Here is a 144,179-nt window from a genome sequence, read left to right as displayed (position 1 = left end):
CCTTCTCAAACATATTATGACGGACCAGATCTCTAAACCCATCTGCTTCAGTTCCTTCTCTAGTTGCCTCATCACCACACTTCTGCTCAAAATCATCTGCCAAGTTGCCAACAAAATCATTGACCTCGTCATCTCATTATCTCACTCAGAGATCACATATTCAAATTCATTTATGATTCTAAGAAAAATATAAAAACAAAAACCAGCAGTTACATCTAAACAAGGCAAAGCCTGTGTATGGAAGGACAAAGATTTAATGAACCCCAAAAAACAAGATAATCAAAATAAAAATCAAATCATTTACCCTGAGAACCATCAGCTTTCTTAACTAAAGACTCATAATCTGCTGCCAAAAGCCTTGGGCGTTTCCTCTTTGTCTTAGGTCCAAAGGCATCTTCAAAAGGCTGTGTATCAAGAAGATGAACTCTGGCTTGCTTCACAAATTTAAAACAAAATTTAATTAAAACAAAACAAAATTTCAGAAAAAACTAAAATTATTAAATCAACAAAACCAAAACTTCACTCCCATTCATTGCATAACAATAGTTACTATCAGACAACAGTTTCAAGAAAATCACCAGGAAGATATATTGAGAAATTACAAATTTACCTAATTGAGACTCATTACACATTGTTTAAACTTTTAACAAAACGGCATAGTCAATCATTCACAACCATAAAAAATATCGAGATCATCCAATATAAACAAGCATGTCAGTCAATATTGCAAGCTTATAATAGTAAAATTTCTCCATCTTTATCAAAAAAAAAAAAAACAAAAAAGAGAAGGAGAAGCACTGGTGCCCTTATTTCATCAATTTTAAAATAATTTCAAAATACACTACCTTCTGGTGATCATTCAAAAGCGACAAAGGCAGCTTCCTCTCCTTCAAAATAACATTATAACCACTAGACATCCGACTTTGTAACTCCTCGCGAAAAAATTCAAGCTCTTTCTGATTCACAACTCGTGTATTCCCTAAAATAAATAAATAAATAAATAAAAATTAGCTAAGATATTTATAACTATGAAATTAGGACACTGCAAAAGTTAGTCATAGTCTGTTTGTAAATTGTAGAAATACATACCGAACCAACGGCGGTCGGGTTGGATGCGAGTGTTGGGAAGTTCGTTAGATTGAAAATCATGCTTTAAGATTTTTCCTTTGCTGTCACGTTTGGGCCTGACGTTGTACATCTGGAGGCGGCGCACGGTGGCGGCGCTGCGGGAATTGGTGTTTTTGATAGTTCCATTGCTGCGATTTGTGTCTAGTGAGTGTTTCGGCTTGCCGGAGATATTCGACTTCCTCTCTTTCTGCTTTGCCATTTGTGAGGTTGGCAGAGCTAGCGATTGCAGACGAGATAGCTAGGGTTTTTCAAAAGAATGAAGAAATGGACAATTTGGGGATTTAAATGTAACTGGACCGGGTTTTGGAGTCGGTTGGATCCCCGCCCCATCAAGCCCATATGCCTGAGCCTACTAAAATTCATTATAGCTCTAGCAAAAGTAAATATTTCTTTCCCTCAATGTGTGCACTTTTTTTTAAAAAAAAAAAGTTTAATCCATTGCTCTAATCGTATTTTAATTTTTTCTATTTTGTATTTTTAAAAATATTTAAAATAATTCTTTTTCTTCAGAATTTTCAATTTTATCTTTCAATTTTCCATTCTACTATTTTTTTTGAAATTACTTAATAATTTGCAAATTTGTAATTTTGATTGTTTTCTAATATGTCTTGGCTTTGTTATATTTTTTCTATTTTTCAAAAAATTAAAGTTTAAAATTCTATATTTTCTTATATTTTTTTCATTTAATAAACAATTTGAGGAAATTATAATAAAGTGATTATATTAAGAAAATATTTGGAGTTGAAGGTTAGATAAATACAAAAAAAAAGGGAGAAATTATTAAAGGTAGAAAGACTAAATATGCTCTTAATCTTTAAAAGGACTAATATCTTTTTATTGTTTTTTTCTAATAAATTAAAAAAAAACCTAAAGCCCTATTTGTTTTATGAAAAGTAATTTATTTTCAAACTTTTTCATATTTGTTTATTATTAGAAAATTTGATCAAAGAGAAAACACTTTCCAATCAAAGAAAAATTTGACTTATTTTTTAATAAAATATTTTCCTTTTATTTGGGGTAGAATTCCTTTCTAAAAGTTACAGAAACTAAAAAATAGAATATTATTTGTTAATTGTATCAAATTTGATCCCTAATTTTTTTATTGTTATATATCTTGTTTTAATTTTTTTTATTTTTAATTTCATCCTTTTAGATTTGGTTTAATTTGATTTTTATATCAACTTTAGTCCTCATTTTTTTTTTATTATTTGTTTTCTTAATTGAAACTTTTAATCTATTACATTTGATTTTTATTTTTTATTACTATTTATTTTATTCGAAATAATTTATGAAATTGAATTTTTTTTCAATTCCATCCTCCTTCAAATTTTTTATTTGTCAGATTTGATCCATATTCTTTTTATTGTTATTTGTTTTATTTAAAATAATTTATAAAATTTGATTTTTTTCAATTTTATCCTCTAACTTTTTCATATGTCAAATTTGGTCCATGTTTTTTTATTGTTATTTGTTTTATTGTCACCGAATACGTCTTTTGTCAATCAAAATTAGGTCGTCAATTTTGTCAATTTTGTACATTTTGTTCCTTCAACTTTTCACTTGTCATTTTGATTCCTCACCACCAACTTAGACAATCTTCTAAGCTTTTTTCATGTGTATCCTCTTGTGTTATTTGATTTTCTTAATTTTTTTAGGTAAAAAATGAGTAATAATAGTAATTCAAATAATGATTGAATTGAGAATGATGATACATGAGAGTTTGCAGGATCTGATCAACATCAGGGGACCATTTCACGAGTGCAGACACCAGGTAGATGATTTACACATTCTCCACCTCATAATAATGTTAGGCAAAAATAATTGTAAATTATTTAATTGCAAAATTTTATATAAATGCTTGTTTGCATGTAACAATTTAAAAAGAGGAAGATCGACTAGCTACCCTAAATGAGACTAGTGGCATCAATTATCTGACGACCGTGATATTTAATTGACTAGTTATCTTGAACAGGACTAATGGCATTAATTGTCCAACGACTGAGATATTTAATTGAATAGTTACCATGAACATTAATATTTTGTGTCGGTTGTCTAACGACCATGATATTTAATTGACTAGTTACCCTAATGCATACTAGTGACATTAATGGGATTAATAACCAGGATTCTTGATTTGATAAAAATTATCTAATGGGACCATAAAAGTAAATTGAAAGGAAAGTATATAATCGTGTTTGAATATTAAAAATGTATTTTTTTATCAAATAAAATCAGTCATTTGAACTGGGTGAATTAATCATATGGTTATATTTTATGCTATGTGTTATATAATTCTAGGTACATCACAACCTTATACAAAGCAGTAACTATTCTTAGCTATTATTGTGTCATAATATAAATCTTTATGGGATTTGTTTTGGAATGTGATAATATTAGAATAAATGATGTGTACAATTTAATTAATAGTATTTACTCATTAGCATATAAATATTAAGAACTTCACCTTTACATGTTAAAATTTAGAAATGCATGAATTTACTTTCTAATGTCTTTGTATGAAATGGTATATATTATTTGTCATGATTGTTTATTGTTATGTATCAATATATAAAATATCAAGTGGTTAAGTTGTGAGATTATATGTAGTCCAATCTCGAATTATGATGAGTAAAGTTCAGGATGATTGGACCTTAATGACATGTTTCTTAAAATGACATGTTTATTAGAATAACATATTTATTGGATTCTCGATAACTTTGTACCAATATTTTTGGAGGAAAATCTATTGAGATTTTGGTAAAATATATTTCAAGTTTTTACCTAATTTTTCATTTATCTATAATGGTAAATGTGTTGATATGTGTTTTAAAAAATAGGGATGCTACAAGATAACTCTATAGAAAATAAATCAAAATAAATTATGAAGTTCAATAGTAAGTAAACTCAATTTTGAATGATGAATTTTTTTTTAAAAAAATTAAGTTTATTTAAAAAAAAATCCTAAAAACTTTTAGGATTAAAATGAAAAAAATATTAATATTTTATTGCTCTTTACCACAACTAAAATGACAACCTTTTAATATATATTAATGAGTGGATTAACGGCTATGCAGTGACGGAGCTTAACTACTTCTTAAGAGATGGCGAAACCAAATATGATATAAACTCCACTCATAATCACAAAACTACAATATATTATCAAATAAATAATAAAATAGATATAAAAACTATATACTATAAATAATTGTACAAATATAATGTGTAAAATATATGAAATTGCATAATGCATTATTATTAATTAAATAGTAACATTAAAAGATGTATTTTATTATAAATTTTTGTATCACTAAGTAGAAAAGAATTTGGTAATTCATTTTAAAAACATCAAATATAGTTAAAAAAATCATAGACATAAATAATCTAAAATACAAAATACACTTCATTAATTAAAAATTAAATAGAATTAGAAACTAAATAAGAAACATAACTTATATATCATTTGAAGAAAGGAATGGTAGGTGGCCATTTTTTCCACTTAAACATGAAAGGTGATATCCATACTCCCCCCATGTTATTATTGTTAGTATTTATGTTATATAGCTAATTGTTTGGTTATATCGTAGCATTGATTTTATTCATATAAAATATATTTATTATTAATAAATATATTTATTATCTTTAATATTTATTTATGTTTGATTAATGAGTTTAGAGTATAGACTATGTCTTTGAGACCAAAATATTTTGTAAGAAAAAATATAAAGTTGTTATAATTATGATATTTTTATAGCTTCATGTTGCTCATCGATATTCTATTAAGATTGGATATTAATTATAGTAATTGAAACTGATACATATCATATTATTTTCGTATGAAATGAAGCAATTGTTTTTATAAGTTGTGGTTTAAGAAATACCTGAAATTAATATGTAAGTACTTGTTAGATGATAAATATACTGGACAGATCATATATGTTTGTGAAAAGGTTCATGTAACCATTGTGTATGTAAACCTAGACTTGAGATCACCATATTATATTATATAAAGAATATTATGCTTTGATCATGACTAAACTTTCTCTTAAACAACTTATAATTGTTTTTATAAGTTGTGGTTTAAGAAATACCTGAAATTAATATGTAAGTACTTGTTAGATGATAAATATACTGGACAGATCATATATGTTTGTGAAAAGGCTCATGTAACCATTATGTATGTAAACCTAGACTTGAGATCACCATATTATATTATATAAAGAATATTATGCTTTGATCATGACTAAACTTTCTCTTAATCAATGGTAACAAATGGAAACATATTGAGTATATTATGAATTATATAAAAATATTTGAGTGTTCAAGAAAGGATTCATCATCCTAAGTGAATTAAGAAAAATGATATCGAATAATATTGATTATGAGATATTTGCGTAAGGTGGAATATGATTTGAAAAGGGTTTGAAATCTTATTCAAACAATTAATGACTATGATGTTGAGAACAAACATAATTTGATAAAGTAGATGTATTTCATGTTATAAAAAACCTAAAAGGGATAAGGGTTTCACTATAGCTCCAATCTCATTGTACTATGGATTGGACTAGTGTAATGACCATGTTGTCATTTCAAAAAAATTAATGAACTTGTTATTTGGGGTAATAAAGTCTTTTTAAACGGTTCATTAGTTATTATCATATTAATTAGGGATAATTCGGTCTTCTAGATTTTTCAAAGCATGGTGAAATGACTAAAGTACCCTTTATAGTGAAAATTTTCAAATTGGCATCCAATGGTTCCTTTTTAAATTATTTTAGGTTCTTTTTTAAAATTGATTTTTTTTCAATTTCATCTTTCAACATTTGGTTTATTAGAAATTGATCTTCATGCTTTTTTTCCCGCTTTTCTTTATCCTAATCTTATGCCTATAGTCTTGAGGTTAGCGGGTTAACCCGTGTTGACTTAGATTTTTTTAGCTCTTATTTTTTAAAAAATTTCACCCTTTAACATCAAATTATTTGATACTTGAACTTCATAGTTTTATTCAATTTTTTTCAATAGGTTTATCTCGATATCATGACCATGCCACAAAATTTGCATGCTAACTCGAATAGGCTCGGGTTGGGTTTTTAAAACCTTTTTTACATTATTAATTTTTTTTGTTGTATTTTTTATTCATATTATTTAAATCACTCGAGCTTACCAATAACATCAATGACCCGAGTCTTAAATTATTTTTCTTTTTTAGGAACACTTGTATTGCCTTAACATTTTTTTACGATGGAAAAAAATTGGATTGGCCTGCGGTGTAGCGTGAGTCACCTATAAAGTAATGTCTAAATCAAAATGTTATTGATAATGAGATAGTAATTATACTGAGAAACTAGTCACAAAAAGATTAAAGTCAAACCACACATGACTTTTCTAATATCTTAATAATCATGACACGTTGCTAGATGGTGTTTTTGATCTTCAAATGTAAACAACCAATTATTTAATGAATAATAAATTAAGTTATTTAATTTATTTAATTCTATTTTGATTAAGATTATTATTTATATTTGAGCCAACATATTAAGAGCTTAATGGGTCACACACACATTAAGAACCATTGGTTAAGAATTAAATTAGGATGATTAATCAATTATGACATGATTGTAAATAAGTTTTAGAAATTAAAAACTAGGATGTAATTAATACAAGAATTATAATTCTAAACCTAGAAAAAACAAGTAAGGACTTGATTGAATAGATTTCTAAACTATCATGAAATAATATGTGTGATATTATTTAAATAAAAAATTAATATTTTATCATTTATAGGATTATCAAGTTTTTCTTATAAATAGAATGTCATGTCTTATATTTTATGAAATGTTATGTTACGAAACATATGGTATAGAGAAACACCTAAAAAAAGTCATTACTCAAAGGTATATTGATCCCTATTTTTTAATAAGGTTCTAGGAGATTTCTTGGTAGTAGCTAAAAAGAAAGAGAAAGAGCAATGAAAGAACCTGAGAATTCTGATCACTAGGAGTCAAACAAAAAGCTACTAGAAATCGAGTGTTCTCTTGAATAAACTGGAAGAAGCAAACCCTCCAAAACAATTGGAAAGATGCCAAATATCCTTGTTTTGGAAAGATGCCAAATATCCTGTGAGTTACAATAAAATAAGATTAAGAAGCCACAAAAACCATAATAATTAAAAGAAAAGAAACGAACACACATCCATTAGAGAAATTGCTGGAAAACAAAACTGGAGCTGAAGGCAACGAAGAATGCAAGAAAAAGAGAAGACTGTGGAAAATTGTCAAAGTATTTAAGGCACCATCATGATCTCGCCTATGCAAGAAAAGACTGAATTGCAAAAAGCAAAGAAAAATCAGTGTAAATTTTCAAAGCATTTAATACATAAACATGATGATGTTGCTTTTGCAAGTTAAATATTTTCTAAGCTACAATGCTTTTAATAATATAATAATAACCAATAAAGACACAAAATCATCTGAAAGCAATGAAGAGTGCAAGAAAAAAGAAAAGACTACGGTAAATTGTTAAAGCATTTAATGCACCATCATGATCTCGCCTGTGCATTTTCCACTGCAGATAAGAAGAAAAGACTCAATGGGAAAAAAACAAAGACAAAACAGTGTACATTTGCAAAGCATTTAATACATTAATATGATGCTATCACTTTTATAAGTCAAATCAGCTAGCTATAGTTCTTCTGCTACAGTTCTTCTCTTCTCATAATATAATCCTAACTAACATAGAACCCCCTCCGTTTTAGAGTTCTTTTAATGAGACCCAACCAGCTCCCATCTTTTTTTTTTTTTTTTTTTTATCATTTTCTCAAGCCATGGGTCCATCCAGCACAAGTTTTGTCAAAATTTATAAAAACATCGTTCTCATAAATTCAAATCAGCTTTGCCAGTGAGGCTCTGCATGTGTGTCCTATACAGGAAATCATATCATAAATCTTTTCTCTCCTTTATTTCCCTTTTCTTCGTTGTCCTGTACCACATCATCGACATGTGTCAGAACACGTGGATTATTTTGGTTTTGAAAGTAGGCATGTGGAAATAGCTTTAGTCATGCCACATGGCTTTCAAGATAAGAGCCATTGCCCTTTCATGGAAATAGCTTCATGAATGTTTTTTTAGCTCTTTTTTTATTTTTTATTTTTTAATTTTATCTTTTAACATCAAATTATTTGATACTTGAATTTTATAATTTTATTTAATTTTTTTTAATAAGATTACCTCAATATCATGACCATGTCACAAAATTTACATGCTAACTCGATAGGTTCAGGTTGGGTTTTTAAAACCTTTTTACATTATTAATTTTTGTTGTATTTTTTATTCATATTATTTAAATCACTTGAGTTTACAAATCACATCAATGACCCGAGTCTTAATTTGTTTTTATTTTTTAGGAACGCTTGTATTACTTAGCATTTTTTTACGATGAAAAAAAATTATTTTAGCCTGCGACGTAGCGTGAGCCACCTATAAAGTAATGTCTAAATCAAAATGTTCTTGATAAAATGATAGTAATTACACTGAGAAACTAGTCATCAAAAGATGAAGTCAAACCACGCATGAATTTTCTAATATCTTAATAATCATGACAAATTACTAGATGGTGCTCTTGATCTTTAAATGTAAACAATCAATTATTTAATGAATAAGAAATTAAATTATTTAATTTATTTAATCCTATTTTAATTAAGATTATGATTTATATTTGGACCAACATATTAAGAGCTTAATGGGTCACACACACATTAAGAACCATTGATCAAGAATTAAATTAGGATGATTAATCAATTATGACATGATTGTAAAGAAGTTTTAGAAATTAAAAACTAAGATGTAATTAATACAAGAATTATAATTCTAAACCTAGAAAAAACAAGTAGGGACTTGATTGAATAGATTTCTAAAACTATCATGAAATAATATGTGTTATATTATTTAAATAAAAAATTAATATTTTATCATTTATAGGATTATCAAGTTTTTCTTATAAATAGAATGTCATGTCTTATATTTTATGAAATGTTATGCTACAAAACATATGGTATAAAGAAACACCTAAAAAAAAGTCATTACTCAAAGGCATAATGATACCTATTTTCTAATAGGGTTCTAAGAGATTTTTCACTAGTGACTTTATGTGGATTATTGCTAGAAATTAGACACTTAGATAACTTGTTATTTGTGACAATTCAACTTTGAAGAAGTTAATCAAACCTCAGAAAGAAGATACGATCTCCATTTAATCTTTATTCAAACCTTAAACAACCCTATATTGTCAAACAAAGTCATTAAAACTCATGAAAAATTTAAAATTATTGTTTCTACTATATCTAAGATTCTCGAGAAACCCAACATTGGTAGCGAAGCCATAACTAGAGAATTATGATTGTTAATTGTATATTTTAATTGTTATTGATATTAATTATGAATTAAATTTATGCGTAAAAAAATTAAAATAAGAAAAATCAAACTTGATAAGAAAAAAATTTAAAAAAAATAGAGACCATATATAAAAAGATTGAAGGATGATTAAATTAAAAAAATCAATTATATAAACTACTTTAAATAAAAACAAAGTAATTAAAAGAACAGACACCAAATCTGTAAGAAAAATAAATTAAAAGGTTATTTTAAAAATTTATATAGTTAGACATCAAAATCTAGTAGGAGAAAAAAAAAGTCAACGCTAAACGAAAGGCTAACAAGACAAATCAAACACCGTCCCTGATGTCGGCATTTGGTTGTGGAGCATCACCTCAAATGTGCAACAGCCACCCACGAGTTGAAACTTACAATGCATATATTTTAACGGAGGACAACAGACAAGCCATGGGACCGACCATCCACTAGCTCACCACATTTTTTTCATTTTATGTCAGACCCAACCAGCTCGCATCATTTTTTTTTTTATCATTTTCTCAAGCATGGGTCCATCCAGCACAAGTTTTGTCAGAATTTACAAAAATGTCGTTCTCATAAATTCAAATCAGCTGTGCCGCTATTGCAAAGAGTGTTTGTTTTAGGTTTTTCGCGGTTGAGATTGAGGTTGCGTGTTTGTTCTATATAAGAATACATGTTAATGATATTTTTTTATTTTTTAAAAATTAATTTTGATATCAACACATCAAAATAATTTAAAATATACAAATTATATTAAATTTTAATAAAAAAAATAAAATAAAAATTTTAAATATTTTAAAAACACCCGCGTTCCCAGAAGCTGCTGAAATAACATCGTAAATCTTTTCTCTTCTCTATTTCCGCTTTCCTTCACTGTCCTGTACCATATCATTGTCATGTATCGGAATACGTGGATTGTTGCTACCCAATTTTTGACTCATATTTTGATAAATTTTCAAATAAAATAAAAAATAAAAAATAATAATAAGGGTTTACATGTGGCGATAACATAAAGCATCAAGGCTAATATCAAGGAAGCAATATGTCAAGGAGATAATTAATGAATCATATATAATTACTGCAATATAAAATACCATATATATATATATGATTTGATTCGTGCTTGGTTATGGAAAATAATCATACCATAGATATATGATTTGATTCGTGCTGGTTATGGAAAATAATCACTGCAATATAAAATACCATATATATAGGATTTGTTGGTGCTGGTTATAGAAAACAATCTCTGCAATAATTATTGTAATATTTCCTTGAATAGCACGTGTAGAGATTTTCTATATAAATAAACCTCCAGCCATAATAATGAGGGGGGGAGAAAAATATTGAGAATGGGGTAATTTTTCAGAAAAGAGAGAAAACACAAAGAAAAACCTAAACCTATCCTCTCTAGCAAAGAAGCCGTAGCCCTCCCCCCTTCTCATCTTTTTAAAAAAACAAAGCAGCCACCCCCCTGATTTTAAAAAGAAAACAGAGATCTCTCTCTCTGGCCGGACACTGTCCCCTCTCCCTCTCATCAACATAGACCTTTTGCCCTGCTGGTCTCCGCTCACTCTGCTCTCTTGAGGACACGGCGTCCCTGAGCCGCATCCGTAAGGCTGCAAGAATGTTTCTCACCCTGGATGAGAAGAACCAACGCTGAATTTTCGAAGGTGAAGCCTTTCTCCGCAGGATGAACAGGTTTGACTCCCAGAAACACATTGATTTTTCTCTCATAAGTCCACTTGGAGGTGGCGGTCCTGGAAGAGTGAAGAGAAAGAATCAGAAGGCTACTGCCTAGTGGATGCTTGAGGCGAGAAGGCAGAAGCTCTATCCATCGGCTTGCACATCATCTTCTACATTTAAAACAGGCCATATCAGCAGGTATGAGCCTCAGTCTTTTTCTTCTTTGTCGTATGTATATTTGGGGTTTGTTGTTTGTTCTTTTCAAGAACTTGTTTCTGTTTTCTTTAAAACGAGGTAGCTGCCATTTATTTCTTTAGTCTTAGTCTTTAACATACGGGGAATAGAGCATGCTGCCCAGGTTCTTCTCCTTTCGCATGAAATTAGTATGGCTGCACTGCATCAGTTTTTTTTAGCTCAAACTTTGGTGTCAAAACCTTGGCCCCCTTTGCGCATACAGAAGTATTCATTTTCCAGTTATAGCATTTTAAGTTAGTTGGCTTTTGAATGGGTTTTTATGAGTTGTTTTAAGTTTTTTTGCAAATCTTATAATATATATGATGGCTTGCTATTTTTTATCGTAATGTTTGCGTTAAATTGCGATGCTTGTGATTTGGACCGAATACAAAAAATGTTTTTTTGTGTGTTGCATACGGCCAATACTCTAACATGTTTTGAACGTTCTTTTTATATAAAAAATATTGGAAGTTTCGAAAATGTGTTTTCGCATGGATTTCTTAAACACAACAAAAAATTATTTTCTTGCATTTCTGGATTTTACAACATATTTGTAAAACTCCAAAGGGTATTGGCCAATATTCCAAAAAATATAAAAATCTTATTTTTGGGGGGAATTAATCTATTATTCACCGTTAATGTTTGGATAAAGAAACCCCAAAGGGATGAATATCCAAAATATTATTGGGAATAACTTGTTATTATTCACCGTTAATGTTTGGATAAAGAAACCCCAAATGGATGAATATCCAAAATATTATTGGGAATAATTTGTTATTATTCGCTGTTAATGTTTGGATAAAGAAACCCAAAGTGGTTAATATCCAAAATATTTTTCTAGGAATAATAAGTCATTACACATCCTTGAAAGAAGCCTTGATTGTAATCGAGGACATTTCAATTTTTTTTTACTCCGCGGTTTACGAGCCGTAAGAGTATGAAATACTAAGGGAAAAATGAGCTTTTAAAGCACATGGAATCTCCTTGGATTTCTATCTTAATAAATTTAGTTTGAATCAAACCTAGGAAAATTGATGGGATTAAAAAACACCAACACCATAACAATTATAAGACAAACCAAATTAACACCAAGCAGCTTACCTTAGGTAGGGCGTACTAGGGGTGTTAATACATTCCCTTTACGCAACCAGTCCCTTGCCTTAGAATCTCTGAAAGACCAGTTAGGTTTCCTAGTGGCCATAATACTAGGTGGCGACTCCCTTTATCCACAATAAACAAACAAAGATCCCGAAATCAATCGATGGTCGCCGCGCTCCGCTCGCGAGGGTGCGACAGGATGGCGACTCCACTGGGGACCCTTGGACTAAGCTTGGTAATTGTTTTTTTTATTATGCTATGTGTTGTTGTTTTTTTACTATGAATGATAATTTGTTTAAAAGCTTTAGCATGCATCTTTACATTCTGTCATACATGATGTAGTCATTCCTCACTTTATCATTATTTTCTTTTTGGAGAGCACACACATTAAATTTTAAGTTAAGTGGGGGACTAGCAGCTTGCCTTATGACTTGAGTCAAGGTTTAAGTTTGTGTAAACCCCAACTCTTTGCTGAGTGTTTAGACTGATAGTGATTGGTACATGTACCATCCCACTATCTGCTGAACCCCCATATTGCCTTTACGAGGGTGATCACTAGGACAGCAAGAGACCCTTTTTAGAGACCAAGTAGTAAACCTACCCTATGTCTCACATAAAGGAACTAGAACCTATCATTAGGATGTATGCTCCATAATATCGTTTTGCATCTAAACAAGCCTAAGCTCAAAGCATCTTGAATCTTAAGACCTTTATTCAAAAGCTAGCCAAAGGAGAGATGTTCCAGAGTTGGGAGACCCAAGAAGCTCCATAGGTGTTCAAATTTAATCAATAACGCTTGTTTGATCATGATATTGTGCTGTTTGCCTTTTTCACTTTTTTAAATCGAGGTTCCAAATGTCAATGGAATTTTATCCTTGTTTTTTTTTTTAGCCAAACTTTTCATTTTAATGAGATCATGCATTTTCAAAAGTTCATCTTTATGTTTTTACTATGCATTTACACATCACTTTCCGCTTTTAAAAACCCTAAAAGCAGATCTTCCATAACAAAACTTGCACTTCACACTGAGAATGAATGGCCGAACTTTAAAGAATACATATTAGTTGAAGAAGAAGAAGAATAAGAGAAATAACATTTGGGGATTCACAAAATTAATAAAGCAGCATGGACAAGCTTGGAAACCTGCTAGAGAGGAAACTTGAAACCATAGATGTGGGCAATGAAAATTAAGAGAAAAACTAAGGATAGGGATTATGATCACCCCTAAAGAAAGAGAAGAGTTGATTGCACTACTCCAAGATTATGTAGATTTTTTTTCCTGGTCCTACAAGGATATGCCTGGTTTGTATAGGGTACCACTAGTAGAAGGATGCAAATCGGTTAAGCAAAGGTTGGGAAGGACCAATCTGAATGTCTTGATCAAGGTAAAGACATAAATTGAAAAGTAGTGGAATGCTGGTTTTCTAGAAATAGTTAAGTATCCGCAATGTGTGTCCAACATAGTGGTAGTACCCGAAGAGGAAGATAAAATCAGAGTTTGTGTGGACTTTAGGAACTTAAACCGAACTAGCCCTAAAGACAATTTTCCTCTATCACACCTAGATTTGCTAGTTGACAATGCAGCACGTAACTCCATATATTCCTTCATGGATGGATTTTCTGGCTACAATAAGATAAAAATGGCGCAAGAGGATAAGGAGAAGAAACCTTTGTAACACTATGGGGAACCTTTTGTTACAAGGTCATGTCATTTAGGTTAAAGAATGTCGGGGCCACCTACCAAAGGGCCATGGTGGCTCTATTTCACGACATGATGCAAAAAGAGATTAAAGTATACGTGGATGACATGATTGCTAAATCTAGAGAGGGAGCGAATCATGTCTAAATATTGAAGGAATTATTTGAAAGACTAAGGAAGTACAAGTTGAGGCTTAACCATGCAAGGTGTTCATTCGGGGTGAAATCTAGGAAGTTGTTAGGATTTATGATGAGTGACAAAGGGATAGAAGTGGACCCTGGTTAAGTAAAGGCTATTCAATCTATGCCAACTCCCAAGGTTGAGAAGGATGTAAGAAAGTTCTTGGGAAGGTTGAATTACATTGCTCGGCTTATATCCCAATTAACCATGACTTGTGACCCAATCTTCGATTGTTAAGGAAGAATAATCTTGGAATTTGGAATAAGAGTATGAAGAAGCTTTCGCGAAAATCAAGCAGTACCTACTGAATCCACCCTTATCTATCAAGCCAAATGACAAGTTCTAATGGCTGAGTACGACATAGTATATATGACAAGGAAAGCCATGAATGTCATCGCCGATCACCTAGCTGACCATACTATGGAATATTATGAGTTGTTAAAATTTGATTTTCCTGATGAAGATGTGTTTTCAGTCGAGGAAGGGAAATCAGATTGGTGGATTATGTACTTTGATGGTGCTATGGTAATGAAGTGGGGGCAATGCTAATCTCTCCTGATAAGAAACATTATCCGGTTTCATTTAAGTTATAGTTTAGGTGCACTAACAACATAGGAGTATGAAGCTTGTATTCTCGTTTTAGAGGTGACATTGGAGCTAAATATTAGAAAGATAGATATGTATGAAGACTTTATTTTTTATTATTTGCCAAGTGAAAGGAAAATGGCAAACCAAGGACGAGAAGTTGAGACCTTACCAAGAATACCTGTCTAAATTGGCTAGAGAATTTGAGGAATAAAGTTCACCCATCTAGGAAGGGAAGGAAACCATTTTTCTGACGCTTTGATCACGTTAGCTTATATGGCTAGAATAGACTTTGGGCACAAGGTACACATTGATATCAGAAATAACCCAGCTCATTATTGCTCAGTTGAGAGAGAAATAGATGGAAACCCTTGGTACTATGATATCAAGAATTTCATCCAAAAAACCAGACATACCCCATGGGGGCATCCAAAATCAACAAGAAGACTTTGAGGAGGTAGGCAAGGGATTTCTATCTTGATGGGGAAACTTTGTATAAGAAATCATTTGACGAGACTTTGTTGAGATGTTTGGATGACGTGGAGGCAAAAAAATGGTGAAGAAATTTATGAAAAGAGATTTGATCTGTCGATATAGTCCCCTAGAAAAGATTATATCTAATTATGGCTAGAACTTCAATAGCAAGATGATAATAGAACTCTGCGCTAAATGGAAAATCAAGCATTCTAATTCCTCGCCATATAGGCCAAAGATGAATGGTGCGGTAGAAGCTACTAACGAAAATGTCAAGAAGATTATTTAGAAGATGGTAGTCACGTACAAGTATTGGCATGAGATGTTGCCATTGGCCCTTCATGCATACCGCACCGCAGTCCGAACACCAACAGAAGCCACCCCGTACACTTTGGTATATGGAATGGAGGCAGTGATGCCTTTAGAAGTGGAAAACTCCTCATTAATAGTATTGGTAGACTCTGAATTTAGAAGAGGAGGAATGGGTAAAAGTTAGATATGAATAGTTGAATCTGATCAGTGAAAAGAGAGTAGGCAATCTGTCATCATCAACTATACCAAAGAAGGATGACCAAATCATATGATAAGAAGGCCCGACCTCGAGGATTCCACGAAGGAGATCTCGTACTGAAGAAAATGTTGTTTTTACCAGGAGAAGATTAGAGTAAATAGACGCCAAATAATAAGGGCCCTTACGTGGTAAAGAAAGCATTCTCGGGAGGAGCTTTATTGTTATCTAGAATGGATGGAGAAGATCTAGTTAGACCTGTGAATTCTGACTCTATAAAGAAATACTATGCTTCCCAGTCAATAAAATAAAGTTCGGTCATGAATTCTTTTTGTAAAGAACTTTTTTTCATAAAACGTATGATCTTATAGCATTTGAAATCTTTTACTTAAAAGAACTGTTTTTTTTTAACGCATGACTAAGGAGATGACTCCATCAATTAGGGAGAACCAAATCAAATCTAAACTTGACATATTTTTGCACACCACACTGGGGACAAGAAGTGGACGAAGTGCACATAGGGGTCCATAGTGAACCACAGCCCAAAGGGGTATCATCATAAAAACTTCTAAAAAAGCATCTTTTATGAGAATTGCTAATTGCATTGAAAGTTTCAGTTTTCATGAACAAAACCAAATTTTTTGAGTTTTCCTTTTAAAATAATAATAAAAGACAATACTCAATGGAGCAAGAAAGGGCCCCATAAGGAACCAAAGATCTCTTCACCAAGAGGATAGGAAGTATAGCGCGTCGAGCATATTCTGTTTCAAGAGGACGAGTCGGACAAATAAATGGAAACAAGAGCTCAATAAGTCTACAATAGAAAGGGGGACCTATGTTTCCAAAATAGGTAACAAAAAAAACATGCATGCTATTTGTCATAACACTAACCTGGCAGGAGAAGGTGTGACGAAGGCCAAAATAGTTATAAGTTTTTGGGAAAACCGCTGAGGTCCAAAATCTCAGGTCAACAAAACTACAGAAAATAATAGGAATTGTGAACCAGCACTGCTTCATTCCTCGAGGTAAGATGATTTCTTTTTAAGTTCAAAACGGGCAGGTCACTCGATATTGAGATCATTTTTTGAAAAAAAGCGTTGAATTTTTCTAAAAAATAGGACAGGTCATCCGATATTGAGACCATTCATTAGAAAAGCGTGGAGTTTTCTAAAAATATTTTTAAGATGGGCAGGTCACCCGATATTGAGACCATTTCTTAGAAAAGCGTGGAGTTTTCTAAGAATTTTAAGAGGGGCCGGTTACCTGATATTGAAACCATTTCTTAGAAAAGCGTGGAGTTTTTCTAAGAATTTTAAGATGGGCCAGTCACCTGATATTGAGACCATTTCTTAGAAAAGCGTAGAGTTTTCTAAGAATTTTAAGAGGGGTCGGTCACCTGATATTGAGATCGTTTCTTAGAAAAGCGTGGAGTTTTCTAAGAATTTTAAGAGGGGCTGGTCACCCGATATTGAGATTGTTTCCTAGAAAAAAAAGCGTGGGGTTTTTCTAAAAAAAATAAAAAAACCTGGAGTTGTTCTAAAATCTTTACAATAGGCAGGTCTCCAAATATTGAGACCCCTTTCTAAAATCCTTTTCTCTTACATCTGGGTAGGTCACCCATCATAATGAGACCATTATTTTTTCTGGGTAGGTCACCCATTAGAATGAGACCATTCTCCATCTTTTTTTACTTGGGTAGGTCACCCATTATAATGAGGTCATTCTTCCTCCTGGGTAGGTCACCCATAAGAATGAGACCACTCTTCCCCCTTTCCACTTGGGTAGGTCACCCATCATAATGAGACCATTTTTTCTGGGTAGGTCACCCATTAGAATGAGACCATTCTCCATCTTTTTTTACCTGGGTAGGTCACCCATTATAATGAGGCCATTCTTCCCCCTGGGTAGGTCACCCATAAGAATGAGACCACTCTTCCCCCTTTTCACTTGGGTAGTTTACCCATTATAATGAGACCATTTTCTGGGTAGGTCACCCATTAGAATGAGACCATTCTCCATCTTTTTTTTTACCTGGGTAGGTCACCCATTATAATGAGGCCATTCTTCCCCCTGGGTAGGTCACCCATAAGAATGAGACCATTCTTCCCCCTTTCCACTTGGGTAGGTCACCCATTAGAATGAGACCATTCTCCATTTTTTTTTTTTTTTACTTGGGTAGGTCACCCATTATAATGAGGCCATTCTTCCCCTAGGTAGGTCACTCATAAGAATGAGACTACTCTTCCCTTCTCTCCACTTGGGTAGGTCACCCATCACAATGAGACCATCTTGCATTTGGGTAGGTCACTCGTCAGAATGAGACCATCTTGCATTTGGGTAGGTCACCCGTCATAATAAGACCACACACACATTTTTGTATTGGTTTCGGATTAAAGGAGATCACCAGATGAGATCTTAGGTTAACCCAATCCCACACAGAGTTTAGCTTTGGTTAAAGGGAATCGCTAGATGGGATTTCAGGTTGACCGAGCTACACACCAACTTTGCTTTGAATTAAAAGAGATCGCTAGATGGGATCTCAGGTTAACCCAACCACACACATAGTTTAGCTTTGGTTAAAGGGAATCGCCAGATGAGATTTCAGGTTGACCGAGTTACACACCGACTTTGCTTCGAGTTAAAGGAGGTCGCCAGATGGGATCTTAGGTTAACCCAATCAAAAGGGCAGGTAGCCCATGAAAATAGACCAATTTTCTTTTTTTTTCTTTTTTTCTTTTTTTTTTAAAAAAAGGGCAGGTCACCCATGATAACGAGACCATTTCCTTTTAAAAAAGTGAAATGCTTGGATGAGTGGATCACTCAGCAAGCAAGGAATACTTTTTTTCTTTCTTTCTTTACAAGCTTACTATGCAAAACATTGAGGAGTTTTGCTTCGTAAGCATTGTAAAGAGGGGGCATCTGTTGCTACCCAATTTTTGACTCATATTTTGATAAATTTTCAAATAAAATAATAAATAAAAAATAATAATAAGGGTTTACATGTGGCGATAACATAAAGCATCAAGGCTAATATCAAGGAAGCAATATGTCAAGGAGATAATTAATGAATCATATATAATTACTGCAATATAAAATACCATATATATATATATGATTTGATTCGTGCTTGGTTATGGAAAATAATCATACCATAGATATATGATTTGATTCGTGCTGGTTATGGAAAATAATCACTGCAATATAAAATACCATATATATAGGATTTGTTGGTGCTGGTTATAGAAAACAATCTCTGCAATAATTATTGTAATATTTCCTTGAATAGCACGTGTAGAGATTTTCTATATAAATAAACCTCCAGCCATAATAATGAGGGGGGGAGAAAAATATTGAGAATGGGGTAATTTTTCAGAAAAGAGAGAAAACACAAAGAAAAACCTAAACCTATCCTCTCTAGCAAAGAAGCCGTAGCCCTCCCCCCTTCTCATCTTTTTAAAAAAACAAAGCAGCCACCCCCCTGATTTTAAAAAGAAAACAGAGATCTCTCTCTCTGGCCGGACACTGTCCCCTCTCCCTCTCATCAACATAGACCTTTTGCCCTGCTGGTCTCCGCTCACTCTGCTCTCTTGAGGACACGGCGTCCCTGAGCCGCATCCGTAAGGCTGCAAGAATGTTTCTCACCCTGGATGAGAAGAACCAACGCTGAATTTTCGAAGGTGAAGCCTTTCTCCGCAGGATGAACAGGTTTGACTCCCAGAAACACATTGATTTTTCTCTCATAAGTCCACTTGGAGGTGGCGGTCCTGGAAGAGTGAAGAGAAAGAATCAGAAGGCTACTGCCTAGTGGATGCTTGAGGCGAGAAGGCAGAAGCTCTATCCATCGGCTTGCACATCATCTTCTACATTTAAAACAGGCCATATCAGCAGGTATGAGCCTCAGTCTTTTTCTTCTTTGTCGTATGTATATTTGGGGTTTGTTGTTTGTTCTTTTCAAGAACTTGTTTCTGTTTTCTTTAAAACGAGGTAGCTGCCATTTATTTCTTTAGTCTTAGTCTTTAACATACGGGGAATAGAGCATGCTGCCCAGGTTCTTCTCCTTTCGCATGAAATTAGTATGGCTGCACTGCATCAGTTTTTTTTAGCTCAAACTTTGGTGTCAAAACCTTGGCCCCCTTTGCGCATACAGAAGTATTCATTTTCCAGTTATAGCATTTTAAGTTAGTTGGCTTTTGAATGGGTTTTTATGAGTTGTTTTAAGTTTTTTTGCAAATCTTATAATATATATGATGGCTTGCTATTTTTTATCGTAATGTTTGCGTTAAATTGCGATGCTTGTGATTTGGACCGAATACAAAAAATGTTTTTTTGTGTGTTGCATACGGCCAATACTCTAACATGTTTTGAACGTTCTTTTTATATAAAAAATATTGGAAGTTTCGAAAATGTGTTTTCGCATGGATTTCTTAAACACAACAAAAAATTATTTTCTTGCATTTCTGGATTTTACAACATATTTGTAAAACTCCAAAGGGTATTGACCAATATTCCAAAAAATATAAAAATCTTATTTTTGGGGGGAATTAATCTATTATTCACCGTTAATGTTTGGATAAAGAAACCCCAAAGGGATGAATATCCAAAATATTATTGGGAATAACTTGTTATTATTCACCGTTAATGTTTGGATAAAGAAACCCCAAAGGGATGAATATCCAAAATATTATTGGGAATAACTTGTTATTATTCACCGTTAATGTTTGGATAAAGAAACCCCAAATGGATGAATATCCAAAATATTATTGGGAATAATTTGTTATTATTCGCTGTTAATGTTTGGATAAAGAAACCCAAAGTGGTTAGTATCCAAAATATTTTTCTAGGAATAATAAGTCATTACACATCCTTGAAAGAAGCCTTGATTGTAATCGAGGACATTTCAATTTTTTTTTACTCCGCGGTTTACGAGCCGTAAGAGTATGAAATACTAAGGGAAAAATGAGCTTTTAAAGCACATGGAATCTCCTTGGATTTCTATCTTAATAAATTTAGTTTGAATCAAACCTAGGAAAATTGATGGGATTAAAAAACACCAACACCATAGCAATTATAAGACAAACCAAATTAACACCAAGCAGCTTACCTTAGGTAGGGCGTACTAGGGGTGTTAATACCTTCCCTTTACGCAACCAGTCCCTTGCCTTAGAATCTCTGAAAGACCAGTTAGGTTTCCTAGTGACCATAATACTAGGTGGCGACTCCCTTTATCCACAATAAACAAACAAAGATCCCGAAATCAATCGATGGTCGCCGCGCTCCGCTCGCGAGGGTGCGACATGGATGACTGTGGTTTTCAAAGGAGGCACGTGGAAATAGCTTTGGCATGCCACGTGGCTTTCAAGATAAGAGCCGTTGCCTGCCCCTCCTCGAGGGCTTCATTTCTGTATAAAAGAAGGGATCGTCTCCTCCTTCTCTCACAACTCAATATCCCTCTGTAAGTTTAGCAGCTGAATTTCTCATCCCCTGCATTCGGTATGGCCCCTTTCCTTTCTTGGTTTTAACTCTTAATTATGGCTCGGCAGTGCTATTTTTAAGCTAATGTTTGTGTGATCCTTAAATCTGCGTGTTCTTCTCTTCTTTTTTCACTATTCATCGTGGTTGCTGCCCGGAGGACACCAAGTAAGGCAGTCCTGTTTTTAAATTAAAATGATATAATTGTAAATTCTCTCGATTTCTGTAATGTAACAATGGAAAAATTGTAATTTTTGGTGTTTTTATTAAGAAAACAAGGTTTTCTTGTGCTTGAAAAGTAGTACGAGGTACATGGCCCGGGGTTATACGTTTTTTCAATCTGACCAGAAGCTTATTTCCATGGAAACATATCCTCCGTCGCCATCGAATCCACATCTCTTATCGTGTCGTACAAGTAATATCTACGTACAACCATGCATTTGACATGCACACCCCTATTTTCTGTCACGCCTGGTGTGTGTATATATAATTGTTTTTATATTTTAAAAATATTTTTTAAAAAATTAAATTTTTTTCTTTAAATTAATAATTTTTAATATTTTTATTGATATGTTGATATAAAAATAATTTTTAATAATAAAAAAATATTTTTAATTTATACTGTTATAAATAAAAAAGCATATACATATGAGTTGAAAGTGAACATGTTGACTTTCAGAAAAATTGCAAAAATCACACTTGATTTTATATAATATATAAATATATTTTCTTAAATATGATTAATGAACATATACAGTGAGTCGCTAGAAAGATTATCAAGTTGTCGTAGCAGTAGCTAGATCAAGTTGTAAAACAGTATTGAAGTCATGTTCGGAAACACGAATCATCAACTTGTGCTATGAAAATTTTTGAGATTTTTTTTAATTAATATATTTTAGTATTTTTAAATTGTTTTAATACACTAATATATAATTTATTTTTAAAAAATAAAAAAATAATATTAAATAAAAAATATTTTAAACTGTAATCAATATTATCATTCCAAGGAAACCCTGATCGTTAAAGTCTCCGGTCCTTTTAGTTTCAGTTAATAATGCTAATTACTCGATCTTTAATTTTTTTTTTTTTTGTTTGATATGAAGCACTTGTTCAAGAAAGTTACTCAACACAAATGGCATCCATGGATTTCGACTTATCTCCGAGGTTAGCCCAACAGTTATTTGATGGAGAAGCTGGATCTTACCACAGCTGGTCAAGTTCTGAGTTTCCGTTGCTAGCAGAGGAAAAGGTTGGTGCAGGAAGACTTGTCCTTCAGCCTCGTGGTTTTGCTCTTCCCCATTATGCCGATTCCTCTAAACTTGGCTATGTTCTGCAAGGTAGATGTACCAATTCATCAATTCTCTCCTCCTCCTCCTCCTCCTCCTCTTTCTTACAAATCATTAGATATTTTTTCTTTTATTTATTATGGTTGGTGATGGTTAAATTAAGTGGGTCCGGTAAAAGTTTTTCTGGCACGCGTGTCTGCAGTAAAAAACTGTAGAATTGAATTATTTGAGCTTTGATCAGAATACAATAACACAACTAGCCAAGAGGAAAAAATATATTTTAATATATAATATATATAAATTAGATCATGCGATCTTATCTAACGATTTTAAATTAAATAATTATTTAGTATAGTATTAGAATATTGTTATTAAATAATCACGATCTCTAATCTATTCATTTTATTATTTTTAATTAGAATTAATTAATATTACAATGTAATATAATCTGAGTAAAAGTCTTCATTGTTTTTATTCAATTATTGACATGTATAATCTTGGTCTCCTGTAGGTAGTGATGGAATAGTGGGAATGGTGCTCCCAAACTCGTCAGAAGAGGTGGTGTTAAGACTCAAGAAAGGAGACGTGATACCGTTGCCTCTTGGAGCATTGTCTTGGTGGTACAACAATGGAGATCACTCAGAAGAAGTCGTTGTAGTTTTCTTAGGGCAAACTTCCAAGGCACACATCCCTGGCGAATTCACCTACTTCTTCTTGAGTGGAGGCCAAGGTATCATGGGAGGGTTCTCGACAGAATTCATTAGCAGAGCTTATAAGATGAACGAAAAGGAAGCGAACAAGCTTGCTAAAAGCCAGACTGGGATTTTGCTCATTAAGCTAGAGCCTGGAATAAGCATGCCCCACCCTAACACGGAAATTGTTGAAAAAATGGTGTACAACATTGATGCTGCTTTGGCTGACGTTGATGTCAGAGGGGGTGGTGTGTTTAAGGCATTGACAGCAGCTAGATTTCCTTTTCTTGAAGAAGCAGGCCTAAGTGTTAACCATGTGAAATTGGAAGCTAATGCCATGTACTCGCCATCATACACCGCCGACGGCACATTTCAAGTTTTTTATGTTGCCAGGGGCACCGGCCGCGTCCAGGTTGTGGGGATTGGTGGTAAGCGTGTCCTGGACACCAAAATACAGGCTGGTCAATTACTTGTTGTGCCAAGATTCTTCGTGGTTGCTCAGATTGCTGACAGTGAAGGAATGGAGTTTGTTTCCATTCTCCCTGGTACAAGGTATATATTGCAATTTCTATTAGAAAACTAAATTGATATATTGGTTTTAAAAACCTCATATTGAATCCCAGTATTTTCATACATGTTTATAATTCAATCCCAGTAAGATTCTTGAAGAGTTTGAATTATTGTTAATGTTTTTTTTTTCTTTCTTTCTCTTGGCAGCCCCGGCGTTGAACAGTTTTCGAGCAAGAAATCAGTGTGGAATGCTTTATCTCCAATAGTTTCACAAGTTGCTCTAAGCGTGACTCCAGAGTTTGAGGAATTTTTCAAGTCCAATATGCAGAAGACCACTATTTTTATCCCGCCCACCAATTAAATCTGAAAAATTAATATTAATGTCTGTGTATGATCATCTCCTCTTTCGGTCGATCAGGTTGTAATGAATAATATGTTGAGGTGTTAGATAGCACATCAGCAATTGTGGGAGCCATATGAAAGAATATTGATGATATTTGAGAATATTAATTATGACTTCTGAGGATTGCACTAGAACAGTCTCTCATTTAATTACTTTTGATACTCTTGATCAGTAAGATGTCCAAATCTCTCTATAAATGGATTTTGGTATTTATCAAGATAGCATAAATTTAATTTATAATATTTAATTAAAAAATATTATTTTGATATATTTTCAATTAAAAAATATTTTTAAAAAATACTTAAACATATATGATTTGAGTATTATCTTTGCCTAACCATTATATAAGAAAATATTTGGCTTTGATATTTATATCTTTTTATTATTCTATACTACATCAATTGGCAAGACCATAAAATACTAGTATTTTCATGGATAGATATCAAGACATGTTTGTTTTTATATTTGGAAAGTGTTTATAAAAAAAATTAAAATTTTTATTTGCTTCAAATTAATATTTTTTTAGTTGTCAAAAAAGTCACAACTTAAACTGTTAGGTAAAAAAGTCTTAAGATATGATTTATATTATTCTCTAATATACCCCTTCAAATGAAAGTTCTTTGAACTTGAAACTTGTACAGACTCATATCACGTTGTGTTTAATTTTTATCAAATAAATAGAGGTGATGAGATTCAAACTTGTGACTACTTGGTCATTACAGTTATGATATCATATTAAAGAACTATCTTGCCTTAATAGTTTAAGCTGTTAGATGAGGTCTCAAGATATGATTTGTATTATTCTCTAACAATGATATTTTCAGATTATTTTAATTTGCTGATATAAAAAATAATTTCATAAAAATTAAATTAAAAAAATTATGAAATCCAATCCCCAATAAATCTAAAGCTTGAGGATGAAATTAAAATAAAAAAACATTGATTGTAAAATAAAAAAACCAAATAAAAAAAGAAAAACCACAATGAATAATATTTTGTGATGAGTGATACAGTAAAACCCCGTTCCTTTTTAGTTCTAGTTCTTTATTAATCATTGTTAAAAATTAAATTAAAACTTAATTTAAAAACAAATTTGAGTTATGCATTTAATTGTACCGTAAATGGATACTGCATGTGGGAGTGGTTAGATGCATGCAAAGGAGTCCTAATTTTATGCAATCTTTTAATAATCACGTACAATTCCAATTTAGCTCCATAAAATTCTTCCCATATTGCTCAAGTTTTCATCACTTTGTTAATGTTTCCTCGAGGAATAATCTTGCCTTTAACTCCAATTGGCAGATAATCTAAGATATGCCACCGCCACATGCATTATTGCATAGGCAGTCCTCGTTTGTTGCCGTAGTGTAATGTTCTGCCGTAACAACACTTTCCTCTGTCTTGATTACAAATTTGACGGCAGCATCGTCAACTTTGTTGCCGTAGTGTTTTTGGAAACGAGGACTAAACATATGATACAAGTGTCGAGACTCTGGCGAGAGGAATTCGGCGCCCTTTAGCTAGAACAGAGGAGCAATCAAAGTTTGAATGAGATCTAATCGGTCTCATGATTCTGTTTCCATGCAACTATATCCATACATATCCGTCTAAATTGTGGAACTACAGCATTGCACTGGCATAACTAATGTAATGTTGGCCTTTCTAACAGCTATAATCCTCGGTGAAAAACATGATTTCTTGACGTATAGTGCTGGATGCAGACCTATTAATATCAAAATTACTTGCAGGAAGATTGATTTTTGAGGAGTCGAAAACGAGGACAATGAAAAGCCTCTCCGCAGGAAATTATGAACAGAGTGTTACATTATATACGTGTGTGTGTGTCTGTTAAATTCAATAAAATTGCCAACTACCTGGGACATGGGAGAAACCTACTGGAAATTACCTCCCTAAGAAGAATCGGTGGTTACTATCATTAACATCGAAGTTGTATCAGGCTTTCTCTATTCAAGATTCAGGTTGCTGATGCCATTGCAGCATCTTCAACATCCTTAGTGTTAAAAAATAATATAAATTATATCTTAAAATTTTATCTAATAATTTAAATTATTGAATTGTGATAATTTTTTAATATAATATCAGAACCTTGATTATCAAGTGGTCACAAGTTCGAATTTCATTACCTTCATTTATTTGATAAAAATTAAGCACAAGGTAATATTTTAAGGAATTGTGTTAGATAATAATATAAATTATATTTTAAAACTTTACATTACAATTTAAGTTATTAAATTGATATAATTTTACATCCAGTAATATTCTAAACTGTAGGATCTTTTGAAGTTGTGCAACTGGCTCCACTTCCTTAGTTGGAGCTTGGTTTGGATCTATTATATATCTACCTGCAAAAAGGCTCGCTTCTGATGGTCCTGTCTCTTCTTGAACCAAGGGGGCAGCTTCTGCAAAGACACGTTTTTGCTGACAAAGTTGCAGTAACAAACAGGAATCATTCAATTATCTTGGTGAACCATTGCCAGAAACAATTAGGTGCAATCAGAAAGCCAAAGCTGACTTGGTGACCCCGAGTCCTAGCTCATGCACCGAAGAGAGAAGCACCATCAAAATTTGATGCAAGGAGAGCAGCTTCTCAGTCTAGTTCCTTAAACCAAAGATGACGAATAGAGAAGAGCTCACCATTTTCTGAGAAAACAAAGCATGTACCAATTGTATCTTCATACTTGCCAATCTGAGAAACCAAAAGAAGAGAACCAAATTTATATTTGTTCTTAATTTGTCAACCAACTGAGAAAATACTTGGAACATGCAGGCATGCAGTGCCCTTCAAACTCAACATGAAGGCAAAAATTTGCTACGTCAAAATATATACATGATACCACAAGCCATACCAGCTTCACTTTGTCGTCTATAATCATTATTGGCTCCGGAGTATCAAGAGTCAAGACCCTGGAATTCAAAGATTAACTATATATGACAAAAATGAAAGTTTTGACATCAAAAAAAACATCAACAGAGATCAATTGATTCCAGGGAAAAGGCACACTGAGTCAACATATTTTTGAGCCAAAAAAGGGTTTAGAAGCCATCATCAATTCATCATCCTTTCCGGCTGTTGGAAATATACTAAAATTGCTCAGTCTTTCATTATAGCAATTTACAGTAAAAGGCTGAATTGTTTTTTTTTTCATTTCTTTTTTTTTGTTTTTTAATTTAAACAATTTTTCTTCATTTTTTTAATTTTTTTTAATGCCTTTAGCTTTTTTTTTTTGGTTTCTTTTTTTTGTTTTTTAATTTAAGCAATTTTTCTTCATTTTTTATGCCTTTAACGTTTTTTTTCTTTCTTTCTTTTTTTCTTTTAATAAATTTTGTTTTGTTTAATTTAGTTTAAGCTATTTTTTTTTTTGATGCCTTTAGCTTTTTTTTTCTTTATTTGTTTTTTTTTATAAATTTTGTTTTGTTTAATTTAGTTTGTTAATGTTAATATTTTTTTAATTTAGTTATCAGACTTTTATAACATTGATCTCGGGTTTAACAGATTAACTTGGTTTCATGAATTAACCCGGATTTTTTTTCTTTTTAATTAATTTTTTTCGTTTACTTTAGTTTGTTAATGTTAAATTTCTTTCTATTTAGTTATCAGACTTTCATGACACATATCTCAGATTTTACGGGTTAACCTAGTTAATTTTGGATTAACCCGTCTATTTTTTTTTGTTAATGTTAAATTTTTTTATTTAGTTATCAGACTTTCATGACAAGGATCACAAGTTTAACAGGTTAATCTGGTTCGACGAGTTAACTCAGAGTTTTTTTTTGTTTTTTTTCTTTTTAATTAATTTTTTTCGTTTACTTTAGTTTGTTAACGTTAAATTTCTTTCTATTTAGTTATCAGACTTTCATGACACATATCCCAGGTCTGACGGGTTAACCTGGTTTTACGGGTTAACCCAGTTAATTCTGGGTTAACCCAGTTAATTCTGGGTTAACCCGTCCATTTTTTTTTGTTAATGTTAATTTTTTTTTATTTGGTTATCAGACTTTTATGACATAAATCCCGGGTTTAACGAGTTAGTCTGGTTCGACAAGGTAACCCGAAGTTTTTTTTCTTGTTAATTAATTTTTTTTTTAATTTAGTTTGTTAATGTTAATTTCTTTCTGTTTAATTATTAGACTTTTATGACACATATCTCGGGTTTGACTGGTTAACCTGGTTTCATGGGTTAACTGAGTTAATTCTTAGTTAACCCATCAACTTTTTTTTTCTATTTAGTTATCAAACTTTCATGACATGAATCTCAAGTTTGATGAGTTAACCCGGTTTGAAGGATTAACCCAGTTAATTCAGATTTTTTTTCTTCATTAATTTTTTTCTTCATGTTGGTTTTTTTTCTTTGTTTTTTTCTTTTTAATTAATCTATTTAATTATCATACTTTTATGACACAATCTTATAGCCAGACCCACATCCAAGGCTCTTGGATCTAGTGTTGCAGTCAGACTCACTTAAACTTGAGTCATGTAAGTTTAATATTATTATTAATATTATAAATATTACTTTTAGGTCAAGCGTTGCAGTTAGATCCAAGGCTTTTGGGTATATCTTTGCAGAAAGACTTAACACTCTTAGATCTTAGCCTTTTTATATTTTTTATGCAAGAAAAAAAAAATTAACCCGTGGGTATGCCTTTGTTTTTTTCCCTTTTCTTTTCCTTTTTAAGCCTTTTATTGTGGACTACACAGTGCAGTTCACAGTGAAAAAACTGATGCCTTTAGTTTTTTCTGGCTTTTTTTAATTATTTTTTTAATTTACTTTCTTGATATTAAATTTTTTCTATTTAATTATCAGACTTTTATGACACGGATCCCGGGTTTGACGGGTTAGCCCTGTTAATTCTAGGGTAACCCGTCAATTTTTTTTTTCTATTTAGTTATCAAACTTTCACGACACAAATCCAATGTTTGACGGGTTAACCTGATTTGAAGAGTTGACCCAGTTAATTCAATTTTTATTTCTTTTTCTTCATTAGTTATTTTCTTCATGTTGGTTTTTTTTTCTATGTTTTTTTCTTTTTTAAGCTGTTTTTTTCTTTGTTTTTTTAATTAAAATTTTTTTGTTTAATTTTTTTTGTTAATGTTAAATTTTTTTCTATTTAGTTATCAAACTTTCATAACACGGGTTCCGGGTTTAACGGGTTAACCCGGATTTTTTTTCTGATTTTTTTAATTAATTATTTTTTCGAGTGTAGTCCATAGTGAAACGCTGAGCTGTTTTTTTTCTTTTTGCTTTGTTTTTTTTTAAAAAAATTTCTTTTCTTTTTTTGCCTTTTGCTTTGTTTTTTTAAGCTGTTTTTTTTCTTTGTTTTTTTTTAATGAATATTTTTTTTGTTTAAATTTTTTTGTTAATGTTAAATTTTTTTTCTATTTAGTTATTAAACTTTTATGACACAAGTTCCGAGTTTGACGGGTTAACCCTAATTTTTTCTGGTTTTTCTTTTTAATTAATTTTTTCATTTAATTTAGTTTGTTAATGTTAAATTTTTTCTATTTAGTTATCAAACTTTCATGGCACAGATTCCGGGTTTGACGGGTTAACCCAGCTAATTTTGGGTTAACCCGTAATTTTTTTTTCATATTCAGTTATCAAACTTTCATGACACGAATCCCAGATTTGATGGGTTAACCCAGTTAATTCAGATTTTTTTTTCTTTTTCTTCATTAGTTTTTTTTCTTTATGTAGGCTTTTCTTTCTTTGTTTTTTTTTTAAATTAATATTTTTTTATTTAGTATTTTTGCTTTTTTGCTTTTTTTTATTTTTAATTATTATTTTTAAAAAAATTAGTTTGTTAATATTAAGTTTTTTTCTATTTAGTTATCAAACTTTCATGACACAGATCCCAGATTTAACTGATTAACCTGGTTTTACGGGTTAACCTAGTTAATTCAGATTTTTTTTCTGTTTCTTCATTAGTTTTTTTCTTCATGTAGGTTTTTTTTTTAATTAATCTTTTTCTTTTAACTTTAGTTTATTAATGTTAATTTTTTCCCATTTAGTCATCACACTCTCATGATACGAATCCTAGGTTTGACGGGTTACCCTGATTTGGTAGGCTAACCCAGTTGATTCAGTTTTTTTTCCTTTTTTTATTAGTTTTTTTCTTCCAATTTCTTCTTTAAATATTGTAATTAACTATAACTAAAAGACATCAATCTTTTTTCTTTCAATTTCATGACACGAATCCCAGGTTTGACGGGTTAAACCAGTTGATTGAAATTGTTTTTTCTTTTTCTTAAGTAATTTTTTTCTTTCAATTTCATTTTTTAATATTGATTTGATTAAGAATTAAACTTTATCATTTGTTTTGTTTACTGTTCATTAGATTATTGTGATATAATAAGGGGATTTTACTGTACCCTTCCTTGCAAAGCACTATTCATCAGAATAATGTTTTGCTTTATTGTTTTTTTTCTTTTCAATTAATATTTTTTAATTTTATTTTGTAATATTAATTTTTTTTTCTTTTTAATTATCACACTTTTATAACAAGACCTTGCAAGCAGACTCATATCCAAGCCTCCGGGTTTGATGTTGCAACCAAACTCACTTACAATTAGGTCATGCAGGTTTAATATTATTATTAATATTATAAATATAAAGTTTAGGTCAGTGGTAGCAAACAGACCCAATGCTCTTAGGTATAACTTTGTAGAAAGAGCTAACATTCTTAGATTTTAATTTTTTTTGATATTTTTTATACAAAAATAATTGACCCGCGGCGTAGCGCGGGCCACGTTTCTAGTTGCGATCTAAACGTGGTTGGGTAAGTTTTAATTTTTTTTTTTTTTAAATTATTTTTTTATTATTTTGATGTTAAAATTACTTTTTTAAAAATAAAATTAATATTATTTTAATACATTCCCAAACAAAAAAATACTTTAAAAACAAATATTACTACGTACTTCTAAATACCATTTAAACAGCAGCGGGATGGACATTCAACCCCAATTATAAATTTCTAATCCAAGCGTTTTAACTTGCAAAATCCATCAAGTAGACAAAGTATACGTCTTCACATTGGGCGTGACATTGTTTCTCTTCATTTCACACATGGGAAGTCCTAAAATTGTGAGAAATTTGTGGCAAATTTGGAAAAGTTGATTGTTCCTGAACGTGAAAAATCTCTTTTGCAGAAAGTTTTTAGCCCACTGGGACTCATGATCCCATCAACCTATGTTCCTATTAATTCCACTCAGCTGCAGAACAAGACCCCAGACTGCTTTTGAATGAGGGCAATTAAAGCGAAGATGATTTCTACCTGAAGAGGCTTGCTTGTCTAGTATTTGTAGATAGTCTGTTGCGTACTGCGACCCGTGAAACAAAATTATCTGTTAGATCATATTTTAAATTTATTTTTTAAATATTATTAGTTAAAGTACTATAAATTTTAAAGTTAATAGAGGTTTATATTATCGTTAATTTTAAAACTCGTAGAATTAATCAAGGTACGTGTAAACTCTCCGAAAACCATATTAATCTAAAAAAATGATCCCGTAGTATATGCAAGGGGATATACTAGTTTATACCAATATATAATAACTCCTTTGCTTCTAACAAAATTCCAAGCACTCTTGGCAGAGATTTTTCCATCTGAACTAGATTTTCAATTGATCTGACCATCGATTTAAGAGGGGAAAACACCACTGAAATGACACTATACACAATCACCATGACATCAGATCTTGTTGGAGGCCAACACCAATCATTATGTGCCTTTACAGCTACAACCTTGGCGTCAAGGGGACCTCCCGCTTCGTGAGCAAGTCTCACTCAAAAAAAAAAATTGTTTGATTTTTTCTTAAGTCAGGGATTTGTGTTTGGTTTTTCTTTTAGATTTGTATGTGATAAGGAGAGCATGAGAGAAGAGAGAAGATGAGCATGATACGAGAGAATAAGTAGGATGATAATGACTTTTTTTCATGCTTTAATATAATATATATAGGTGTATTACTATTATTTCATTGATTTTTAAAACATGCTTTAACTCACGATAGAATTCGTAATATTTAAAAACTTGATTGTAATGTGGAAAAATAAAAATTAAAGGATGCTCGTAGTAATTTTTTTAATAAAATATATTATTGTCAAACTTACATATTTAAAAATAATTATATGTTATTTATTTATTTTAGTTTATATTAAATGTTGAAATTAATAATAGTATGATAACCCTAATTATAAAACTCGAACTAACTCAATTGACATGGGGCCTGTGCTAGTACAAGTTTTAGAAAAAAATAGAGAAATGATTGACCAGTTTAATCTGATCAAAATCTGTGACTTGGTCAACTTATGATAAAACCTGGTGAAAAATTAAAAACTTTGCTGATTTTTTTTTGATAATTTTTTTTTAGTTAAACCATGTTGTTTTGATCTTTCTTTAAATTGTTTTTACCAAAATCATGATCTTGGTCTTACCTCAAGTTAACTATTGGATTGAGTTTTAAAACTATAATAATAATCATTTTTATCCTTTCATGTTTTAGTTGAATAATTTTAGAATTAAAGTTTTTTTTACAACAACATTTTAGAGTTAAAACATAATAAATATTATCTCTAAATACGTTTCTTCTTTTTATTTCATGTTTTGAAAAGTACGGAGGTACATTTTTTTTTCTTTATCTCTTTAACAAAAATTGTTTTTGACTCCATTATTTTTGACAGGACCATCAGGCTCGCTTCTGATGGTCCTGTCTCTTCTTGAACCAAGGGGGCAGCTTCTGCAAAGACACGTTTTTGCTGACAAAGTTGCAGTAACAAACAGGAATCATTCAATTATCTTGGTGAACCATTGCCAGAAACAATTAGGTGCAATCAGAAAGCCAAAGCTGACTTGGTGACCCCGAGTCCTAGCTCATGCACCGAAGAGAGAAGCACCATCAAAATTTGATGCAAGGAGAGCAGCTTCTCAGTCTAGTTCCTTAAACCAAAGATGACGAATAGAGAAGAGCTCACCATTTTCTGAGAAAAAAAGCATGTACCAATTGTATCTTCATACTTGCCAATCTGAGAAACCAAAAAAAGAGAACCAAATTTATATTTGTTCTTAATTTGTCAACCAACTGAGAAAATACTTGGAACATGCAGGCATGCAGTGCCCTTCAAACTCAACATGAAGGCAAAAATTTGCTACGTCAAAATATATACATGATACCACAAGCCATACCAGCTTCACTTTGTCGTCTATAATATATTATTGGCTCCGGAGTGTCAAGAGTCAAGACCCTGGAATTCAAACAAATGATTAACTATATATGACAAAAATTGTTTTTGACTCCATTATTTTATAACCTCAATTTCAATTAATTTATATTTTTTAAAATTATTTTATAACCTCAATTTCAAAAACATTATTAACCAAACACATTAAACTACTTTTTCTTCAACCTCAATTTCAATCACAGTTTTAACCAAACACCTATTTTTTTAAACCAACCACAACTAAAAGTATTTTTTATAAAACAACTTTTTTTAAACCACAACCACAACAGCTACCGCAATACCAAACACACTCTCAGTCTAGTTCCTTAAACCAAAGATGACGAATAGAGAAGAGCTCACCATTTTCTGAGAAAAAAAGCATGTACCAATTGTATCTTCATACTTGCCAATCTGAGAAACCAAAAAAAGAGAACCAAATTTATATTTGTTCTTAATTTGTCAACCAACTGAGAAAATACTTGGAACATGCAGTGCCCTTCAAACTCAACATGAAGGCAAAAATTTGCAACGTCAAAATATATACATGATACCACAAGCCATACCAGCTTCACTTTGTCGTCTATAATATATTATTGGCTCCGGAGTGTCAAGAGTCAAGACCCTGGAATTCAAACAAATGATTAACTATATATGACAAAAATGAAAGTTTTTGACATTAAAAAAAACATAATAGAGATCAATTGATTCCAGGGAAAAGGCGCACTGAGTCAACATATTTCTGAGCCAAAAAAGAGTTTAGAAGCCATCATCGTCCTTTCCAGCTATTTCCAACTAAAAACAATGCACACAGCCAAGGCTTTTCCTGACCAAATCATTCAAGCAGCACCATCAGCCAATTTTCATTTAACCGTGATTCTATCTTGTTTGATTACAAAATAAAATGTAATTTTTATACATGCCCCATCATTAAATGAGTTTTGAACTCAGTTTTCAAGGTGTGTTTGTTTTTTAGAAAATAGTTTTTGAAAAATTATTTTTCAAACTTTCCTGTATTTAGAAAAATTAGTTAACGGAAAACACTTTCTGGTCAATGAAAAACACTTTCCTGTCAAAGAAAAATTTAGTTTGATTTCCAGGAAAGTGTTTTCTTTTTATTTTGAACAGAAAATACTTTTCAGAAGTTGTGAAAAAATTTAAAAATATTATATTATTTGCTGATTATGTCAAATTTGATTCTCAAACTTTTGATTGCTATATATTTTGTTTGAATTTTTTTTCAAATTCATCCTTTAAAATTTGATTTTTATATTAATTTTGGTCATTATTTTTATGATTGTTATTTACTTTTTTCTTATTATTTTTTAAATTGAAATTTTTTTATCTATCAAATTTAGTCTTCATTCTTTTAATTTTTATACATGCCCTAACATTAAATGAGTTTTGAACTCAATTGTTTTTAAGAGTGAAATTATTTTCTGGAAAGTAGTTTTTAGAAAATCACATTCTAAATTTTTCTGTGTCGGTCAACATAAAACATTTTTCTATAAAAAATAATTAGTTTGGTTTCTAGGAAAGTGTTTCCTTTTATTTTGAGCGGAAAACACTTTATAAAAGTTGTGAAAAATTTAAAAATATCATTTTATTTGCTGATTATATTAAATTTGGTCCTTAAACTTTTGATTGCTATATATTTTGTTTGAATTATTTTTTTCAAATTCATCCCTTAAAATTTGATTTAATTTGATTTTTTATATTAATTTTGGTCATTATTTTTATGATTGTTATTTACTTTTTTCTTATTATTTTTTAAATTGAATTTTTTTATCTATCAAATTTGGTCCTCATTCTTTTGATTGTTACTTATTTTATTTAAAATAATTTATGAAATTATAATTATAATTATTTTAATTTTATCATCTTTTAATTTTTTTATCTGTTAGATTTGATATCTATTATTTTGATTATTATTTATTTTATTTGAGATAATTTATAAAATTAGATTTTTTTTTTAATTTCATTCTTCTTCAACCTTTTAATTAGTAAGATTTGTTCCTAATTATTTTAATAAACTTGAAAAAAAATCATTAAAAAACAATTTTCCAGCTTATTTTTTATAATATAACCAAACACTGAAAAATATTTTTTAATTTACTTTTCATGACACTGCTAAATATTAAAAAATAATTTATTTTTTTAGAATTTATTTTTTTAAAAATAAAGTTTTTTTAAAAAATTATTTTTCTTGTAAAACAAATAGAATTGAGGGTGAACCGGAAAACAAGGGTGCGTGCCTATAACTATAATGGCTGCGCCTCGCGGAAAAAGCTGGTCCATTAACAATACGGCCGTAAATAGGGCCTGGCCTGGGATTTTTCTTTGCTGTTTTTTCCTCCTTTCGCCGTCTTCGTATTTTAAGGTAGGGGTTATGGGAGGGAATATATGAAAATAGTGGCGAAAGCGGAGATAAAATATATATATATATATATATATATATATAAAACAGAAAATTAGTCTGACCATTTTTTTTTAATTTGCAAATAATTTTCTTTGAAAATTATAATCATAAACTTTGAAGCGTATACCATTTTATATCATCGAGCGTTGATTAAAAAAAAATCAATAAAAATTTTCATACACAAAAATGTTATTAAATGATTTAGAACTATCATAGCAATGACTAGATATCTCCCCCCCTCTTCTAATTTTATGTAACCACATTAGTGCCTTGTAATTTTGTGAATGTCATTGAGTTTTTTTAAAAAAATATTTTATTATTTAAAAATATATTAAAATAATATTTTTTATATTTTAAAATTTATTTATGATATTGGTATATCAAAACGATTCAAAAATTTAAAAAAAGTTAATTTGAAGCAAAAACAACTCAAAGATTTTCAAAATTATTTTTTTACCTTAAAAATAAGTAGACTCTAAAAGGGTGTTTAAAAACGCAGTCCAATCATGCTTTTTAAAAATTTTAATTTTTTTTGTTTTAAATTAATTTTTTTATATTTTTAAATTATTTTGACGTGCTAACAACAAAAGTAAATTTTAAAAAATAAAAATATATTATTTTGATATATTTTTAAATAGAAAACAATTTAAAAATCAATTTTAACCACTATTTTAAACACTCGCTAAGTGTAGCATAGGCAATGTGAGGTGCCCTTCTCCTTCATTTCATCCAACATCTCATAGGCTCAATCCATATTTTTATTTCTTTGATACCCAGCAATTAAAGCAGTATATATATTGACATTATTTCTCTTCATATCTTCAATCAACATGTTAGCCATGTCCAAGCATTTTAACTTGCAAAATTCATCAAGTAATAATAGAAATTTACATGATCGTTAACTTCAGGACCCATAAAATTAATCAAGGTACGTGTAAGCTGTCCGAAAACTCATATTAACCTAAAAAAATTATCCCTTGCTGTATGCAAGGGGATATACTAGTGTATACCAATATATAATAACTCCTTTGCTTCTAACAAAATTCCAAGCACTCTTGGCAGAGATTTTTCCATCTGAACTAGATTTTCAATTGATCTGATTATCGATTTAAGAGGGGAAAACACCACTGAAATGACACTATACGCAATCACCATGACATCAGATCTTGTTGGAGGCCAACACCAATCATTATGTGCCTTTACAGCTACAACCTTGGCGTCAAGGGGACCTCCCGCTTCGTGAGCAAGTCTCACTCAAAAAAAAAAATTGTTTGATTTTTTCTTAAGCCAGGGATTTGTGTTTGGTTTTTCTTTTAGATTTGTATGTGATAAGGAGAGCATGAGAGAAGTGAGAAGATGAGCATGATACGAGAGAATAAGTAGGATGATAATGACTTTTTTTCATGCTTTAATATAATATATATAGGTGTATTACTATTATTTCATTGATTTTTAAAACATGCTTTAACTCACGATAGAATTCGTAATATTTAAAAACTTGATTGTAATGTGGAAAAATAAAAATTAAAGGATGCTCGTAGTAATTTTTTTAATAAAATATATTATTGTCAAACTTACATATTTAAAAATAATTATATTTTATTTGTTTATTTTAGTTTATATTAAATGTTGAAATTAATAATAATATGATAACCCTAATTATAAAACTCGAACTAACTCAATTGACATGGGGCCTGTGCTAGTACAAGTTTTAGAAAAAAATAGAGAAATGATTGACCAGTTTAATCTGATCAAAATCTGTGACTTGGTCAACTTATGATAAAACCTGGTGAAAAATTAAAAACTTTGCTGATTTTTTTTTGATAATTTTTTTTAGTTAAACCATGTTGTTTTGATCTTTCTTTAAATTGTTTTTACCAAAATCATGACCTTGGTCTTACCTCAAGTTAACTATTGAATTGAGTTTTAAAACTATAATAATAATTATTTTTATCCTTTGTTTTAGTTGAATAATTTTAGAATTAAAGTTTTTTTTACAACAACATTTTAGAGTTAAAACATAATAAATATTATCTCTAAATACGTTTCTTCTTTTTATTTCATGTTTTGAAAATACAGAGGTACATTTTTTTTTCTTTATCTCTTTAACAAAAATTGTTTTTAACTCCATTATTTTTGTCTCTTCTATTTTAAGATAATAACTAAATACTATCTAAGAGCTTTATGGGTTAGTTTTTCAGTGATGGCATTAAATCTTTCAATTTGAATATTAATCATTTGTGTTGATAAGACTTTTTTAAAAAATATTCTAAAAATCAAATCAATTATTGTTATTAAACCTAACATGATTAAGTGAGTTGATCTAGAACCTAGCTATTTGTTCTTAGCTTAGGTCGAGTGTGAAAATAAAGTCATTTTGATATTGACTCAATAGAACTGGTCAAAATTAAATTAGTTTTTTTAAAATAAAAATTTTTAAAATAATATTATTTTAATTTTTTTTAATAACCTGAATTGATCTATATAACCGGAGTATTGCATTAAATCAACCCTCTAGTTGGTTTAAATAACTATTATTATAAGATGGGAAGTGGGAAGCAACTCCCTCATTAGCCACGCTTAACCTCAAAGGTATATAAAAAGGAAAACAAAGAGTAACATTAAATTTTAAGAAAAAACTTCAAAAAAAATATATGAATTATTGAATTAATATGCGAATTAAAACTTTAAGATTAAGGATGCCAATAAAAAATATACCATGGTATATTTACATTAATAGCTCTAGAATAATAGGTGTTTTTTTTTTCCCTGGGAGGAGGGCAAAAAATCTCCAGTAGGCCTAGTAGTTGATGACTGGCCCAAATTGTGCGATTATGGTTCAAGTTTCAGAATTGATTTCTTTGCACCTTGAAAATCTTCAGCGAATTATCTGCTTCGTTCCTCATAATAATTATTGCTGTCTTTTTGGTTATAAGAGATAATTATGAACGTCTTCAATTATTTTTCAAGGGTGTTGCTTCTCGCAGAATGTGTTTATATTTGTGGTTAAAAAATATTTTTTAAAAATTAATTTTTATATATATAAAAATTATTTTGATATACTAATATCAAAAATAAATTTTAAAAAATAAAATAAAAATATATTATTCAATAATTTAATTAGGAATATGATCTTTGATGACTTCAGCGAGTGCCATTGCCAGTTCTCCACGGGAGTAGAGCATGCAAATAAGACTGAGAAATTAAGAACATCAAATCACAACTCACACAACCAACCTTGATTTCAACTTTATACCACCCACGGTTAACATCGCCAGCTTTTATACAAGATGTTTCTTTTTTTTAATATCATAATACAAGATGTTTTGTTAAAATATTTTAAAATAATATTTTAATTTTTTATTTTTAATATTAATATATTAAAATCATTAAAAAATAATAAAAATTTAGTTTGAGAAGCGCTCTCAAATAATGTAAAAAAAAACTCTTCTTAAGCACACCATTAAAGCCTAGTTTTTAGAAGAGGAAAATGGTCTTTAAATATTAATGTTGAATAATAATAAAAAAAAAAGGGTGGGCATGGAGAAAGGATAATTTTATAATTGTAAAGATACTTACCTATACCTCCATAATCTCGTTCGCATGTTATGCTACGTCTAGACATGGTGAAATTAATTGCTACCAAAAAAATGAAAATAAATGGAAGGACTTTTGAAAATAAATTGGGTAATATTATACTTGGTTCCCCCTAGTCAACAGTCGAGTCTATCTTAGGCCTTTGGCGTCAAAAAAACATTGCACGCGTTACGCGCCGGTAGACAACCGCCGCTTGTAGTTGTGTGGTTAAGGGTGAATTTGTTTTTCACTTGTTTTTATATTTGCGGTGTAAAAAACACAGTAAGATATTTAATAATTATAAAAACTATGTTTTATATTATAAGGCTCACTAAAAAATTAAGTTTGAAATGCAGTTGCCGTAAAGTAGTTTTAAAAATTTTTTTAACTGAATTTTGTAAAACACATTTGTTTTTACGTTTCAAAAGCGCTTTTGAAAAATTTTATAATTTTTTTTATTTGTTTCAAATTAATATTTTTTGGTGTTTTAGATCATTTTAATGTGTTGATATCAAAAATAATTTTTTAAAAATAAAAATATTTTATTTTAATTCATTTTAAAGTAAAAAACACTTTAAAAAACAATCACAACTATACAATTACCAAACATTTTATACGTATTTTTTGCTGTACATAAACCTCAATTATAATTTTTATCAAATATGTATTTAAATCCAACTTACCACACCTAATCACATTTTTTAAAAACTTATTTTTTTTCAAACCACAACCACAAAAGTTACCTAAAAAACAAACGTACCTAAAAAACAAGCATACTCTAAATATTAAAATAAGGTTAAAAAATAACAAGCTATGATAAATGTAATACTAATTAAGATTAAGTCAACACGGGATAGCAAATATTTAATTATTATTGTTGTTGTTGTTGTTACTTTATAAAAAAAACAAAGAAGTAAAAATACAAAATTAAAAGCAGGAGAATCAAATTAAGAATCATTATATATACAAATTATAAACCAATGGTTAAGTTGAAAACATATAAAACTTTAACAAAAAGAAAAATGACAAAAATATACAAATCAAAACTAAAAGGATTGAACCTGAAATACCAATAACATTAAGGACCATAATGTATTTATCACGGTAAGAAAGAGAAATGAAGGGGGAAAAAGGATCACTAACAAATAAGGAATATTTGGAATACACACGTTGCCTATGATGAAAGTGGAGATGGCGAGCAATCAGACTATACGATGGAATTCCATTTGACTACAGGAAGACACTGCACGCGCTGCCCTAAAGACACAACGTCTCCTAATTGTTGACGTGTCCATAACACACGTCACCAACCTTTTCTAATTAAAAATATTATTTTAATGGTAAAGTACCAGGCTATCCTTATGCAAACCAACAATTAATAATAATAAAAAATCAGAGCCAAAATACTTTTATACCCCTGACTTCAATGCATGAAATTTCTTGGATCCAAATGTGCATTTGTAATTCAACTGTATATAAAAAAACCAAAAATACCAATATACCCCTACTGATACAATTGTTTTTTTACTCCAAAGAGTATTTTTGTTATTTAACTGGTCATAAAAATATTGCATAATAAAAAATACTCTCACACAAATCGATGATGATGAATAACCAATGTAAAAACATCAAAATACCCTTGAATCAAAGACAAATAATTTTTTCCCCAAATTTATAGACGTCAGTTTACTATTGTAGTGAATAGTGTCCATGCGTTTTAGTATATTTGTTATTTTCATCCATGTATTTTTATTGAATAAAATCCATAAATCTTATTGCATTAGCAAACTTTAGTTGCATATAAATATCAATTTATTCGTATCATATTTAAGTTAAAAAAACTTTATTGATTGACATTTGTTGTTGGTTTAAGTTAATTTAATTGAAGTTATCTAATTAGAGATAACAATTCAATTCAATCCAAATCTGATTGATACCAATTTGACCTAAATAAATGGTTTTTTGGATAATTATTTTTACCTAATAAATATTGAATAAGGTCTAAATATTGTTAAATATTTTGAATAATTATTTTAAGGACATTCTATGTGTAAGTTGACTAATGAATGAGAATCTCATTTACTAAATGCTCGACTTGTAGACCGAGATATTTAATATTTAAATCATTAACGTGCATGTTAATAATAGCAAAATCATATTTTGACTTCTTTATATAAACACATGAGCATATAAGATAATCATTATACCATTCTTTTAATAAATATCTACTAAGATAATTATACCACGTGTGTCCTGATTGCTTTAATCCATATAAGGACATTTGCAACTTGATTACGTAAACTTTTTAGAGATTTGAATTATATGTTTCAAGTATTTTAAATCCTTAGGGGATTTTCATATTAACATTATTATTAATTGAATCATTTAAATAGGTTTTAACTATATCTATTAGACACATATCTAGTCTTTCATGAATTGTTAGAATAATGAGATACCAAAATATAATTGTATCTACTATAGAAGAATAAATTTCATTGTAATCTATTTCAAGTCTTTGAGAAAACTCTTATGCCACTAGTCATGCATTATATCTTACGATTTTATTTTTCTCATTTTGTTTTCATTCAAATACCTATTTTACACCCTCAGGTGTTTGGACTACAGGTCCAATAACTTTATGTTTTGCAAATGATTTTAATTTTTTCTGAATTGCTTCTTTATATTTTGGCTAATCATTTCTACATTGACATTCTTCGATTTCTACATCGACATTCTTCGATAAATTTAGGCAAATAGGTCTTTGAGAAAACTATTATGCCACTAGTCATGCATTATATCTTACGATTTTATTTTTCTCATTTTGTTTTCATTCAAATACCCATTTTACACCCTCAGGTGTTTGGACTACAGGTCCAATAACTTTATGTTTTGCAAATGATTTTAATTTTGTCTGAATTGCTTCTTTATATTTTGGCTAATCATTTGTACATTGACATTCTTCGATAAATTTAGGCTTAAGATTCTCATTTTTACTAATGATATCAAATGATATATTATATGAAAAATATTTGTTGATAACTATCTCATTTCGACTCTAATTTTTTGTAGAGATATAATTTATCGAGATCTCATTTTTTTTAATACTATTTTCAAGTACTTGAACCTCTTATAGGGTTTTATGATTAGTTATGTTTATATCCTTGCAAATGCTTACCTCCTCAATAATGCCAACTTGATTATTTGCTTCTTTTATTTTTTAAGGATTTTTTTCTTTTGAATCAGTTGGTCTACCATGCTTTTAGCGTGCTTTAAGTTAATTTGTTATAATTTTAGTGGATTATCCTATAAGGACTTTAATCTAGGTTAGAGTATTTACAACTAGTATATGAGATCTGATTACTTCTTTTGAGTGAGTGAACGTATTTTGTAGTTGATTTGCTATGTTTTGCAAGTAAAATATTTTTTGAACTTCTTATTCATATTATTTTGTACGAGGATTAAAATTAAAAAATGATAATACACTCCATGTAATTTTATGTGGTCTTTGCCTTTTTTTAATTATTAAATGCTTGATTTTCATGTTTAATAGTGTCTCCAAAATCCATGACATCCAATAAATTTCGGCATCAAGAACCCATGATAAATAATTCTTACCATTAATGTAAAGTTCTACTAAATCAATTTTGACAAGATTTGTCATGGTTACTTTATTAAAAATATCAAAATTATTATAAATTTGGTTTAAACATTATAATGAAAATTGAATTGAAAAAGTTTGTTATGAACTTAAGAAAAAAAATATGATTCACTTAAATAATTAGAAGTATTTGAAAAAAAATTAAATAGATAAACATACGTTTAACTTAAAAAATCATCTGCTTCAAAATGAAAGTAAGGAATATCTGTGCCAATAATGTTTACAAAACTATATATTTATAAGTAAATAATATACTTAGTAAAGAGAAAATGAAATAAATAAGAATAATAAAAATTATAGGAACAAAAAAATAAAAATTCTACCTCAACATCATCTCAATAATATTCATACTTATAATCTAATGTACATTAATACTTGTACACCTAAATGTTATAAAAAGATATAAAATTCAAATAAACTTAGAAATAATAAATAAACATAAAAATAAAAAGATAAAAGAAGATAAATAAACATACACGTATATAATTTCATAACAATTCCTCGTATTATTTTGTTAAATTTGAATCAAGAATATAAAAATGAAAACTAAAAGCTTAGTGGGGGCGAGTATGCCCATGTATCTACTCGCGAAAACTGGTTGCAGTTTGCACAATCATCCTTCTTTCCATGGGTGCAAAGCTGACGCATAAACCACTTCATTCCCCCCACATGGCAACTCCAACGAATTCCACGTGTCAATTACAAAAAAGTCTGACAAAAAATTAACGGTGAAGTCAAAAAGTACAATCCACAAAAGACTTTTTCTTCTTCCCTTCTTTCTGTGCCCTACCTAATTCGCTCCAATGCAATCATCTCTCTTAAATCTAACCTTAAAATAAAACATTTAAGAAAAATTAGAGTCTAGAGAGAGAAACCATGACTGACAACTAAGAAAAATGTGGTCCTAAAGATACCTCCAAAACCCTAGCTTTCTTTAATTTTCTCTTCCTTTGCACTTTATGTGCTCATTTTACCTACATTTCGGTTTATAAATTTGAGATCAGCTCTAAAAAGGTGAAATTCTATTGCTTTTTTCGTTGGTTTGGTAAGTGATCACCAGTATCAAAACCCTTTTCTTGTTTATTGATTTTGAACCCATTTTTTCCCTCAAAATCTCACAATTCATTCACTGTTGTGTCAAAGTAGGCAACTTTACTGAAACCCTTTCCTCTTTTATGGGTTTTGAATCAAATTTTAGTCTCAGAATCTTGCGTTTCATTCAGTTTTGTGTTAAAATAGTGCACTTTGGTCTAATTTATTGTTGAATTGTACTCAATTTTGCAGGTAAAGCTGTTGGTTTTGTAGAATTTGACTGATTAATTTTGGGAGGTTGTGTGAGAATTTCGTCACTTCTGATGTTTTGTTTCCAATCATTTTATCAAAAACCCAATTTGATTTTTTCTCTTAGACCCCCTTTCTCGTATTCTATTCCGTATATTTTTCTTCCCTCTGATGTTGTTTTCTTCATATGTTGCTTTAATTGCAATAAATTTCGCCTAAAAATTTGATTTGTTTTCTTATTTATCGTCCCTGTTTGAGCTTGGTCTTGTCAAATTAAGTTCAATTGTTACCCGCTTTTGGAGAGCTAGTGTTGGATTTTGAGGGTAAAAGATTGGTGGGCTGTTAGCGTGGAGGTGAAAAGTGAGGAACTTGATATAAATGGCTAATAGGTATAGGCTGGCTTCTATCGAGGATTTTCCATCACATTTGATTTTTGAAATTCTGACAATCGGTAGGCTTAGTGCTGCTGACCTCGTGTGCTTAGAGTTGACTTCTAGGACATTTGGAGCGAGTCATGGGCTGTACCCTCAAAAATTCAGGTCGTTGGTGGATTTTGCAGCACATCAGTTATGTGTGTCGCATAGAGTGTATGGCGGGATGGGGTGGAATGCTCAGAAAGAGTTGTTTGATCGTTGTGGAGGAAATTGGAAGCGGGTTTTGAGGTTCTTACAGGCTGTTGAGGAATCATCAGGCATGGTCAAGACCTCAGCATGCAATGTATGCTCTCTTTTCATATACTTGCCTTTACATTTCAAATAAAAGAAAGAAGAACTACACATGTGCAGAAATAATTGTATTGTTTTCACATGCACTTTACATTCATTTTGCAGTTGTGTCAATTTTTTTTGCTGTGTGCAGTTCTTTTCTAACCCCCCCCAGCAAACAATTCTCAATGATGCAAATGTTACTAGGCGTTTGGGCTCATCATAAAGTGTGGTTATCACATTAAGGCTTTGTTGCTGTTATTCTCCTCATGGATCATCATAAATGTGTGTATCATGGCTTGGAACATTTCTGTTGGCTTTCTCATTATGAAATAAGATAAGGAAAAACCAATATTAGAGAGGGATCTAAAGTTCAAATGATCATTATTGTTTGCTATTGTATTCGATAATGTGGAGTAGGTACCTAACATCAATTGGCATACGTCACAAGAAGTGTCAGGTTCCTAGAAAGGAAATATTAGGAAAATTATTTAATTTCCCCTTTTCTTAACAAAAGGAAATTACAATTGATTTTTAAGAAGGATGGCCTTTAATTTCACGTGGTATTACCTATGTGGTTTGTGCCAAACCTCGCCCACTTTTTCTCTGTCTCTCTTTTCTTTATAGTATTTAGGCTGATGCTTCCAGAAGAGTTATTAACGTTTATTATCTTTGGCTTAAATCAACAGATGCAGGTTACAACCGGAAGATATCACACGTTGCTGATCAGAGATTCATCTGTATATTCTTGTGGTTCCAGTTTGTGTGGTGTTCTTGGACATGGTGCTGAAACAACACAATGTGTAGCATTCACACGGATTAGATTCCCATCTTTGGCTAACGTGGTCCAAGTCTCAGCCTCCCATAATCATGCTGCTTTTGTTTTGCAGTCCGGAGAGGTTTTTAACCATTCATACTTCATATTTCATCAGTCATCTGTTTTGCTCTGAACTAATTGCTAGATTGAAAAGGCTTAAGGGTAGACCTTTAGGGGGCCACTGTGGTCATGATAAAATTAAGATAATAATATTGAACAAGTTGCTTCATGGTTGGGCTCTTAGATTTTGGTGGTTTCTTGTGTGAATGATGTTTGACCCAGCAACGATGGTAAACACCAAGTGTGATTTGCACTGGTATTGTTTTAGGGATGCTATTGTTACATAGAATTGGATAACTAGAAGAAAGTTGTGTTGGTGCAAGTAATCTAGAACACTGCCTTTTCTCATTTTCATATTCCATTTTGTAATATTTTATTCTTTTGCCCATGTCTGATGCCTTGGTATGGGCACTCAGGAACTTTTTGTTTAGAGAAGTTAGGAGTTCAAGATTTCCAGTCACAAAATGGTACTGTCTATGCTGATACTGTTTGGCATATTAATGATGAATATGCTATATAATTTTGGTAACCTTGGACTTGTATTGCTTTTGTGTTGCCTAGAAGCCTCAACTCTCTGGCATTTATCTCCTTCTGTTTTCAAATGATGCCTCTGATTCACTAATGATGTAGATGTTATGCATGACAAGCATAATATATCAAAGAATTTTCAAACACTGTATTCTTACTGGCAGTTGACATATATGGTTTTATAATCATGTGTTTGGTTTTGAGAAGTGGCTGTCATATCCGTCAGATAATGCTAATCAATGATGCAGGTTTTCACTTGTGGTGATAATTCATCATTTTGCTGCGGTCACAAAGATACAAATCGCCCCATATTTAGGCCCAGGCTTGTTGAGGCACTAAAGGCAGTTTCATGCAAGCAGGTAACATTCATTTCACTATACTATATTCTAATTGATGTTGTTTCTTAAGAGTGTTCATACCTTGTTTAATGGGTTCCTAAGCAACAGGCATGTATTTTAGTTGGTGTTGCATGTTCAAAGTAATATGAGCGAGGGGACATATGCACATGATAATTCATATCCACATTCAAGTGCTATTGTTTCTTAACAATACTTACCTTATTTAGCTTGGTTTTTTTATTTTCTGCAATATCCAACCATTATATTGAGGTTGAATACCAAATGCTTGTGTATGATTTAGAGCCAGTTGCCTGTGAAGTATCAAGCTTTTTGTCAAGCTGCCTGGATAATGCATTGTGCCATGCCTTCAATGCCAAGTTAATTTTCTGATATGTCAAATCACCATTTAATTTTTTAAGGGCAGCATCTATGAGTATATTTTGAAAGAAGATCCGGATCGCCTAGCATCAGTGACTTTTTTTGCTGAATCACATGTTACTTGATTGTTTCTTGAAGACTTGATTAAATTAAGGAAAAAAGCATTTAGCTTATGCATAGGAGTAGTACTTTCTTCCTCCTAACAATTATATGGTTCTTTCTTCAACACAAAATACTGTTAGTGTTATTGGACCATTTGACTTTTCCCACCTGCTTTTGTTTCTTCTTGTGATTTTTTATTAAAATTTCAAAAAAATAAAATAAAAATGGGAATTGTTTCAGGTTTCTGTGGGCCTTAACTTTACAGTGTTCCTCACAAGACAAGGCCAGCTTTATACATGTGGGACGAACACACATGGGCAACTTGGTCATGGTGACACGCTAGACAGACCGACACCCAAAATCATTGAACTGCTTGAGGGAATTGGTCCTGTGGTTCAAATAGCTGCTGGTCCCAGCTACGTGTTAGCTGTAACTGACAATGGTGTAGTTTACTCTTTTGGTTCTGGTTCTAATTTTTGTCTTGGTCATGGAGAGCAACACGATGAGTTCCAGCCACGTGCAATCCAGACATTTAGAAGAAAGGATATTCATGTGGTCCATGTTTCTGCTGGGGATGAGCATGCTGTGGCACTTGATTCAAGTGGATTTGTTAGTCTCTGTGCCCAATATGAACTTGTGTTTCATTGATAATTGCTTTGTTTGTCTGATCTAAACTCTTCAAAGAATTTTTCTTACCTTGTCCTGGTGGTTGTAGGTCTATAGTTGGGGAAAAGGTTACTGTGGAGCATTAGGCCATGGGGATGAGATTGATAAGACTCTTCCTTCCCTTGTGAACTGCCTTAAGAGCTGCCTTGCTGTGCAGGTTTGGTCAACTTTTACTATTGCACCTTGAAGTAAATTGAGTATATTCATTGATTTTCGTTGATCTCCGCTAAGAATGTATGCATATTGTGTATTTAGTTTCTAGGCCATGTATGGTTCTTGGTAACTGAGGGTAGAACTGAAATCCCAGGATGTGCTTATAATAAGCAGTTAAATGTTGTTTAGGGACATGTTTAGAAGAATTTCAGTTAGAATAAACATGTTAGCAATAATCCGTGAACAGTAGCACAGATTTTATAGCATAAAAGAAGAACAAGAGGAAAATAGAAGAATGAGAGGAAGAAAACTCTTAGGCACCAAGCTTTCAAAAAACTATAGTAGCTCAATTTTATTCCACCATTCCACTCAATGAAAAATGTTTTCACATAGGCATTTATAACAAGTATAATAGCTCGTAACTGGGCCATAATTCCCACAAAGACTTGGATTCTTATGTAGTATTAAAACTTCTAACTAAAACAGGATTGCTAAATAGACTAGGTATATTAGAAATACTTACTATATAGAATAAAAGACTAAATAAAAAATCATTTCCTAATTTCTATCCAATTGATTGCACCGCCCTCCTTATCGTATGAATTATACTAGAACACCTCCATAACCTTGGCAACATGCACTGTGCCTGCTGGTTGTTTGCTGTGTTCTTTATGTTCTCTTTCCTTCTAGTTCTCTGCCTTACTCTTCTCTAAACATATAGCTGCTTCATCTCTCCTTTCTGTAAGCTTACTATGTAAAATGGCAAACAGAACCTCTTGATACAGCCAAAAAAATATTTCTTTCAAGCAAAACCATCCTTCGATGACAACTGTGTGTTGGCTTAATTCATGCATCTCATGTCTGTTTGCATGTTGTGTATTCGTTTTCCAATCTATTTTATCTGAGACCCAATCATTGACAACGCATGTTATTTTATAGGCTTGTGCAAGAAAAAGAAAAACATTTGTTCTGGTCGATGATGGTTCTGTTTATGGCTTTGGGTGCATGGGATTTGGTAGCCTTGGCTTTCCAGATAGGGGTATAACTGAAAAAGTGTTGACACCTCGAGTCCTTGATAGCTTAAGAGCTCATCGTGTTTCTCAGATCAGCACAGGCCTCTACCACACTGTCGTGGTTACCAACCAGGGCCAAATGTTTGGATTTGGAGATAATGAAAGAGCACAACTTGGGCACGACACATTGAGGGGATGCCTGCAACCAACTGAAATATTTGTTCAAGAAACAGCAGATGATACAGGCCTTACTTTGGAAAGCAAATGACTGTCAAGTCTAGGAACCCTTCTCTGCTTTGTGGATGCCACTGTTATATCAGAAGTTTAAACTGCTACTCAACACAGCTTACTCAAATGAGTTAATATTCTCATACCAGATTGAGTCGTCTCATATTTTTGAAAACTTGAGTTAGATTGCTTTAATTGTACCTATGAAATGCACTTCATGTAATAGTTGTCCTGTGGAACAATTTTCACTCATCGCAACGTTCTTTCTATTGATTCACATTTAGCTGCGTATTCTGCGGATACCAACTTCCCCCCGTTACCTGCCTATTATTTCCTAATGCTCTTTTCCCCATGTGATCTATGTGCTGTTAAGGTTCTTTGATTCATTACTTGCTTTCAGTTGCTTCGCCAGGTTATTTGCCACTAAAGTCTGAAGGAGCATGATTCAATAATAGGTTTTTATGAATTTAACCAGTTGACCTCGCTTCTAATCTTAATTTTTGAAAAATTTCATTATTACGTTCTTTTTTTGTCAAGTTTAAATTTGTGTCTGGTCTCAGTGCTTGAATTTGATCATAGATTATTGTTCAAGGCCTGAAATAATTCAACTATGTTAATTAAAAGCAGCAGCTATCTTGTTTAGTGTACAAGTAATTTATGTTAATTGCTAGTGTAGTTCTGGGGTGTCTAAACAAGCATTGGTTAGTAGTAATTATCAGTTATTAAATTACTAATCCTTTGCTCTCCAACATGTTTTGTAATTTGTTTTACTTTCTCGTCTACTTGCGGCCATTGCGAACGACCGGGGGGGGGGGGGGGGTGTTGGTGGTGCTGGGCTGCATTAGTTTGTCATGGTGGATGATACAACTAGCATGGACCGCTTGTTCTTGGCCCTAGCTTGAAGGACCTATGATACATTACGTATAAATTCACATAAATTGGTATAACTCCATGGCACTTCACATAAATTCAGACAGTTTTTGTTGTTGGGGGAGTTACTGCAAAATTATGTCTGGGACTCTTGCATTATTTCTTGGATCAGAAGTGGATGCGTGCAGCGAGTGCACTGTAGACGCATCTAAAGCAGCAACCGAGAGTCCTCATCTGGTGGTGGGAATAGGGAAGAAAAACCCTCTCTCATTTATTGGAAACCGTACAAGCCACCAGAAGTAGGTGAAAATTAAATTTAATGAAAGAGACGTATAGGGCTGCTTATTGCAGTGAAAGAAACCGAGTGGAAATTTCAGGTCCCTCTCTTTTCCAACAACGTTTTTATCATGAGTTGAAATGCCTTCCAGCTGTATTGACCACACCTAACTGAACCCACCAGCTATATATATATATATATATTGGAATATTTCACTTTCTTCCGAAAATGTGCATTGAATTAAGCTGTTTTTGTTCGAGGGAAATGATGACAAAAGTAGGAAAAATCTAAATGATCCCCATAGGGTCCATCTGTATTTTGAAACAATTAAGCATGTGGAAAAGAGATTAAAGATACCTGTATTAGAATTTAGATTGTGTAACGATGAGGGCATCTGGTGTTTCCAATTCCCTGCAGCAGTTTGGACTTTTTGAGAGGTGACATTTTTTGCAAGGAAGAGAGAACCTGGCATGCACTCCTTGCAATGACCCCAGTTACTTCATCTGTTTTTGCCTTGCCGAAGGTTTATTAAGAATGCCAATTCTGAGGAGAAAGATACACGGTATTGCATTGTTTCCTGTAGATTGCATGCTGAAACAACTGAATGAATCATCAAAGGCTGTTGCTTTTGTTACTGCCATGCTACCATGTACAATTCAAGTATGTATGTGCATCACTAATTAAGCATCAGTGTCTTCCTGCCTGCAGAATTTTCATATTTCCGCAGGAATGTTTCTTTTCCCACTTCAATGAGCTGTCATCATAAAGACTAGCAACTCTGACAGGTTGCTGGTAGGAATAGGTTAGTGTCGGAAAGACCAACCCGCCCACATGTGGGCTGATTCACACACGATGCAACAAGAATTTCACTTCACTTAAAACTATGATTTAATATACACATGACATAATCTTCAGCAAAGTCATGATCCACAAGGCACACACTCTATAAACAAAGGACAGGGTGTCAAATCTGCCTATACCAGCTCTTCAGCTTCAATAATTAAAAGTAGAAAAGAGAAACAAAAAGACGAAGAAAAAGAAAACACATACATTTTGTTATACAACCGAAGGCCAACTGTCCTCATCTCAAAAAGTGTTTCAAATTCACTCAATTCTCTTACCACTTATTTCCTTAATCTAATCTCACCATGATCAGGATTGAGCCTAGCAGATGATATAGCCATTAAAAAAAAAATTTAACACAGAAAGCTCCTCATCTTTTTAGGCCGTATCCTCTAAACTTTCCCTGAAAACTTTTAGCATATCATAAAATCTGACAATGCCAACCAAGCTACAGTCATCCTCTATGACCCACACGTAATTTACTCTATGAGCAATTGCTTGAATCATCACTGCAACAAGTGAACTCTTGGGATGACAAACTATTGCCTCTGCCCTTCTCACCATCCTGGCTGAATAACTCATGGACCTACTATACTTTCCTGATCTATGCAGTGTACTGACTGGGGTGCTGCTTGCTGACTCTTCATCAGATGACGAAGATTGTGATTGACATGAACTGGTAGTTGAGTAGCAACTAGAATTAGTGAATTCTTGAAGCATTGCTTCTAGGCCTCTCTCTTTAAGTCTTGCCATGACCACCTTGACAAGGTCCTCTGGGGGTCCTCCACAATCAATGTAGGCCATCAAGTCCCCAGAGGAAAGGGTAGTGATTGCAGCTGCAACACTGTCATCACAGCAGGCTAGAGTGAATGGAGAGAGCTCCCCAATCAATATGCCATCACTGTCAATGACAGCAACTGAAGTCTCGTCTGCTAGAGAGCGAGAAATGGCTTCAAGTTCTGAGATAGCAGGGGAGTGATAATCAATTGTAAGAAATTCAGTGCTTATAATGCCAAGTGTATCAATGGAGAGAGCTGGAAGTGGAGCAAAGAGGCCAATTGAGCCGAGGAAGAATCTGATTATGTCTTCCTGTGTTAGCCAGCAGAATTCCCGGCCATTGTGGATGGTGGGGCTGGTGATTGAGAGTTTTTGGTGCTGTTTTCTTCGTGTACTATACCTGGTCTTTATCGGCACTACTAGATTCTTGGCTCCTTGAAGGATGAGATCAATTGCTTCCAATAAGCTGAAGGATCAAAAAAGTATAGTGATTATTAATGGAATTGAGAGGAAAAGAAAAAAAAGACTCAAATTTGTGTACCAACTAAACTATTGGTGTTCAAATTGCTGTCTATTGAACATATATAATCAGATTTGATACCAAAGCATCCTGATTTGTATATCAAATTGAGATTTATAATTAAGGTTAAGAACAAATCTTAATTTTTTACATAAATTTGATCAAGAATTGGTCTTGATTAAGGAAGTAAGTGCCACATAACTAACGGCAGAGCATCATGAATCTTATGCTAAAGGGATTGCTGCCAAGCATGCCTTTGAGCAAAAAATAAATAGCTTGGAAACTCCCATAAAGAAAATAAAACTGAAAAATCAATAAAAACCCAGATAGGAACACCAATAAAAACAGAATAAGAAGAGCTGCAGATTTCAAGAATATGCAAAAGCATAAAACTTCAAGAGATATAGCAAAACTCCAAAAAACACAATTCTCAATACCTTGAAGTTGGTTCCACATGGACAACCATTCCAGGAATCTCAGGCAAGAGAACAGAAACAGGTGCTTTCAAAGCATCAGAAGGGAACAACAAGTTCTCATCCTTGCAAAGATAGCATACCACATCCACCATAGAAACCTTACCGACACATTTACATTCACAAACATCACAATCTTCCTCTTCACAATTGCCTTTGTAATCGTTGTTAGTCTTTGCTGCGTGATCACAATTCCATACACTCAAAAAGTTATCATCAGAGTTTTTAAGAGCAAATAGAGCTTCAGCTATTGTTGTGGTGAGTGCGAGAGACCTCAAAGCAGGCTTGCCTAAGCAGAGGTCAGATACCTCATGTGCAAGTAAACTCACTGCCATGCAAGGATTAGCAAATCAAATAAAAAACTCCAAATAAAGAGAATAAAAGAGGAAATTCAGTGGGCAAAACTAGTGATAAAGGGTTGTTGGTGTAGGGTTACGAGGGGGGATATTTATAAGGAAAACTTGGAGTTATGGGCGGGTGGGGTTGATGATGAAATTATAGGTACGGTATCAGGTACAAAAAGCTGTGGGGTCTATGAGTTTTGGCTGGCTTCTTGGTGTTGCAGATTTTACAGATCAGCTGCTGGTGTGTTCAGTTTGGGTTAATGGGTGCTGCTGTGTGTTGCATGTGCGTTTCGACTTTGAACTTTGACGAGCATTTATAAATAATTTTAAAACAAAAAAATAAATCAAAGTTTTTTTATATATATAAATCTTCAAAAACATGATAGTGTTTAAAGCTTGTGTCTATCTGGATATTTATTAGAAATCTGTTTGGTAGTATAATTATAATTGTTTTTCAAAAAAAATTTCAGTTAGAAATGTATCAAAATAATATTTTTTTATTTTTAAAAAATTATTTTTAATATTAATATATCAAAATAATCTAAAATCATCAAAAATATATTAATTTGAAATAAAAAAAAATAAAATTATTTTTTTAAAAAAATACTTTTAAAATATAAAAATAAACAAAAATAAGAGTTTAAAATCACTTGGAGAGACCTAATTTATTATTCAAATCGTATCCGAAAAATTTACAACAAATATCAGATTACCACTAATAGACACTAGTATTGGGAATGTTCTTGCCACAATAAAAGGTAATGTGATTCGTTATAAATCAAAATTCTCAGATGTGAATAATATCATAATATAAGAGCTTAAAATATTTATTTTTTTTATTAACTATAGTTTAGCTATTACGATATTTTATATATATAGATATAAAAATAGAATATTATAATAATACCATATAAAAAATATAATTTTAAATTAAAAAAAATATAATTCTTAAAAACTCATCTATCAATCTCTCCGGTTTAGAAAGAAATCATCCTGAGTTCAAATCTAAGTAAAAAATTGTCCTTTAATCATGTCTTCTACTACCTTCAATTATGACAATAAAAAAGCTTTACAAAAACAAAGGATAACATGTCTTTTCAATAAATTTAATTAATTTCAATAATTTTTATCATTTTATTTCAATTAAAGCTTTATTTAAGTTAGAAATAATAAAAATTAACAAAAAATAAAAATAAAAACAACTTGCCAATATAATATAAAAAAGGTTATGATATTAGATAAAAAAGAAATTTCCAAAATAATTTTTAACCAATCTACTTTAATGGATTGAAATTAAAAACATTAAAAAAATAATTAGGCTAGGTAAGTGTGCCTAAATAGACCCTCGTGTGGCAGGTCCATAAAGAAGGAGTCATGGACTATATGTCACGCCTCTCTTTTTCCTTTCATGTTAAAAGATGGATAACACGTTATCCATTCTTAGATTTATATAAAAAAAACCAATATAAATGACATGCCGATTAGAACAACAAAAAACATGTGGTATGTTGGTGCAATATTTAATGACCAAAGAGGCTGCTAGAAAATCAAGATAAAGAGTTTTTTTTTATTTAAAAACTCATTTCAAGTTATTTTTACTTGAAAACACCAATAAAAACTTAATAAGCTAATATCTTAACTAAAACACCCTTAAATTGATCAAAAAACACAAAATCTAACAAAAGAGAAATTTTATTTCTCAACCCTAATCTATTTTTTTCATACAAGATAAATGATAAAAAAAATACATCAATAAAACTTCGCTCATCAAATAAAACACACTGATACCAAGGATAAGTTTTTTTTTTTTAATCTTTAGAAAGTGGACAATCATTCACATTCTCTCTTTTCTCTTGTTTTTTTAGCAACTCTCTCTCATTTTTTAAGATCAAGGTCAGAAAAATAAATTTTGGACCAAAACATAAAAAGCTTCAAAAAACAAGGATCAAAATTGAAAAATGAAAAAACATTGTGGACCAAATTAAAAAATACATCTCATATACAGTTAAAAAGAATAAATATGGGCTGTAATTTTTTGTACTATCAATTTTGGCCTTCAAATTCTCAATTTGCATTATTCAAGTGAATGGTACAATGTGTGTGGGGGAGGCACAGTAAAATCAACAAACCTTTTAGGTTATTATATAGTTTTTAACACATTATGTCAAAATTATCAAAACTTTTTTTTTTTAATTTTAACTTGCTTTTATGATTTTGATGAGATGTCTTAAAAAACAAAAATTATGGTAAAAAATGCTAAAAAAAGAGCATGTTAATAAGATAATGAAGTTTTAATATAAGAGATACTTTATTTATTCTTATTTTAAATCATTCAAAAAACAATTTAGGCAACGATAACATTTTTAAATAAGTAAGAGAAATTCAAGAACCAGGTTAAACCTTGATTAATTTGATAATATGATAAAAAAATTAGCAAGAACAACAACAAATAAAAAAGAGAGAATGATATTAAGTTAGGTCAAGCAAGGTTAACATGTGAAACTTGTGACCTGACACATAAGATTAATTAGGATAACTCTATAAGGATGGAATCAGAAAAAATCAATTATAAAAAATAACCTGAAAAAAATATTTAATCCAAATTACTCCAATCTTTCAAACCTGTGACCTAAAATATTAACAAAGTCTCGATCAATAAAACTATAAGGGATAAGATTGAAAAAGAAAGTTTCAATAAAAAAAATTAAAAATAAAAATAGCATTTAAAAGAATAAGGATCAAATCTGATATGATATAAACAAAATGAACTAAAATATTAAGGGATGCAATTGAAAAGTAATAAAAATAATATGAATAAAATCTGAAAGAACAAAATTTAAGGATTGTTTTGAATATATACAAAAAAAAAAGAGAGAAAAGAAAAAGAAGACGGTCACCAGCATAAAACCCTACATTTTCTTGCTGCTATCCAAGAATGAAAACGAGAATTAAAATGCTGTTGTGCAAGCCATCATGCAAACAGTAATAAAGCTACAGTAGCTCTTTTAGTTTCTTTTAACGAGTCACTGAGAAGAAACACTTTGCTACTTGACTCTACCTCTTTCGAGACCTTCCCTAGTTCTGATCATCTCCTCGGTTAGTACCTTCTTCTTTCCACAAGCTTCCTATTTGGCCGGAGAGAAATTAGGTTTTTTTTGTCATCTTTTCCTGTCCCTTTGTGAATTAAATACTGATGACAATATTGACATTAGCGGAGGTTGTGTGCTCCTTTAAGGAAAAAGTGTCATATAACATTATCCTTTGCAATAACACAGTGCTAAGAAAGAAAATAAATAATAATAATAATAAGAGCATTTTTTATTTTATCCCTTCTTCTAGAACAACCTCGTAGAGAGCCCAATAGAAATACAAGATCATGGTATGAAAAATTGTCAAATCTACTCTCTCTGGGCTCCTGGTCTGTCTCTTTTATGCCAAGTTTTTTAAGATTTCTAGGTTAAATAAAAGAAGCCTCGATAATGACTTCTTCCCTGAATCCATGACACAGTGTAAGATTGGTCCATCAAGGGTCGTTTTTCACATGAAAGCTATAAGCAAAAAAAGGTGATGGGATATATTAACTTTATATTCTCTAGCTACATGTTTAGTACCAATCTGTGAGTAGAGTGAATGGCTTGAACTTGCTGAAAATTAGCTTGATGTGATGAAAAGAAAGAAGTGCCCCGCATTATGGCCCCTCGTTTCTAAGATTCAAAGTCTTCGATTTGTGTTTTACGTTTCATGAAAGGTAATTAGGAGAAATGAACCGCTAATAAGTTTCTAACACTGTTAGCTGAAATAAATTATATGACCCACGTAATTATTGTCCTCTCTCAAGTCGATCTCAAACACATCAAGATGAAGTTCATATTGATGGAATGATCTGACTAGATGCAAGGTGGTTCATACTGAAGTTATTGCCATGAGTCGTCAGAACAGCGCTGAGCTAGTGAAAATTTGTATATATATTGGAATTTGTTTCCCACCTGGTCCAACGTTTCGGATTATCTCCCCTATTTTGGACTAACACTCATCCCTCCCGTATTTTTGTATAGTAATGAAGTATCGAGCATGATCGCCCCGACGACATCTATGCTCTAGCTGTAAACACAAGTATGCCAAAATAATTTGATAGCTTGCCACAAAAATAATGACACCTAATATTACTCAATAAAAGAATTTGAAACATTCATTCACATCTTCCATCTCGTCCAATTTCTTAGTTATAGGGATTGAGATCTTGCGTTTACTTCACAGAGATCCAACCTGTAGCCTGTGCTTCCACAAGCTAGTATATAACTTTAGTTGTAATTAGGATCCTTATTTATTCAAACATCATGATCACAGGGTTACGCAATTCAAAACCAAGATTGAGAAATGATCCCAGAAATTCAAAAGAGATCTGATAGGAGTGTGACATAATAAAAACATGTTCCAAAATACATGCGCTATTGGAATAAAATCGAATGATGCCATGAAGTTAGTTAATCTTTGATAAGTGAGATTCAATTCGTTTAAGAACCAAAGAATGTAAGAATCTCTCTCACATGTTAAACTGAAAAGTTCATAATTGTTATTCATCAAAGGTGTCAAAATTTAGGCTTAACATTTGTTTAAATAGTTTTGAGAAATTAATCATAATAAATCTATCATTGAGGGCTGAATTGATTCACTTACAAAAACTAATCTAAAACCTTTAATAGCAAGCTCAAATCATAATCCAAACAAGCTTTAAATCTTAACTGAAATTCAAAGAATTAATTAAGTTCAAACATAGAAATAATAATAAGAATAACAAGTCTAAATCAGTAACTTGTTGATGCCATATATAATAGAAATAAAACAAAATAGAATATCTTAATTTCCTAACTTAAATAACCCTTGGTCGAGATCCACCTTCCTGCATACTTTAGAATTGCTTAGCTAACTTTTAAAATCTTTTAGATGCTAGGATATCTTATCTGAATAGAAATTTAATTGCAGAAGTCTTTTTTTCTTGTAGCACTAATCCCTTTAGAACATGAAAAATAATTTTTGAAATTAATTCTCCTTGTAGCTGCTCATCAATTTTCTTCATTGACTAGGAGAATCAAATCTTCAGCATTAAATAATTCTTTTAAGTCTAGGATTCAGATCTGACAGTCCCTTTAGTTTCATTAGGAAACTCTCTCTTGACGATTTTTATACTGTTTTTCGATGAATTTTATGTGTTGATGTTAAAAATAAAAAAAAATCTAAAACAATAATCTTAATTTATTTTTAAATAAAAAACATTTTATACTACAATAACCAACACAAGAGAGCAGCTACCCAGCTTACTGACTTCTTTGAAATTGTCTTGTTATTAGTTTACTTGTTCATTTATGCGATCCATTTTTTATAATGATAACTTGTGGTCAACTTACTTTTAAATGGTGTCGTATCATTCACCCCAATATCACTTAAACCACCAACACCTTCAGTACTCTCACACCCAACACCCACCATCCTGCAACCACAATTTCACTTTAAACCTTTTTGTAAATGATCAATCACTCAAATCCTTGATCACCATATATACATCTTTTCTTCCTTTTTTTTTTAATTACCTGGAGAAAAAGTGCTAATAATTATTTTCTATGTGATTTGTATGTATGAACAGGTAAAAGAGTATTTCGCCTGGATTCTTGACCATTGGATCTTTAAATCAACCATGAAAGATTGGTTTTCAACAAAGATTTGAAAAAAAAAAAGAAAAAAGAAAAGAAATGCGGTGTTGAATCTTTAAGAATCACTCACGTCTTATTGAACCAGAATATCATTTTCACACTCGAAAGATGAACAAGCAACAAAAATTAAACTATAAAGTATAAAAAATTGACACCAATTTTAGCAAGATCCCTTAAATTTATAACACCAACTTGATCACCTTTGAAAATCCCATATTACAATATTAATGCAGACACATTTACTGGGTCCGCCCCAGAGTTGTGATCAAATTTCTTCGAGCTTCTCCTTCTATATATTAACTCCAACTAAGTCATCTATGATGAAAGGTACAGGACGAATTATTAATAAACTAAGTGACAAAAATACAGGTGAGTTCTTATCTTGCCAAATTAAAGAAGGCATGCACGTAGTTGTTGCTCATTCAAATCATTTACCGCACAAGGACCCAGTCAAAGACATTTTTATTTTCGTACTTGATGTAGGAGGCTGGGGGGCTAGAACATAAGGAATAATTAAAGGAGGATTTCCAGCACCTTGGCTTCCCATTTCTTAGCTAGAAGTTCCTGTGATTTAACCATAATTTGCATCCACCTTGACAATTTGCTTAGAGCTAAACAACCAGTGAAGAACCCGTCTCCAAAATGAGTCGGTGTATCCGAATGTGATAACAGCATATACCTGTGTTGATGGTGAACCCCTTGCACCACAATCCCAAGCTCAAGCTGTCTCTTAGAATCCCTCCAGCTACTACAACCATCCGCATTTAATAATATACCCATTCTTGAGTAGGATACTTCCACCCCCACAGAGCTGGTCTGCTCTCTTTTTTGAACAATATTTGCATGGAAGTTGATGAGTATGTAGAAATGGGCCTTGATGTTACAGTACTGTGCATTAATACTTGAGGACAGGGATGTAAAACACTTTTCAAGGGTTTTTTTATTATTAATTATGGGTGTTCGGGTAGCTTGCACGTATCTTAATTTTATAAATTTTAAAATTAATAATTATATAAATCTCTAATAATTTTGAAATTTATAAAAATTAAACTAATAACTTTTAAAAATAAATTTAAAATATGAAAAGTTAAGCTATTCATCTCAAGTTTTTTCAAAAAGAAAAAAAGAAAAGACAGAGGCTCCACGCGAATGCAGTGGCCCCTCGGCTAGTTGATTACTAGAACTAGGGCGTGCTGGTTCGTGCTTAAACGGTGTGAACTAACAAGTTGACAATTGTCCTGTTTCCTCGTAAAGAATTCTGGTCTTTAAAAAAAGGTGATGCATGTGATTTGAATATAACTATCAGAAGATAAGACAGTGCAACCCTTCCTAGCTAATCCTTCTATTAGAATATGCTATTGGCAATCTGTAACCATTTTTATGGAAGACAGATACCTGTACTTTGTGTAGAGCTGCTGCATCTCTTGAAGACCCAGATGATGAATTGAGAGACACAGGTAAAATGGCGAGCAGATGCTTGTAGCTATCCCACGCATCTGCATCATGACATGCATGTTTCATCAAAATAGGATACTGGATTAGACAAGGGTACACCGCCTTTGATTTTCACCAAAGAGAGAAATGGAGGGTCATAATCATGTGCCTGGGGATGGACCTACCTACCATGTGGGTTACTTTTATTTTTCCCAACCATGTGAAAGGTTTAAGATTGGCCTGCATTCATGTACAGCATTAATTGCATATTAATCTTGGTCTTATCAAAATAGAGGGGTAGTGAGGTCAACTACATGTTAAAAAAAAAAAGTAAAAACATAAAAAAATAGTTGTTTTTTAATTTCAAGGGAACTAAAATATTCTAACTAGTCTTTTAAGAACGTGGACAAATTAAATAGTTGGTTATGTAATAATAATAATAATAAATAGCAATCATTTTATATATTATATCTATGATAAGTTGTGTTATTATTTATTTTTTATGATTAATATGTTTAATATGCTTCCATGCTAAAATTTATCTAAACTGGTACATGTTTATTTTGTTATTAAATATGAAATACTATTATGATTTAAGACAAATATTTTAAATTTGGGCCTGGTAATAAAATCAAATCCTCACTTTTAAAATGCTGAAACATGAACACTAGAATAAATTCACACCCATCATGAACATAAAAAATTCTGATTTTAATAACTAATGAATATTTACTTTTAAGGTTCTGTTTGTTTCATGGAATACTACCAGAAAATTGATAAATACAAACAAAAATATCTAGAGAATATTTTTATCGGTATATTGCCGAGAGATTTTACTGACGGAATATTCTCTCGGTATTTACCGAGGGAATTACAGTGGGAAAAAAATTAAGACAAAGCAAAAAAAAATGATGACTAGCCATTTTTACCAACGGAATTACCGACAGAATTTATTTCATCAGTAAATGTCGTCGGTAAAATCATTGGTAAACTATGAACACTATTCATCATGTCAATTACAAAGAAAATCACCGACGGAAACTTCCATCGGTATTTTACAGAGAGCTCTCAGACTATTTACTTCCCAATTGCACTTTTAATTATTGTTCTTTACAGACAAAATCACTGACGGATTGAAAAGTCGTCGGTGTAATTTGGCGGTTTTCTGAAAAATTTAGCTCAAATTAAAATTTTAAATTAAATATTACTGATGGAATCACCGACAGATTGAAATATTGTCGGTGATATTTGGTGTTTTCTGATATTTTTTTATTAAATTTAAAATTTAAATTAAATATTACAGATGAAATCACCAATGGAATGATTAAAAATATTAATATTAAATTATCCGTTGGTAAAACGCCCCAATAAAAAGCATAAAATCCCTAATTTCACAGCATACTCGTCTCCTTTCTTCTTCTTCTTCTTCTTCTTCTTCTTTTCTCTCCTCAACTCCTTCACTTCTCCTTCATGCTCAGGTATGTCTTCTTCTTCTTTTTCTTCTCTTCTCTCCTCAACTCCTTCTCTTCTCCTTCATGCTCAGGTATGTCTTCTTCTCCTTTCTTATTTTTAATTTCTTCTCAGTTTTTTTATTAGTATACTTTATGAATTTTTTTTTCTCTTCTTAGCTTCACTTACAAATTTATTCTTTTTTCATGTTTTTTCACTATATTTGTTTTTTATTTTATTTTTAATTGTTTTTGTTCTTAATAATTGTATGAATGTTGTTGTAGGATTTTTTTTTCATATGAGATCAATTTTTAGTTGATTTATTTATAGGATTTTTAAAAAATTTTCATATGAATTTTTTTAGTTGAATTTATTTTTTCGCGTTATTTATTTGTTGCAATTTTGTTTGAGTTGATTTTCTTCTTCTTTTTTCCAAGCATTTTGAGTATTATAGAGTGTTGATTAATATTAATTTAATTATTTTATAGTTTTGTAAAATAGATTTTTTTAAAATATTTTTCAATAATTACCGACGGAATTACATACAGTATTTTTCTGAGGGAATTACCGATGGAATGAAGCGGTTAATTTTTTTTTTGCTTACTTTTTCCGTCAGTAAATTCATCGGTAATAATATTTTTTTATTATCAACGGACTTACTGACGGACAAAAAATTACCTACAAAAGATTTACAGACAGAGCATTTCTGTCGGTGATTTCGTTGGTAAATTAATTACCAACGAAATGGTAGTGCAAATACCGACAGTGGAATCTAAAGATTGTGGTAATGGAAATGGTAAATCTAAAGATTGTGGTAGTGGAAATGGTTTCTTAGAAACCACTTTCTAAACTTTTTTATATTTGTTTATTATTAAAAATTTTGGTCAATGAAAAAAACTTTTCAGTCAAAGAAAAATTTGGCTTGGTTTTTAGAAAAATATTTTCCTTTTATTTTGGGTGAAAAATACTTTTTAGAAATTGTGGAAAATCCAAAATTATCTTTTTATTTATTAATTATATCAAGTTTGGTTTTCAATCTTTTGATTGCTATATATTTTGTTTTGAATCTTTTTTTCTTCAATTTCATCCCCTAGAATTTGATTTTTATATCAATTTTGGTCCTCAATCTTTTGATTGTGATTTTTTTTCTCTTATCATTTTCTTAATTAAAATTATTTATCTATTAAATTTGATTTCTATTCTTTTGACTGCTATTTATTTTATTTGAAATAATTTATGAAATTGATTGTTTTTCAATTTCACCCTCTTTCGTATTTTTTTATCTATCTGATTTGATCTCCATGCTTTTTATTGCTATTTGTTTTATTTGAAATAATTTATGAAATTGCATTTATTTTTCAATTTCATCCTCCTTTAATTTTTTTATATGTCAGATTTGATCCACATGATTTGATCCACATTCTTTTAATAAACTTGAAAAAAAATTAAAAATTTATTTTTCAGTTTATTTTTCATGACATAGCTAAACACTAAAAGAATATTTTTCCACTTATTTTTCATGACACTATCAAATATAAAAAAAATTCACTTTCCAAGAATTTACTTTTTATGAAAATTATTTTTTAAAAAGAAACTACTTTCTAGCAAATAAAAAGAACTTCAAACTTTATGTTAAGGTTTTTACAAATATTTATTTTTATAATTTTAAAAATATTAACCTCACCGGTATTATTGGGACATCCTCGAACCCACATGCCTAGATTAACAAGAAAAGAAAAACAAACTATATTATTGTTTTTCTTTCTTAAAACAAAATCTCAAGAAAGAAAAGAAACAATATCTTGAAAATATTTTTCTAATCACACCTGTAACATTATTTGGTTTGAGTGAGGAAGAAGTGCCTCATGTTTTTTTTTTCCCCTTTGTTTTTATATAACATTTTCTTCTCTCTGCACACTCCTCGATCTCTCTTCTATTTTATTTTCTCAAAATCTCTCTTTTTTTCACTTTTTTTTTCTTCTTTCACTCAGTTTTTTGTTTATTTTTCAACCTGATCCCTTATTCCTTAATTATAAGTTGCTTCAGGAGGAGTTAGAAACGTTCATGTTAATCCCTTACCCCTTCTTTAATTACCACTATGCTCGCTAAAACTTTTCATTGATTTTCTTTTTACAAATTTTTCTCAATAATTTAATTTTAAAAAATTCATTAACATGAAAATAATAAATAAAAGGTAAAAAATCATGAAATGATATATATATATATATATATATATATATATATATATATATATATATATATATATATCACCTCATGCAAGACATGAATTTGCAGTGCGGTTTCATTTACTTATTTATTTTTCTTCTATTTTAAAGATATAGTAATTAATTATAAGGTATATTTCATCAAGGAAAACAAAATATTTGGACTAGATCCATAAATAAAAACTTGAACATGAATCATTTAATTTGTGAGATTATATTGTGTCAAATTAAAGAGACCTCTTGATTCATTTAATCAGGACATATATCTAATGATCCCTTCCAAACACGTAATCATTTTGTAAAAAGTGATTATGCAGAAACAAATCGGCATCCAAAGAAATAAGATCCCATGATTAGTTAGACAATATCTACGATTGTAAAAAAAAAGAAAAGAAAAAGGCAGTAAATGGTATCACAAGACAGAAAATGAAGGATTTTCCTCCTCCTTTGCTTTACCTCTTCAATTCCTTTATCCTTTGTTGGAATAATAATTGTTGTTTCTCTCTTGAACATCTTGTTTAGTTTTATAATTGGAAAGTGTTTTCATAAAAAATAAATTTTTTTATTTTCAATTAATTTTTTTTAATTATTTTAATATGCTGATATAAAAAATAAAAAAATATTTTTAAATATTTTTAAATAAAAATAATTTAAAAAAAACAATCACTATTATTTAAACAATAAAGTCGAGATATCCTGTGAGGGTAAAAAGTGAAAATGCTACCACTTTATCACGGGCCTAAATTCCTTCTTCCTTCTTGTCCACATTATTCAATTCAAATTCATGATTACCATCCATGGCGAATATACAATTAATACTCCTACAAAACAATCATGCGCAATACAATAACACAATATTAAATTATCTAGTAAATAGTTTAGTAATAAAAATTTAAAATTAAAGAGTTTGTTTTTTATATGTTAATATTGATGACTACTAGAGACTTATTTGATTATTAACTTTAAAACTCGTAAAAATTGATCGAGATCCGTGCAAATTGACCCAAACATCCCCAACAAATAAAACAAAAAAGAAGTAACTTGGAAGTGTGAAACGTTACTGTTTCTTAATTAAGGGAGCCGCTCAACAATAATGCTTGATCGATATAGCTTGTTGTCAACAACATCTGAGGTCATGGATGATGGGAAATCGAAAGCTTAATTAGCAACGTTATTCATGCTTTAATTTTGATCAACAAACAGCTAGCAAGACACACACAGCTAATTCACTTTCTTTTCTCTCTAATTACTTCATTTAGCTATCCATATCATCATTTCGATGTGTCCCTAGCTTAGCATATGCAAAGCAAAGCAGTATTAGAAGTAGACTAATACAAGTTGGGGGATTGGAAAATGGGTTAAATTGCAGCCTGTTTAATTCTCTAACTGTTCATCTCCAACTTGAATCATGTACCTTTATGAAATTAAAGTTGAATTAAAGCAACTTAATTGTCTTTTATTTTTTAATTTTACGTTAAATATTGAATGAGAAACATCAAAATTGGTAATTAAGGTTTATAACTTAATTAATTCCACTTATTAATCCCCAACTTAAAATCACTTTTAAACCCTTTATTTGTTTTTTGGTTTTTTTTTTATGATAAAAGAGAAGCTTCAACTCAAGAGACTTGTTGGAGGAAGGAGAGGTGTTAATGTCAGTTGAGCTAACTTTTAAACTTAAAAGAAACTTCTAATTTCAAGATGTTAGGTTGAATCGCAAACGAATGTGAAACACCAAGATTGACGATCGATGATAAGTTATTACTATGAACATCCATGTTTTCTTGTTGAATCGTATATACTTGTACATGCTATCTTCGTGCTAAAAATTGTAAGATTAAGGGTTATTTATTTTTGTGTTTTAAAAGTATTTTTAAAAAAAATAATTTTTTTTTAAATTAATTATTTTGATGTGTTAATGTCAAAAATATTTTTTAAAATTTTTTTATTTTGATACATTTCCGAGTAAAAAACACTTTGAAAAGTAATTGCGACCACACTCTCAAACACCTCCTAAGACCTCATACAACTAAGCGGTCATGTCGTGTTTTATTGAAAAAAATTGATTTTTTTATGCTTTAAATTGATTTTTTTATGTGTTTTTGAATCGTTTTAGTATACTAATATTATAAATAAATTAAAAATATATTATTTTGATATATTTATTAGGTTTCTTTGATAGTAAATAAAATATAATTATTTAGAGGTGTTTGGTATCGTGTAAAACAAATCTAAATTTTTTTTTATGATTTGATTTTCTTTACTTTATATATATATAAAATTTGCATTCAAAATCATATTTTGATGTAAAATGAATTTAAACCCTATAAATTTTTTTACAAAAAATATTAAGATTATATTTCATATGTTAGTCTGAGAAAATACAAAACGTCTCGCCATAAAAAAAAATCAAATAATTTTATTAAAAATTAATATTGAAGATCAAAATTAATTTAAACCAGGCAAGAAGTACAAAAAATGCTAGAAAAATGACAAATGCCTAGTCTAGACATGACTGACATTAAAGAAAGCCCTTATGTTTTAGAAAGAACAATCTTAAAATGGATAGAAATTGAGATTGGATGAAGACTTAATTATAAATTAGAAACGCAAGTTAATTTTTGGCTACTTATGGTGACATGATAAGGGATCGAACTACTAGAAAATGGGAGCTGATAGCATCATTTCTTGTTGAAGAACATTTCCACGTGATTGGAATGGAAATCTTGACACGATGCCGTCTTGCCATTAAAGAGTTCCGTGACACCTTATCAAACAATTCAATAATGTAATTAATTTGATTAATAACCATAGCATATAAATTCCAAATACAAATTCTCACGCAGGCGAATATTCTCTTTTATCTCTGTTTTTGCTCAACTTATATAGCTACATTATAATCGAAGTGTCACGCTACCAAGTGATTAAATTTAGGTGTTGCTTACCAGTGCATAACCGCGTAAACCGCGTACCAATCAATCAAAATATATATATATATATATATATATATATATATATATATATATATATATATATATATATATATATTATAAAAAGCTGGTGGTCGCAATTGCACCAACTCTACGTAGCTTGTATATAAAAACAAATCATGCAAAGTCAAGAATCTTTTCGATACAACTGATCAATAACTTATATTGGGCATTTGCTCCAATGGTTGCAAAACTAAACAAGGAGCAAAGAACAAGTCCTGAGATCTATGAACTTGTGCCCTTCTCATCTTATCAACCAAACAAATTTATTATAAAAAAGACATGAACCAAAGAAATTATTGCTCGAGACCAAATTATTACTCATCATATTGGATATTGTGTATTGAACTAATCAAGTCTTTGAGTTTGTTTCTTAATCTAGCCAACCACGTGATTGGCCACTTAACAAACATATATTTAGGTCATGTTTGATATTGAGTTTTAATATATTTTTTTGTTTAAAAAGCAGTTTGAAATTCAATACCAAACGAGCAACTAATCTTGAAGAACAAAATCTAATAAGAAATTGAATTTTGTACACAGAGACAAGTCACCTACTAGACTTCTGATAAAATAAATAAAAAAGAGAGAAAGGAAATAGCTATTAGATGATTTTGCCCTGTAAAACTAGCTCATGCATATGTATTGCGTATGTGTGTAAACGATCAATCATATAAAAGCACGCAAGAAATTTACTTGGTTCGGTAACTTATGCCTACTTCACGAGTAAAACAATAAAGGAAATTCAATGTGAAAAAGTAGAAAATTACTCAGTGTTATACAAAATTGATTCTCACCTAAAATCCCAAAGCAACCCAAACTTGGGTGACTCAAGATCAACACACCACAACCTATATCCCTTCACCTTAGATGCATAGTCTAGAAATATGTATTTTCTTGCTCTCGACCCAAGTTTATTTTTCTTAACATAAACAGAAGTAGGACAATCAAATATTCTTAATTTAGAGTAATTGATAGGAGAACCAGACCATACTTTGTATGGAGTCTTCAACTCTAAAATTATTGATGGATATCTATTCACCTAATAACAATTCATGTTAACTATTTTAGCCTATAAGTCCTATGATAATGTGAAAGATCTATTCTCAGCTTGTGAAAGCATACAACATATTCTTTTCAAGAGTGTCTTGTTTATGCATTATGCAACCCCATTTTGTTGTTATGTATTTCTAATGGTACAATGTCTAAGAATTCCTTTATTATTGTATAATTCTTCAAAATCACCTAAGCATAATTTCAAACCATTATGAGTTCTTAAATGTTTGATCTTTTTATTAATTTGCTTTTTAATGAAGGCTTTTCACTGCTTGACTGTAACAAACACATCACCTTTTCTATTTATTGATGACTTCATAGAGTAGTCATCAATAAATATCAATAGATACTATGCTTCATCTTTTGACATAACACGAGAAAGACCCTAAAGGTTAGAATGAACATAATCCATAGTACCTCTTGCTATGATGAATAGTATTACTAAATTTTACCCCATATTATTTACAATAAACAAAATGCTCACTTAAATTTAATTAACCTATTTTCTGGCCACATAGCAAATGTTATTTGCTTAACTTTATCATCCCCCTCTCATTCATATGTCTTAGTCGCACGTGCCATAACTAAGTAGAACCAAAATCCAAATAAACAACATTAAATCAATAATTGTTGAACCTTGAAGATGGTAGAGGTTATTAACCAGCTTTCCTTTCATCACAATAAGATCAGCCTTACAAACTTTCAGAACTCCACCTGTATTAGAATAACCATAACCTTTGAAATCAAGAAGACTAAAAGAAATTAGATTCTTTTTCATCTTCGGAACATATCAAACCTTTAGTGTCCTAATAATGTCATCATAAATCCTAATTCAAAATGTACCCACACCAATAATTGAAAATCCTTTATTGTCTCTGAATAAAATAATATCATTAACAACTTTATAAATATCAAGTCAGCTTTTATTAAGATAAATATGAAATGTGCAAGTCAAATTGAGAATACAACTATCAATTAAGCTACCAACAGACATAATTAAAACACTTTTAGCATCATCAGAAATTTCTCCTTTCACTAACAATATTTGCAGCATCAAAGGTTTCCTTATTTTTTCCTTATATTTTCACTTAAGACAGTTCTTCCTAAAATATCCTACTTCATGACATTCAAAACATTTAATTTCCCTAAAATTTGATTTTGATTTAGATCTATCCCTACTACCTGGACCCTTATTATTTTTTATACCCCGCATAATCAAGCCCTCTGCATGATCATCATTGTAACTCTCTAACACTCATTTTCTTTACTCTACAAAGTTTACGAAGCTTCGACATCTTCTAAACTAAAAATATACATTTCATACAGCAAAGTCTTTTCCTTCGTTGTCTTCTAATAAAACAATATCATTGATATAGACATTTCCCCACTACCTAAACCTTTTTTTTACCTCTCACAATCAAGCCCTCTATATGATCATAACTATGATTCTTTGGCACTTATTTTTTCAACTCCCTAGAGTTTAACGAAGCTTTGACATCTTTTGAACTATAACTATATCTTTTATACAATAGCGTATCAACAAAATGATCATAAGTTAGAGGTAATAAACATAATAAAATCAAAGCTTATTCCTCATCTTCAATCTTAACATAAACATTTTATAAATCTAGAATTACTTTGTTGAATTCATTTAGATGATCTTTAATGAGTATAACTTCTTTCATCCAGAGAGTATACAATTGATGCTTCAAATATAATTGATTTGTCAAGGATTTGGTTATGTAAAGAGTTTGGAACTCTGTCCATAATCCAATAGTTGTAATATCCTCAATAACCTCTCTCACAACCTAATCAGACAAACAAAGTTGAATAACAATATGTGTCCATTCATAAAATCTTTTTTCTCCTTATCATTCATTTCTTTGTGCAAATTATCTGCACCTTTCAATTTCGTAAATAAACCTTGTTGAACTAATAAGGCATGCATCTTGATACATCACAAGTTAGAGTTGTTTTTACCATTAAATTTCTATACATCAAAACTAGTTGTCGATGTTACTTTTATCACCATCACAAAAGCCAACTGATAACTAGGCAAATTATGAATGATTATAATGTTGCGAACAAATATAATTTGATATAACAGACATACTTCATGCTAAAATGTCTAAATCAGAATATTATTGATGAAGGGATAATAATTACACTGAGAAACCGGTCACTAAAAAGTTAAGTCAAACCACTTATGAATTTTCTAATATTTAAGGGATCATGACACGTTGCTAGATGATGCACTTGATATTCAAATATAAATTAATTAATTATTGAATTGATAATAAATTAAATTGTCTGATTTATTTAATTCTATTTATTTATAATTATAAACTATATTTGAGTCAACATATTAAGAACCTAATGGGTCACACACATTAAGAACCATTAGTCAGAAATTAAACTGAGATGATTAATCAAGTGTGACTTGATTGAAAATAATTTTAGAAATTTAGCACTAAGATGTATTTAATAGAATTATAATTCTAGTACTAGAATAATGAAGTAGGGACTTGATTGATTAAATTTATAAAATTATTCTTAAATAATATATGGATATTATTTAAAGGGCAAATAAATATTTTATCATTTATAGGGTTTTTAGGATTCCTTATAAATATAAAGTCATGCCTCTTATTTTTTTAGAGATTATTTGTTAGACAGAAAAACTATGTAAATCATTAAATAAAGAGCTAGCACTCTAGGCATAACAATCATTCTCTCCTAAATAAAGATTTATGATATTTCTCTCTAGTAGTTCGTGTGGATTATCATTGAAGACTAAACAAATTAAATAGTTTGTGGTTTGCGACAACCCAACCTTTAAAGAATTATTTAAAACTGCAAAAGATCAGATCTTAGTTAATAAATCTCTAAATAATTTTAAATCTGTCTAATACAATCCTAAAAATTTTTAAATATTATTTTAAATTTATCATTTTTACTCCATGCATAAATGATAGAAAACCAACATTTAGAATAGAAAAAAAAAAAAAAAGAAGAAGAAGAAGCATGCTTTCAATAATTGATACGGCCATGAACATAACATGCAATACCCGACACTTTTTCCAAACTAAATAAAATTCAATCTTTTTTAAAACGATCCACAAGACGGCCAGTACATCATGCTTTGTCTCATTGCAAATAAAAAGGCATATTCTTGACTACGAAAAGAACGCGAGTGGCATCTTGATTAGGGAATATATGATATTTTAGTTAAGTTTATTTTTTAAAATAATTTTTGTTTAAAAATATATTAATTTTTTTTATCTTTGATATTAATATACTAAAATAATCTAAAACACTAAAAAAATAATTTAAAAAAATAAAAAATAATAATTTGTTTTAAAAACACTTTTCAAAATTAAAATAAACATATATACCTTAACACATGTCTAAACACAACTAGACATGTTCTCCAATCCCCCGATTGTGTTTACACATACCTACTTACGTTTGAAAATCTTATTTAATTTGCTCTTTTAAACTCTTGATAGAACATAATGGTGGCAAAGACACCATATATATATATATATATATATATGACCATAACAGATCACATGAAGTTGAAGTTTGACCTAATTTTTCAGATTTAACCCTTTCTTAATTCATGATAACGTGAGCCATGCCAAAATATATTATAATTAACAAGCTAACTAAAATCTTTAATTAATGTGGGATTGCCCTCTTTCTTTTTCTCAAGTGGCCAATTGTTTGGTATCCTTCCTTTTCAAATCGCTGCTAATAGAAAGCTATGCATCAACAATCCCAATCACGCAGAAAAACATCACGAGGAGAAGAGAACAAAAGGTTAATTAACTCAGAATTTCCACTCCTAATTTCTTTGAGTTTGGCAAACTAATTTGTCCATGGCCAACCCCAAGAATGGAAGTTACTCGTTATTCATAACTTAATTCATAAAAACAAAAAAAGGGTTATAATCCCATTGGAATGTAACTCACGTTGGTTGAAATTTGCAAGATTCATTTAAGATTATGTTTATTTTTATGTTTTAAAAGTGATTTTTAGAGGAAATTGAAATTTTTTTGTTTTTTTATTTTAAATTAATTTTTTTTGTGTTTTCAAATCGTTTTGACATATTAATGTCAAAAATAAAAATAATATTATTTTAATATGTTTTTAAAAAAAGAATACTCTGAAAAATAATTATTACAGCAATACTAAACAGTTCCGATAAATTATGTAATACTGTATCATTTTAGCCCATAATTTAGCCCAGAAAAATAACTATTAAAGTAAGTTTATTTATGTGGTTGAAGTTGTAGTTGAAGTTGGGTACAATCCAATTATACATAAAACTCAACCATAAAAACTAATTTTTTTTTTTTAATTTTTTTTATAAGTTTTATGAACAAACCTAGCTCCAATCACAAAAACAAACGCATCAGCCATGAAGTAGATGTATAGAACGTTTGGAAACGCCGGTCAACTTGTGTTTCTAAAAAATTAAAATTTGTTTTTTGTTTTGCTAAAAATTAATTTTTTTTATGTTTTGAATCGGGTTTATACACTGATCTCAAAAATAATTTTTAAAAAATAAAAAAATATTATTTTAATATTTTTTAAAATAAAAAATATTTTACAAAATAATTACAACCACCCTCCTAAATATAATCCGTATATACATCCCAGAATAAAAACAAGAAGAAGAAGACGCAATACCGTCAAAGTACAAAACGTAAAAAAGTCAAGATTAGGAGATGGATTCACTTAATCTAGATTTGAGAAATTTATGGGTGGTATTAGCTGTCAAGATCCGTACTTTTCATGTGCGTCAAGATAAGTACCTCAGATTTGTCTGGTGCTCTCCCCGTTGAAAAATCAAGAAATTAATTGAAGCATATTATTCCAATATTCATATTCCTCATCTGTCGACAGCCCAAGTGATGGGTGAAATGTGCGGCAGCTTATCATCATTGTCTTTTTCTTAGTTGTCCTCACTGTACAGCTAGGACTGCTCTACGCCATGGATCTTTTATTTTCCCCCAAATTCTTTGAAAAAATCTGTGCCTTGCATCGTCCCCAAGTCTCTCTGTGCTCTGTATATTCATGCAATGACTGGAAATATAAGAGAGATCTATCCTCTTGAATATCAGTTGAGGTATCTTCAAAATCACATGCGCTGTGTCAAGAAGTCTTCGTGTTCAACAAAATCTCTCAAAATGTTTCAGATTTTAACTAAAAATTAATAATAGAGTTTGGCAGATGTTCAGCATGATCGTGGATTATCATGTTATGTTTAAGAACACGAAGTTAAACTATAATTATAAAACTCATGCACATGGTTAACCTAAGAAAATGGAGACTATGACTTGGTGAAAATAATGGTTGACTTGGTGAAAATCATGGAGACAAGACCACATAAGGGCTTTCTCACAGCCAACCAGCTTCATCCATGGCGTCGATGATGAATGCGAAGGAAGATCAAGACTGGAAGGGCGTTGCAAGTCCGAAGAAAGCAGCATGCAAGGTAGATATTGGGCCTGAACAATGTTATTATATTGCATAGCGAACCCCACGACATGGGCTGGACCAGTTGTTTGTAGCTTAGGCCCATCTAATGACAAAGGATACGGAAGTCCAATCTTCGAAGTCCATCTACAACGTCATTCGTATTTATGTAATGGGCTTTTTAGGGCATCAGGCTATGGTGGCTTGTACTTCTCACACTTTCAAACCTCCCTAAATCAATTTCTTTCACCGGATTTGGTCAATTTCTCTTACCGAACAAGCAAAAAAATTGGATGAAAAGAAGAGTTTGACGATATTCCTCCGTGGGAGTACCGTTATTATATGGGGCTCACTCACCTACACCATCATTATGCCCTCGGCATGGCTCCGGCGATAAACTCATATCGGTTTAATAAAAGAAAGAATTATAAGAAGAAAAAAAAAACTTACGTGAAAGGCTATTTTAATCAATTTTATATTTTTATCAACTTTCTGTTTTTACAAATAAAAAAAATAGATAATATTAACTAGAAGGAGCACAGACATCCTCCAGGAATTTAAAACTATGAGTAATATATAATTTACTAAAAAAAAATTAATTCCTCTAGTATGTTTTACTAGAGGAGCACCCCCATAAAAATAATAAAAGGAAAAAAAAGTTAATCATCTAGTAATAGATACCGTAATAAGAATTTAAAACTAAAAGGTTTATTCCTCTTATGATCTTATATTTAAGTCTTGTGGTTACTAATATAATCGTCACTAGAGGCTTATATGGTTATTAATTTTAAAGTTTATAAAATTAATCAAAATGACCGCAATCTAATCCGAACATCCGTGTTAATTAAAAAAGAGAGTTAATTTTCCCTTTTTCTTTCTTCTTTTTCTCTGTGAAAGGCTGCTAGTATATTTTTTTCCCTTTGTCGTGCCAATCTTCAAGGAGTTAAAAGTAAAATACAGTATGCTAAGCCAAACCACCCACGGAATACCTAAAAAGGCACACTGAATGATTAGCAGCGGACCCTATCCCTGTCACGATTACCACTTTTTGGATAAGCCCTTCCATCACCCTTATCCAAACGTATCCAATTTGTTCAAGAAAGTTCAGCTTATTATAAGGGTAAAACAAAATGTTGACGCTGTTTTGACTGCATGCTTCCACGTAGGGGTGTTCACGGTTCGGTTCGGTTCGGTTTTTATCAAAAAAAGTAACCAAACCGAAATTTTTTTTTTTTTTAAAAAAAAACCGAAACCGAACCGAAATCGGTTCAAACCGACCGGTTTCGGTTCGGTTCGGTTCGGTTTTTTAGAGCAAAAACCGGTTCAAACCGGTTTGGCTCGGTTTTTTCGGTTTGGCTCGGTTTTGGCTCGGTTTGGCTCGGTTTTGGCTCGGTTTGGCTCGGTTTTTTCGGTTTGGCTCGGTTTGGCTCGGTTTTTTTCGGTTTCGGTTCGGTTCGGTTCGGTTCGGTTTTCCGGTTCCAGACTTAAAAAACCGAAACCGAACCGAACCGGTCGGTTTTTTCAAAATTTTAATCGGTTTAATCGGTTTTTTTTCACGGTTCGGTTTTTTCGGTTATTTTTTTTCCGGTTTTCTCGGTTTAATCGGTTTTTCGGTTTTTTTGAACACCAGATTCTTCGGATTGGAAGCTTTTGGATGTGGGATTTTAGATTTTTAGAGACGGCTATTTGACTATAAGATCGATTTATCATTTTTTATCGACGTGTGTTTGGGTCTGTTCTAAGTGTTTAATATGAAAAAAATTAAATTTATGTTTTTTGTTTAAAATATTTTTAGAATTTTAATGTATTGATATTGAAAAATTATTAAAAAAAATTATTTTAATGTATTTTCAAACGAAAATAAAAATACATCACAATATTAAACACGTGCAATATCCCAACCCATATATACCCAAATAAAAGGAATCTAAAAAAACTATTATTTACTGAAAATAAACAGTTGATTATATGCTCAAAATTTAAATAACTCAAACTATTAGTATTATTAGCAATGTGATACAACAACAGTACCCATCACCATTTACTCGTTAGGTCGAGAAGAACCTCTATTAACCCCTTTTTTCTATTATACAAAATTATTACAAGAAAATAAAACAAAACATAATAGCTCAATTATACAACATAATAATGCAACATGTCTTAACACCTTACACCTTACGACCGCCACCTCTAACGGTTTCGTCTCCACTGGTTATATTACTATTTATTCCAGTTATTTCACGCATAATAATTTTCAAGTGTTTGTTTGTTATATAATTTAATGAAAAGTAATTTTAAAAATGCAAAGTTATTAAGTTCAGTGGAGTTCATAACATGAATTATAGATCTTGTAGGTTAACTCGGATTCAATCGGGTCTTTTTTTAGCCTTTTCTTTAATTAAATATTCTTATTTATAACTTCGTTTTTTAATATTGAGTTGATTGAGAATCAGACATTATAATTTATTTTGATTTTTTTTTTAAGATGTTATTATGATCTCATGACCTCATTTCTAAATTTGGTTAGCTAACTCAAGTTTACCAGATCGATTCAATATGTTTTCGTCTCAATATTTTTTTTAAAAAAACCATCTAATATATCACCATATCAATATTTAAAAAACATATTATTCAACATGAATTCGATTTTGAATTCTTTATTAAAAAACCTCTTAGAAAACACATCGATGCCTTGATATTTTATTTTTTTGTGTTCAAAAAAATTATAATCTGCAGCATAATGCAACCAATTTGCTAATTAAAAAAACAAAGTTATGTGGTGAATTCACTAAAGCATTTGTATTGTACACTTTTTTACAAATTATTATGGATTAGAATAGTTATTTTTTTATAAATTTTCAATTTGGCTCTCGAACTTTTTTTTGCACAATTAAACAATTGTAAGATCAAATTAGCAACTTATTACTCCTTTTTTTTTTAAGGAAAGATTGGATTGAAAGACAAATAACTAAAGTTAAAGGAGCGATTAATATAAGTAGTGACTTTAAATTTTAGTTGAAAAGTTCCTTTCAATCCCCTAATTTGCTTTTTAGTTATTAGGTAATCGGGTACTTGAATTATTAAAAATTTTATTTTAGTACCCAACTTTATTTCCTTCATTTTTCAAACCTTTTTTGTGAGAGGACAAAGAGGCTTGTAGGGTAGAGAGATAAAGTCACCATTGACAACTATTCCAACCATAAAAATAATCAATATCGATGTCAATGAGTTTCATTTTATAAGAGGGGTTTCACATGGGTGTTTGTTTTATCACGCTCCTTTCCTTAGGAGACATTTCTGACTGAGAGGATATATTTGAGTTCGGGTTGATTTTGGTTTTTTGAGTTGTATTTTAAGTTTTTTGAGGTAATGTATAGGTTTGTTAAGGTGTTTAGTGTGTTATTTATGTATTTTTTTTCAAAAATAGGTTTAAATGAGTTTTTTAACAAAAAAAACACTTGAGGCCTTATTTTTCTAGCAAATTTGGTCGCTAGACTTTGTATAAAGCAAACGACACATCATTTGTTATCCTTTAAAAAAAAATGGGACGAACAACAAGTCGCTCACAGGCTGAGCTAGAAGGTCTAGGCACGTAGACTGTGCTAGAAGGCCCAAGCACCTGTGCTGTTTTTCTTTTAATACCCATGCAAGTTAGGCCGCCAAACTCATATGCCTGAGCTCCTTTTAGTTTTTTATTTTTGTTTTTATTTTATTTTATTTTATTATTTTATATTTGGGCTAGAAAATAATGATTAAAAAAAATCATTGGATCCAATTAAATTTATGAGTCAATTCATAAGTTTAATGAGTTAATTTGTAACAATCAGGTTTTTTTTTGTGTCCTTCAATTTAATATATATATATATATATATATATATATATATATTTCACCATTTTTTATTTATGGTTTATTTTTTTATTTAATTCAAATCTAAAAGAATGTAATTTTATTATTTGTTATTAATAATCTACTTTTTTATGCATTTTATTATTATATAATTAAATGAAAAATAATATCTATGATAAAAAAAAATTATCAATTCAGATTATGTGCGAGTCTTATTTATTAACTTGAATTCATTTAGATTTTTTAAATTAAATATTATTTTTTATTAATTTAATCATTTAATATTAAATTAATTAAAAATTAAACATTCTATTTTCAACTCCGAAAAGCATTCACAAATGAGAGTGAAGATAGTGGCAGGCAGCATCTTATACATCAGGTAAGATGTTGTGGATAAACAAAGAAGACAAGAAACAAACTCAAATTTAGATAAGACTACATCGAAGTACGAGAATCCTTATCACCAATCACGCTAAGCTCCACGCCCCCAAAGATGGATAATATTACCTATGTCCACCTTGGAAAAACATAACCTTAATGTCTGAAAGTGATCCTATAAATACTACATGAGAGCTTGGTGGTCACCTCTCCCCGTCTGTGATCGTATATCAATTCTGTAAACAAAAAACAAAGGCATAAATTTTAGGCAATTTTACAGGTTTATTTTGCAAGTGTTAGCTTGGAAAGGAGAGGATTAAAATGTTGGCAATTTTTCACAAAGCTTTTGCTCACCCACCTGAGGAGCTTAATAGTCCAGCATCTCAAAATGGTACTAAGAAGCCTAAGCTTCCTGAGGAAACACTAAATGATTTCCTTTCTCACCACCCTCAGAAAACTTTCTCCATGAACTTTGGTCAAGCTGCTGTGCTTGCCTATGCTCCCCAAGACAACCCTTTCTCTCCTCAACAAAAGTACTTGCATAGTGATTGAATTTCCTTTCCATTTTTAAATATTTGTTGTTTAATTCATTCAAAAATTGTTAAATTACTGTCTTGTTGATGGTATATGTTCTGCAGGCTGTTTTGTGGTTTTGATGGTATATACTGCCTTTTCTCTGGAAGCTTGAACAACTTATGCACACTCAATAGGCAGTATGGATTGACAAAGGGGACTAATGAGGCCATGTTTGTGATAGAAGCTTATAAGACTCTTCGTGATCGAGGTCCTTATCCAGCTGATCAAGTTGTTAAGGATCTTGATGGGAGCTTTGCTTTCGTTATCTACGATAGCACGGCTGGAAGTGTTTTTGCTGCACTGGTATGTTAAATTCTTCATTTTGACTCCTTTTGTCAATTGGTTAATTCCATCAAATGAGCTATGTTCAAATCATATCCAAGCATGTTTTATTTTCTTGGTCTAGCTTCCAAGTTTACTGTGTGGTCACAGGGCTCTGATGGTGGAGTTAAGCTGTACTGGGGTATTGCAGCAGATGGCTCTGTGGTGATATCTGATGATTTGGAAGTCATAAAAGAAAGCTGTGTCAAATCGTTTGCTCCCTTCCCAACAGGTACTTGGTATTGTAATAGCAAGGGCTAATCACAGATGACAAACAACATCAATGTTTTTGGAGCTGCATTAATATCACAATCTGGATTTGCATTATAATCATCTCTCTTTTACATGAGAAAATGTTGCTGTGTGTCATATATAATGGTTGATTTACTCGTCAAAATGATGATGGTGATGGATGTACAGGATTCATGTTCCATAGTGAAGGAGGCTTGATGAGCTTTGAGCATCCAATGAACAAAGTTAGAGCAATGCCAAGGACCGACAGTGAAGGATTTCTCTGTGGGGCAAATTTCAAGGTTGATGTCTACACAAGGATCAACAGCTTACCCCGTAGAGGAAGTGAAGCTAATTGGACCGAGTGGCAATCACACAGCTAAGAATTTGTTGTGCTTCAATTCATAACCGGATCAAAAAATGTTAGCATCAGCTACCATCTTACAAATTGTTCTCTATTCTTAACGTTTTCTCAGCTTTGTTTTGTTCTCGTTTCTATTTTTGTTTATTTTACTCTGTTTTCTTTTCACTCGGTAGAGGGCAACGTGTTCAATCGGTGCCCAGAACTTTTTATTTATCTATTCACTTTTATGAATCCTTTAAACCCCGAATCAAAGCTCGGGCAAAAAATCCTTTCTGCCAATCACAAAATTAGAGAATCAATCTGAATTTGCAGTTTTGCACACACTTAAAACGTATTGATCCTAAGGAAAAGGCATAGGCAATGCCTCTCAACAAATACTCACAAAAGAATCTGCTTTAACAGCAAATACCAAAGCTGCGAAAGCATTTAGAGTCTAGTTTTAAGAAATTTTTTGAAAAAAAGTTTAACTTCTGATATTTACTTGCCGCGTGATTATGTATTGAAGAAATCGAAGCTCTGAGATGCGGAAAAGGAAGGCGTGCCAAAAAATACCAGCTTGATTAAAACGCATGATATGCTAATCCAAGGCAGGGACAAAAAACTTGTAATGCCAGCGAGGGCAATAATACCAAAATGGTCATATTTTCCATGTAGGGTACAAGGTGATATAATAAAACCAACAACATGAGGAGGAGGAGGAGATCATTCCTTCCACATGCCTGCAAATTCATCAGGCTCCAATGGATTTGATAGCTCGTGCATCTTCCTCCTCGTCTTGGCTTTGACTTTCTTGGCAAACTTCCCAGCCTTCTGCTTTTTCTCCAGTGCTCGAATCTGCAAGATTGAAATGAATATCATGCCATTGATGCCAAAATACTAAAAGAGAGAAAAATGGATTATATATAATCACAGCAATTGAGGACAAACACCTAATAACCTCTGAACAAAAAGGCCAGTGAATGAACAGATAGTGCATGGTCGCATTGGCTTGAACATTTGTTGAACTCAGTTATTAGGCAAACCCAGTAAGGGGGGGAACTCGACCATGAATCTAGCCAGAAGATTCTTGACGGTTTCATTTAAACAAGAAACTTATCACTATGGAAAACCATCAAAATGGTGGATATTTTGATACAGCTCATCAAACGAGGAGCTCTTCTCTAACTAAAGAAAAGTTAATCATACTTGTGATGCCAAAATGAAAATTAACGTGAAGAAAACTCTGACCTGGTTAGGTGATACAAAAAAGGGATTTTCATACAATGTTGGGCCTCCAAAGCTGCCACCAAAAATCTTGATAGGATTCAAGCAAAATCTTGGACCAACCTGCACAAAATCATTCTATCGAAATTAAATAGCTACCGTAGGTGTTTCACTGTGTGCATAAATTCAAAAGTACATCAGAGCAAAACCTCAACAAGGGTCATCTTATCCAGGCCTCCTCGAGCTATTTTATCTGTATCGTTATGAGGAACAGATATCTATATCAAAGAAGAAAAGGAGACGGTTATGAGTTAGTTTAAAAAAAATAATGAAAACAGGGTGAAAAAAGCTTCATAGCAAATAAAAACAAGGGGTATAAAAAACAATTTCAAAACGCTAGAGAGCATTCCAAAATCATGCTACTATGACACTTGTATGCAATTGCAACAAGCGTTGTGCATAAAAAGTTAAGGTAAATACATACATATATATTCATATGCATAAAAATTCAGGTATTTTTTGAAAGTTTGAAAGCAGAGCAACTGCTGATTTTGAGCAACCACTTTATGGGTCTAGAATTGTTCTCTACATCACATTGCTCTTGCACTATTAAAAGGGACTCAGCGCTTCAAGCAAAGAAGATTTCTGAGTGCTCACATTAGAATAAAAGAACTGGGACTGAGTATCGGTAATTCTAATTGCAATAACATGGCTCTAATTGGTGATTACGGATGCTGATAGCTACATCTGAGAAAGTTATCCCACAGAATAATGGAAGACAACATTGTGTGCTTGTCAATACAGATTTTACTATGACAGCCAACACCTTTAAATAAATAAGATATTAAAGTGATTTCAGTCACTGAATCTGCAAGAGCACCAGAAGTATAGTATCTCTATAACTGCAACTATAAAACCATCTGTAGTGGAATTTGGATGGCTGAACCAGCCTCTAATATTCAAGTAGTGTATCCCTTTCATTCCTAAAGCAGGCTGTAAGTAACACGGCATAACAATTTAAGAATATATTTGAAAACAAGGGATAATACAGAGGAATGAACATCTATCATGAGTGAAGAAAAAAGCAGGAAGAAGAGGCAAAAGATAGAAAATGCAGCCAAAGGGTTATCTGGGCTTTATGGCCAGAAAAGAAAGAAATCTTTCTTATATAAATTTATGAAAATATAAAAAATGTGATTTATTACAGCAGTAGCAGCCATTAAATAATAAGTAAACCCTAAAAAAAAAAGGAAAACCTGGCCCTTAAAAATAACTAAATCTTAGTTGTCCAAACCTCCCTAATAAATAGGGCATAATAAACAAGGGAAGGAAAAACCCTAATTATATGAAGCTGCTACAGTATTGTGAACTACACTACTTAGGATTTGTCCTGCATCAAGATGTCCAATGATGAAAGTGGCCATTCTGCAAGTCCAGTGAACAGACTATTTGATTGATAGCTGTGCTTAAGGTTCCAAACTAAAATAAGGATCCAATCTGGCAAACTGAACATCTCGTTTATCAAAGGTTAACCTGAGACTTGCAACATCTATCTGGAAGGGTACAGTCAATTAAAAGCTGCTTTGATATTTAGTAGAAATCCCAGCCTAGGAAATTTGCAGAAAAGGTGAAGAGGAAAAGGAAATAACTTTTTAATATATGTGGGTTTCTGACTAGGGATTTCCAAGCGAATAATGTAGCACATTTTTTAGGATTCCAAAATACCAGACAACTAAAAGGTCTTCAATGATATGTGCCCAATCTACAAAATAGCAAAGCCCATACCACTTCATATGTAAATTTCTAGCTTGAACGACTTGTGGAAGGGGGTAGTTCATTAATTTGTTATAATTTCCAAGTTAGAAACATAAAGCTAGGAAAAACATTAAAAACCTCAATGCACAGTAGCATGTTATGGGGCACAGTGGCAAAATATTTAGTTTTTGAAGGCAGAAATAGTATAAATGCTTCAATAAAATTTGACTTCTAAATACTGTCTAATATACCTGGTAATTCCGAAACCATATGTGGTCATCAACAATGGAGAAAACAAAGACATGGTCATAAAAAGGCTTAGATTTCCTGTGATCTTTTGGAGTTCCAAATATCTGAAAAAAAAGATGAAAAGGTCAATGTCCAAGTATCATATAAAATGACTTTTGAAGTTAACACACGGAGTTCATCATCAACGATTGGTATAGCATATGAGAAGGAATCAGAAGTTACATTTTGCAACCTTGAAAGAAAAGTTTGAGTGTTGTATCCGTGCAGTTAACAGATCAGTATATCCTCAACTAATCTTAAAAAGCAAAAATGACTAAATCTTGAGCTAAAAAAGTTGCTTTATGAATGTATCTGATTCTACACAGCACCAGAAACAAAAAAGTCCAAAATGGTCATCTCTCTCACCATACTGTTATGAACAAGGCCATAAGATGCGAGAGGAGCACTTGTATTATTGCAAAAATTGTAGATACTAGAATATCAATCATATTTGTTTACCATATTTCCTGGCAGACTTTGCCATTGGAAGATATTTTGGAAAGGTATTTCACGATTGTCTTTTAGAGAATGAAGAATCTGGTGGTATAGTCATGCACTATAAGATAGACCACAGATAAATGTTGCTTCTAAGGTGGGAAACAAAAATCAAAATACCTGGATGATCATCTCCTTCAGGAGTTTCCAGTGGGCATCATTATCAAAATTAGCTGAGAAAGTCAAGAGGGGTCTTGACCCTTTCAGATGATTTCCTGTAAGCTTCAATTCTTCCATTGTGTGCACTAAAATGAACAAGACAGGTTGCAATGGTTAGGCTACTTAGTCATAATACAAGAAAAGAGCTAACCATGTGAACAAATCAATTTATTAGATTAATCACAACAGCAGCTTCTTTTTTCTTTTCTTCCTGTTTCTGTTTTTTTTTTTTCGGTTAAAGAGATTATACTATAAGAATGGGAACAGAAGAAGAATGGGAACAGAAGAAAATTACAAAAAGGACTGCAGGGTATCCTCCACAGTAGAGTGCAAGAAACTGGATCAAAGAAAATCAGGAAATGGCTCTCCAGTGCCACTGAATACTAATGGAAGGAAAATGTTCGAATGCCCAACCCAAAAAACCACAAGAAGTCAGAAGGACTATTCTAGACCATAACAACTGCTTAAAAATACAGAATTTTTGAGATTTTCAAATTTTACTCCACACAAATACTCAAAGTCAAAGCAGACAAGGTACATCTCTATGAAGATTTCGCTATCTTCCACCTCCCAATACCATTAAATGCATGTGTTAAAATTGTGATGCTACAAACATTAGCATTTGAATATAATAACTGCAAGCCTATTAGAAAACATGATTATAAAAAATATCACAAAAAAATAAAAAATTAACATACCAGCATTGACTAAGAATTTCACAGACGGACCACTAGGGCACTTGACCATCCATAGATACAAATCTTTATGTTTCCTGCACTGAAATAGAGAGAGAAAGGAGTACAAAAAAATCATCAACAACAAACAATCTAAAATATGGCAACTTAAGTTCATCTTTTTTTCCTAATCTCAAAGTCGATAGTTATATAATCACCACACCTCCTCTCAAAGTTACCAAGTTATTTTCCTTCAAATTACCAAACCACGCAAACAAGTGGAACAATTATCAATATCAAAATTCATGTGATGAGTTATCGTAGGTATTAAACCTGCAACCACTTGCACAAATAATATGGAATTAACCAGGTCAAATTGTTTCTTTAAGGAAGAAAACAACTAAATTTGAAGTTCACCTCAAAGAACAAAGAGGAAGAACCATTCTTCAACTCAACAAGCTCATTCAATGTCGCGCCTTTAGTACTTGTAGACTCAACCTTACTATCCTTCTTACAATGCGGCAGAAGTGACACCAAATTCAACATCAAGTGCCTATACCTGCACACCAACAATTCTTTCAAACACCAACAAAATCCAGCAACCCCCCAAAATCCCAACAAACCCCGAAATCAAATATATATATATATATATAAGCATTAATATAAAAGGATTGGATCTTTATGGAACCTGAAATTGATACGCCTAGAACAAGTAACCAAGACTTTCTCTTTATTTCTAAAACCACCCTGTTGAGGAGGTATAGATTCAGTCTCTTTCACTTCGGGTTTATCTTTCCAACCCAAGAGCGTCCTTTTGGGTCTCTCTGGTGCACCTTCATCTTTCTTTGCAGGTTCAATGACCTGTGTCTCAACGTGCTTTCTCTTCTTTCCCATAGTTTTCTTTGGTTACGTACAGATACCTGAAACACATGAAATCTTTAGCTTAAACACCATGAAAACAATACAAAGTTTGTATTTAGTTGTCAAGAGAACTAAGCAGGAGAAGGGTTGGTACCTAAAGAGGGGAAAGCTAGCTGCAGAGAGGAAGACACAGAGAGACAACGAGTTTCTGTCAACGAGGAGCAAATCCGTGATAAAAACCTAAAAGTTTAAAAAAAAGGTATTGAAACTTGAAAGTGCTCACGGCCCAAACTAGTCGATTGGACTCTTATAGCTTAGATGGATTGGCCCAATAAATGATGAGCTCAAGCCGAGTAATCCCAGATGGGTGGATTTTTATGGAGAAAAGTGTCCTGTGTTTTTTTCTTTAGGCCCCGTTTGTTTGCAGGAAAGTAGTTTTCTTTTGGAAAGTGAATTCCAGGAAAGTAAATTCCGGGAAAGTATTTTCCGATGTTTGGTAGTGTAATGGAAAATAAATTGGAAAACACTTTCCAGTGTTTGGTTATGTTATGGAAAATGAGCTGGAAAATAACTTATTAATGTTTTATTTTTTCAAGTTTATTAAAATAATGAGGAACAAATCTTACAAATTAAAAAGTTGAATGAGAATGAAATTAAAAAAAATATATAATTTCATAAATTATCTCAAATAAAATAAATAATAATCAAAATAATAGAGATCAAATCTAAAAAATTAAAAAAAATAAAAGGTGAAAAAATTAAAATAATAATAATTAACATTTCATAAATTATTTTAAATAAAATAAGTAAAAATCAAAAGAATGAGGATCAAATTTGATAGACAAAAAATTTCAATAAAAAAATGATAAGAAAAAAGCAAATAGCAATTATAAAAATAAGGACCAAAATTAATATAAAAATTAAATTTTAAGAGAAGAAATTGAAAAATAAATATTCAAAACAAATTATATATAGCAATCAAAAGTTTGATGATCAAATTTGATATAATCAGCAAATAATGACATTTCTAAATTTTTCACAACTTCCGGAAAGTGTTTTCCGCCCAAATTTTTCAGGAAAACACTTTCCTGAAAACCAAGCCAAATTTTCCTTTGACTGGAAAGTGTTTTCCATTGATCAACTTTTCCAATGGCAAACAAACACATGAAAGTTTGGAAAGTGGTTTCCCGGAAACCACTTTCCGGAAAACAAACACAAATTTTTCTTTGACTGGAAAGTGTTTTCCGTTGACCGAAAAGTGTTTCCGTTGACCAGAAAGTGTTTTCCGTTGACCGGAAAGTGTTTTCTGTTGACCAACTTTCCTAGTGGCAAACAAACACAGGAAAGTTTGGAAAGTGGTTTCCCGAAAAATGAATTCCGAGAAACAAACATGGCCTTAATGTTTAACCTTTTCTTATGTTAACACCTCGGAAACTCTTTCTATTTATATGGTAAACACAAACAAATTAGCAGAATGCTTTTTTCTTATTTTAATTGAACATCTAAATTGTTTATATATATATATATATATATAGCTTTACAAAGATTACATGCTTATTAATGCGGTAAATCTTTAAGAATAGGAATTATTCAAATCATTAATGTGTTTGGAAGTGTGGTTGCGATTGTATTTTAAAGTGTTTTTCACTTAGAAATGCATCAAAATAATATTTTTTAATTTTTAAAATTTTTTTTTTTATATTAGTGCATCAAAACGATCCAAAAACACAAAAAATATTAATTTTAAGCAAAAATAAATTTTCAAAATTTTTAAAAACACAGGTTAGACCGCTTTCCCAAACAATCCCTCAAATCCTAAAGACTATTAATTCTAACAACTAATAGTTTTAATATCCTCCCTCTTGAACTTATATCTTAACATAAAAACATAACCTAAAATACTTATTCTGATATAAACCTGGTGGATATAAAGATACAGAAACTCATAGTCAAGATTGATCATGAATCCCTAAAAAAAGCTAGATTCAAACTTTTAAATTGAGCTTGACACTGCGATGACTTGTATCGAGACACCAAGACTATAATAATTGAGCCCCCCGGTGATTATAAAAAACTACAAATGAGAAGAATACAAAACTCTATGAAGATTGGTTAATACTTTGATAATTCAATAGAATTTCTTTGCATAACCAAAGCAAGAGAAATCTCTCACAACACATAATAATAATTATTGAAATCAAAATCTAAAAAACAAAAACCTAATTGCAAGATAAATAACATATTTATAATACGTAAAAATATATTAAATAATGTTGAAAAATAATAAAAGAGTTCTAAATAAAATAAATAAATATAAATTAACTAGGAAACTAATACAATTCTTGTATAGTAGATTATGGACTTTATCGTAAGGCCTTATCAATGTCAGATTGATCTAAACGTTTAACCCAATATAAAACAAGGCCTCTGAAATTTTATGATAAAACTTCAGCTTTATCCAATAGTCGGATCGAAAATTATGCATTTTAGATTAAAACTATATATTGTGAATTAATTAGCCTATAAAATAGATGGATCAGACCCTTCTTGTACATAAATTAAATTGACTAAGATCTGATCATCACTTGTTGAAGATATAGCCTCATTGACCCAAATACTCCAAATAAACCTATTGAATGCATCATTGAGCTTTTTTGCTATTAATATTGTAATATGCTCATCTAAACTTCTAATAGATCATTTGGTGTAGTTTAGATCACATAATCCTTTATGTCTTTAAAAGGATTTGAACTTGAATCTTTACCTACATCAAATAAAAAAATATAAAAAATATTGAAAGTAATACTAACATTATACTCATTTCATATATTCACTTTACAGACATTATCGTTAATTTTTTCCAGGATTTGGAATGACCCATCTCCTCTCAGCATCAATTTAAATCTTCTTTGTTTAATAAATCTCTTCTTTCATATATCCACCCAAACCTAATTACTTGGTTTCAAAATATCTGTCTTTTATCTTTTTATTAGCTTTGAATGTATATTACTCGTTTTTTTTTTGTATTTGTCGCCTCGCATTCTCATAAAAATCATTTACTATATGTGATTTTCTATTGTCATTAAGACTAGCCCTTTCATCAATAAAAAAAAATCAAATCAAATCCAAAAAAGTTAAAGGATTAAAGTCATAGACAATTTCAAAATAAGAATATTCAATAGTAGAATACACACTTATATTATAAGCAAATTCAATAAATGGCAGACAATAATCCTAGTTTTTTTAATTTTTTTGAATGGTAGTTCTTAATAATGTTGTTAAAATCCGATTAACTACTTCAATTTGATCATCTATTTGTGGATAACTAGTAAAAAATAACAATTTTATTTCTAATTTCCCTTACAAAAACCTTCCAAAAGTGGCCTAGAAATTTAACATCATGGTCAGACATAATACTCCTAAATACTCTATGAAGCTGAACCATCTCACTAAAGAATAAGTCCACTATGTTAATTGCATCATCGGTTATTGCTATCCAATTTTTTCCTTCATCTTTTGAAAATTTTTGAAAAAAAACTAAAAATAGTAAAAAACAACAAAAACCCAAAAAAATATGTTCTTGATGTCTTTACATCAGTTGCAACGTTTTTTTCTATATCATCAGTTATTAACACATCTTTTTAAGTCCACGTTGATGTTACTTTTTTTTCAAAAAAAATAAAAATATAGAAAAATCAAAATTTATATAAAAAAAAACAAATATGAAAAGAAAAAAGTTGAAAAACCAAATTGTTTTTGAGTTGTTTGATCACCAAGTTTACTTGGAGACTAAATACTTAAAAATAATAAATTTTTTTACCTAAAAATAAATGATTACCCAAAAAATAGGAATTAGTTAGAGAAGCAAACAAGAAATCAATAAACCTTCTCTCCCTGAAAAAATGAAAAAATATGACCCCCTCTCATTCTCTCCCCGTCTACCACCGCTGGTTAGGACCATTTTCCCTTATTCTTTTCCTTTATTAAGAACCGTCTCCAGACCATGCAAGCCAACACCATTCACCATTACCACCTTTAACCCATAATCTCCTTATCCCATCCACCATGATAGCCCATCAGACGCCAACAAATCCAACCACAGCCCATCGTTAGCAGAGTTTCGAAAAGAAAACAGTAATGCTAATATAGTGATAGTAGCAGCGACTGTCATTTCCTTCTATTTTCTGATTTTTTTAGTAGGGTCTAAAACTTTGGGGTCAGCAACAACACCTGTAAGCAATAGTAAAGGTGATGAGGAGGGTTCAATAACATCAACAACAATAACTTGGTTGATTTCCTTAGAAGAGATTTCGTAGCAGTCCAACCATATATACTAATATACCCGTTTGATATTGCAACAACAACAGCTTTCAACATCTGTAGCTCCCCAAGGTCCCAACAGCTGTAATTTCTCCTTTGTTACCTTCAAGAGCAGCAGTCTCTCCTCAGAAGGTACGAGCACCTCCACAGTGATTTTCCAGCTCCAGCACTTCAGCACAGCAGCGCTGCATCACATGAACTCCAGTGTCATCAGCTTCAACACACCCACCAATCCAATCGGCAGCTCAACTAAAGTCTCCCTATACATGGCAACCAACAACAACAACATTCATTTCATCATCAATCAACTACAACAATGAAGGATTTTTCTACAGAAACTTACCTTCTAAGCAACGTCATCTTCAGCAGTAGCAATATATGATCTTCCAGTAGCAGTCATGGAATTGAAGTTCCTTTATCACAACAACACCATAAGCATTTTTTCTTATAGTCATGGTTTTCTTTAGCAACAGCACCGTAGGTTCTTTCTAGCCAGACCAGTAACTTCTGGTAACAGCACCGTGAGCCTCTCTAGTGCAACCTTTTTTCATCTCCAACAGTTTCAATGGACCACCACCAGTCGCAACCCTTCTTAGCTAAACCACCACCATCAGCAAAGATTTCCCAGAACCAATAAATGCAATCGTGGCATCCTCAACACAGGTAATCTTTCTCTTTCTTACATTTCTTTTGCATGTTATTTTGATGAAATGTAATTAATGGTGGGAGAATAGGAATGCTGGAAATGCAGACATGATATGTACGTGTGTATATTTATTTGTTTAGCCGAGGATATCACGGTATTATGATGATGAGTCTTAGATTTTACATGTTAATTTAAATTAATTAAATATATTATTGTTTTAATTTTTTTATATAAAAAAAATATATCTTGAAAAAAAAAAAAACTATTCTTTTTTTTACTCTAGTTATCTAGGATTTTTTGAACTTGTCAAGTTGATCAGACCACATCGGATCAATTTTTATATAATTTTTTTTTTTTTGAAAACACGTTAGCAATATCTAAATATTTTTTTTATTTTTATAAAAACAATTGACCCAACCCACAACATAACCCAGGTAAAATGATCTAGTGAGTTGCTGATTAAATTGGTATTTAACCCATTCCATTTTTAGAAATGACACTAGTTATTTGACCTACGCTTCACTACGAGTTAAATAATTTTTTTTAGCAAAAAAAATAAATATGCAAATTTTTCAAATGTGTTTTTTTTAATCTAATTATAAATTAAAAAGTTTATGCATGTATTAAATTAAATATATTAAGAATCGTATATGCCAATAAATGCAAAACACAAAATATTAACATATTTATTCAATACGCTTCGTTGCAGGTCGAATAATTTTTTTAGTAAAAATCAATAAATATGCAAACCTTTCAAATGAGTTTTTTTTTTAATAATCTAATTATAAATCAAAAGGCTTATCTGTGCATTGAATTAAATATATTGAGAATCATATGTGCCAAAAAATACAAAAAATAAAGTGTTAACGTGTTTATTCAACTCGTCTCTCTGCAGGTCGAATTTGTTTTTTTCTAACACAAAAGAATTAATCTATAGGTGTTATTAATATGTTTTTTGACATCGAATAACAAATATAACCATGAATCAAAAGGTTAATGTTTACATATAATAAAATATAGTAAATATCATATGCATTAATAAAAACATGTAAGATCTCAAGCTAACTTTTAACATAGTAGAAGAATAGAACAATGTTATAATTGTTATTGTGAAACATCATTTTCTTAGTCTTTGTATAATATTTTTTTAAAATATAAATAAAAAAATCACAAAAAATAATAAAGATATAAATAGACAGAATGTAGAGTGATAAATATTTAAAGTATAAAAAGAAAAAAGAAAAAAATTTTTCTAAAAAAAAGTGTAAAGAAAAACAAATGAAAATAAAAACTAAAAAAATAGTGATAAATAAGCTAAGTGTAAAATACATAGTTTTTAAACCCGGCCTCGCCCAGCGGGTCGACCCGGGACCCGGCTGACCCGGGGCTGGATCCGGTCTGGGTTGAAGAAAAAAATAGGGGAAGGAAAAACCCAACATGACCCGGCGGGTTGACCCATGGATCCTGTTGATCCGGCAAAACCAGGTCAAAAACCCGGTTGTAACCCGTTGACTTTTGGTTTTTTTACTAAAACGACGTCATTTTGATTTTTTTTAAAAAAAATTGACCCGGTCAAAATCCGGAATCTAGGCTTTGGACCGGGCCGGGTCTGAAAACTATGGTAAAATGATAAAAATATCAAGTATAAGTATAAAGAGAAATAAAATATAAAAAAAAAACTTGTTTTTTTTAAATAAAAATTATAATCTTGTCACCGCTACAATGACAATACAGTAATAGATAAAATTTATAATTATATCATTTTCACGTGAAAATATCAAATTTTTTTATAATAATAATGATGAAGAAGAAGAAATATTTTGACCAGGGACAAAATTGATTAACCCTAAATAGAACGGAGACTTATTTGTCTATTCGTTTCATTGAAACCATGCAACATGTCGCTTCAAAAACCAACGACATACCCTCCACCAGATATTCGCAACCCAACTCGAAGGTTCTCTCTTCTTTTTCATCGAGTGAGAACTGAGAAGTGAAGAGGAAGTTGAATTTCAGAGACACTGTGACTGTAAAGAGAGAAATGGGAGACCGCTACTTCCCAAATGAAATGCCAGACTACATACCAGAAACAACGACAACAGCAGTGGACGAAACAGTCACTGAAAGAAACACCAAAGACTCACTTACAAAGCTCCTGTCTTTGCCGTACAACATTCTCTCTCAAAGACTTAAAGCATCAGCCCTGGACGTCAAAGACACAGTTAAGTTTCCCCTTTCACTCAACTCTATCCTTTTGACTTCTGGCTTCCATTTGTTTCTGACTTTCAGACACACCCCATCATGTTACTCTAGTTTTTTTAATGTTAAATATTGAAGGGTTTTCTTTTTTCTTATTGGTTGTGTTTTAACTTCAGGTGGTGAGGGAGACATGGGGAATGAGTGGGAAGAGAGTGAAAGATTATAGTTTGTACACCGGGGCATTAGGGACTGCATACTTGCTTTTTAAAGCATACCAAGTTACCAAGAATCAGAATGATCTTAACTTGTGCTCTGACATTATCAAGGCTTGCGATTCTGTTTCTAGAGATTCTGGGTATTCTCTCTCTCTCTTTTTTCTCTGTCTGTTTTGTTGCTGGCTCATCCAAGAATAGGTGTTACTACTTTTGGATATTTTAATGCGGAGGCTGCTTTAGTTGTACGGGAATTGAGGTTCTAAACAACTATGGATTCAATTCTTGCTTTATCTGAGGTTAAATGGGGATAAATTCATATTGAAGCTCGTCGATGTGTTGTGCTGCGTTTGATTATTCTATTATTACGGGAATCATGCGCTCCGTTATGGTTGTCTCGCTTTCTATTAGCATTTTTCTCTTGTATTTGGTTATTTGGTTTGTGGAAATGCTCAATTGTGTATTTGATCCTGGCATGGCTTGTCACTGTAAATGTTTAAATTTTTCAATATGTTTGAAGTCGGCACTTAATTTTATATGCCAAGTCTAGGTTAAATTTTAGGTGTAGGTGTAACTTCCCAATCCTTGGGGAAAACAGATAAGTCAACTTGATTTAGTTGCTTATGTGATCCGTTGGGGCTGCAGACGTGTGACATTTATATGTGGACGGGCTGGTGTTTGTGCTCTTGGTGCTGTTGCAGCAAAGCATGCTGGGGATGGAAGGTTATTAGATCATTACTTAGCTCAGTTCAAAGAGGTGCCTGTTGCATTTCTTCCCCTTCTATGCATTTTTTTTTTCCATCAAAAGTTGGTTGCTTTTATATATCTTAATTAATATTTTTTTCATCTTTTTATAAACCTAATTAATATGATTTTCTTTTTTTTATTTTTTTACTCGAGAGCAGATCAAACTTCCTAGTGATTTGCCATATGAGTTATTATATGGGAGAGCTGGGTTCCTATGGGCCTGCTCATTTCTAAATAAGCATATTGGTAAAGAAACTATATCTACAAGCCACAAAGTAAGGCATTTCTTTTATTTCTTTTCAATCCAGCATTCATTATTGATTAGAATGAACCCTTTGCTAAGTTGGCTTTGAAACTTCTGCAGAGAGCAGTTGTGGATGAAATAATTAAGGCTGGAAGATTGACACGCAAGGGAAAATGTCCACTGCTGTATGAATGGCATGGAAAAAGGTACTGGGGTGCTGCCCATGGACTGGCTGGAATCATGCTTGTTTTGATGGACTTGGAACTGACACCAGATGAGGTGGAGGATGTCAAGGGTACTTTACACTACATGATTAAGAACCATTTTCCCAGTGGCAATTATCCTTCAAGTGAAGGAAATAAATCTGATTGCCTTGTGCATTGGTGTCATGGGGCTCCTGGGATTGCTCTTACCCTTGCGAAAGCAGCTGAGGTAATCCTTGTATAGTGATGCAAGCTGCATAAGGTAGCGTAGGTGCTAATGGAATTTGTCTAGGCATGTATGCTTGTGTGGGTTGTCTTTTACTATGTGTATTTTGGCTTGCGTACCTGCCAATAAAACTTGGTGAAAGTACCTCATTAGTTGAAGATTTAATGCTATTTTTTCATGGAAATGGACATATAAATATTCCATTGTTTGATGACATTTCTGATCTCGTCCATATTAAGAAATGAGGAAAGAATTTCAGTCTCATAGAGGAAGAACCATTCTTCCAAAGTGGAACGATCACCTGTCTTTTTGTAGTGCTAAAAGTTCAAAACATGAGATTGAACAAGTCATCGCTACCACTTTCCAGATGTCTGCATCCACCTTTTTGTTCTTCAGTTAAAGACCATAATCTGTAGTCTTATTGGTAATATAGAAATGATACTGGGACCACATTATGAATTTCTTTGCAATGTTTGAATTATTCAGGTTTTTGGAGATAAGGAGTTTCTGCAGGCAGCAATGGAGGCAGGGGAGGTGGTTTGGAACCGGGGTTTGCTAAAGCGAGTTGGCATATGTCATGGAATCAGTGGAAATACTTATGTTTTTCTTTCACTCTACCGATTAACAGGTAATGTGGAGTACTTATACAGGGCCAAAGCCTTTGCTTGCTTTCTACATGATAGAGCACAAAAACTTGTATCAGAAGGGAAGATGCATGGAGGTGATCGCCCCTATTCACTGTTTGAGGGTTTTGGAGGAATGGCTTATCTCTTCCTTGACATCCTTGAACCATCGGAAGCCAGGTTCCCTGCTTATGAACTTTAGATCGCCATATAATATTTCGACTGTTACTAGATGTATCATATCATGTTTGCTTGTAAACCTTAATACAGTCTGTATATATTTGAAAGGATTTAGCTACTTGATTATATGGCTCTAACTTTTTGAATTACTTTCTTCTCAAGTATAGAATGCTCATTAGGGAACACTACTAAAGATTTTTTTAGCTTCAGGGCATCTTATTCATACCGTGTTTAGCCACATGTAGGACCACGCTCACCATGTGCAATTCTCTGGTTTTATCTGAATAACTCGGTTCTTTTTCTTTGGATAAATAGAAAGGATTTTACTAACAAGGATAGGCATTGTAGATGAACTTTTATTTCAGTAATCTCTCGCTCTCTTTATATGGGGAACACTTGCGGTCTCTTTCTTTCCTTGAGCCTGTGGGTTAATGGCATGATTAGTTGATAAAGACCAGGGAAACTTTTCCAAGTCTGATATGGAAAAGTGAAAATGATGAGAAGCAACAACAGTTTTCAAGCCGCTGATCCTTGTTATAGTCAAAAGTTAAGGAGGAAGCTTAAAATTTGGAAAATGGATTGAGAGGGGTAGAAAACTGTATACAAGGCAACAAGTGATTTTGCACAACAACGATTTTGCATTGGCCTCGACAAAATACCAGCCACAACACTTCCAGCCATTTGGCTTCTATAAGTGCAAAACAACGAACAGACAGTTAGACACCACTTATTTATTGCAAAATGGTCCATTTAGCTGTTAAATAGGCAAGAAAACTTTTTTTCTGATTTAAAAGTGTTGAACCTGCCAACATTAATCAGAGAAATCTGAACTTTGCAGTACGGGTGAGTGATTTTACTGCCAATTGATTGATACAGAGTGTCATCTACTCCTACTAAGTGAAAATTGTTTACAGAAGTAAACCATCCAAATCCAAAAAGGACGCGGTATTTTTTTTTTTTTTTTTGCACTAACATCATCCTCTCTCATGGCAAAGATTAGTACACAAGAAACTCTCTCCAGCCTTTCTCAATCAGGCCAAACCAACGAGTTTCTCGCTAACCTCCCACACTTTACGAGCCTTCTCTGCATCACTAGCTTCTTGAGATAGCTGATTCTCAAAAGAAGCCGAGTCCTTGTTCCAACTCCAGTAGACCCCTGATTTTGTCAAGCTTGGATCACTCACAACCTAAACAAGAAAGAGCAGATTATGTTATTGCACGTTATACAAACCCATAGCAGAGCATTTTTATTTCTATAGTTTCCCCTGTTTTGGTTACCTGAGCAAGTCTTTTTCCAGCATCTTCCTCGGAGACGAAGCCCTTAGTGATGTACTTTTGGAATGGAGGGAATAGAAGCCTGAACAAAGGAATGTGCTCCCTGAACAAGCCTGTTGTGGCAATGCAACCTGGGTAAAGGGAAGCAAATGTAATGCCAGTTTCTTCATGGAAACGCCTGTGGAACTCTTGCATAGTGAGCATGTTGCAGACTTTGCTATCCTTATAGGCTTTGGCACCATCAAATTCACCACCATCAATCATAGCTGAGCTGTTTAGCCCATTCAAGCCCCCTGCAAGTCCCCTCAAGTCACCAAGATTGGCCTTAGGAGGAACATTGCCAGCCAATGTATTTGTGTTCCCTAAAACATTTCACAGAAACAACACCAAATTTAGTGTAAACAATCGAAACATATTCACAAGAAAGTGAACCTTAAATGTATTATAGTGTATAAACCTGTAATTGAGCCAACAATTATGAGACGTTTCGATGGGTAATCAGATTTCTTCATGTCCTCAAGCAACAATCTTGAAAGGAGGAAATGACCCAAATGGTTAGTTCCAACACTAAGTTCAAATCCTTCAGCAGTGAATGTAGGCTCTTTTGCAGTTGGCAGGTAAACAGCAGCATTGCAAACTAGCACATCAAGTGCCCTTCCTGATCGCCTAAAGGTATCCACAAATTGGCGGACACTGTCCAGTGAAGCAAGGTCCAGATGCATAATGGTGCAGTTCTCTTTGGCAATGCCAGCTGATTTAGCAGCCCTTTCAGCCTTAAGGAAGTCTCTGCAGGCCATAATTACGTGCCATTTTCCAGTTTCAGCTAGAGCCTTAGCTGCTGCTAGACCTAATCCAGAGGAGGCACCAGTGACAATGCAGCATCCCTGTCTAAGAGTTTTCTTGCCGTCTGAAGAAGCCCTGTTGACTGCTGGAGTAGCAGTGGCCATTGATTGGGCTCTTACAGTCCTAACTCTTTGGTTGAATTCTCTCTGCGGTGAATAATATTATACAAATGAATTCATTAGAAAAATCCCTTTTGTTTGCGAGTTTGAATTAATACATTTTCAGCCAAAAAAAAAAGCAAGAATGAACCGGCATAGTAGCTACCTTCCACTTCAATGTAGAAGAGCTAAAGTCAGCTTTGACATGGTCTGAGAGTGAAACTCCAAGCAAGCTTGACTCCTTCAAAGATGCACTAGATTTTCCCTGCATAGACAAAACCACTGCCAAAATCAACACTAAATTTTCCTTCAATGCAACAAGTAAAAACAAAAACAAAACAAAGCACTACTAGTATCCGACCTCTTTGGGGACAACAAAAGCAGAGGAAACCAAAGAAGCAGCCTGGAGAGCCATTACCGCTTGCAAAGCAAACTCTCTGCCTCGTAAAATGGGCTTTCAAATCCTTTGTTTTTAGGACTATAGATTTTGTATACAGTACTGACTGGAGTGAAGAGCTCAGCTTAGAAGTGTGCAAAGGAGCTTGTTTGGAATTATATGTGATGTGTGTTGGGGGGAGGATATGTTTGGCAGACAGGATAAGATCATTAGCAGTAAATGTATCTTCCACATCACCTCCAAGCACCAATGAGATTTTGAGTTTAAGATTTCCCATGATATTGATGGCCTTGTTTTTTTGTTCCTTTTATAATTGACAAATAGTTAGGGATATTTGGGTGCGTTTCCCAAAATGTTCCACTCCTCTTAGCTATGGGCTGGGAGATATGGAGGTGTTGAATATATTAGGGGGGGTGGTTGCAGACTTGGAGCCAAGGCGCCATGACAAAGTGGAGGGTCCCCGGTTGCAGTGACGGGGACATAAATGTGTTTGGATCTTGGTAGCCGCAATGGGCTTCCACAGAAAATTTTTTTTTTGGTTCAGGTCCATTTCTACTATCATCCGCAAAGCTCTCAGCTAACCCATCACTATGAGGTGGGGGATGGTTAAGAGCGGCCCTCTTAGCTGCGGAAATGTGCTTGCCTAGGATTAATAGACAAAATGTTAAGCCAATCTGCTTCATTGTACATGTCTTAATTAGCTCCATGGAAAGAAAATGGCACAACTCATTTGGTTCTGAAACAAAAGAACTGCAGCTGTGAGGTCGCTTCAAGAACGGATAAAAACAGTGCTGCTGAGCGCCGATAATTGAATAGACAACAATGGGTTAAAAGTTAGAACCTGCAAGACTAGACATGATCATTAAAGAATATGAAAGAATTTCATTTTAATTGAATAAGGTTTTTCCATGCTCATAACTCTATATTTCCCGACTTGACAAATACATCGGTTTCTAAATTCATAGTGTAGCCCGCCCGGCCCCCCTTTTTTTTTTAACAAATCTATTTTCTTCTCAATGCTCATCCATCGGCACTCAATATCCAATGCTGAAGCACAAGGAAAGAAGAATTGGAAATCGCTAATATTACACATCTCACCAAATACCTCTGTACATATTTTAACCAGTGGCGAAAATGAACTGCATTGATTTGCCATATCATTTACCCCCTACTCAGAGACTGCCTCTCTTTTCAGCCCCTTAAATCCGAACTGGCAATCCAAAATTTTGGAAAGTTCTGATTTCCCCTCGAAGGCCGGCAGTTACAATCACCATACCATAGGCAGACACACTTTCGCTTAACCCGTTGGAGATATCCACGCTGTCATGAGGACTCCTTGTTCTAGTCGCTAAATTAAGCTTTTCCTCCGGCCATGTTGCTGATATTCTGTCAAAGAAGTAACCATTGGTTGCACTAGAAATAATTCCATTTAGAGGACTATTTGTGCACCCGGATAAAGATTGTGAACCCTCAATACTTGCTTCCTCAACAGGAGTAGGGGGGTGATTGACAATGGAAACCTCATCAAGATGGTTATCGAGGCCACTCTGTTCTCCAGATAAAGTATCTTGTAGTTCCCAGGTGTCTCCCATGCCAGGCCATGGGATCGCCACCGATGCATCTTGACAATGGAAATGCTCATAGGAGCTTGTGACAGTAACAACTTTGCTTCTGCTAAGTCGGGAAGCAGTTTCATGCTTCCAGACATAAACATATGAATCCTCACTAGCAGAGACCACATATTTTCCATTTGCTGTGAGAGAAGCTGAGATTTGGCTGTTGGTGTTACGAAACCCTATCACAGAATCATCAACTTAATCTTTGAGAATGGTACAATCCTAAAAATGCATGCATAGGAAAGAGGGGGGGGAGCAAAGACAACAAGCACTGCTGAATATATGATTTTCTATGACAAGCATTAAAATGGAGGTTAATGAAAAACCTTTCAGCTTTTGCTGATTGAAACAACCATTGAAGCAGCTGAAGAGATCAATTCGTTTCTGTTCAAGACCTACACTATCAAATTATTACTCCAGAAGATTTTCACCTTCAAAGTTGAAGAAACAGTATTAAAGACCTAGAATTCTAAAACAAGATCGCATCACTTGTCAAAACCTTTAATAGATATAGATAATACTGTTACCAAGTCTAAAATGGAATCACAAGCACCAAATTTTACGCCTTTGATACAAGTTTTAGCCTTTGGAACATGGGTTCAAATGTACAAAAAAAAAACAAATAAGCTACATGCAATCAATTTCCAAAAAAAAAAAAAAAACGAATAACAGTAAGATCAAACATTTCCTATTCCACCTCACATGAAGACTCCTTAATATATGCCATTTCGAGTTGTTTAAAACTAAGGGTGTCCATGATTTGATATTTTGTCATTGTATATCATAAAAAATCCTAAAAATACTTGACTTTATCTTCTTACTGCCTCCTCGTACAAAAAACTGTGACTGATTCCCATCGACTCTTGTACTTAAGCAACTTGTTCTCATTATTTCTACCAAAAAAATATCTATTATATTATGGTCCACTATACAAAGCCCATTAGGATAAGCTTATCCTAGGTTTAGTTAAATCAACCCCTATATATATAATCAACTTTATTGACTAATACCTGATTACAAGGCATGTTACTGATACGTGGGGAGGGGGATGGTAGATGAGACCTATCATACAGGATGCACTTGAGAAATCAAGGCAAAAAATCAGGTTTTTCAAAGATTCCACTTATGAAGACAAATATACCATATATTTTTCAAGAAGATTATGATCTAAATGCAATTCATCCTCTTTTCACTAATACAGGATCAACGTGTTTTTTCGACACTGCATTACTAGCCCGTATTCAAGCACTAGGCAAACCAAAATAGTTGAGACATTATGAAAACTTGAGCTAGAATAGCATAGTTAGTTAAAAGATCTATGTACACCTAACACAAAACTGCCACACAGAAACTCTCTTCCAACACCCAGAATAACCCAAAAATCAAACTTAATGTTAAAATTCAGAATTGTGTAATCTGGGAAATATATGCTGCTTGCAGCATACGTGATATGATGGGGCAACATAACCTTTACTCAGTTTTTTAAGATAAGCCTGGATATCTTCAAATATTTCAACAGCATAAAAAAGCCCTCCTATATGTCACTAGCTATTGGATAAGCAGGAAAGGAAAAGAAAGGCTGCTATCATGGAGAATTAAACAAACATGATTTACTTCTCGTCCTCTTAATTTTACATCCAATTTCTGTATATCTCACTTATTTTACATCCAATTTCTGTATATCTCACTTCAAAAGGCGGGAGAAATTGTAGGATTCAGTTCTTTAGGATAACATTTTTAAAAGGCAAGAGTAGAATGAGGTATTTTACCCCTCGCAAGGCATAAGCCTTGTGGATTTTTACACACATGCTAAGCATGTAACTAGGTATTATATCAAATAAACAAAATTAAGTATAAATGTAAAAGAATATATTTACACTACCAATATATGTTACTAACGAAACCAAGGAAAATATTGCAAATGAAGAAATGCTTAATGACAAATTAATATTCCATAAAAGTAAATATTGTCAATAAAGTTTTTCAAAAAACAAATATGCATAATTGTGCAAAGTTAATCTTTAAGGCAAACTGAGACCACAGTGCATCAAGGCATGCCCCAAAACAGAGATTGGGAAGTTTGTTAAGGTCTCCATGAGGTTTAGACCTAGGAGAACTTTTATTTCAACACTGATGTGTGGAAAAGAACTGGCAGCATTGCTTTAAGTCAAACCGATAGGCATGATGTGCAAAGTTGTATTCAATGCTAGCTTTTTTCTAAATCATTGAAACAAAGACCTGATGGACTGGGGTTTACTATTTCACAGAGCCAAAAAGTCTTGGCTCAAAGCATTTTTGCTACCTAATTGCTTTGGTATTATTAACTTAATCCTCCTAGTCAGGTTACAAAATAATTTTTTTCATGCATGATTTCATTACAACGTGGCCAGAAAAGAAATGATAAGCCAACATTCTTACCTTTGAACTTGTGAACCAGATCAACACCATCAATAACTCGAATTCGAGAATCAGCTGACGTGACAATCACTTCTGATGAACTTCCTGGAGCAAACTGTTTAATAAAACTGATCAGAGGACTGAAAGCACCATAAAAGGTACTAGTGCAAAAAATGCACAGCAGGTTGTTCCTTGTGCAAAAAAAAAAAAAAATGTAGCAGGAAATGGATTCAAGTATTTTTCAAAGCTAAACCAAACATGTTATCTCTGGAGTTGAACATCATACTAGAGCCACCAAATTACCTGGAATCCAGTGATTTTTTTTAGATGAGCTTTCTTCTTCTTATTTTGCAGATTAATTTGACATTTTTGTTGCAACTTATTCTCTGAGAAGAAAAGACAAATAACAAAAGAATAATTAGTAGTCAGTGAGTGGGTGAAATTTGAGAATGGTGGGTAAGAATCAACTTGTACCACATGTATTGTATAAACAGCAGCTTCCCTTGTACGAACCAACAAGTGCACCCTTCAGAAAACCATAAAAAAAAAAATGTTAAGCAAAAACCTTGAAACCTTGAATATTATATACAGAAGGCAAAACGTGGCCTACCTGACCATCTGGGGTATAGCAAGCTGCAGTGACCATCTCATGCAGATCATTCCAATCAACAACTTGACGATCAGGAATACTCCAAATGCGAACCTTTGCATCTAAGGACCCACTAATGAAGTATCTATCATCAACAGGATTAAACTGGATGCATGTTACTGCATCATGGAAATCCATAAAATAATGCAATTAGCAAAGTTCAAGGAAAGGAGGAAAAAGATCTTTGCTAGTTTTGACCATCTCATAAAAGAAAATGTTAAGCCAATCTACAAAAAGTCACATTAAATGTTAAGAAAATCTAGAACGTCATTGAACCAGTGAAATAGGGTTTTGAAAATGCAGTTAAGTGTGAACTCCTGTCTTCCATGCTTATCACAGATGAGATCTTCTATTGAAAAAGGGGGCAATTGTAACAGTAAATTTTTAAGTAGTAGGTTGCAAAGTTATAAGCAATGCAAAGAATAAGCATAAAAAGGTATGGCACAACATACTTACCATAATCACTGTGAGAAAAGATTTTCAAACAAGTATTGCTAGACAAGTGCCATAGGCGTACAGTTTTGTCCATAGAAGAAGAAAGCAGGTGCTGGGAAAAGAAAAAAAAATGAATTTCGTTAGGATAGGCAAGAATAAACTAGTGGTTCATGATTCTTAACGAAGACATTTGTGCACACATCTCAGTTCACGGTTGAGCTAAGTAAACTTAAATGGCAACAAGCCTCCCCAGGGCTTCTGAAACACCATCCAGATGAGGTTAAAACCTAGAACTCATCATCTCCCTCCCTCTCAAAATCTTCACAGCAAAATGTTAAATAAACTTAATTCATAGTTGAATATCAACTTTTGTACACTTCCAAAATATGTTTAAGATACTGCTTATGATCAATAAGTCTGTTATATCAACTTTTGTACACTTCCAAAATATGTTTAAGATACTGCTTATGATCAATAAGTCTGTTATAACTCATTAAAATATAAACAGACAACAAAATCTGTGGTAGCATCACTGCTTTAGAGAATAAACTACAGCAATCCTCTTGTAGCCATGCAGAAGTTCATGAAATCTCGACAACAAAAAAGAAAGAAAGAAAAGAAAAGGAACATGCCAACAGATAAAAGTTGTCAATATCAGAAAACTAAAACTAAGTTGAAAGAATGAGCTGAGATCAGAATAAGCAGAATCTGAAGGCAAGGAAACTTCAGAACTTTTCCAACTTGAAAAGCTGCCCAAAATCCATGAATTTCTACTGTAGAGAAAAAGGTAGACGTCCTTCTCAACATAGCCAAAATATCACAAATTCCCACTCAGTTGCCATTCATCTAACTTTTAAAATACACCATGGTGACAGAAACAATACCAAAGGAATTCAGAGGTGTTTGGAAGTGTGGTAGCGGTTGCTTTTCAAAGTACTTTTCGCTCGGAAATGCATCAAAAATAAATTATTTTAAAAAAAATATTTTTGACATCATCATATCAAAACGATCTAAAAAAAACTAATTTTAAGCAAAAATAATCAGTTTTTTTAGAAATGTTGTTTGGAACGCAATTCCAAATGGCCCCCTAGTCATTCCTTGTGAAATTTCATTGCTAGACATTTCAGATCCTATGATTTGAGGGTGGTCATAAGTGGAAAGCTATGCGAACTACCTATGGATCCCACTTTTATGTGAGCAGGGGAGCGCTAAACTGGAAGAACTTAATAATCTCTCAGATACTAGACAATAGTAGTTTCTTTTGCACTCTAAACTGTCCACGTAACCAACAATGAAATATTGAGAAACTGAACTAAGATATACATAAAGCAAAAGAACTGGCATAAATTCCACACTGGCAAGTGTTAAAACTCTATCTGGTTGAACCTTCTATCAAGACAGGAGTCGAAAAACTCTCCTTAAAAGAAGACCTGAAAGTGAAAAAGAAATTGGAAAGAAAAGAACGTCCCGTGTAATGCTGCATGAGTATGGAAACTTTTAAATTGCTCAAAGCAATTAAGAGAAGAATTACTTGAACCACATCATAACAAGATGGCGTGTAAATAACTAAATCAGTTTTGCATTTGCATTGCATTCCACATTAAAGAGCAAGAAAAGTTCATTGCCGGATGGTAATGGCTAAAGGGAGAGAATTTCAAAACGTCAATCAACTATAACAGATGCATGTAACTGACCTGAGACTTGGACCTTAATTATGATTGATGAATGTGTGTTGCTTTTAGAACAAAATTAACAAGTAGGAATAACAGAGTTGTAAATTAACTAACCTGAGACTTGGACCATGAAAGGTCGAGCACGTCATCAAGATGCCCTTCGAATGAACAAATGGGTTTATCCGTGAGAGCAAACACAGTCTCTGGCATGATGATATGGTCCAGGCTCAAAGATTTTCTGCTTATAGATGACCTCCCTCTCCTCTTCTTCTCCTGATGGGTATCCACAAGTGGTGACAACAAATTAGGTTCTGGAGATCCATTTGCCATCAACAACAAATTCAAGCCCCCATCATATGGTTTCTCCATCAATAATTCTCCTTTCCTCTCCGACTCCACAACCTGCCAAATGTTAATGACACAATCCTCACCTGCACTTGCTAGATACCTCCCGTCCAAACTGAACTTAATACTCCAAATCGACCCATTATGAGCCTGTATCTCCTGGCTCTTATAAAGTGCACTCAACTCTTTAGACGGCCTCCCATATTGCCTTACCCTCACTCTCTCTGGCCCGTGAAATGACACATCCTGGCTATCATCCGTAGCAGAACTTGACCTCCTCCCTCCCTTCTCCGATCCAGTATCCCTCTCATCACTACTTCTCCTCTCCTTATTGCCTGTCACACTATTCGCCACGCTCTTTATACTCCTAAACCAACTGCCCTTCTTTTTAAACTTTGAAACCCCACCTCCAATCCCTCCATTAGCATCGGCATCGAGATTTTCTCTCGTCCCGTCCTCCACGATTTGCCTCCTCATCAATTCTTGCACGATCGGCGAATGCCCAACAGACATTTCAAACTCCTCCATAGTCAATTGCCTCCCAGTCCCAACTTCCTTCAGCTTATTCCACATCCCATCTTCTCTTATCTCATTAACAACAAACTCTTTCCCATTATCAAGATTCTTAATAGTACAAACCCGCGAACCTCCCTCGTCCACCACTGCCCCATCAGTATCTGCCCCATTACATTCCAACTCCTCCGCAAACTCCACCGAACTCCCAACTGACAAACTGCCATTCAAATCCCCATTAGAATTCGCAGAATCTGATCGATTCACTTCCATTTTCCTACAATGTTGTTTCCCCGAAGGCGGCTTATTAGGCGAAACAACATCAACACTAACACTACCCTCTTTCGGAGAAGACCCATTTTTGCTTTTGCATTTTTTACCGCAACCAGCAACAAAAAGCCCATTATTGCTGTGCCTGTTGTTATTAATATTATTATCACTACAGCTATAATTACTATCATTACTATTTACATTAATTGAATCTTGCAAAAAAATGGAAGAAGGCGAACAATAAACAGAGGAAGAGTAACACGAATTAAATTCATCATCATCATTGTCATGATCTACCGAACCGCCACTTTCTGATTTCGATCGGGCGATAGCAGTGGAATCACTTGGACACAGACCATGCAGGTTCTCTCCGATCAAACGATCCGATGACAGGGAGCGGTTAAAATAAAAATCTCCGTTGTGGGCTGTTTCGGGTTTGGAGCGAGAAAGAGATGGGTCGGAGCTGAGACCCATCTGGAGAAGAAGGCGTTGGCGGCGTTCGGAAATGGATTCGGGTTGAGAGATCCAAACATGATAATTACTGGCAAGAAGACGAGGGGAATTGGAACGGGTCGGGTCAGGATCGGAGTCGGAGTTGGAAGTGGAGCAAGAACAAGAAGAGGAAGCAATGCGATCCAATGACTCGTAGAAATGTTCATCTTCTTCTTTTTCTTCAACTAGTTGTTCTTCACCGTTACTGTTGTCGTTTTTGTCAGTAATGGTGTCGTTTCTGCTCATTTTTTGAGGGGTTGTGGAGGGGTCATTGTTGAGAATTGAGATAGTGCTAAGGGAAAGGGAGGGGGGCATTTCATTTCATTTCATTTCATATTTTCATAGAAATAGAAATACAAATGGAAATGGAAATGCCCCTAGTGAAATGGGTTTCCAACCAGGAAAAACAAAAACGGTTTTCACTGGGTTTGTTGGGGGGCGATGTGAATGCTGATGTTATGTGGAATGACGACGGATGACAATGTGAGGGAGGATCGGAGGTCCGGTAAGAGAGAAAAGAAAGGGAACGAAGCCCTGTGTGGTGTGATGTGGTGGGAGGAGATGTGCCACCGTTGGTGGATGCCCTTTTCTGTGCGTGTTTTTGAGTTCGTTTTGTGTTTTTAGACATTAGTGTTCAGGAGCGCGATAAATTCTGTTTTTTTATGCGTTTTGTATTTTAATTAAAAGAAAATTAAATTAGTATTTTTGATATACTAATAATATAAATTTAAAATTTTTATTTTAATATATTTTTAAATAAAAATATTCCAAGAAAACATTTTACGTTACAGTGCCAAATAGACGCATTGGAAGGGAGATTTGAGTTTGGAATTTCTTTTATTTGGGATGAGAGTGGAAGTATTTGTGAGAAAAAAATGGAAAACTCGATTAAATTTAAAAAATTAAAAAAAATAATTGAAAAAACTAAATTGTTAAAAAAATTATTAAATCGATTAGAATTTTTTAAAAATCAACCAGTTTTGTTTAGTTTCGGTTTTATAAACCTGAAATCAAAATGATTAAATCGAACCGAATCCAAACCAAAAAAAAACCAAACCTATTAGAAATTACAAAAATAATCTCAAAAAACAATATAGTCTTTTTATTTTTAATATAAAATAATCAAACCAGAACCGGTTGATTTGAACCAGTTGCAGTTTGATTTCAGTTTTTTTTTTTAAAAAAAAGGATTTGTTTACTTTTATATATATATAAACCAAATTATATCAATATCAATATCCTGCTTGTAATTTTATTGTGTTAATTTAGGCAACAAAGGTGATGGTAGTTACTTTACTATAAAAATGCATTTTTATTTAAAAAATAAATAATAAATAAAGCTTTGTCATCATATTCTTAAATAGAACTGTTATTTAGCAAAAAAAGAAATAATATCAATAATAAATAGATAAAACAGTAACGGCATATACAACCACTCACACCCCTAATAGTGCAATTAAATTAAAAATAAAACAATTGTTGAATTCCTCTCCTGACACTGTTTTTTCTGTCCTTAAACTGTTTTTTTATTTAATCTATTAATATTGCATTTATTATGAATTAATATTTGTATTTTCCTCTTCATTCTTGATTTTATAAAAGTTTATGTTAAATTTTTTATTTTTTATTTTGATTAAAACTCTTCCTCTTGTATTTTAGGTTGTTTTGTTTAATTAAAAAAAAAATAGATTCCAGACAATGTTATTGAACTTGGTAAGGGCTAAGATCTAAGTCATGGATTGGGTAGATTTGACCTGGATTTATCTAAAATATTGTTGACCTAGTGCTTTTTTTTAAAAAAAAAAATATAGGATCAAAGTCGTTTTATTTAAAAAAAAACAAATTGAATTTTTACCTAGTTGATCAAGTCAATTGAACTACATTTTAATACTCATGTTCACCTAGAGCATGGTTATGTTAATATTCAAAAAAAAACCCACAACAACATCTATAATTTTTTTAGTCGGACTAGGTTTTGGTTATATCAATCGAGTCATATTAATTCAATTCTCACACGATTTAATTTGAAAATCATATTAAATAAGAGTCAGGTCATGGAGCTTCATGTTGATCTACATGGTTTAATGAGATTAAAAAAAAAGTTTAGACTAGACATGTACCTTTTCTATTTTTATTTTAAAGAATCCAAAATGATTTTTTTTTGTTGATAGTGATTGTTTTTTATTTTTATGAAATGAATAATATAAAAAAACAAAAAAACATATTTTTTTAGAGATAATATATATCAATGAGAGAATGATGGGTTGTATTAAAAATTTATTTTGTTTCAATTAAATTTAAATTATTATTTTTATCATAAAAATAAATAAAACTTTGATAGCTACTTGCAAAACAATTCCACCATGTGCTGGTAAGGTTTAGCATCATAGCTAGGTAACAAAGAGCCAAGTTTGCTCCTTGGAATAGTGAGCATGGAAATTTAATGACAAAAATGACTATAGTAGTATGGTTGACCATTACCACAGCATTGGCAGTACCAATTGTACCTGTGACCATCCGAAGCCAAACCTCCATGTACCAAAATTGACAGTACTGTAACCTGTAAAATCACTACTATTATTGCTATTTTTCTTTTTTTAATTATTATTATTGTTGAAAAAAAACCATAAATAAAATTAAAAATCATAAATTATTATTATTGCTATTATTATCATTAATATAACTATTATTATTATTGTTAGTAAAATCGTTACTATTGCTACTACTACCACTATTATTGTTGTTATTGTTAATAATAGTAGAAACAACGGTATCATTATCATTATTATTATTTATCATTATCATTATCACTACTACTACTACAATTATCATAATTATTATTATTATTATCATCGCAATTATTATTATTGTTTTTGTTTTTGTTATTATTATTATTATTGTCATAATTATTGTTGTTACTGTTGTTATCATTACTGCTATTGTTACTATTATAATAAACTATTGTTGTTACCACTATTATTAACATTAGTATTATTATTTTGTTAACAGTGGGTATCCGGGTCAGCCTACGCACACCTCGATTAATCCCTTAATACCTTAAAAAGTTAACAACCATATAACCCTCTAGCGACCCTAAAGTTTATGATATTCAAACTGGTGACTTTTTGTGAGTAAATTCAGGGACTGACCAATTGAGTTATACCCCTTTATCATTATTTTTTTAGTTCAACGTTGGTGTCCGGGTCAACTTGCGTGTGCCTCGACTAATTCCATGGGTCCTGAAATTAACAACCATATAAGCCTCTAGTAACTATCATATAAACAACTATAGAACTCAAACCTAAAAAAAAAACAAATTTCTTAATCTCAAGCTAAACCTCTTATACATTACCACAGCATTGGCAGTACCAATTGTAGCTGTGACCATCCAAAGCCAAACCTCCATGTACCAAAATTGACAGTACTAGAACATGTAAAATCACTACTTTTATTGCTATTCTTTTTCTTCTTTTTATTATTGTATAAATAAAATTAAAAATCATAAATTATTATTATTACTATTATTACTATTAATATAACTATTATTACTATTATTATTAGAAACATCATTATTTTATTACTATCACTATTATTATTTTTATTGTTAATAGTAGCAGAAACAACAGTATCACTACCATTATTATTATTTATCATTATTATTATTACTACTACTACTATAATTATCACAATTATTATCATCATAAATATCATCATCATCATTATTATTATTATTATTGTTGTTATTATTTTTATCATTATTATTGTCACAATTGTTGTTGTTGTTGTCATTATTGCTACTGTTACTATTATAATAAATTATTGTTATTACCATTATTATTAAACATTAGTATTATTATTTTGTTAATAGTAGGTATTTAGGTCAGTTTATACATATCTCAAAACCTTGAGTGAGCTACAATGATTTTATTTTTCATTTTAGCTAAAAAGGGTAAAATCTTTAAATTTACTGCTTTTCTTCAAAATATGCCTTTTTTATGTAAGATTATGCACTCTCGTTAATAATATCTACCAAATCATTTTATCAATAGAATGGTTGGTTGGTGGTTGTGGATATTTTTTTTAATTTAATAATAATGAATATTTTCATACCATTTTAGGAAACTAAATTTTGTTCTCAAACTATTTTAAAAGTATATCCTTCACGTTGATTATTTGTATTTTAAATTTTTTAATAAATTATATTTTTTAAAATATTAATACTAAGATTTTAACCTAGAAAATCAAGGAAAAGAACATGTTTTATTATCACCCGGTAAGGTTTGAATTCCTAGAATTAAGAAAGAGAACATTTTTCTTTTAGCACGGGGTGAATTCCTTTGTATTAGCTATGGCTCCAATATGGCAGGAGAAATGCAATGGGATAGGCTACTCATTCAGAGATAGTGATATAAATGGTTGTTTTTTAATATATTAAAATGATATTTTTTTATTTTTTAAAATTTATTTTTAACATTGATATATAAAAAAATAAAAAAATAAAAAAATTACTTTTTAAAACTCAAGTTTAACCATGGAACCAAACACCCTCCACACAAATGGGATAGCACAAATTGAAAAGGACATGGATAGTGGGCTTGATAAGATCCTGAGGGTGGATAAGTAGTTGGGCTTGATCTGCTGGTTGGTGGATCGCATTGAGGCCCACTGAACAAAACAGGACATACTAGGAAGTAGGAACACGTGATGCTGAGCAAGTCTACTGCCTACTGTGCTCTCAGGACACGCGCATGCTGTCAAGCCCTTTACTTTGGTAATTAAGGGAAGCTGACAAAGACATCCCAAGCCAAGGCTTAGGCTTGTTATCCCCTACCATCTAAGGATGGGGTGCCCTTTTTCTCTGCGGTGTGATTATTGTTTTTTTAAATTAAAATTATTATTTTTAATTATTTTAATATAATGATATTAAAATTAAATTTTAAAAAATAAAAAATATATTTAAAATATGATATTTTTGCTTTTTAAAATATTTTTCACAATAAAATATAACAAAATAATATTCTTTTTAATTTTAAAAAATTAATTTTAATATCAATATATAAAAATAATCTAAAAAATAAAAAATAATATATATTTTTTAAAAAATACATATTTAAAAACCATTATTTATAACATTTTTTTTGTTTGGGTGGGAGGTGTGGTTGTTTTTTTTCAAAAAGCTACCACACTTCTTACTAAAAAGCATGTATTTTTTGCTTTTAGAAAGTGTGGTGTGTACTTTAAGAGGGTGGTACCTTACAAAAAAAGCTACCACACCTCCCACCCAAACACACCCTTAGAGTGTCTAGGAGTGTGGTTGTGGTTGCTTTTTAAAGTGTTTTTCATTCAGAAAAGTATGCCAATAATATGTTTTTATTTTTTAAAAATTATTTTTGAGATCAACACATCAAAATGATTTGAAAACATTAAAAACATATTACTTGAAAGCAAAAAATAAAATAAAATTCAAATTTTTTCGGAAGCGCTTTTAAAACGCACTCCCAAACGCTCATGAAATTACTAACCCCGTCAAATTGATTTTGCTTTTTTTTGAATGATTAAAATTTTTTAAAAAATAATTATCGAAGCAAAGAAAAAAATTTAAAAAAATTAAATTTTTATAAAAATATTTTTGAAACACAAAAATAAATCAAACCTATTTTATTAATAGAGAAAAGGAAAACTAGGAAAATGGTTCCAAACATAAAGACCCTTTTGTGGGATTATTTTTTTTTATCAACTCTCTATAAATTTAATTGCACCAGACTAAATAATAGTGGGAAAGCTTTTTTTGTTTAGAATTGTGGATGTTCAGATGAGTTTATGTGTATCTTAACTAATCTTCTGAGACCATGAAATTAACAACTATGTAAGTTTCTAGTGGCTCTAAAGTTTGTAGCACTTGAATTGATGATATTTAAAAAGCAAACTCAAAACCTGACTAATTAAGCTACACTATATTATTTATTTATTTATTAATATAGACAGGGGCGGAACTAGGTGAAATTTACAGGGGAGACCAAAATTAATATAATAATATATATTATTAAAAAGCTTATTTATTTAAATTAAAAATATTAAATAATAGAAAATTTTAAAATATTTTGCAGGGGCCCGGGCCCCTGCTTGCCACCCCCTGGCTCCGTCCCTGAATATAGATATTCAGGTTAATTTACACGCAAGTTAACTAATTTCACTTACTCTAAAATTGAAAATCAAGTAAATTTCTAATAATTACCAGAGAGCTCAAACTCATAACCGAACACTGCATTATTAAAGGAACACTGCATTATTAAAACAGCATAACCTTGCTGTAAGTTTACAGAGAAGCTTGGCAGGGCATACATGTTATAGCTAGAACACATTAAAAAAAGAAGAAGGGCGAGTGCCAAAGTTAATGAGATGTTTCTTCCAAAGTTCCAATATGCATGTGCACTAGTTAATGAGAGTTAATGAAAAGTTTTATAATATGCATGTGCACTAGTTAATGAGAGATGAAAAGTTTTACGGTATGCAAGTAGAGTAATTACTAATTACAGATATTATATTAGTTATTTTATGAGATTTTTTTTAAAAAAAAACATAAGAATATAAAATTTATGATATACTGAAATTTATTAAAAGTGATAAAATATTTGCATTTATGATTTTTTTAAGGAAGTGTTTGTTTTTTACTGTTAAAAAAAGCTTTTAAAAAGTTTTGAATTATTTTTACTTTAAATTAATCTTTTTATATTTTTAAATTGTTTTGAATTGTTGATGTCAAAAATAAATTTTTAAAATAAAAAAAATAAACCTTAGAAATAATTAATGAGATGTCGCAATTTATTCTTTGCTATAAAATTACTCAAGAGATACTTGGACAATAATATATAGGTTTATTATTATTATTATTATTATTATTGTAATAATAATCATGCAAACACTGAGCTAATAAATTTATTATTATTATTATTACATTAACAACAACAACAATAATAATAATAAATCTCAAGATGCTTATTAATTATGCAAACACTGAGATAATAAATTTATTATTATTATTATTATTATATTATTGCCCAAGTCTATGTATATATATGGTTTTTTTTTTAATCATAGCATCTTGAGGTTTATTAATTAGTTGCTCACATTTCATTGGTTTACTAATTTTAATAGGTTGATCTTAATTAGAATTAAAATTTGTGTTAAATAAACTCGTTAAAAACCTATTATAAACTATAACAAGTAATTTAAATTTAATACTGAACCAGTTGATTAAAATAAAAGAATAAACTACAAAAACAGACAAATCATATAACAACAAATTAAATTTATTTTTATAAGATATAGGAGTTGGGTAGGTTAATAGAATTTTAAAGACTATAAATTGTCATTTGATTAGTAATTTTTTATTATCCATCATTAATATTAACATTATTTAACTTCATGAATTGGATGGATTAAATAATAAATAATCAGTTTTTTTTCTTAACACCCTCTAGTTGAAATTGCTCGCCATATATACACTTACCCTCGTCAACCCTGTGGACCCACCTTGAGTCTCGCACCATACCAGCCACTCCTCCTCTAGGATGCTCATCTCCACCTTCGTAACTTGTAACTAGCAGAGGTAATAATTTTTGGTTGGTTGTAGTTTTTATTAAAAAAAAAATTAAATTAATTTAAAAAAATTAAAATTGAATTAAAATCAGTTCAAACTGAATTCGGTTCGGTTATTTTAGAACAAAAACCGATTTTTCTGGTTTGACTCAGTTTTTTTCAGGTTTTTTTTTGTTTGGGTTCGGTTCGGTTTTAACCGAACCAGTTGGTTTTTAAAAAATTATAATTGGTTTAATCGATTTTTTTTTCATGATTTGATTTTTTTAATTTTTTTTTCAATTTTTTCAATTTAATTAATTTTTTAGTTTTTTTACTCACCCGCTAGTAATTAGAAATATACCAACCTTATTGACCTTTTTTTTTCTCCGCCCATGCAATACTTGCTTGTGCTGCTCGATTTCTTATGTCTTTTTTAAGCTGTGTAAGGTTTTTCTTTTCTCCCTTTTTTTAGTTATAAAGAAAAGACTTGGATTGATTTCTTAAAAAAGAAACTGAGAGTGTACGTGCTTGTCAATTTAACTATAAGCTCTTTATTTATTTATTTTTCATTTGTAGAATCACATAAATTAAAATATTAATTCATCATTGTAAGCATTTTCTTTAAAGAAGGGATGATGATTTTAAACCTAATTAACAACCTACATTATTAAAAATCATGCATGTTCTCAAAATAATAGCACAAGCTCACCAAAAAAAAAAAAAAAACAATAATGGAACCGGAAACCAACTAAACATGTTTAGGTTCCATTGATATTATTATTATTATTTAAACAAAAGAAAATATACCCTTTCTTCCACCTTCTCCAACGAAACAAGCACTTTCCCTTTCGATGAATCTCTGATAAGATTTATTCTTTGAACAATCATATGGCAGAAAAATGATAAAAGGCTAGCTCGACCCTAGATAATACGAAGAGAGAAGTAGCTTACCAGTAATAATAACTTGGAATTAAAAGATTTATTTTATATGTTATTTTAAATTTAAAATTTGTGATTACTAATATAATGATTATTAAAAACTTGTATGTTCATTAACTTTAAAATATGTAATTGTTGAGATGTGTGTAAATTGATCCGTATATTTATGTTAATAAAAAATAAATAAAAAGAGAAAAAACAAAAATAATTTTTCTCAATTGAATTTCAAATATTTTTTCCTGTAATTTTTGCATCGAAGAAAGGTCACCAACCTTGTATATTTAATTATGATAATGACGGAATTATACACTACTTTCCATGTATAATAATTTGTTACAACGTGATAAATTTTGCCCGCCACACATTTACAAGTGTCACCTTCCCTTCAAGCAGGAAACAACTAGCGGTGCATAATAATATGATCTCGACTACTGGATTTTGCTGTTTGCTCTCAATTTTTGTTCTTGGGCTGGAAACGCTTGTTGCCCCACATGAACATCAAATCAAGTATAAAAATGGGGTCATGAATATCAATAATTATATAGTTTTTCAAAGAAGTAGACAACGTAGCATCTTCTGAAACCCATCAAGACATGCCCTACACACAGCAGCTCGTGTAATATATTTGCCAATCTTTTCTGATTTGATCACAGTCATGTATAGATACGAAGAAGAGGGGGGGAAAAACAAGAAAAAAAAAAATGATATGGCAGCAGCCAAAGGCAGAAGGGGCCAAATTCTCAGAGCTTGTGTTTTTTAAAACTCCAAGTCGTTTTGGCTTAGAAGACTGAAAATTGTAGTATGTATATCTGAATTTGTGTTAACGGTGATAATTTAAAATATTTTTTATATATAAATATATTAAAATAATCTAAAAATATAAAAAAATTTCATCTCAAAAAATTAAATTTAAAAAAAACACAATTTGCATCATTTTTTCAATCACTCGAAGGTGTGCTTGCCAAGTGCATGAATATGATATCTACCCCCACAATACTGCTCCTCAATCCTCTCTAGGGGTCTTGGAGACCATATACTATATAATCCCATCTTATTGTATTAATTATTGTATTAAGAGAGTATTTGGTATTACGGTTAAAATATTAATTATCTAAAATCTTATTTTTTTGTTTATAATTAAATTTTTATAGTATTTTTGGATTATTTTGATAGGCTAATATAAAAAATAAATTTTAAAATAAAAAATATTAGTTTAATATATTTCTAAATAAAAAATATTTTTTTAAAAAATATCTACCATACTATTAAACAATACCAAAATATAAAAGTGAAAAAGAAAAAACAGAGAATGAGTTACACAACCTCTATCTCTTGCGGTTAATAATAAACTTTCAAAAAGTATGATAAGACTTTCATACATAAAAGTTTTTATGTATTTAGGCTTTATTTAGTATGATTTTTTATAATTATTTTTTGAGGATGATGAATTTAAAACTTAATTTAGTTTTGACTTGTACCACCTATTTTTCACAAAAAAGTTGTCTTAAGTTATTTTATTTTATTTTATTTTATCAAATATGCTTTTAATTTAAGTTAAAAGATATATTAGGATAATAAATTATTGCTAATTGTTACTTAAAAGCAAAAGTAAAAAATAATATTTTATAAGTAATATAAAAAAGACTCTTGATCAGTAGTTAAAATCTGGAAATGAATTTTCCTTTGCCAATAAATTTTTAATGCCTATAATTTCACAATTTAATTGTTTTAAAAACAGCAACTTGTAAAGCTATCAACATAAATATTATCGGCAAAATATCGTTATCACATTAAATTTTTTTTATTTTTTTGATTAATATGGGTGTTCAGGTTAGTTTATACGCATCTCGACTAATCTCACGGGTCCTGAAGTTAACGACCATATAAACCTCTAGTAATCATTATATTAACAATCACAAAACTCGAATTTAAAACCACAGGGAAAGTAGATTTTTTTTTTATTTGATGATTCAAGATTTCCAGTGATTTTGTCAAAAAAAAAAAAAGTTCTTTGTTGGAGATGCATGCAATCAGAGAAATTGAGAAGAAACTCGATGGATTATGAATTTTTTGAGGTTTGAAATGGAAGCCTTGTTTTCGTGTTAATAATTCGGAAAGTACATGCTTGAAACTTTTAAGAATTAGGATCAACTACACAGGTGGCTTACGCTATATCTGCCCTACAAGTGCATGAATATGATATCTGCCCTGCAATACTGCTCCTCAATCCTCTCTAAGGGTCTCGGAGACGATATACTATACAATCTCATCTTACTGTATCAAGAGCGTGTGTTGAGTATTGCTGAAATATTCTTTATTTAAAATTTGAATTTTAATTAAAAAAATTAAATAATTTTAATGCAAGTATATTAAAAAATATATAAAAATAATACAACTTTTATATATTGTTGCAGGAACTGTCCACAAGTGTCATAAAACACCTGAGTACCCGACTATGCTAATCATTTTTTATACCTTATGATCCAAATCCTTTTAAACCCGAATTTCAAACTAAATTATAAAAAATTAATTTGATATAACTGATAAGTCTGAATACAATATAAAATATTAATAAAAAACATGATTTAACTAAAAAATTTTCAAAACACTATTGTTTTTTTGTAAATACCGATATAGTAATATATTAAATTGATTTGGATCAACTCATTAAATTAAATAAAAAGAAAACAAGTTCGACACGTGGACTGTGTGTTATTTTTTTCAAAGCAAGCGGTCGACAATCACCCACTATTAAAAAATAAAAAGAGTAAACGATATGTCATCTACAAATCTTGATTTTAATAATGGAAAAGATGGTTAAAAATTCAATCAATTTTTTTTTAACTAAAAAAACACTTATATAACTTTAAGAAACTAATATTGCAACAACCCTAATTTTCACACACCATTTATACAAAAAATCATTATGATTAATCCATTTGTTTGGTGATTTGTTTTTAATTATACATTTATAACTACAAAAATCTAACAAAATTTCAGTAAAGTATTTCTTATATTAGAAAATCTCAAGTTATCGACTACAACTTGTTCTCAATTTAACAATTATCAAACACAACTTAAAAATTATCCAATCATCCTAGACATTCTCATATCAATGGAATTAAAATAACATTTAATCCTACATTCCAACACTTCCATCATTGTAATTTATTTATCACATAAATATATAAACAAATATACAGATTATCATAAAGCATCATGAGTTAATTGTATACATTCATAATTCTATTATAAAAAAGAATTGTAAATCATAAAAGTTGATTAACATATTTTAATTTAAATAATTTAACATACAAATAAAGATTCTCATTTTTTACATACCAAGTAAACATTACATAAGAAACATAGATTACATAATCATTAATTTTAACAAACAAAATCCTATATATCTATCAATCTGTTCAAAGTTGTGAAATACCTATAATTTAATTCAACATAAATATGATGAAGTTACTTAATAAACAAAACTAAATAAAATAAACAACCTTAAATTTTACTTTCATTGCAACTATATTATATCATTATCAATGATTTCTTTTACAAACCAATTAATCTCAATTAATTCAATATGAATTATAGTCATCCTCAATCCTGAGCTACCGATCCATTTTCAAGTATTCGCTCACCCATCTAGGTATTTATTTTCATCCTCCGTATCTGGGAGATAACCCATCACTGGGCAATTAAGTCTCCCTGCCTATTTTCCGAGTGCTAGTTTCCTCACTGGTTAATTAGTTTCTTTACCAATTACCGGGTATTAGTTTCCTCATTGGTTAATTAGTTCCTCTACCAATTATAGGGCATTGGTTTTGTTTATGAGAAACCATCTCCTTTACTCATTATCAGGCACTAGTCCCTTTACCGGGAAGGTAGTTTCTTCGCTCATTACCGAACACTAATCTCATTATCAAGAAGCTAATTCCTTAAATAAATCATTGCACACATAAAATTATGGATTGATAAATCAAAAATCACTTAAATAAACATATTTCCATCATAAATCAATTAGCACCCCTTGACCAGTCATAAATGCCTTTCCGGATTACCATGCTTTCTTCATTGATTCTCACTAATTTAACAACCATTACAAGTTATCCTAACCCAATTGAGTGAATTTATCATCAATTTATATTTCTCCAAAATTTATACCATGAACCATAACATTAATTCTAAGACTTTTACCTCAATTGTTATTTGTTTCGTATAAAATTGTTAAATTGAATTAAGAATGACTTATTGAACGTTAATCTAGTCTTGAAATCTTAGCCTGTTAGATTTTTCAAATGCCTCCTTTTTTTCCCTCCTTGTCATGACAACCCCTCTTGGTTTCTTTTCCTTTCATCACTTCTCCCTCTTATTTAAGGGTGGGGATTCACAATCCCTCTTCAATTTTGTTGGTTTTCTAATGGTTTTTCCCTAAGAATTCTCTTCAATCTTGTTTATTTTTCTTTCTTCTTTTCCTTTAACTTCTTGCTAGCCATTAAAGAGGGAGGGAGAGAGTTTTTAATAGTCAATTCTTTGATTGATTACAAATTAACCCCACCTTTTTCATTTAATTCTCAATTCATCCCTATAATTTTCTAATTGATTTCTTCTCTTATCATTTCATTTCAATTTTGCCCTTGACATTAAGTTTTAATTCCCTCAATTTTAATTTAAATCATTTTATTTCTGGGTTAAAATTTTTAATATTTCATGAAGAGTTTAGCAGGACTTTACAAATATCCTATGGAAAACAAAAATCAAATTGAAAAAAAAATCTCTCCCTAACCTCGATTTATCTTTTTCAGGCAATATAAAGCCCAAAAGAAAATCTCAATAACACTCTTTTCGTTAACAATCTCATTTTTTCTTTCATCATTTTCAGCAATTCTCTCTCTTTTCTCGTTCTCTCTTAAGCTCATGGACTTAAGCTCATGGACCAAAACATGAAGACAAAAAAGTTATGAACCAAAATATAAAAACCATATAAAATAAAGATTAAAAATGAAAAAAAAATCAAGGTACTTGAGATGCTAAAACCTCGCCACAACTATAGTGGAAAATAGTAGCCTAGAGATTTGTTCAATTGTTGTATTTGATCCTCAAAATTTTAATTATATCTCATCAAAAAATTTAAACTTAATTTTTTCAAATCAAGAATCAATTTAATGACGGAACTTTTTGAAAGGCCATGAGAAACCCTTGAAAAGCTAACATAGATAAATTACCAACCCTAACCTTCAACCAACTAAATTTGTAAAAATAAAATTAAAAAAATAAATAAATGATCGAAAAAATAATAAAAAAGAAAATTATGGGTGAGTCCTAATTAAAACATTGAGCCATCTTAGTGTTTTCTTAATTATCAATACCATTTTTGCATCGTGGCCATGATTCCAGCTTTTATTTTTTTATTTTTCCAATTCGACTTTTATTTTTCTTTAGGTCAGAATATATTCTTCGCATGATTGAGCAACTGAGTTACATCCCCCTTGGTACAAGAGAAGTCACACTGTCCTCTGCTTGTATCTTCACAAATGAGACGTAGGCCACTGCTTTACAGAGGTATTTAGTGCAGTAGTATTGATTGTATTTAGTGCAGAATACGTAATATATTAAATCAATTCCAATTAATTAGCCAAACCAACAAAATTAAATAGTCGAATTCAGCTTCTAAAACATCTAAATATTCAGCTTCTCTTTCTGGCAAGATTTGATATAGGAAGGAAGCCTCCTGCTGAGTACCTAAACGTGCTGTGCTTTGGTTACAGCGTGAATCAGATACAGAATACATGATTAATAATAATATTATGAAAAATTATACAACTCATGTACATAGAAGCAGATTAGATTTGAGTTTGACAAAGACGAACACACCACGTGGCTTGATTCCCCACGGCCTGTGCTCAGCTTGGAATGGACTCCTTGTTTATACAGACAGGAAATGGAAGGAAATGTGCGGTTGTGACAGTGATATGACATGCTTTCCACTCAAGATTTTAGTATTCCCTTTTTCTTTTTTTTTTTTAAAAAAAACCCTTCATCGCATTATAACCTCTCTGTATGTTCTATTCTGAGAGGGATGGTTTTTTTTTTAATTGTCCGATAAGAAGGGTAGACAAGCGGGGTGTTTTTTTTGAAGGGGACAGCATTAAGATGGCTGTTTGTGCCCTACAATTATAGCCCTCTCAGGCTGTGAACTGGGTAGTGGTTCAGTGACTGTAAACCCATGGCTCGGGCTTTAGTTGCTGCACCATGGACCATGACTAACTGGGCTGGCCTTAATTGAAAACCCAATTGGAGATCCTGCTTTGCTAAACTTGCCATTTACTTCTTTGCCTTTGAGATTTTTTAAGAGCATCAAAATATTAGTTAGATTGGGATCCTCGTATTTTTTTCTTCCAACATATACACATGATGCCTGCTCGATGGAAGCTCTTAAGATCCTTTTTGATTGAAATGAAACCTTTTAAAATCAATTGAACGATTGAGATTTAACTCAGAATTCTTTTCATTATAAGATGATAAGGTCACTTTCTTTCTTTATGCAAATCCATGTAAATGGAAAGGGAGAAACAAATCTTAGAAACAAATTCCTATTCTTCTTAGTAATCGGTGATCAGCCAAGAGACACAACCCTGTGTTCTTTGTAACGAGAAGGCTTTTGTTCAAAAGGGGGCTGCCGCATTGAATAAAGCTATGTTTTTGGCCTATCAGGATAGCATAAAAGAAATTCACGATGTTCAGGGATCACTCGTATAAATCGTGGCAAGTGTTTAAAGAGGAGAGATATTGGGGGTGAGAGAGGATCTCAATCCGAGAGGAAGCAAACAATGTAAAAGATCACACAGGTTTTTTCTTAACAAGTAGAATCCTTGAATAAAGAGGTTAGATTTATAATGAAGTCGTCTGCATTCTATTATGTATTTATAGTTACAAAAGACTACAATAATCAGAAGGACTATAATTTCTAAGAACAATAATAGTATTGCACAATATCAGGAATCAATGTTGCTAATAGAGTTTCTTATTTGGTGTTCTGCATTCCTCAACGATTTAAACCAGTCAGGGTTTAATCATGTTGATCACCTTGATTAAGTGAAGTGTAGGTTCCCAATTCACAGCTGCTGCTACTGCCTGTCTCAAATCCTCCATCGGAGTTGAAAAAGCAGACATAGCTCATCTTGGAAACTATGCTGGTGATCAATATGAAGGCTGCTCCTGCCTCAAAAACTCCCGCGCTTAAGGTCTGGCAACGAAGCCCATCAGTGCCTGATATGGTCCTGTATTTGGTGTGTTGAGCATTCTTGATTGCACCACCCAGTAAGCATGCCTCAGCAATGAAGAATGTAATCCTGATTTATCATACCATGTTGCATAATTTTTTTTTTAAGTGCCAATAGTAGCATGGAAACATTGTTGCACTCATAATTAAAATCTATTAACCACTTTAAAGATAGGATTAAAAGATTCTGATAACTTGACTTGTTATGATCACTTACTTACCAGCTTATTATGGACGGGATGACAGCAGATGTCCTACTACCTCCATACTTCATACCCTTTCGAAAGTAGGAGCTAGCACCCATTGAGAAAACTTGACTTGCCAAAAGTAAAACAAATGCAATAGCTCCCAACTTTGTTGCAATGTCTGAGCTGTAGACGCAGTAGCTATAGCTTGAGTCACTGTCAGTAGCAGCCTTGGCCTGAAAACAGAAAAAAATAAATTATAATGCAATTAGTATCTTCTGGGTTTTAATTATTAAACATTCAGTTGTTGTTAGAGCAATCATATACAAAAGTATTTCAGAGAAAATCTCAGTGTGTTCGCTGTTAAATGGGTTCTGAAACAGTTTGGGTTTTGCCCTAGATGTATTAATTATTTCTCAAAAAAAAAAAAAAACAATTTATAAAGGATCAAGTTAAATGCTGTCCTGATCTCCAATTTGGCTCATAATAGACAAGACAACATCATTGCAAGGAGTGGAATGAAGAGGTAAGAAGCAATACTTACAGTACTTCTCATATGTTCAGCTGCAAGGGCAAGGACAAAAGCAATGAAATCAATGGCAAAGATCGCCATGAACACAAGTGTTGATGCCATTGCAATCCCCACCCACCTCTCTCAAGCAATGAAATCAATCAAATCAGCTAGGCTTTCTCTTTGGGGCTTGACAAACATCAAAATATTCGAAATAAAATTAGCGGTTTTGAAACACAATTGATTAAACACAAAGATCTAAGGTTAATTGAGAATATCAAAGGAAAAATCATAAAATTCTTGGGTTTAGGATACAACTAACCAATTTATTTCCTTGTGAATGAGCAATCGATCCGACAGAATCCTTTCAGGGTTTTGATTTTGGTTTAGATACGGTAGGGGAGCACAACGAAAGGACAAAAAAGAGGAGGGGGAGAGTTTATCGGTTTGATTCTGTGTTTTTGTACCATTGATCTTTTTTTTCCCGGTGTTTTAAAATGGATTCAGAAGCCAACCCAATCCTTACAAGTTTGATGTCATTATTTCTAACCCAATTTGATTTACTTTTATTATTTATCCAAGAATTTAATTTTTATAAATTTATATGGTCATTGACAACAACTGCTGGAAGAGAGAGAGGGTTTCTATATATATATAAAAGTGTTAAAAGAGTTCAAGTTGTTGTGCTTGCCGATTTACAAGTTTCTCCTTCCTCATCTCTTATAAATAATTAAAAATAAATTTTATATCATTATATTACATATTATTAAATTTCTTAACTTAAAACATATTTTATAATAATAATTCTAATAATATAAAATATATTTAATTTATGATAAATATTAATTTTAAATATAAGTTTATAAAATTGATATATTTTACGATTTAAAGAATTAATTCATATATTTAATTATTGAAATTAAAATTTAACAAAAAGAGATTTCATACTAATGATTTCTTGGTTTTGCTCTTTTATAAAAGAAATAGGGATTTATTGTTTTTTTATTTTTAAATTGTGGAGTGTTTTTGAATAGTTCACTCAAATGAACTCATTTGGTGTTTGTAAGTGTAGTTGCGGTTATTTTTCAAAGTATTTTTTTTTAGAAATACATAAAAATAATATTTTTTTATTTTTTAAAAATTATTTTTAATATCAGCACATGATCTGAAAACACCAAAAAAAATTAATTTAAAGTAAAAAAATAAAAAAAATTTTATTTTTTTTCAAAAACATTTTTGAAATATAAAAATAAATAGTGTTCCATGATAAAAAAAAAAATGGTTGGATTTGTGAGGATGAACTAAAAATTCGTCGACAAACGAAATTGAATTGTTGCATATAAAACTTCTATTTTCTGCAAGGGGATCCTTCACTACTTAGATACACAAACTGGAGTCTTCTATTATTAAATTGTTTCTTGTTCAACAAGGTTACATCACCACTTCTTTATGCGCTACGTAGATACACAAACTGGAGTCTTCTATTATTGATAGGTATGGGAAAAACAAAAAAATTCACATCATGTTGAAAGAAGGAAAAAAATCATGAATATGATCTAAGATACAAACTATCACAAACTGAATTGAACCCTTAATGCAGTCTAAAAATGAGGCCATGGAGGAGGCAAATTGATGGAGAGATCTATGGTTACATCAGATTTACCCAGCTCACTTGTAGGTTCCCATACCCACACCACCGTCTCCACTGTATGGATGGAAGCTGTCACTGGCCCTGGAATAGCAAACATAGTAGAACTCGGAAACTATGGCAGTGAACAAAGTAAAAGCAGCTCCTGCTGCAAAAACTCCTTTCCTCAATGATGGGCAATCCAGGTTTTCACCGAAAAAATTCTTGTACTTGGTGTGGTAGGCATTCCTTATTGAACCCGCAAACAAGCATATTTCAGCAATGAAGAAAAACACCCTGGAGAGGACAATTGGAAAAGTTCAGAAAAAGATAACATGGGTTCTATAAGATACATTGAAAGAAATAGACCTACTAATTTTAGCTTGCTCACAAAAACATGGTTATGGATAAAGGTTAGCAGCATCTATGTTCAATAATGGATACTTTTGATAGTTCAGCTTTGGATTAGCATCACCTACCAGCAGACTATAAACAGGATAACTGCACAAGCCCTTGAACCTCCAGGACTCAAAGGCTTGCCACAGCAGAAACATTTACTGGCAAACATAATAAGGACTTGGCTAGCCAATAGGAACAAAAATGCGCCAACACCATAGCCAGATGCAATGTCTGAATCATAGATGCAGTAACTGTAATCTTTTTCAGAATCTGGTCGGACAGTGGCCTGCAAAACAAGATATTGTAAATTTGTTGTATCACTACAAATCAACCACTCAGCTGCCAATAGGTGATTGCTATAATAAGAGGTCTACCAGACATGTTACAATCTTGGGGAGCATTTTGAGTAGTTCTCATATAGATCGCACCACCAAGCAGTATTAAAATCTATTCAAGAGCTACATATTGACTTTCAAGATATAATTTTTTAATGTTCAATCTCCAGGTTGTCTATAATGACTCATTGTTTAATCTAACTGCTGGCAAAAGGTTGGCAAAGGTAAAGAAAGTGAAGAAACTTGATTTTTGGAACTAGATTTATATCATCAAGGGCCCCAGAAAAGGAAAACCCACCTCTCCTTAACGTAGACAAGTACAGCTATTAGCAACTAAACTATGTGATGGCCAGGGAAGTTATGTGTACTGGGTGAAATGTAAGAATCAATCTAGATCCTTCTCTCTCCTTGTGAAATTGGTAGCCGGTAAGTGTCGATCAATAACAGGGTGAAATAGATACCAGAATATTATCCCACAGACACTTTGAGAAAAGGTTCTAAATATGCTCCAGGTTATAAATAAATTTTCCAAACAAAATCTGCCTGGAAAATTTTCTTTTTCCTTCCCATCTCATTCAAGCTTCAGTTTATTTCTAGTAGTGTCATGGATATATGTGGTGAGAAAGGAAGTGATTTGCTGTTTGCATTACTAAAAAGTCCAAAACACTATTCATATAAACAGATCTGGTAATTTGATTGCTAATATACTTTCAATACCAATTCAACATTGAAGATTTTGCTTCATCAAGTCAAAAGTATTATTGCATCTAGATCTGCTAGTATGAATCCCAAAAACACTACCAATACCCCTAGCCATATGATTTCCAAGAAAATCCGAGAGAAAAGAAACAAAAAAGGATATGGTGTCGCTCACAGCCATACCATTAACAAAATGCACAGCTTAAGTAACAAAAATAACAGAAATTATTCTTGCTCAATTAAACGTATTAAACATTTTCAGATAAGAAACTGAAAATTCATGTCAGTTGGTTCATAGTCAATCAAGATTCAGTATTTCTTCATTTTCTTCACAATTCTTCAGATTTAGTACTTCTCTCTCTTATTATTTCATTTTTCTTGAAAACCAACAGAGCCCTCTAGCAAAACCCCAAAACCTCACATTTATATCTTCAAGAAAACCAGAAACCATGAAAAAAACAAAAGATTGCCCAAACTTGGTACACATAACCAAGGAAGTTAAAGAAGGGACTATAAACATATACTTACAGTGCTTCTTCTCTGCTCAGCTGCAACAGCCAAGCCAAATGCTATGAGATCGAAGATAAAGACAGTAATCAACAGTAGTTTCGAAGCCATTGCAAAGCAACTTTACTACCCTCTTCACAGATCTTGCTGCTTTCTCTTTATTTCTCTCTAGCTTCTTCCCTGCCTCCCTCTGTCCCTCTTTCTCTAAATATGCAAAAAGACCACCTGTGCAAGCAAAGAAGGAACAGGGAAACTAGAGCCATTACAAAAAAAATAAAAAAAATAAAAAACCTATAAAGAAATAGACAGTATACCCAATTCAGTTCATTGAAAATGGGGATGTCACCTGCCAATCGTAAAGTTAGATGCAAGGGTGTTTTGGGAATTGCATGTTGATAAAGAATTTCTGTTTTTGGTACATTGTAATAAAGTATTTGGCAGCTTAAGCGATTTTCGGGAGCGCGTTATAATCGTGTTTTTTTAAATTTTAATTTTAAATTATTTTAATATACTATTATTAAAAATATATCTTAAAAAATACCCAGCTTGATGCGACTGATTGTCGGTGAAGGAATGAATTGACGAGAAATTGAAAGAGATCTGAATCTGATGCTTCCGTAAAGTAAAGCCTACCCCAAATTGTTATTATTATTATTTTTTATTATTTTATTTTTTTGTTCTTTCAAATAGATAGGGACTTGGGATGGCATTGCTCTCAAGTCTCGACAAATTTCATAATGTCTCGACGGCTAAATCAACCGCCGGTCCCCTGTAAAGCAAAGTATGGCATTCATGCTTTGAGTGGCCATCAACAAACAAACTTGCTTAAGTAATCTGTGCTTACAAATCTTCAAAGACTAGTTGTTCAAGATTAATAACTACCAAGGTAAAGAACAATGCCTCATGGAAAGTAACTAGTCCTCGAGAAAAAAAATAAAATGAAGGCTTTGCAATAAATACTCAAGCAGCACCAAGGAGTTCTGGGTTTTACAAACAAGCAGAAATTTGAATGAATATTACAAGAGTTTGAAAAACTATTTCCTGTATGATAAGCAGACCCAAAACACACACCAAATAAAAGAATAACTCTTTACACCCTCAACCTAGCAATTCTCAAACCTGATAAATTACAAAATATACTCGTATGGCAGCAACACCAAAGGCCTTATTATGTATGAGAGCTAATTCCCGGTCTCGCTTCTGTTGTTTTTGGGAGGGGGTCGCTGTTGGCTGGGGAGGGTACCTGGTTTAACTCAACAGATATGCTGCATCATCCAACACTTGTTCACAAGTCCAACCACTTGTCCTGTGGGATCAGTTTGCAGCAGTGGCTCGGCCTTTCCTTCCAAACAAAAGAAGCTTTCTAAAACCTTTTGCAGCTTTAGGAGAGTTCTCATCACTGTTCCATTTCTTCCTGGAGTGGATTGGTTCTGGGTTTATTTCATCAGGTGGTGGGGTCGATATTTCTATTTCAGATTTTTCAGGTAACTCCAAAATTTCACTGAATCCACCATTTTCTCTGATATTGACAGCGCATAGGTTCAGAGCCTTATTTGGTGACTCTGGCACACGATGTATTGTTGTTTCAGATGTGTACTCACCATGATCACCAGGTGTTTCTATGTATTCACAAACAACCGGAGCTACTTTAGAGAATCCCTCGTCACCTGCAGATGAGTCTTTGTGGAGAGAATCACCATTGCAGCCTTTATCATCTAAGCTATCTCCTGAAATCATATTTCCTGCCTTATTTTTTGCGGAAGAAACACTCTGCAACTCCTTGATATCTTTGAAATCATTAATTCCTTCTGCAGATTGAGATGCTTGTGTCGGTATTAAATCCACAGGCTTCTCTGCTGTGGCTATTGTTCCATCCTTCTTTCGGTTGATGTCAGACTTGACCGTGTTTGGACTAGTATTTCCAGCACCAGCAGCCTTTTGTGATAAAACATTTGCCTTCAAGGTTGCCTTTTTGGGTTGGGCAGCTTTTGATGCAGTTGATGGCAACTTTGGGGTTGCCCGAGCAGTAGCAAGGCGATCAATAGTGGAACTCCTAAAGACTGGTTTCTTCGTATCTTGGCTTGGAGATTGGGTTTTAGGCTTCTCATTCTTTATAGAAATAGCAGTAGGTACTTTCCCTGCAGGGATTCTCTTAGATGTCGCTGGACCACTGCCACCAGAACTCCTTTCTGCAATTCTCTTCTGACGTTCAATTGATAATTCCTCCATTCTCTTCCTGTTTTCTTCTTCCTGTTTTCAAGTGGTAATATTAAGTGTCAACCAAAAAAGGGAGGTTACGTAATGGTAAAGTGAACAATCAAGTAAGGAAATTTTGTTTAACCGACAGCATCTAACAATTTCAGATACAATGAAACTCTTGTATGGTTTCTCTTGCTCCAGTTTCCATTAAGGGAATGAAACAAAAGAGAAATGCTTTAATGCTAGCTTAAATCCTTGTTCAATACCTTCTCAGATTTGCTCTTCAGAAGTGTGGTTCTGCTTGCTGAAGTTGGTTTCTTCGTCCTTGACATGATGTCAGATTTGCTCCTACCAAGAGATCCATTAGGAACTTTTGACCTCGCTTCTTTACCAGCAACTTTTTTACCAGGATTTCCACCTTTTTTGCCATTGGTGTCCATACTGTTAGAAGGAAGCTTATCCTGAACAGCATTTGTTTCATAATCCATTTCTGGAGTCCAAGATGATAGAGCAATCTCAGCAGCTGAATCCCGCCCAAGCACCATGTAAAGGTCATCTGGTTCATGGACATGAAATACCTTAGATTTATCAAGAGAAATCTCTGTTCTACCATTCTCATATTGAGTAGCTTCAACTACATCTGGAGCAATGCTTATGTCTGTCCGTAATAGTGAATCAGACTGATCATCTACTAAAGGTCGAGCTTGGATCATGAATGAGTCATCCACTAATACATCTTTCTTATTTTTCTCAGTTTGGAAATGCTCACCAGTTAATGATGAATCATAATCACAACTGAATGCTTTATGGTCTCTGTGATCATCCATGTTTACTGACCTGTCCAGTTGGCTGCTAATAAACCAATCCCCTTCTTTTTTACTTTTGGGTATTGGAGATTCAGTGGAGTAATCAGCAATGATAGGATAGTTCCCCGATTCTCCAGCTCTTTGAGAAAATAACAACTCCTCATATGTGCTATCCCTTTTCTTTATCATTGGGTGGGCATTTGCACCAGCTTCAAAGTTTTCAATACGAGATTCACCTTCATTACCAGAATCCCTCTTTGTTGCGATGAATGAATCATCTGATAATGCTCGCTGCTTCCTTATTCCCTCAGATCCCAGGTTAAACTCCAATGACCTTCCCTCCTCATAGCTCTTAGCTGTAATGTCATCTCTCTGAATCTGTGGAGGATCAGGTTCAATTCCAAAAGAGTTCGGCTCTCTTTCTTGCATGAGAAGGCTCTGAAAGGCACCCCAGTGGTCCTTTCCTTTTTCTCCATCAAGATTATTTGCCATTATATTCTTGCCTTCCTGATCAATAGCATCATTTGAACCATCTATAGTGCTGCGCTGTGATTTCTTGTGTTGCCGAGAGGTTGATTTATGCCGTCTCTCCAACGAACCAACAGCTTCCTGTACTTGCTGCTTGAGAGATTCTCCATCAATAAATTCATCCTCATCAGATGTGCAGTCAGATATGCTGCCCTTTTCTCCATCCTTCATTGAAGTAATGTAATTGATGTTGCGAATGACAACCTTTCTTGAGGACTTCTTCCCATGCTTTTTCCTGTGCATCTTATCCACCAAAGACCTCTTTTTGTCACTTTGCAGATGTTCATCTGATTCGGTCTCTGAGCTGGAATCACTGGGCTCAGTGGATTGATCTTGACTAGAAGCTTGCCGTTCTTTTCGATGAGAAGACTTCTTCTTGCTCCTGGAGGATGATTTACGATTCTCACGATCATCAGGTTCCCAATCTCGACCAAGGCTAGAATCATCAACATTTGGAGGCCATTGCATGTTCCCTGGAAAATATGGAGACCCAACCCGCATACCAGGAAAAAGGTAGCCTTGATACGGGGGCATTTGTTGAAATCCAGGACCTTGAAAATTGTGCATGAACTGAGGATGATGGTTTGGCCATGACATTGGCACATGAGCTTTCCCATCAGTTGATTGCATCTGAGCTGATGGTGGAAAACCACTATCTGTAAAGACATTCAGCTACTTCAAAGATTGGCCAATAGTACAATAGACCTTAAACTATTGCTAGTTCTCTACTTATTTTCATCAGCTATAAAAGGGGCACAGATAATTCAGGAATAATGATCACCATTTACTTCCTAAATTGCATGTGATTGTGGCAACAATAATGGCAAGGCACATTTGATGGCACTTACACCTAAATGCTCTTGCAGAGAGAGATTAATATAAACCACCATAGGTTCATGTCATGAATGACTAAACCATACCTGGGTTTTGTTCTAAACTTCCAGGACTTGTAGCCGAGTCTGATGCATCCATTGAACTATTCTGCTTCCCACCAGAGAAACCACCAATTTGACCAGGGTAATTTTCCTCACCGGAAAGTACAATACCAGAAGTTCCCAGATAAGGCAATTCCAGCTGCGATGCCTGCATTGCTGCTATTTCATCCATCCAAAGCCGATCTTGATTCTTCTTCTTGCATAGTTCCATGAAATTTATGCATGCTTCCCTAAGTGAAATCAGATATAGGTTTTAAACCTTGACTAAAATTTAAAGCAGGGAGCAGGTTTTGAATATAATGAGGTTGACTTTTGGTAATTCAACCACAAGTTGTTCAGGCCAAAAAAACAACATCCAGAATCTTGAAGATAAGAGAAAAATCATAAAACTAGATTGTTTTCTTGAAATACAAAGTGACCATAAATAAAGATGATTAAATGTATTCATTTACAATGTCATTTGTCAATGACCAGTTAAACTAGTTGGGAAGGGGTTCCAAATGGGTGTGTGGGCATTCCACTATGTGTTGTCCGATGACACCATAAAGAAAGAAAAAGGTCATTACGGACAACAAATATGCTGAATGGCCATTGATTTTGTCTTATATAAGTTGTGTACCTTAAACGTGAAGCTCCAAAAGCATCAGCAAAGCAGATAAGATCATTTATAAAGTCTGGTTCAAATCCAGTGACCAAGGCACGGGCATATGCCATTGCTTGCTCTTTGTGAAGAACAGCTTTCCTAGTTTCCAAAGCACGTTGAAGACGAACCCTGTTCAAGACCGGTTGAATAGTCAATGCATAATAATTTGATGGCATCTCAATCAAGTATATATCATCAGATATGGTGCTTTGTAAAATTAAATATTACTTGGAATTTTCTTCTTGTACACCATCACTGCTTCCATTTTGATTTCCTTTGGACTAAAAAACCAAGGCATCAAATACAGGTAGAATTATGATTTGAGGATTTGGGAAAAAAACAAACAAACAAGGTCTTATACATGGAGTTTCAACTAAGTGGCATACCTTAGATGAGACAGTTGACTTTTGGTAATTCCCAGAAGCACCTGAAAGTTTTTTCTCAAATCCAGGTTAGTTCAGTAAGTGTGATGTCTTATGATCACAGAGAATTTGTCATGACACTTACAAGTTATGTGCAACCCTACTTTCCAAATGAACCACCAACAAAAAGAGAATTCAGATTTATATCAACGGCTAAATGAGATGTAACCAAAAGTCCCAAGATTGAGCTTCAACCATGAGCAAGGTAAGTAATCCATACTATTACATTGAACAAAAAATATAGCGCCAGGCATACCTTCTGCATCTCCATTTAATAGCTCATTTGATTGAAATGAACTCTCAATCTGCTCTATTTCTGTCTCTATTGTCACAAATCTCTCAAGAACTTCTGGTGAGCTGACAAACCTCACGAATCTGCAATGACAGAAACAAATCATAAAGTGACAAATGCACAAACAGTAACCAGCTATAAGGTCATCGTTAAGAGATTACAGTTTTAAAGCCACCAATTTGTCATAATTTAGATCCCAAACTCAGGGACAGTGAACTATGGCTAATAGCCATTTTCAGGCAAATAAAAAGATGACCAAATTCACAGGTGTTTGGATCACGTAAGCCTTCAAAATCCAGTTCAAGATTGAAATACTTCATGTCAACTTTGATCTGTACTAACTTATCAACTTTCAACCTATCCAATCATGATAGCCACTCCAAATTCCAAAACAGTGATCTTGATTAATAATGAGAAATAAACCACAACATTTGACTCAAACACTAATCTCAAACCTCGAATCTACTAGCCACCGACCAACTAAAAGATCAAGCTTTTCTACGACTAGAAAAACCAGGATAAAAAAAAAAGATCCCTCACAAACTCTACTATAAGTTGCCAGCCAAATCTCGTCAAATTGAGCAAGATTTACAGGGGAAGATGTTTGCCACATAATTTTTATGCCAGTAAATTTTTTCCGCTACTAACACTTTATCAATTACTAGGACCATACCTCAATGCAACAAAATATTTGCCACAAAATCAGATTATGCAGTAGTAATAAACAAGAAATAACAACATTCTGATGTGCACGTAATTACCTTTGGAGAGTGGCTTTAGTGAACCAGAAGGCATTAGGAGACAGAGGACGAAGAGAAATGGAATACCCTCCTTTTGATATCTGATCTTTAGCAGTTTTTAAGTGTTGAAGGAATGGTTCTAAAAGCCCAGATGCCAATCTCTCATTCACGCCACCAGCATAAATCACCAGATCACACCTTCATGCAACAAGAAAAAAAAAGAAACCCCCATTAACAAACACAGAAAGAAAAACATTTGAGGAGCATTAGTTGCAGTGTTTATGCATTTGGGTGTTGAATACTAACGTACCTGGTTCTAGTGGGTGTGAGTTGAAAGAAAGCATGATCAAGAAAAGTTCTTGAATCCATTATTAGAAACAATCTTATCGAGAGAGAGAGAGATAGAGGGAGAGCGAGGGAGGAATGTGTCAAAAAAAGGGTGTTAAAACTAAGGGTGGCTGATTTTACAGTTGGATTTGTCGTTACATAGCTTCATGTTTGGATGCTTGCATATAAAACACTACTAGAATACAAGCAAGACTTGGATGGGAGCTAAAATCACATGGCAAGATTTTTGAGGGAGGGACAGACAGATGCTTGGCTTGTGGTGTGAGACTGTGAGAGGGAGTTTTTTTTACCGGTTTCAAGAATGTGGGTCCCATGTGAACTCGGGTCCCTCGTGAAATACCGACAGACACTCTCTTCTCAGATCTGATCTTTACCACATTAACTGACATACAACTGCACAAGAATGAAAGAATTACCTCCATAACTAAAATAAACAGCTTTTTTTTTTGTTCTTCACTTTTTTTTTCATTATCTTTTATGTATGATCCAGATAAAGTTTTTAATTGAATTAGAAAGAAAAAAACTAAAGTAAAAGAACCAAAATGTAAAACACATAAAATTCATGGTCAATCCAAAACAAATTAAAATTAAGTTTTGATTTAAAATTTCAGTCTTTAAATTAAAGAAATGAGACACAAACTTATCAAAAAAAAAAAAAAAGAAAAAAAAAGAGACATTTATCATTTAGTCACAATACAACAATATCATTTATCTTTTAGACAAAAGAACAAAAAATAGAAAAAACATAAAGTGTATTAACGTAGCTTTGTAAGCCCACGAGTAAGGCCTTTATCTTTTAATAAGCTAGGTGTTTAGTTTTTTTTTTAAATTATTTTTTTTTTCAGAATTTTCTTTTGAAGATTTGAAAAACACACATTTTAATATATTTAAAAAATTTATGATATTTTTTAAATAAAATTATCGAGCAATATTGTTTCCTAGCTTTTCATGGTTTGCCTTTGTTTTTATTCTTAAGTTTTGGTTTTTCTTTGTAATTTTTTCAGTTTTTTACATTATTATAAGAGTGTTTGAAAACACGGGTCAAGCTATATTTTTAAAAAATTTATTTTTTTGCTAAAAATTTATTTTTTTTAATGTTTTGGATCGTATGCTGATTTCAAATTTAATTTTTTTAAAATAAAAAAAATATTATTTTGATATATTTTAAAATAAAAAACACTTTGAAAAATAACTGTAACTACACTCCCAAACAGGTTTAAAAACTGACTCAAAAAAATTCCCATGTATTATTTTCTATTTTTTAATATCTCCAGACATTATTATGAAAAACAATTAATTAAGATCTTCTTTTATAATTCTCATTTTTGTATGTCCAACAAGTAAATATTTTGAAAAAAAAATAAATTATAAATAGCACCCTCTCTTCTATTTTTTTTTTTTAATTTTCAGTAAGCGTTTTTTAATTAGTAATTATTTTTAAAATTTGATGATTTTCCAAGGAGATTGTTTTAATTTATCTTTATTCTTTTTCCTTTCGTATTTTATATAAATAAGTTTTATTTCAACGATGTATATGTAAAAATAAAATTCACATGTATAAACTGTATTATATTTTTCAAAGAATCCCAAAAGTTTGATTCTGCGAGAGGTGATGATGAAAGAGTGGAGTAAGAATGGGCAGATGAGTGGTAGTTTGATTTTATGGATAAAGAAAGTTTGAGACTTTGAAAGTGGTGACCAGCAGTGCAAGATCGATGTGGAGTGAGGATGCAGCAAAGAATAGCTGCAGCAACTTCTTCAACTGCCATTTTTATATATATATATATATATATATATATATATATATATATATATATATATCACGAGTAAATGTTTTTCAAGGGTTGGTTTGGTATCAAATCTGGGCTGCAGTTTTTGGATAGTTTTTTTTTTTTTTGTGTGTGGTAGAGGTGCTGCTGTTCCTGTTTTGCTCGAAGATAGTTCTCAGGTTGCTGGTTTTTCCTTATTTTTACTCGCTGCTTCCATGGGTGCGGTCCCTCTCCAGCGGCTTCTCTGTTTCTCTTCTGGTTTTTGCTGTCTCCAGTGCTCTTGCGGCTCCAGGTTGCTTCTTTTCTTCCTAAAAGGCGCAATGCTTTGATAGACAGATGTTGAGCTTTTTCACTAGACATGGTTTCCAAAAGCGCAATGCCGAGGAGAACAACCACCCTACTTGGAATACTCAGACCTCATTTTTAAAATTTTTCCGTGCTTCAATCCCTGTATTTATTACAATATTCATCTGGGTCCTCGCAGTCCTAAACTTCTTTCCCGGAATCGGTCCCTTAGGTTTGAAGATTATAACCCCATGTTGATAGCAATACCTGCAAGCAAATCCTTGATTTTGAAAATTAGCTTACAAATAGATCCTTGGTCCTAAGTTTGTTAGGCATTGGCTTCCTTTTTCTTTCTATTTAAAAAACCCCCCCATAAATATATTTTGGTTTCAAAATTTACCCTAATTAATTAAATATTCATGCTCAAACTTTGGGTGACATCCTCAATCACCTATTACTTATAATTAGTCCTGGCTATAGCTAGAAAGGGTGTTTTTATCTTCGCAGTCAATTAGCACAACGCTACATGAAAGATGTGTTTGAGAATGTTTTTATACTTGTTTTTGGATGTTTTTTAAAAGTATTAAATTTATGTTTTTTTAATGTTTTAATGTATTAATATTAAAAATAAACTAAAAATATTTTTAAGCAAAACCCTATTTTAAAAAACACTCTACACTACAATTTCAAACACACATGAAATATCAATAACTGAAGGTCAAATGCTTATTATGTAGGATGTTGCATTTGAGTGGAGAGGAATGAGCCTTCAAATTGTAGTTGGATAAGAGATTGCAATCATGATGTGTGCTTGATAGGCCATGAACTTAAGCTATGTTGTTGGGTGATCTATTGCTGTCGTAAGTGTTAGAAAATATTTAATTTGATATTAATGCATGTAATTATTGGATGGACGTGCCACCTTTAGGGGGCCCAAATGAATAATGATTCTCCTTTGATTTGAAGACTTCCCCGGTTAAACAGACAATGTACTTTTCCGGTGGCCGTTCAACTGCAAATTCACTCACCCAAGATCTCGATGAGGCCATAATTGGCGTTCATTTATTATGGAACAAATTTAACAGTGGATCCCATGCTGACCACCCTTCGTTATATTAGGAAGTTTGGGGCTCCAAAGGCTGCAGCACAGCTAATCCAAGAAGCAGAAATTAAAACATTTGTTATAGTTATAAAGAAAATATTAATTTTATAGAAATTACTTTTTTTTACAGGTTACCTGTTTCTTTTTTCCAGAACAGTCATTTTGGTGGCTTGAACATTACAAATTCAACTCTTCAAATCCCAAGTTCAAAATCTATTAGAACAGGAACAGTAAATGTTCAAATATATTAGTTCTTCAAACATTTGCTGACGTTTTTTTATGTTACTTCCCTGGAAAAATTAGTAAGCTTCTCTTTGCTTGCTACGGGAGGCAAAGTTGCTACGCAAGAGCACTAGTGATCATCAGTCAAAAAGGGCAGCGTTTGATGAGCCCTCCCATAGCAAGCAAAGAAAAGCTTATTGATTTTTTCAGGAAAGTAACATGAAATACGTTAGCAAATGTTAGATCTCTAGTAACGTGGATGCCATTAATTCCCAAACATGAAGCAAACAATCCACCTTACCAGAGCTGGATGAGTGATGGATGTGTTTCATGACAAATTGTCAATGATGACGACGACCAGACACCCATATGAACTGTGACATTTCTGGGTCCAGATTCCCACTTTCAATCCCACCTAGCTAGTTTATCCATTTGACAAGAAATCGCAACCACCACCATTACCAAACAAGCAAAACTTACATCCCACAAATTGAAGCAGCCAAAATGCTCATTTCTCTCGTCAATGCATTTTTGCATACTCACGTCTTTTTCATTGGTGGTGACTGCACCAAGTTTGTATGTGTCTATTCAGTCCGGTCATGGATTAACTCGTTGGATCAATCATGTTCGATCGGGTCAATATTTTTCCGATTCAAGTTGAAACCAGGTCAAACTTTGAGTAGTGAATTTTTCCTATCAACATGTGGAGCTGGCTTATGCTTGGGTTTAACTACTCTGATGTTCCCTTTTGAATCGTTCTTTGATGCTTCAATGGACACAACAATACTAGTGCTTTGAGGGGGAGGTGTATCTATTTACTCTAGAGATATGTGAAGATTACTATCATTTTTAAATCTTAGAATTAGCAAAAAGAAATTCGTAAATTATTTCGATGTGAAAGGCATGTCTTTAAAAATCAATCGCAAATGTGATTCTCAATCACCACTGCTGTGAAAGTTAATTTGGGAATATTTTTTTATAGTCAAATAAAAAGAATTTTTTTTAAGGCATTGGTCGGACCCAAATTGGTCCTTTTCTGTACTCCGCACGACATTTCAACAGCTTTTCGTGCAAAGTGCTTTTTGTCAAAGCCCTCTCACAGAAAATCGCATGTGATATTCGTTGGCCGTGATTTACAAGATGGTCGAGGCCCAAGCTGCAAAACATTTGATCGAGGCCTTGCAATTGTCCACCTTCTTCCTGGGAGAAAAATCGTCCAAAGACTGATTTTGAAGACCATTTCAATCACTTGATTGGTGTCAAGAAACTTGGGTTGTGACACCAAAATTCGGAGAAATCGGACGGCATTTTCGTAATACTTTGATGGTCGGTGTGATGCTTGAGACATGGACTCCGATCAAAGTATACTGTTTTCTGGCATCAATAAACTTTATAAAAACAAAACAATAATTTTTTTTCTGGCATCAGTAAATCTATTTCTATATCAAAGCATTATTAAATCCATTAAAAAACAAAGAAATAAACTTTATAAAAAATATTTATCAGCCCTAATTTACTTTTTCCGGGCTCGATCAAAGTTCAAAAATACATTAATAACACTCCTCACGTCAGGGGTGTTTAACATTGAGTTTTAACTTATTTTTCATCAAAATTTAATTTTGTTTTTAATTTTTTTAGTATTTTCAGATCATTTTGATGTGCCGATGTCAAAAATAATTATTATGTGCCGATCATTTTAATATTTTTCCGAATGAAAAATACTTTAAAAAACAACCAATACCACATTTTCAAAAATCCTATAAAAAAACTCAATGACACCAAGATAATCACAAACATAAAATGAAAGGACTAATTTTTTTAAAATAAAATTCCATGACTAACTTGAAAAATAAAAAGACACTTTTCATTGAACAATGTGGTCCACTATGATCAAGACATTTTTATAATAACAAACAGTGAAAGTGTGTTTTGGTTTATTTATGTTTATTGTATAATAATAATAAAAAAAATAAAAAAAATAAAAAATCAAGAGAAGGAATGAGCCTACGTACGTACAGACAAATAGCAACTTCCTCATTACAAATAAGTAAATAAATAATAAAAATAGCAACTTCGATTGACTATTCAACATTTCTTATTTATTTATTTTTATTTCAGATGCTATAAGAAAATGATTTAAAACATGTTTTTCAAGTGCATCGTGATATATATTATACTAGTTATGTGACCAGGTCTAATATTTTTATTTTTTATAAAAAAATTATATAGGTAAGTTTTTTTTAATATATTTAATTTTCATAATTTAAAAAATCTAAGTTTAAATCAAAGATTTTATGTATACATGTAATCAAATTAATCAAGAATTATATGTGCAAATAAATAAAAAAAATCATTAACGATACCTCAAAATAAAACTTAAAAAATCAAGAGACAAGTGTAGATCAAGATTTTTAATCTCGAAAGACAAAATAAACTAGGTTATATTTGAGAAATTTCTTTATTAATTTTTTTATTTAAGTAAATGACAATATAAATAAAGACATAAATTAAATTGATTGAATAAAATAAAAGAAAAAACAATTATGCAAGGTTGCGTATATTAGAAATATTATTTGAAAATAATTTTTTTTATTTTCAAAAATAAAGTTCATCCATGCAAAAGATAAAAAAAAAATTATAGATGAATTATAAAAAACTTTTCAAATTTAAATGTTTAACTAAAAAAATAATCATAATTTAAAAGAGGCTCTCCAAACAAAATGAAAGAGAAAGGGGGTACTAATTTAAATAGCAATTAAAAAAATTTAGAGAAAAAACCATAAAAAAATCATTAATTGAAAAAATAAAAAAATTTTAGAAAAAGAAGCAAATGCCAGACACTGTCGGGCCTAACAAGCCAAACCAGCTTGTCTGATCTATTTTGTCAGGGTCCACGCATGGGCTTGCGCGATTGAGCCCTTATTTTTTTTTAGTTTGTAAGTGGGGCGGACAACATGTCATTCACCACTATTTTTTTGGAAAAAAATTAAACGACCCCTTGTCTAATTTGCTCAGATTTTAGCTATTGTGGTAACCGGAAAATCAGGGATTATGTTTTATTGTTTTACCTAAAAACCCCTTTTCAACCCATTTTTGACCCAAAACACTTATAAAAACATTATAGGAACCATGATAAACTTATTTATGGCCTCAAAAAGGATACTACAAAAACTGAAATCAACCCGAATTCAAAATCAACTTGAGCTCAAATCTTTTTTGGATAAATAATGAATCCTTGCACAATGAAAATATAACACATTTTAGAATAATACTTAGAACTTGTCGAGATTAATTAAGGAATTTTCCGGTAGTCGAAGAAACCCTTGAAAGAGGTAAAAACGTGCATGAAATTGTTGTACTATGTAGATGGATATTCAGGCTAAAGAGAACAACGTGTCCGTAATTATAATATTAGAGAAAACAGTATACAAGGAAACAGCACACAAATAGTGGCATTTACTTTGAAATCAAAGGAAATAAATTAACACCCTCGAGAGTCTTAATCAATGTTTTTTCTTTCTTGCAGTACTTTCTTCCTCAAAATATTCCCTTGTACTTGTCAATCCGACAATAGGGCCGATAATTGAATAAGTTGTCGTCCATATGCCTTAAAAGATTTTAAATATTAAGATCATAACTTATTTGAAGGGTTCAACAGAATTCCCGATTGAAAGCTTATAGATGGTCAAGAGTTTTTGTTTTTTTCCATCATCTGTCAAATCGAGAACACGGTTATTTGTTGATGTTCAAACTTTTCAAATTCATCAGAAGAAGTAAAACAGTCAACCAAGAATTATAAGGTCCTATTGAACCACCATGGGAGTTTTTTTTTTTAAAAAACCCTATGAATTATAAGGTCCCACGAATTGTTATATATTCTCTATATAAGGGAGATCATACCCACCCTCCTCCAACCACGATTCAAACTACGACGAGAAACAAAGCAAAAATAAGAAACATTATCTCATCACAGAAGGGATACTAGATCTTCAACTATTTTTTTCGTTGCAGTAATCATGCATCGCTCTTCAATTGTAAACTTCCCACGCCAATTTCTCCGTCAATACCCCTCAATACAGCCGGCGGTTACCAGTCGTATTGCCAAACCTTGTGATGTGTTCATTAACCATCGAGGGATCGACACAAAGCGCACGGTTGTTACTTTGCTTTATGATCACCTTTTCCGGTTAAACCTACACCCCTTCTTGGACAACAAGAACATGAAGCCAGGAGACAAGTTGTTCGATAATATCAACAGTGCAATAAGGAAATGTAAGGTTGGGGTGACTGTGTTTTCTCCTCGGTATTGCGAGTCATATTTTTGCCTTCATGAACTAGCTCTTATTATGGAGTCAAAGAAGAAGGTTATTCCTATCTTTTGTGACATCAAGCCCTCACAACTTCGAGTTGTGAACGATGGGAAATGTCCCATGGAGGATATCCGGAGGTTTCGCTGGGCACTTGAAGAGGCTAAGTATACTGTAGGGCTCACGTTCGACTCCTTGAAAGGGTAAGGAGCACCATAACTTTCTTAGTTTCTGTGTGTTGGATTTCGATTTCAGAAATTAAAATTATCTTGTCCTTCTTTTCACATTCTTCCCTGTGTTTTCCAGGAACTGGTCGGAGGTTGTAACAAGTGCGTCGGATATTGTCATTGAAACCTTGGTTGAGCTCGAGAGTGAGAAGCAAATGCAGCGCCATAAAAGCACTCCAATATTGCGTGCCTAGTAAATGTCTCATTCGTTGAAGAATAAAGTTTCAATGCCACCGAGAGATCGTCCTTCATCAAAATTTTCCTACCTATTTATCATTCAATTTGTGTTAATAAATTGTAAAATCAATTTTTTCATTTATAAAAAATAAATGTTAAAACAAATTTCTTTATTTTTTTAGTCAATTGTACTCACTTGATTAATTATCTCTTTGTAATAAGAGCATGGCTCAATGTTGCAAGCTCAAAAAATAATTGTAGCACTTAATATTGTATGATGTATTGAGATATATATAACAAAAGGTTTAACTCTTATCTTTGTTCATCGAAATTTTATTACTTATTTACTTCCTGATATATATATAGCAATAAATTGAGAGAAGTCCTCCGTGTTATATATATATATATATATATATATATATATATATATATATATATATATATATATAACACTATTCTGGATTGGACTTCTCTCAATTTATTGCTAACATGATATATCATGATAGTTAAATTATAGCCATTAGATTTTAATTGACAGTGAGGATCATAAAAATAAATAAATTATCTAATTTGATCACATAATATTTAGAGCAAATAAAAAATTTCCCTTTAAATAAAAAATTAATTAATGGTTGTTAAAAAAATCCCAAATCTATCTAATTTCTCACAAAAACCATATTTTTTAAAACAAAACTAGACCTATTCGTTTAACTTACTTTCTATGAATGAGAGAATCTTTTTTTGTTTTTCATACGAAGCAGGATCCATTAAATAAATAAATAACATAAACTTGAAAAAAAAAACTTAGTTCAAATTTGCGTGAAGCAATTAGTGTTTATATTTGATTAATAGAGACAAAATTAACAACATATAATTAATTCACAATATTCTCTAAATTTTGTATTATCAGTCATATTGTATATTTGTAGTATTTGTCAATGTAGGTGATTTTACATTTTATGATTGATAATTTAATATAAGCTCCAACTTTCACGGCAGGCTAGGAAAAAATGCTATATTTCTTTTACTATAAAAATCACTGATAACTTTACCGATGAAAAAGTATTTGTGGTAAGTGTTTTGTTGTGATGTCATATCTGGTGGTTATTTCATTAGTTATTTTTATACCTGATAGATTATTGTTGACTAAAATAGGCCTTGATCATTTTTTATCAGCACACTCATTGGTAAACAAAATTTATGCACCCCTCTGTCAATTTCAAGCGGTCTCTGTCTGCATTAAAATTGCTTTATCGAGACCTCAAAAATGATCAACTTAATCAATCTTGACTGTGTTTCTACGGCTACGCAGTACCGATGATGATTTTTGTTCGTTTACTTGTTCATTAAGAGTCACTACCTAGTATTTGATTCAAAATTACTAGAAAACCTGAATATACTAATCTTGTTAGAAATTTGAGAATAAAAAACTTGGGGTGGCTAGAAATAATATTAACCTCCTAGCATACCTTACCAAAATAAGCTGATATGTTTTAAAAGTTGACAATTTCTTGTCAGTAACCTATTAAAAAGAAAAAAAACTCTCCATAAAAAAATCATTATCTTATTAGATAAAAATAACATTTAACATCAACATAAAAAAATCAAAACAAACAACCTTTTTTATTTTTTAATATAAAAAATATATGTTACATACCCTAGATATTAAAAGAAAACAAAATATATTTCTTTTTTTAGTATTTTTTGAAATATAAACCAAATTTAATACAAATTAAAACATTTAATTAGTTTTTTTTTTAATTTTTTTTGTCTTTTTAGTTTTTATTATTAAAAAAATACATAAAAAAAACAAACAAACAACCCCACACACACCACTTTTCACTATTTTTACTCATGTTTACAACATAACATAAACTAAAAAAAAATATATATATAGCAATAATTTAAATATATATTCAAGCATGTAAAAATTACAACACAAATTCCTAAAAATCCAGGAATTTCAGAGGAGGCCTTCTGGAATTGCAGGAACAATAGCAGCGTGTCTTCTCCACGCACCTCGCCACTAGTGGCGTGTGAATCCATGCGCCGCCGCCAGAAAATCCAAACAAACAGGGGGGGATCTGTAACGACCTCCTCCATTTTTCCTTTCCTTGCCGGCGGTGAGAAACAACATCACCTGCAAAGCCAAAAAAACACCACAAACAATCAATTTTATTTTGTTTTTCTTTTCTTCCCCTTTTAGATATGTTTTCTTTTGTCTTCTTCCTCTTTGGTTTACTGTTCTTTTTTTTTGTGGCAGGTCTGGCGGTGGGCAGGTCATGGTGGACGCGGACGGGGTTCGCTTCGAGCTGTTGTTCTGGTCGTTGCTGTTGAGGAGATGGGAGTGGTTGTTCAGTTGACGGGTTTGGTTGGAAGTGGATCTGAGTCTGCAGGTCCAGCCGTGTGCGGGGATGGGGAGGCTTGAGGTGTGCCAGACGGGAGAGGGAGGTGTTGAGGCCAGTCTCTGTCGGGTGGAGCTGGAAATGACAATGGGGAAAATGATCGGGGGAAGAGAGGCAGATCCCTTCTGGGGTTATGGTCGGTTGGCTGAGGGAAGAATGGTTGAGAAGGGAAGATCTGTGGAAATGGGGGTTGTGAGAGGAGAAGGGAGTAATATGGTGGCTGTTTTGTAGTTGAGAAGGAGAGCGGCAACTTTGGCTTTCTAAAAAAGATGAGAGTTAGGGTCTTTCTTCTCTATTTATAGAGAAAAAATCCTCTCTTTTTTTTTTTTCTCCAAATGCTTAGTAAAACATTTGTATTTGATTTTTTCAAAAAATGAGCAATATCAACGTCGTCTCGATGAGAAAAATTAATGATTTTAAAAATGATGCGTTAAAAGTCAAACGCGTTCAAAAGGCCTTTGAAAATTTAAATTTCTTTTGAGACGACGCTGAAAATGCTAAAAACGATGCAAATATATCAAGAACATGTATTCTTTTAGGTTTTTGTTTTTTTTTGCTATTTTTGTTTTTTTTTTCAAAAATTTATCAAAAACTAGGTAAAAAATTAGGTAGGAACACCGATTGTGCGAAATCAACTTTTTTTTCTTATATGTTTACACTTGATAACTCTTCAATGGGTTCTTATTACTGTCTAAAAATATTTTCCATAAGATCAAAGGGAAAAAAACAACTCATTGACTTTCAAGTTTAGCAAAACCACTAAAAACTTCAAAATCAAGTTTGTTACAAAACTACCATTGTAAAATCAACAAAGTACATAGCTTTCAGCTGTTAAAACCTTCTCAAAACTCTTCCATATTGATTAGAGGGTCAAGTATTGATAAATCATGATCAGTCGTTGAGCAAATCAATCAAAGAATCCTAACAAAAGATTATAAATACCTACTGAAAATCGAGAAATAAAAAATAAAAAGAAGGAAAAAAGGGAAGG

General features: G+C 32.0%; 13 protein-coding genes across 18 annotated transcripts in view; 5 read left to right on the top strand and 8 right to left on the bottom strand.

The window, feature by feature from the left end:
- The window catches only part of LOC133673780 (nuclear/nucleolar GTPase 2), a 5,616-nt gene extending 4,218 nt beyond the window's left edge, over positions 1–1,398 (bottom strand). For both annotated transcript variants that reach the window (XM_062094672.1, XM_062094680.1), the window contains exons 1-4: positions 1,090–1,398; positions 846–979; positions 305–434; positions 1–96 (exon numbers count right to left, since the gene is read on the bottom strand). The exon at positions 1–96 is cut by the window's left edge and continues 65 nt beyond it. In XM_062094672.1, the coding sequence (XP_061950656.1) occupies positions 1–96; positions 305–434; positions 846–979; positions 1,090–1,327 (598 nt within the window). In that variant the 5' untranslated portion in view covers positions 1,328–1,398. The remainder of the gene's footprint in view (positions 97–304; positions 435–845; positions 980–1,089) is intronic.
- Positions 1,399–21,429: 20,031 nt separating this feature from the next.
- Positions 21,430–24,509, top strand: LOC133680487 (legumin B-like). The gene is made up of 4 exons (XM_062103475.1): positions 21,430–21,487; positions 22,570–22,803; positions 23,264–23,996; positions 24,162–24,509. Exons 2-4 carry the CDS (start codon positions 22,599–22,601, stop codon positions 24,313–24,315), a joined length of 1,092 nt encoding a protein of 363 aa, XP_061959459.1. The 5' UTR covers positions 21,430–21,487; positions 22,570–22,598; the 3' UTR covers positions 24,316–24,509.
- A 19,522-nt stretch (positions 24,510–44,031) lies between these two features.
- On the top strand, positions 44,032–49,799 carry LOC133669539 (PH, RCC1 and FYVE domains-containing protein 1-like). Of its 4 annotated transcripts, none has more exons than XM_062089746.1 (7): positions 44,032–44,254; positions 44,525–45,238; positions 45,915–46,124; positions 46,879–46,989; positions 47,689–48,057; positions 48,164–48,271; positions 49,207–49,799. In XM_062089746.1, exons 2-7 carry the CDS (start codon positions 44,900–44,902, stop codon positions 49,546–49,548), a joined length of 1,479 nt encoding a protein of 492 aa, XP_061945730.1. In that variant the 5' UTR covers positions 44,032–44,254; positions 44,525–44,899; the 3' UTR covers positions 49,549–49,799. The 4 variants fall into 4 exon arrangements, with proteins under 4 accessions (XP_061945730.1, XP_061945714.1, XP_061945722.1 ...); XM_062089730.1 differs by having other exon boundaries at positions 44,032–44,285; XM_062089738.1 differs by having other exon boundaries at positions 44,032–44,382.
- Positions 49,800–51,617: 1,818 nt separating this feature from the next.
- LOC133688525 (CBS domain-containing protein CBSX5-like) lies at positions 51,618–53,742 on the bottom strand. The gene is made up of 2 exons (XM_062108027.1): positions 53,233–53,742; positions 51,618–52,741 (listed from the first exon to the last, which is right to left on the bottom strand). Exons 1-2 carry the CDS (start codon positions 53,601–53,603, stop codon positions 51,877–51,879), a joined length of 1,236 nt encoding a protein of 411 aa, XP_061964011.1. The 5' UTR covers positions 53,604–53,742; the 3' UTR covers positions 51,618–51,876.
- A 24,571-nt stretch (positions 53,743–78,313) lies between these two features.
- LOC133676618 (stem-specific protein TSJT1-like) lies at positions 78,314–79,840 on the top strand. The gene is made up of 4 exons (XM_062098331.1): positions 78,314–78,716; positions 78,822–79,062; positions 79,192–79,312; positions 79,501–79,840. Exons 1-4 carry the CDS (start codon positions 78,505–78,507, stop codon positions 79,692–79,694), a joined length of 768 nt encoding a protein of 255 aa, XP_061954315.1. The 5' UTR covers positions 78,314–78,504; the 3' UTR covers positions 79,695–79,840.
- A 374-nt stretch (positions 79,841–80,214) lies between these two features.
- On the bottom strand, positions 80,215–85,385 carry LOC133676613 (ribosome biogenesis protein BRX1 homolog 1-like). The gene is made up of 9 exons (XM_062098320.1): positions 85,265–85,385; positions 84,938–85,169; positions 84,667–84,808; positions 84,274–84,352; positions 83,537–83,661; positions 82,885–82,986; positions 81,088–81,156; positions 80,903–81,001; positions 80,215–80,509 (listed from the first exon to the last, which is right to left on the bottom strand). Exons 2-9 carry the CDS (start codon positions 85,141–85,143, stop codon positions 80,378–80,380), a joined length of 954 nt encoding a protein of 317 aa, XP_061954304.1. The 5' UTR covers positions 85,144–85,169; positions 85,265–85,385; the 3' UTR covers positions 80,215–80,377.
- A 6,610-nt stretch (positions 85,386–91,995) lies between these two features.
- Positions 91,996–94,859, top strand: LOC133671035 (lanC-like protein GCR2). Its single transcript, XM_062091656.1, has 6 exons — positions 91,996–92,297; positions 92,452–92,630; positions 93,133–93,244; positions 93,393–93,509; positions 93,599–93,910; positions 94,394–94,859. The coding sequence occupies exons 1-6, from the start codon at positions 92,118–92,120 to the stop codon at positions 94,730–94,732; spliced, it is 1,239 nt and encodes a 412-aa protein (XP_061947640.1). The 5' UTR covers positions 91,996–92,117; the 3' UTR covers positions 94,733–94,859.
- Positions 94,860–95,541: 682 nt separating this feature from the next.
- On the bottom strand, positions 95,542–97,489 carry LOC133671044 (protochlorophyllide reductase, chloroplastic). Its single transcript, XM_062091668.1, has 5 exons — positions 97,288–97,489; positions 97,093–97,191; positions 96,443–96,974; positions 95,989–96,347; positions 95,542–95,897 (listed from the first exon to the last, which is right to left on the bottom strand). Exons 1-5 carry the CDS (start codon positions 97,339–97,341, stop codon positions 95,742–95,744), a joined length of 1,200 nt encoding a protein of 399 aa, XP_061947652.1. The 5' UTR covers positions 97,342–97,489; the 3' UTR covers positions 95,542–95,741.
- Positions 97,490–98,185: 696 nt separating this feature from the next.
- Positions 98,186–106,346, bottom strand: LOC133701203 (uncharacterized). Of its 2 annotated transcripts, XM_062125041.1 has the most exons (8): positions 104,208–106,346; positions 102,442–102,532; positions 101,947–102,104; positions 101,811–101,862; positions 101,640–101,722; positions 101,358–101,451; positions 99,266–99,334; positions 98,186–99,118 (listed from the first exon to the last, which is right to left on the bottom strand). In XM_062125041.1, the coding sequence occupies exons 1-8, from the start codon at positions 106,026–106,028 to the stop codon at positions 98,523–98,525; spliced, it is 2,964 nt and encodes a 987-aa protein (XP_061981025.1). In that variant the 5' UTR covers positions 106,029–106,346; the 3' UTR covers positions 98,186–98,522. The 2 variants fall into 2 exon arrangements, with proteins under 2 accessions (XP_061981025.1, XP_061981032.1); XM_062125048.1 differs by lacking the exon at positions 99,266–99,334.
- Positions 106,347–121,126: 14,780 nt separating this feature from the next.
- Positions 121,127–122,817, bottom strand: LOC133695103 (uncharacterized). The gene is made up of 4 exons (XM_062116919.1): positions 122,537–122,817; positions 122,248–122,403; positions 121,740–121,939; positions 121,127–121,588 (listed from the first exon to the last, which is right to left on the bottom strand). Exons 2-4 carry the CDS (start codon positions 122,335–122,337, stop codon positions 121,306–121,308), a joined length of 573 nt encoding a protein of 190 aa, XP_061972903.1. The 5' UTR covers positions 122,338–122,403; positions 122,537–122,817; the 3' UTR covers positions 121,127–121,305.
- A 779-nt stretch (positions 122,818–123,596) lies between these two features.
- Positions 123,597–126,035, bottom strand: LOC133699638 (uncharacterized). Its single transcript, XM_062122980.1, has 3 exons — positions 125,803–126,035; positions 124,321–124,526; positions 123,597–124,138 (listed from the first exon to the last, which is right to left on the bottom strand). The coding sequence occupies exons 1-3, from the start codon at positions 125,890–125,892 to the stop codon at positions 123,883–123,885; spliced, it is 552 nt and encodes a 183-aa protein (XP_061978964.1). The 5' UTR covers positions 125,893–126,035; the 3' UTR covers positions 123,597–123,882.
- Positions 126,036–126,708: 673 nt separating this feature from the next.
- On the bottom strand, positions 126,709–132,963 carry LOC133699631 (COP1-interacting protein 7-like). The gene is made up of 9 exons (XM_062122969.1): positions 132,657–132,963; positions 132,368–132,544; positions 131,571–131,689; positions 131,279–131,319; positions 131,121–131,173; positions 130,869–131,021; positions 130,235–130,479; positions 128,247–129,970; positions 126,709–128,031 (listed from the first exon to the last, which is right to left on the bottom strand). The coding sequence occupies exons 1-9, from the start codon at positions 132,713–132,715 to the stop codon at positions 127,096–127,098; spliced, it is 3,507 nt and encodes a 1,168-aa protein (XP_061978953.1). The 5' UTR covers positions 132,716–132,963; the 3' UTR covers positions 126,709–127,095.
- Positions 132,964–140,010: 7,047 nt separating this feature from the next.
- On the top strand, positions 140,011–143,419 carry LOC133701035 (probable 2' cyclic ADP-D-ribose synthase BdTIR). Its single transcript, XM_062124837.1, has 4 exons — positions 140,011–140,582; positions 140,686–140,737; positions 143,047–143,133; positions 143,180–143,419. Exons 1-4 carry the CDS (start codon positions 140,089–140,091, stop codon positions 143,417–143,419), a joined length of 873 nt encoding a protein of 290 aa, XP_061980821.1. The 5' UTR covers positions 140,011–140,088.
- The last annotated feature ends 760 nt before the right edge of the window (positions 143,420–144,179 follow it).

This window comes from Populus nigra, chromosome 1 (assembly GCF_951802175.1).
Source record: "Populus nigra chromosome 1, ddPopNigr1.1, whole genome shotgun sequence".
Lineage (NCBI taxonomy): Eukaryota > Viridiplantae > Streptophyta > Magnoliopsida > Malpighiales > Salicaceae > Populus > Populus nigra.
The sequence above is the reverse complement of the archived record's forward strand: the minus strand, read 5'-3'. Positions and strand labels throughout refer to the sequence as shown.

Coding starts and splice junctions, on each gene's coding strand:
- LOC133680487 (XM_062103475.1), top strand. CDS start 22,599: ATGGCATCCATGGATTTCGACTTATCTCCGAGGTTAGCCCAACAGTTA. Junction 22,804..23,263: donor ACTTGGCTATGTTCTGCAAG/GTAGATGTACCA, acceptor GGTCTCCTGTAG/GTAGTGATGGAATAGTGGGA. Junction 23,997..24,161: donor TCCATTCTCCCTGGTACAAG/GTATATATTGCA, acceptor TTCTCTTGGCAG/CCCCGGCGTTGAACAGTTTT.
- LOC133669539 (XM_062089746.1), top strand. CDS start 44,900: ATGGCTAATAGGTATAGGCTGGCTTCTATCGAGGATTTTCCATCACAT. Junction 45,239..45,914: donor TCAAGACCTCAGCATGCAAT/GTATGCTCTCTT, acceptor TTAAATCAACAG/ATGCAGGTTACAACCGGAAG. Junction 48,058..48,163: donor CACTTGATTCAAGTGGATTT/GTTAGTCTCTGT, acceptor TGGTGGTTGTAG/GTCTATAGTTGGGGAAAAGG.
- LOC133688525 (XM_062108027.1), bottom strand. CDS start 53,603: ATGGCAGTGAGTTTACTTGCACATGAGGTATCTGACCTCTGCTTAGGC. Junction 52,742..53,232: donor CATGTGGAACCAACTTCAAG/GTATTGAGAATT, acceptor TTGATCCTTCAG/CTTATTGGAAGCAATTGATC.
- LOC133676618 (XM_062098331.1), top strand. CDS start 78,505: ATGTTGGCAATTTTTCACAAAGCTTTTGCTCACCCACCTGAGGAGCTT. Junction 79,063..79,191: donor GAAGTGTTTTTGCTGCACTG/GTATGTTAAATT, acceptor GTGTGGTCACAG/GGCTCTGATGGTGGAGTTAA. Junction 79,313..79,500: donor GTTTGCTCCCTTCCCAACAG/GTACTTGGTATT, acceptor ATGGATGTACAG/GATTCATGTTCCATAGTGAA.
- LOC133676613 (XM_062098320.1), bottom strand. CDS start 85,143: ATGGGAAAGAAGAGAAAGCACGTTGAGACACAGGTCATTGAACCTGCA. Junction 84,353..84,666: donor CTTCCTCTTTGTTCTTTGAG/GTGAACTTCAAA, acceptor TCTCTATTTCAG/TGCAGGAAACATAAAGATTT. Junction 81,157..82,884: donor TATGGTTTCGGAATTACCAG/GTATATTAGACA, acceptor TCTTTGATATAG/ATATCTGTTCCTCATAACGA.
- LOC133671035 (XM_062091656.1), top strand. CDS start 92,118: ATGGGAGACCGCTACTTCCCAAATGAAATGCCAGACTACATACCAGAA. Junction 93,510..93,598: donor CTATATCTACAAGCCACAAA/GTAAGGCATTTC, acceptor AAACTTCTGCAG/AGAGCAGTTGTGGATGAAAT. Junction 93,911..94,393: donor CCCTTGCGAAAGCAGCTGAG/GTAATCCTTGTA, acceptor TGAATTATTCAG/GTTTTTGGAGATAAGGAGTT.
- LOC133671044 (XM_062091668.1), bottom strand. CDS start 97,341: ATGGCTCTCCAGGCTGCTTCTTTGGTTTCCTCTGCTTTTGTTGTCCCC. Junction 97,192..97,287: donor CTTTTGTTGTCCCCAAAGAG/GTCGGATACTAG, acceptor TTGTCTATGCAG/GGAAAATCTAGTGCATCTTT. Junction 95,898..95,988: donor CTGGAAAAAGACTTGCTCAG/GTAACCAAAACA, acceptor TTTCTTGTTTAG/GTTGTGAGTGATCCAAGCTT.
- LOC133701203 (XM_062125041.1), bottom strand. CDS start 106,028: ATGCCCCCCTCCCTTTCCCTTAGCACTATCTCAATTCTCAACAATGAC. Junction 101,863..101,946: donor GCTATACCCCAGATGGTCAG/GTAGGCCACGTT, acceptor GGTTTTCTGAAG/GGTGCACTTGTTGGTTCGTA. Junction 99,119..99,265: donor CAATCAGCAAAAGCTGAAAG/GTTTTTCATTAA, acceptor ATTCTGTGATAG/GGTTTCGTAACACCAACAGC.
- LOC133695103 (XM_062116919.1), bottom strand. CDS start 122,337: ATGGCATCAACACTTGTGTTCATGGCGATCTTTGCCATTGATTTCATT. Junction 121,940..122,247: donor CTGAACATATGAGAAGTACT/GTAAGTATTGCT, acceptor TTCTGTTTTCAG/GCCAAGGCTGCTACTGACAG. Junction 121,589..121,739: donor ATCCCGTCCATAATAAGCTG/GTAAGTAAGTGA, acceptor ATGATAAATCAG/GATTACATTCTTCATTGCTG.
- LOC133699638 (XM_062122980.1), bottom strand. CDS start 125,892: ATGGCTTCGAAACTACTGTTGATTACTGTCTTTATCTTCGATCTCATA. Junction 124,527..125,802: donor CTGAGCAGAGAAGAAGCACT/GTAAGTATATGT, acceptor CTTGTTTTGCAG/GCCACTGTCCGACCAGATTC. Junction 124,139..124,320: donor ATCCTGTTTATAGTCTGCTG/GTAGGTGATGCT, acceptor TGTCCTCTCCAG/GGTGTTTTTCTTCATTGCTG.
- LOC133699631 (XM_062122969.1), bottom strand. CDS start 132,715: ATGGATTCAAGAACTTTTCTTGATCATGCTTTCTTTCAACTCACACCC. Junction 131,174..131,278: donor AGTCAACTGTCTCATCTAAG/GTATGCCACTTA, acceptor TTGGTTTTTTAG/TCCAAAGGAAATCAAAATGG. Junction 128,032..128,246: donor TGAAGAGCAAATCTGAGAAG/GTATTGAACAAG, acceptor ACTTGAAAACAG/GAAGAAGAAAACAGGAAGAG.
- LOC133701035 (XM_062124837.1), top strand. CDS start 140,089: ATGCATCGCTCTTCAATTGTAAACTTCCCACGCCAATTTCTCCGTCAA. Junction 140,583..140,685: donor ACGTTCGACTCCTTGAAAGG/GTAAGGAGCACC, acceptor TGTGTTTTCCAG/GAACTGGTCGGAGGTTGTAA. Junction 143,134..143,179: donor CTGTTGAGGAGATGGGAGTG/GTTGTTCAGTTG, acceptor CTGAGTCTGCAG/GTCCAGCCGTGTGCGGGGAT.